At 55.9% G+C, this 130,972-nt stretch overlaps 12 protein-coding genes across 29 annotated transcripts; 4 read left to right on the plus strand and 8 right to left on the minus strand.

The window, feature by feature from the left end:
* Nucleotides 1-1,499: 1,499 nt before the first annotated feature.
* On the minus strand, nt 1,500-44,063 carry NHEJ1 (non-homologous end joining factor 1). 6 transcript variants are annotated; one of them, XM_014249262.2, is made up of 8 exons: nt 43,746-44,063; nt 42,979-43,164; nt 41,912-42,121; nt 39,360-39,498; nt 37,849-37,907; nt 2,536-2,653; nt 2,186-2,312; nt 1,500-1,892 (listed from the first exon to the last, which is right to left on the minus strand). In XM_014249262.2, the coding sequence occupies exons 1-8, from the start codon at nt 43,839-43,841 to the stop codon at nt 1,625-1,627; spliced, it is 1,203 nt and encodes a 400-aa protein (XP_014104737.2). In that variant the 5' UTR covers nt 43,842-44,063; the 3' UTR covers nt 1,500-1,624. The 6 variants fall into 6 exon arrangements, with proteins under 6 accessions (XP_014104737.2, XP_087915144.1, XP_014104739.2 ...); XM_014249263.2 differs by having other exon boundaries at nt 1,663-1,892; nt 2,186-2,289; XM_088059018.1 differs by lacking the exon at nt 2,536-2,653 and having other exon boundaries at nt 2,186-2,289.
* A 1,398-nt stretch (nt 44,064-45,461) lies between these two features.
* On the minus strand, nt 45,462-50,864 carry SLC23A3 (solute carrier family 23 member 3). 4 transcript variants are annotated; one of them, XM_005519711.3, is made up of 12 exons: nt 49,958-50,864; nt 49,529-49,689; nt 48,915-49,009; nt 48,503-48,576; nt 48,026-48,207; nt 47,765-47,888; nt 47,302-47,449; nt 46,968-47,221; nt 46,676-46,781; nt 46,434-46,601; nt 46,138-46,233; nt 45,462-45,970 (listed from the first exon to the last, which is right to left on the minus strand). In XM_005519711.3, exons 1-12 carry the CDS (start codon nt 50,063-50,065, stop codon nt 45,639-45,641), a joined length of 1,848 nt encoding a protein of 615 aa, XP_005519768.2. In that variant the 5' UTR covers nt 50,066-50,864; the 3' UTR covers nt 45,462-45,638. The 4 variants fall into 4 exon arrangements, with proteins under 4 accessions (XP_005519768.2, XP_087914619.1, XP_014105019.2 ...); XM_088058493.1 differs by lacking the exon at nt 49,529-49,689 and having other exon boundaries at nt 49,958-50,073; XM_014249544.2 differs by lacking the exons at nt 48,915-49,009; nt 49,529-49,689.
* Nucleotides 50,865-50,975: 111 nt separating this feature from the next.
* CNPPD1 (cyclin Pas1/PHO80 domain containing 1) lies at nt 50,976-57,463 on the minus strand. Its single transcript, XM_005519712.3, has 8 exons — nt 57,222-57,463; nt 56,933-57,035; nt 54,442-54,523; nt 53,762-53,882; nt 53,543-53,671; nt 53,310-53,371; nt 52,944-53,061; nt 50,976-52,431 (listed from the first exon to the last, which is right to left on the minus strand). Exons 1-8 carry the CDS (start codon nt 57,288-57,290, stop codon nt 51,799-51,801), a joined length of 1,317 nt encoding a protein of 438 aa, XP_005519769.2. The 5' UTR covers nt 57,291-57,463; the 3' UTR covers nt 50,976-51,798.
* Nucleotides 57,464-57,654: 191 nt separating this feature from the next.
* On the plus strand, nt 57,655-71,236 carry RETREG2 (reticulophagy regulator family member 2). 2 transcript variants are annotated; one of them, XM_005519713.3, is made up of 9 exons: nt 57,655-57,872; nt 60,075-60,181; nt 64,861-64,891; nt 65,608-65,743; nt 67,088-67,172; nt 67,946-68,083; nt 68,405-68,499; nt 69,391-69,526; nt 70,233-71,236. In XM_005519713.3, the coding sequence occupies exons 1-9, from the start codon at nt 57,655-57,657 to the stop codon at nt 70,955-70,957; spliced, it is 1,671 nt and encodes a 556-aa protein (XP_005519770.3). In that variant the 3' UTR covers nt 70,958-71,236. The 2 variants fall into 2 exon arrangements, with proteins under 2 accessions (XP_005519770.3, XP_087914621.1); XM_088058495.1 differs by lacking the exon at nt 57,655-57,872 and adding an exon at nt 59,782-59,936.
* Nucleotides 71,237-72,123: 887 nt separating this feature from the next.
* ZFAND2B (zinc finger AN1-type containing 2B) lies at nt 72,124-76,972 on the plus strand. Of its 2 annotated transcripts, none has more exons than XM_005519714.3 (9): nt 72,124-72,245; nt 73,004-73,098; nt 73,527-73,658; nt 74,315-74,466; nt 74,916-75,023; nt 75,193-75,262; nt 75,800-75,876; nt 76,458-76,539; nt 76,801-76,972. In XM_005519714.3, exons 1-9 carry the CDS (start codon nt 72,191-72,193, stop codon nt 76,837-76,839), a joined length of 810 nt encoding a protein of 269 aa, XP_005519771.1. In that variant the 5' UTR covers nt 72,124-72,190; the 3' UTR covers nt 76,840-76,972. The 2 variants fall into 2 exon arrangements, with proteins under 2 accessions (XP_005519771.1, XP_014104664.1); XM_014249189.2 differs by having other exon boundaries at nt 76,461-76,539.
* A 1,328-nt stretch (nt 76,973-78,300) lies between these two features.
* Nucleotides 78,301-85,212, minus strand: ABCB6 (ATP binding cassette subfamily B member 6 (LAN blood group)). 2 transcript variants are annotated; one of them, XM_088058897.1, is made up of 20 exons: nt 85,093-85,212; nt 83,714-84,245; nt 83,052-83,189; nt 82,575-82,764; nt 82,292-82,384; nt 81,840-82,032; nt 81,632-81,753; nt 81,441-81,550; nt 81,308-81,373; nt 81,047-81,172; nt 80,882-80,958; nt 80,714-80,777; nt 80,532-80,617; nt 80,373-80,430; nt 80,089-80,193; nt 79,520-79,694; nt 79,124-79,236; nt 78,954-79,048; nt 78,707-78,775; nt 78,301-78,617 (listed from the first exon to the last, which is right to left on the minus strand). In XM_088058897.1, exons 2-20 carry the CDS (start codon nt 84,227-84,229, stop codon nt 78,491-78,493), a joined length of 2,523 nt encoding a protein of 840 aa, XP_087915023.1. In that variant the 5' UTR covers nt 84,230-84,245; nt 85,093-85,212; the 3' UTR covers nt 78,301-78,490. The 2 variants fall into 2 exon arrangements, with proteins under 2 accessions (XP_087915023.1, XP_005520042.2); XM_005519985.3 differs by lacking the exon at nt 85,093-85,212 and adding an exon at nt 84,882-84,964.
* Nucleotides 85,213-85,420: 208 nt separating this feature from the next.
* Nucleotides 85,421-95,564, minus strand: ATG9A (autophagy related 9A). 2 transcript variants are annotated; one of them, XM_014249540.2, is made up of 14 exons: nt 95,413-95,564; nt 95,145-95,188; nt 93,779-93,843; nt 93,328-93,489; nt 93,093-93,234; nt 91,414-92,162; nt 90,935-91,088; nt 90,535-90,714; nt 89,491-89,736; nt 88,980-89,200; nt 88,437-88,554; nt 88,043-88,265; nt 87,758-87,900; nt 85,421-87,657 (listed from the first exon to the last, which is right to left on the minus strand). In XM_014249540.2, exons 1-14 carry the CDS (start codon nt 95,513-95,515, stop codon nt 87,652-87,654), a joined length of 2,556 nt encoding a protein of 851 aa, XP_014105015.2. In that variant the 5' UTR covers nt 95,516-95,564; the 3' UTR covers nt 85,421-87,651. The 2 variants fall into 2 exon arrangements, with proteins under 2 accessions (XP_014105015.2, XP_014105014.2); XM_014249539.2 differs by lacking the exons at nt 95,145-95,188; nt 95,413-95,564 and adding an exon at nt 93,987-94,972 and having other exon boundaries at nt 93,779-93,884.
* Nucleotides 95,565-95,647: 83 nt separating this feature from the next.
* Nucleotides 95,648-102,100, plus strand: ANKZF1 (ankyrin repeat and zinc finger peptidyl tRNA hydrolase 1). Of its 4 annotated transcripts, none has more exons than XM_005519716.3 (16): nt 95,648-95,709; nt 96,019-96,144; nt 96,415-96,524; nt 96,900-97,002; nt 97,090-97,274; nt 97,549-97,664; nt 97,780-97,933; nt 98,146-98,368; nt 98,538-98,639; nt 98,803-98,982; nt 99,083-99,190; nt 99,613-99,877; nt 100,348-100,459; nt 100,576-100,743; nt 100,853-100,923; nt 101,499-102,100. In XM_005519716.3, the coding sequence occupies exons 2-16, from the start codon at nt 96,024-96,026 to the stop codon at nt 101,617-101,619; spliced, it is 2,139 nt and encodes a 712-aa protein (XP_005519773.2). In that variant the 5' UTR covers nt 95,648-95,709; nt 96,019-96,023; the 3' UTR covers nt 101,620-102,100. The 4 variants fall into 4 exon arrangements, with proteins under 4 accessions (XP_005519773.2, XP_087915289.1, XP_087915288.1 ...); XM_088059163.1 differs by lacking the exon at nt 96,019-96,144 and adding an exon at nt 96,186-96,255 and having other exon boundaries at nt 95,680-95,709; XM_088059162.1 differs by lacking the exons at nt 95,648-95,709; nt 96,019-96,144 and adding an exon at nt 96,168-96,255 and having other exon boundaries at nt 98,827-98,982.
* A 76-nt stretch (nt 102,101-102,176) lies between these two features.
* On the minus strand, nt 102,177-107,457 carry GLB1L (galactosidase beta 1 like). 2 transcript variants are annotated; one of them, XM_014249141.2, is made up of 16 exons: nt 107,327-107,457; nt 106,721-106,893; nt 106,250-106,400; nt 105,960-106,020; nt 105,598-105,692; nt 105,036-105,216; nt 104,890-104,948; nt 104,655-104,776; nt 104,437-104,477; nt 104,003-104,121; nt 103,813-103,887; nt 103,645-103,734; nt 103,400-103,513; nt 103,118-103,249; nt 102,591-102,806; nt 102,177-102,513 (listed from the first exon to the last, which is right to left on the minus strand). In XM_014249141.2, the coding sequence occupies exons 1-16, from the start codon at nt 107,438-107,440 to the stop codon at nt 102,193-102,195; spliced, it is 2,064 nt and encodes a 687-aa protein (XP_014104616.2). In that variant the 5' UTR covers nt 107,441-107,457; the 3' UTR covers nt 102,177-102,192. The 2 variants fall into 2 exon arrangements, with proteins under 2 accessions (XP_014104616.2, XP_087915290.1); XM_088059164.1 differs by having other exon boundaries at nt 104,616-104,776; nt 107,327-107,432.
* A 294-nt stretch (nt 107,458-107,751) lies between these two features.
* Nucleotides 107,752-110,370, plus strand: STK16 (serine/threonine kinase 16). 2 transcript variants are annotated; one of them, XM_088059165.1, is made up of 7 exons: nt 107,752-108,098; nt 108,705-108,924; nt 108,996-109,129; nt 109,204-109,324; nt 109,398-109,493; nt 109,564-109,685; nt 109,781-110,370. In XM_088059165.1, exons 1-7 carry the CDS (start codon nt 107,965-107,967, stop codon nt 109,917-109,919), a joined length of 966 nt encoding a protein of 321 aa, XP_087915291.1. In that variant the 5' UTR covers nt 107,752-107,964; the 3' UTR covers nt 109,920-110,370. The 2 variants fall into 2 exon arrangements, with proteins under 2 accessions (XP_087915291.1, XP_005519774.1); XM_005519717.3 differs by having other exon boundaries at nt 107,761-108,066.
* Nucleotides 110,371-111,448: 1,078 nt separating this feature from the next.
* On the minus strand, nt 111,449-115,361 carry LOC102103785 (tubulin alpha-5 chain). The gene is made up of 4 exons (XM_005519718.2): nt 115,239-115,361; nt 113,417-113,639; nt 112,725-112,873; nt 111,449-112,514 (listed from the first exon to the last, which is right to left on the minus strand). The coding sequence occupies exons 1-4, from the start codon at nt 115,239-115,241 to the stop codon at nt 111,543-111,545; spliced, it is 1,347 nt and encodes a 448-aa protein (XP_005519775.2). The 5' UTR covers nt 115,242-115,361; the 3' UTR covers nt 111,449-111,542.
* A 1,759-nt stretch (nt 115,362-117,120) lies between these two features.
* Nucleotides 117,121-121,023, minus strand: LOC102103964 (tubulin alpha-4A chain). The gene is made up of 4 exons (XM_005519719.3): nt 120,931-121,023; nt 118,597-118,819; nt 118,313-118,461; nt 117,121-118,131 (listed from the first exon to the last, which is right to left on the minus strand). The coding sequence occupies exons 1-4, from the start codon at nt 120,931-120,933 to the stop codon at nt 117,160-117,162; spliced, it is 1,347 nt and encodes a 448-aa protein (XP_005519776.2). The 5' UTR covers nt 120,934-121,023; the 3' UTR covers nt 117,121-117,159.
* Between the last annotated feature and the right edge of the window lie 9,949 nt (nt 121,024-130,972).

The following is a 130,972-nucleotide window of genomic DNA, read 5'->3' on the forward strand; positions in this document are numbered from 1 at the left end:
CCCCTATAGAGTACACCAGCCACTGGCACAGCCAGGTTGGGATTGTTTCAGCCCTGCCTCTCCCTGTGATGTCTCCCCAGACCCAAAGGGGATAGACAAGCCAGATGCCCTCACTGGGGTGATAAGCACTCCTTCTGAATGTGATGGCAGGCATGGGGGAACAGAAGAAACCCCAGAGCCAGCATGGAGCTGAGGAGCCATGCTCACAACAGAACAGCTCCTGTGCCAGAGATGGACTCCATATGGATGGGGCAGGGGTTGCACTGGGGACAACCTGGTGACAGAAGACAGAGGAAACTGTTAAGCTGCTAAGCTCCTGCTGCCCTGGTCCCACCCCTCAGGTAGTAGGAGGACCTCTCTGGGGGCATGTACCCAGCAGGGAGACTCAAAGCTGCCAAGATAAGATGCTTGCAGATGGGAAAATGCAGGATATGTAAGCTATGGCAGTCGGCACAAGCTCTCCATCCCATGGCATTCCCTTCTCACCACCCACCCTGCCCTGCATGCTGCTCCCTCAGAAAGGAAATATAAAAAGCAACTGGTTGCATTCACCCTGGGACTGGTCGGCTGTGGCCCAGCAAAAGCCCTTTCATTCCCCTTCCACAGACACAGGGACTGCTCTGGATGTTTTTGCTTCCCCCTTGCTGCCCAGGAGAACAGTCAGCATGACTGCAGCTGGCCTAGCCCAAGGACCAGGGCAGCTGGGGGCATGGGTCCCCATCCCATGAGAGCAGTACCACTGGCTGCAGCCTGCCTGCTGCCTGGCTCTCTGCCTGCTGTTTTGGGTCCAGGCTTGGGCACAGGAATGGGGTCCCAGGAAGCATGTGGACCCAGGGGCTGGAAGAGGAGAGCAGGAATGAATGAATGGATGGATGGATGGATGGATGGATGGATGGATGGATGGATGGATGGATGGAGTGTGAAGTGATGGAAGTGGGGTTTTGTGTCCAGGGAGCATCTGTAACCTCCTCCAGGGCTGCTCCCAGGCTTGGCAGCATTCAGTGTTGGTTGTCTCTTGCTCCTTGAAGGCCAAAGTGTGGATCAACCCTCTATCACCTGCCCAGTAACTATGGTGCTCTTGCCTGCAAATGTAGGGTGTTCTGCAGCCCACCCAGGGCCTTTGCCAGCCTGCTTCTGCAGGCACCAGCACACGGTGTGTATCCTGGTATGGGACAAGAACATGGGCTCCAGCCCCCTCAGCATGCTGTGCCCCCATGATCTGGGCATCCTCTTGTGCACACCCCAAAACACATACTGCTGCTCAGGGTGAGGCACAGCATGGCTGGGAGCTGTGTGCTGTGCCCAGCAACGAGCTGCTGTCACCTCACTGTCCAGAGTCATTGCAAGGCCCTGAGACATCAGGACTGGCCTGAGGGGGACCCAGCAGCACCAGAGGTTACATCCCTTCCTAGACACTATAGGCCTGGTGGGACAGAGCAAGAGAGGGAATCTCACCCAGACACAGCCCTTTATTGAAAACCCACTCAAGAGCAGCCAAACCCCACAGCTCTGCCAGAGCCCCAGCTGTCCCACACCCACTGGCAGCATCCCTCCCACTCCTCCCATGTCTTGCACTGGCTCTGCCACGAGATGAAGCCTGGGCGAGCTCTGGACCAGGGAAGAGTTAGAAAAGCTGTTTCCTGAAACACTGTTGAAGAAAAGAGTTCCATCTGCCCAACAGAAGACATCTTGGGAGGGGACCGTGACCTGGGTAGGGTCCACCAGGAGATGCAGAGAAGAGGCAGACGATGCGTGGGTGCTCTGCACTCCATCTCTTGGATGCTGGGGGAAGCAGAGCCCTCAGCAATCTTTCAGCTGAAGAGCCCTTTTGCCTTCTTTGGCTTGGCCTTGGCTGCAGGCAACTGGGGCTTCTGAGATGGGGAGGAGGCTGGCTGGAAACAAAGAGGAGGCAGTGTCAGTTTCACCTTGGGGAGTCATGCAGGATGTGTGCAAGCGTGCAAGCAGTGACATTCCTGTCATCTGTGTTGTGGGACTGCAAAATATGCAGTGCAACATGTGCAATCACACACTCTCCAGTCAGGATGCATGGGGTAGAATGGGCTAGGAACCAAGCTGAGGCTCCTAGCCCATCCTGGATGGGCACAGTGCTTGGATGAGAGGAGGGAAAGGAGATGTGGGCCCCATCCTGCCTTTGGTACAGGAGACTTCCTAGAGCTGCACTCACCGAGGTTCTCTCGCTGGAAGATGTTGTTTCATCTTCCTGGGATGGAGCAGGTGGATGGGGGTGCTCCGTGGTTTCTGCAATGGGTGCTGTATCCACGCTGTCCTCTGGTACCAGAAAAAGATGCAATCTGGGATTAAGATAAAGGAGCATGGGGCATTGCCCAAACCCATTCCAGGAATTGTGCTTGGATTGTGAGCCCAGCCCATGGGGGGGAAAGCAAAGGGGGAGACTGTTGCATGGAGTGAGCTGCACCTGGGGCCACACTTCTCTTACCCCAGGATATGGGGCTCAGCAGTCGAGGGGACAGCTGCATCACATGCTCCCCATGCCACAGCCAAGGAGCTCCTCACCAGAGCAATGCCGTTTCCGAGCCTGCTTGGCCTCCTGCTGTGTCACTGCAGTGTAGAGCTGCTGCAGAGCAGAGGCAAACGCCTGCCCTTCTCCCGCACCGCAGATCTGGGGCAGGGTCTGTGGGAGAAAGCAGAGGCACCATCACCCTGCCAGGAAATCACCTGCCAGGTCACCCTGCCACGGTGCTGCTGTGGGGCAGAGAAGGGGCTGTGCCCCCCTCTGCCTGCCAGGCTACATCTGTTTCACCTCAGGACTGCAGCAGTTTGTGGAAACAGGCAGCTCTGGCACTGGGTGGGATGTGGCTGCTCCCAGCTGTGCACACACACACACACACATCCCTGCTCTGGATAGTGGGTTGCCTTCCCATTGAGAGGCAGACTGCAGAGGCTTTTGGGTCATTTGTGAAATGCTGGAGATAAGATCGCACTGGAAGGGCTGTGGCTTCCCTGCCTGGAGCAGCACAGGCTGCAGCCTGTGAATATGGACAGGGACATGACATAGCAAGAGGTGGGAACAGGTAGCCCCTGCCTGCCACCACAGCCTCCAGAACACGGCATCTCCGGTGGCCCCACAGAAAGTGAAAATGATGTGACAGTGAGATGAGGGATGCCCAGGTTTGCTCCTAATCTGCCAGAACAGCTCTTGCCTCCCTGCACACACTTCTATTCCCTCCAGACTTGACACGGGAAGCCCTCCCTCCTCCTGCCTGCACTCCGTGCCAGTGGGATCCCACCTTTCCAGCTGGGCCATGCTGATGCACATGAGAGATCTTGGCAGGCTGAGGAAGCACCACACTCCACTGGGAACATAACATAGCTCACAGTGCTCAAACAAACACTCACAGGGATGGGGAAAAGCATATGTGCCCCGGAGAGGGTGCTGCAGGGGGCACAGTGTGGGCCCACAAGTGCAGCTGAGTGTGAGCACGATGACGTGCGTAGGGACTGTGCGTGCAGCAGTGTGCAGATGAGCATGGCTGCGGGTGCATGCATGGCTGGTTGTGTGTATGTGTGTGTATGTGTGTGTGTGTGTGTGTGTGTGTGTCAAAGGTCTGAACACACTAATCTCTGCCCTGCTCCACACCCAGACAGCAGGAGAACAAAGTGTAACAGATAAGGTAGGATCCTCTCTGGGCCAGGAAAGTGGGGAGGGGATGGGGACGCTCAGACCCACTCAAGGCCAGAGTCCAAAGCTTGATCCCAGTTTCCCAGTGGCAGAATAGGTAGGCTGAGCCCTCCTCACTGCTCCCTGCCAGACAGGTTGACAGGATAGGGCTGATACCAGGACGGGTTGGCTGGTGCCCAGACAGACACTTTCCATGCAGGTTGCATCTCTTCTGCTTTCACAGGCATGAAAGGCCCTTTGGCTGTAGGAAATGCATGGCACTGGCATCTGCTTTTTGACCAGCTGCTATACAGATCACCTCCTCTGTCCCTGCTCATTACCACCGGAGGGAGCAATGTTCTGCTGCCAGTATCCCACCAGCATTCCTGGGATTGCTTGGTACTGGGCGAGCACACCTCTTGATGCCTCACTGCCCAGCCTCCGAGCCATTAGCTGTGCTGGCTCATCACCAGGTTCTGGAGAGGAGGAGGAATGCTGAGCACATCAGGTACCCCAAAGATGTTCTTGCCCTGCATGTCTCACCCCACAGAGCCAGGGTTGCACCCAAGGTTGCAAGAGCAGCATCCAAGGCTGGGAAGGTGACTGCACTTCAAAGGCAGAAGGGGGCCTGGTCACGGGTGGCCGACACAACCCAGATCAAAGGCACAAGCTGGAGTCATAATTCAGAGAAAAGCAAACAGCAGTTCCCAGGAAAGTCAGGAATGGCAGTGAAGTGAGCAAAGTGTGCTAGATAGCACTGCGTGGGTCAGTGCCCCAGGAGGGCAGGAGAGTCCCCTGCAGAGCTGGCCAGCTCTGGGTGCCACTACTGTGGCACTCACCCCCTCTCCCTGTCACCAATGCATGCCTGGGGAATGCCAGGGCACTGGGGCAGGGGTGCAGGGTGCTGCCCAATCCCCTCTGCTCCAACCCATCCAGGATGGCAGCTGGGATGTGCCCCAAGCCCCAGGGTTCCTCAGGCTTCACAGCATTCAAGCAAGGATCTGGCAGGGCAGCTGCTCACTCAGTGCTCAGCCCCAGCTGCCCAGAGCCAGCACAGCGTCCCCATGGCGTCCCTGGGGATGGGGTAAACCATCCTGGCAGCCACCCAGTGTCCCCAAGAGCAGCACACACCCACCCACCGAGGTGGCACCTTGGGGAGGCAGTGGGAGAAGAGTGCCCAGCACCACCGAGGGGATTTGGCATCCGGGGTGGCACAGGGGTCTGCAGGTGCAGGGCACCTGCTGCCCACGCCTGCGGGAAGGGCTCAGCTCCAGCAAGCCCAGAGTGGAATTTGGGAGTCAGCGGCCACTTCCTGCCACTGCCCTTCCCAGCGGCTGGAGCCCGCGGGCTCAGGGCCACGGGGTGGCCGGAGCTGGCCCGCGGCGGGACTGGGAGGCTGCGCTTCACAGCCCCGGAGGGAAATGGGTTATAACCAGAGCTGGAAGCGTTTCCCTGCAGAGCTATGACTCAGCAGGGAGCAGAGCGTGCTGTGCCAGCCACCGGCCACCTGATGGCCTCGAAGGCTGAGAGGGACAACGAAGTGTCCCCTAAAGGGCTGGATGGGGGACAAGCCCTGGCTACAGCTGATTTTCCCCTTCCTCCTTGCCCCACTGCTCCATTCCGACGCTGAACCCTGCTGCAGACAAGTTGTCCCCACTGCAACATCAGCCCTGGCCTCTGGTGACTTGTTTTTCCCTGATTACCCATCTCCAGGATAAACATGATGTCTGAGGTCCGGGGAGCTGAGAGCAGCAGAGAGCTGGCAGCTGGGGGAGTGCTGGCCGGGTTGCCCCACACGAGTTGCCAGGCACCAGGGAGTGATGCCTCTGGAGCTGGCATGGCTTGTCTGGCCTGTTATGACTACCTGGCCACAAGGCCAAGTGGGATGCCCCAGTATCAGGAGGGACTCAAGGCTGTGGTAGCGGCACGGGAGACTCTGCAGCACACCCTGAACTGTGACTGGGGAAGGGGGGGTGCCCAGCAAAGGGGGGCAGGTGCCCGACCTCAGTGAGCAAGTTGTGAGCTCACTGACAGCCCCACCGTGTGGAGGGGCACCTCAGAGGGAGCTGGGCTGCAGCCTCTCTAGTGACCCCCAGCCCAGAGGCCTCTGCTGTGGGGCTGCACCCCAGTGCAGAGACGCAGCAGGGTCAGTGGTGGGCAGGGTACAAAATCTATCTCCAAGGCATTCTGCATTTACCCACCTCCTGCCCAGACTCTCTTCTCAAGGAGCCAAAAGGGACAGCAATCTGGATGTCCTCTTGACAGTATGAGCAGAAGGGGCACATCACCCAGCCCAGCACCATGCCACCAGCACAGGAGCATCACCTTTCCCTGGCCCAGGACGGGTTTGTAGGCAGGCTGAATCATGCTGGGCCCCCGTGCCACTGCCAAGCACCAGAGTCTAAATCGGTCATGCTCAAAGCTGGGGACTGACCCTTTCATTATCACACCAGACATTCAAAGCGGTTACCAACATTCTTCACTACAAATCCCACACTCCTATTTTTTAATATATTTTTAACTGGAAAACAGAGCGAATGGGGCCTGTTTGGAAATTACAGCCTGGCTGCTGTGGCTTGTATGTCGGATCTGCCCACATTCCCGTGGCCAGCCTCAGCACATGCTCCACAGGGGCACACTTAATAATTCCTGCCAGGGCTGGAGCCAAGGGGTGTGCTCCAAGGGGGAGGATGGCTTCCCCAGACTGCCCCTGCCAGCGGACTCCATGGAAGCAGCGTGGTGGAGTGACAGACCAGGAATGGCAGACTGGCTCTCTGGCACTGGGCACAGCTGCTGCCACACTGCCATGGATGAAGTCTGGTGCTGCTGTGGCAGTTGATGGTGGGCAGGGGAAGGGCTCCATGGCTGGTGCATTCCTGTGCCTCATAGCCAGGCTGCCCTTGGCACTCTACCGTGCCACAAGCTTTGTGCATGCTTCTGGGAATGGGGCTGGAATGGCTTACTGGATCTGTGCCGGGCATCTCTGATTGACTATGTCAGTCAGGCTAGGGAGAGACCCCCTCTGGGATCCAGAGAGATGCTTGCCCGTCCTCTGCCAGCAGCAGAGGATCTGTCGGCAAGAGAATAGATGGAGAGGGTTGAACTGTCCCCTTCCAGCTGCTATGAAGGGCAGGGAAAGGGGGTGCTTATTCCCTGGGTTGAAACAGGCCACATCAGCCCAGTTTCCTGCCCCAGCTCCCTTGTGGTGCAATGACTCTCTCCCTGGGGACAGAGCCACCTCCAGGCACCCCGAGATGTCCTACGCTGACCACTGATGCTGCTCCAGTGGTCATCTACTTCCACCCTCCACCAGCCTGCAGCAATACGTGGGACACTGCATACCCCAGAAGCAGGTGGCGAAAGGACCAGCTCTGAGCTCGCACTGTCACTGTGTCCATCCCCCCTGTCATGCACTCCCAGGGGACACACAGCAGCAGCAGCAGCAGCAGCAGCAACAAGGAGAGCTGGTGGTGCTGCCAGCCCGCCCTTGGAGCAGGCACGGGCAGCATGGCCAGGGTTTCGCAGGCAGGCAGCCAGGCTGAGCACACCTGGCAGGAAGCGGCGGTGCCGGCAGGGGAAGGCAGCCGGAGAGCTGCTGAGAGGTGAAGGGGTCACCCCGGGGAAGAGCGGGTGGTGAGGCCGGGACAGAGGAGCATCCCAGCCCGGCCCAGCCCAGCTCAGCCCAGCCCAGCCCAGCGCGGCCCGGCATGGCACAGCACTCCTCCCAGCACCGCTCTGGCCCTGCTGCCGGCAATGTTTTCCTTTCCCTCTGACTTCAGGGGCCTTTCCAGCGAGCAAATGTCAGGCACATAAAGAGCGGCACTGTGAGCGGAAGATGGAGCGAGAATGCCTGCCCGCGTCCCTCCGTAAGTGCTGTCTCACACTTCATCAAGGCAGCCTTTGCAAGCGAGGCACTCGCTTAACAACCAGCAGTCTATGCTGGCCGGCGACCGCAGCAGCCCCGCCGCTCAATACCCTTTTCTTTTCTCCTTGCGCTGTTTTTGTGGCTTGGGTTACAGCCTTTCTCGCAGACACTGAGCGGAGGGGCGTGGTGGCAGCGGGGGCTCTGCATTGTGCCGCCGCCACGCCGGGGTGGATGCTGGCTCCCCCCATGAAGGGATGCTGGGGGGGCTCTGTGTCTGCCCTGCCCACTCATTCCTGCATCCAACGCGCAGGGATAAATCCCAGGGAAAAGAGGGTCAGCAGCAGAGCAGAGGTAGGGCAGGAGATTGCACCATCTCCTCCCCAGTCATGTGAAGACCAAGCCACCATGAGCTGCTTGGGGCTTGGCAGAGATCCTGGTGGAGGGTGAGTGGTTGCAGCCCCAGTGGGCAATTTCTACCCTATCCCATTTGGAAAGAGGCCCTCCTGCCATGCTGCCAAGCAAACCCATGGGTATCCAAACCCTCCCCCTGCCCAAATGCCAACAAACTCCCTGGAAAAGAGTTGTGTCCGGCACGGCCTAGCATTGCCTCTCCACCTAGGTAACGCTGGAAGATGCTGGGCCTTGCTGTGCAGGGTCTGGTGGTAGCTGCTGGTAGCACTGCCACCTCCAGCTTGACCATGGGCATTTGTCCCCCTGTCCAGCAGCCCAAGGTGACAGCAGGAGAGCCTTTGGGGAAGCTGGCACTGGGTGTCAGTTTGACAAGTGAGATGGACAAGAAGAATGCCCTGAAGTGTAGCAGGTCCCAGCATGCCAGGATTAGTGAGGACTTGCTTCCAGGAAGGCAGTCACAGGCTGATAGTACCTATGGCCTTCACCTCTACCAGCCTGACCCATCACTGACACAGGCTGCCTTCTCCTGGGTCAAGAGCAGCAGACATGGAGACCTGGTGGCCACTATGCCTCCTCTCCCAGAGTGACAGCTCAGTGACCCCGCTTATCTGTGAGGAAGCTGGGTGGCTCACACTGCCTGGTTATTTTAGGCTGCCTCAGTGAATATGGATACATCATCCAGGCTTATTATTGTAGGGCTCCTCCGCAAAGTGTGCCAGCTCATGCGGGGTTATTATTGTCTGCTCAGGAAAGCTCGACACATTGCACTGGTCTGTTATTGTAGGCTTGCTCAGGAAGGCCAGCCAGCTCATCCCAGCTTGTTATTATTGCACAGAGCCCATGGGGGGCTGGCCAGGAAACTTCCTGCAAAGTGGGGTGATGGAAAGGGAGCCACACCTGGTGAATCACAAGGATGCTGTGTGGCGATAAGGAACATCGAAGGGTGGGATCCAGCACCTCGGCTCCACCCATCGAGGACAGGCCACTTATTCACAGGAACAAGCACTCATGGGTCCCCTGGGACCTGTGGGGCACTGAGGCTGGCAGAGACACAGGAGTATGGGTCAGGGTCAGGGCTGGGAACTGGCAAAGTAGCCCTCATACTCCTTGAGAAACAAAATCTGGGGATGACAGGGGGGCAACCATGGAAATACTGCACCCAGTACATCCCTAAACCTGGCACACAAGGGATTAGCTGAGTTAACAGGGCCCAGAGAGGAAGCTGGTGCTGAGCCAGGTGGGATTAGGGGCTTTTGGGGGGAATCTGGGTGTGTTTAGGACCAAGGCTGAGCAGGAGGCAGCTGCTCCACCCTTGTGGCTTTGCAGCTCCTCCCAAGCAGGGGTGCAGCCCTAGGGGCAGCCCCTGGGGATGCTGCCCCATTGTGACCCGAAACTGCATCAGGAAGCATTTCTGTGTGGGGCAGGGGGGCAGCAGGGCTTACTGCTGAGCTGCCTCAGGCAGGTCCCCAGGCACATGGCCCCAGTAGGGTTGGGTCCAACATGCCCCAGCAGCCCTGGCACTGCTGCTGGCATAGCCACTGAGTCACCATCACTTCCCCTTGCTCTGTGACAGACCGTGTTTCCCAGGCATGGCAGCCTGCTGGTGGCACCCCGGGCTGTGCCCAGCTGGTACCAGGTGCCCAGATGTCCCACGGGCAGTGCCCAGCTGTGCCAGGTGCCCAGGTGTCCCCCCAGGCAGTGCCCAGCTGTTCCAGATACCCAGGTGTCCCACGGGCAGTGCCCAGCTGTGCTCAAGTGCAGATGTTGGTCCCCAGCCAGGCACAGGATTGAGTGTCGAGAGAACTCTCCATGCACAGCAGCAGCTGCAGGAGGCCAGCCTGCCCTGTGAGCACACAGCCCTTTCATTCATGGCAAAAAATAGCCCCCCGGGGTGTGGTGCGGGCTGGAAAAGCCCCCTCCATCCCTGGCCAGCCCATGTTTATTCAAAACGGGGGGGACACACTGCCCTCTCCCTGCCCCCCAGCCCTGCACACCATCTCCCTGCCAGAGTGACTGCTCTTGGACGTGATTTGCCGGGTCCCCCCTGGCCAAAACACACAGGCTGGGGCGGGGGGAAGGCAAAACCCTAAAAAGCACTGAGCTTGTCTCCAGGAGGAGCAGCCCGTGGTGATGTCATGAGAGTTTGCAAGCGGCCACATGAAAGGGACTTGCTGCCCAGGAAATCCACAGGTCAATGATCCTTCAGACAAGCCAGCGATTCTTCAGTGGGCCAGGAAGGAAACTTCGAGGAGCCCAAGCCAAGCCTGCTCTTGCCCGTGGGACACAGTTTGCCCCCAACCTCATGGGCCCCCAGGATCCCCAACCCTGCTCCACAATCCCTCGATATCCCCTTCCCAGCAGCTGTAATTCACAGCAGCCCAATCCCTCTGCAAAACTGTACCAACCTCTACCCTGCAGTCCCTGGGCACCAAGCCTCTCCCCACAGACTACCAACATCCTAACCCGTGCTCTGCAGCCTCCAGAGTCTGCACCTCTGCCCCACAGATCCCAGATCCTTTCCTTCTTCTGTTCTGGGGGGGTGGCACCCCTATTTCCATGGTGATCCATCAGGCTGGGAGTGGCAGGTGATTTAGGGTCAGGAAGCCCTGTGACCTGAAAATGGGGATGCAGCAGGGCAGAGGGCTCTCTTTCATGAAGGATTACACTGGGGACAGCTGGGAACACACAGATGCAGCCCCCTCAGACCCCTCCCCAAGAGTCAGCCAGGTTCTCAGTCTTCTCTGGCAGGCACTGCAGACATGGGCCCTGAAACCAAATCCACTCCCCAGGGCTCCCCTCCCCATCTTCCGTAGGTACAGGATGCAGTGGCTGGACTGATGAGGAAGATTTGCCTTTCTCCTCCTCCTCCCCATGCAGAAGATATCTCTGGGCTCACATCCAAGCCCAGGGTTCCAGCTCTGCACATCCCAGCCCCTCCATGGATCCTGTGTCACATGGAAATGCAATGGAGCTGCCTTTCCTGCCCCATCATGGCTGCAGCCCAGAAGGAGCTGAGTGGGAAGTGAAGCTCAGGGTTTTGACTTCATGCTCCCAGCACCTCCTATGCATCATTTTAGGAGGCTGCAAGCAGCCAGCTTGTCCATCTGCAACTTGTCCATGGAGACACTCTTTTGCTCCATTTGCTCCATCTCCCCACCCACAGGCACAAGGTAACACCTCTGCAACCCCAAAGGTGCTGGAGACCAGCACATACACCAAGCTGGTGCCACAGCACGTGGGGACACTGGCTGGGAAATCCTCGATGGAGCAATGGGAATGGGTGTCCCCACAATGCGATGCTGGGGCTCTCTGAGGCCAGCTGAGTGGTGACTGGAACCCACTGCCCTCAGCAGAGAGAGGGTCTTTGCAAAAGAGCCAGCTCTGAGAAGACCACAGCCTGGGACTTCCAGGATTTGGGGCATCTCCATCCTGGTGGTACCCAAATCAGTCCATGACAGCACTGGACTCGTGGAGGGGACAGGGACAGTGGAGAGGAGATGGGAGCCCCCACATTCAATGAAAGGCTCTCAGGGCTGTTCTATCTCCCATCTGGGCCCAAGCTGGGTTGTTTGCTCCTGCTGTCCCTGTGTCAGCAAAGAGAGGGGACTCAGTCTCTATGACTGTCAATCAGGCACTTTTCACCAGAGCTAAAAATGCACTCGCAGAAGGAAAACAAAATAAAAACACAAAACAAAACAGAGAGGTGAAAAATTCCTTGATATTTCTCTCCTGCAAATCCCCAGAGCCAGCAGAGAGGCGAGAGCCCCCGGAGTTTGTCAAGCAAACACTTTCACACCCTTGGCCACGCTCGGCACGCTGCCGCTGGAATGCCAAATATATATTTAAGCCCTGCTCATCAAAGGAGTCTGTTCGGAGTCGGTTTTGGGCAACGTGCATGTGGGTTTGGCCTGGAGAGAAAGCCAGGGATGCGGAGAACATTTCTCGGGGATGGGAGACAGCTCGCGTGTGCGCACACACACGCGTGTGAGATAAATGACAACCTTCAAGGTCGTGTGGCTGTAAGGTCGCGGGCTGGGCACGAGATACCTGCCTGCTGTGGCACTCACCCTTATCAGCGCCTGTCGCACTGTGGGGTGGGGATGTTTAGGCTGGAGGGAGGCCAGCAGCCATTCTGCATTCCAGCACTATAAACTTTGTTAAAGCTGAGCGAGCTCAGCCAACAAAGCCAGGGTCCAGCAAGACAAGCAGGAAGCAGCGCTTTGGGAGAGGGCAAGATTGCAGGGACACGGAGGGCTGCTCAGGGCTGTGCACCTCGCCATGAGGTGATAAGAAGCCTCGGCCTGGGCTCAGCACTGCGCAATAGTGAGACACAGATAGAGTGCTCCCGTCAGTCCAAGGCTGGAGGTTGCCAGAGTGCCACAGATCCTGCTCTGCCTCCCTTAGCACTACCTGCACTAGGCTGCCAGCCATCCCACAGAACAGCTCCTCCTGTCAGACATGGCTTTGCTGGAACAAGCTGGACACAGCAAGGAGCACTTTGGGAGCACACAGCAAATGGGAGGCTCTTTCTGCATGGACTGCTCTTGTTCCTCTCTCCAAGTCTTCCTTTGGTTTGTTTCAGACAGCCCAGGGACCTATGCCCATCTCATGGTCAACCTCAGCATCAGAGAGATGGGGAAACCTTTGCCTTCCCCCTCCTATTTTGTGTGGGGCTTACAAAACCCCAGTGCTGGCTGCGGGGGCTGAAGGCAGTTCTGGGAATGCCACACATGGGTTGGTGGCAGGGCAGGAGCTCCATCTCCAGAGATGACAGGCTGACCTTTCCCCTCTCTGTAATTGCTCCAGCCAAGAGCAAAGATATTTTAGCCCAAATCTTGTACCTAATCCCAGCTGACAGAGCTGCAGGTTGGGGTCTGGCAAGGGCTGGAGTTGGACAGGGCAGGAGAGATCATTGCTACAGTCAAACAGAGCATGCCAGTGCTGTGAAATCAGGCATTACGCGCCTGTCTCCTGCGGCAGGACCAGCCCATCAGGCTGCCAGGGAGACGCTCTGGTTGTGGCAGGGGCAATTCCAACACCGGCAGGGCCTGACCCTGCACAGCCGTGTCTCTCAAGCTGGGTTCATCTCCAGGTGAGAGGAGGGATTGCTGTACCACCACGGTTGGATTTCAGACACCTGCTGCAAATAAAACACTCTGTCAGGGCACCTTCACCCTTTCAGCCCTTGGAGAGAGGGACAGGATCCCTGTGGTGATACCTTGGCGGGCACAGAGGGCTGGGAGAGATGGGAGCCATGGTCCCAACCCTGCCCCATGCTGTGCCACTCCACCTGGGCAAGCAGATTTCCTCTTGTTGCTGCAGCCTACTTCATCTCTGTCCTGCCAGGTTCAGCTGCTGCAGCCCAATTTGCTCCTTGGCATCAAGGGCAGGGATCCCAGCTTGGTCTGGGAGAGATGCTCGGAGCTTCACCATTCCCCCTTGGGCAATGAGAAGCAAAGACCTCCTCATCTCTGGCATCTGCTTCTTTTCCCCCCCCACTCATCACATCACTCTCTCCATTCATGCTCACCTTGCTCAGAAGGGTTCATTCACCTCTTGCCATCTCCAGACAATAAAACGGTGCCCTTTGGCTAAATACAGTGTTTTTTAAAAGCCTCATTTCATTTTCATCCCTATTTTTCTCAGTGTTTTCTTCCATGCAGCACTATCTGTCAGCAGCAGAACTGAAAAACAAGGTGCCAATGACTTCTGATTCCAGCTGCCCTGTGCTCACGTAAAATTTCATCTGTTTGCAGTCTCTCTCTCCTGGAAAAACATTACCCTCCAGTCTAAAAACTGGTCTATCTTCAACCTTATTCACAATAACATGCTCAAATATATTGTCTCTTATATGGTGCCAGGCCACAAAATCCTCCTCAACTTAAACCCCTGCCATCACCATGGCCAGATCTATCTGTAGGCTTGGGGGAATAACAAGGGACCTCTGTAGACCCACCCTGCTCTGCCATCAGCTGCCATCACGTAGTCAAGGAGCTCCTTCTTTGCTGCCCAATAAGCCCAGCTCCTCCAGCAGCCCCAAACTGAGGGAACAGGGTTCCTTCAAATGCCCTGCCTCCAGGAACTGAGGCTGGCAGAGAACCTCTTCAAACACCTGGAAGCTCAAAAGGCAGCTCTTCATGCCGACATCAGAGCCAAAGTGAGGACTGGGATGCTCCTCACTCTGCCCATGCTGGCTCCTGCAGCTGGTGCCCACAGCCCACTGCCTCCTAGCAGGCTACGCATCTGCAGTCTCCACCCGTTCAGGAGAGCAGGAATCAATTACAGGGCTGGCAACAGCAGGGCTGCTCCGGGGCTGGCACGTGGCACCAGCTCCAGCTCTGGCCACAGAGCACGTGGCACAGCGCTGCAGGCAGCCGTCTGGGTGCAGATGTGCCACTGGCTCATGGGGAAGAGGCAGGGGAACCACTTGAAAGCCATGGTATGAAAGTGCTGGTAAACCAGGGCCACTCCTCTGCTTCTCTGGCTTCATGTGCTATTTATAGGGCTCTGGGTGCCCACCCTGGGGAGGTTCAACCCCCGGGGTGCAGACTTTGGCCAAGCCAGCCACCTTGTCTGCCATTCAGCTCCCCAGACCCCCAGCAAAGTCCTGGACCCTCCTGGTAGTTAAGATGCTCCAGGGCAGGTTCTGATCCAGCCCATCACAGCATGAACACATCAGCATGCACTGGGAGGACCAACCCTCATGCAGTGCTCTCAGACAACCAGCCTGTACAGTGTGAATGTGCGGACAAGCCCTGCCACACCAGCCTGGTGACAAGGAGAGACACAGCCAAGCCATAGTCACTCTTTGGAGCCACTGTTAGTAACCCCAGGTGGCTGCAGTTGACGGGGTAAGATGTCCCTGTTCTCCCCAGGGCTGGGTGGAAAGACGGTGGGGAGGCTCCCATCAAGCTTCTAGGCTGGTTTCCTTGTTGAATGTAAAGGGTAAGGTCTCACCCCACGTCCCAGCACCAAACAACTCCTGGGCATCGCAAAGGTTTCTTGAGTCTTTTCAGGCAGAGGAGAGCTGAGTTTGCAGTAGGGAAATGTGATTCTGCTAACCCACACCTCACAGGAGCTGCCAAAGGGCTTCAGGGAAGGTGGGACGTGAGGAAGAGGAGGAAGAGCAGCAGTGCCATGCCCTCAGTATCTCCTGTAGCGCTGGCCCTGCATGCTCTCCTCCTGCCAAGCAGTACATCCAGGCATTCCTCTGAGCACAATCCCGTCTCCGTACCTAGCCCCAGCTCTGTCTAACCCCGGCTCTGTGTCTAACCCCAGCTCTGCTGGCACCTGTGGCAGCAAATGTGGCTGTAGCCCAATGCTCGCCCCCACGAGCTGAGGTTTGTGGCCCCCGGTGTCTCCCAAGGGCTGCAGGATGAGAAAGCTGCCCACACAGCCCAGCGCTGCGGTGACCCCTGGGGCTCAGGGGTACGGCTGGGCTGATCGGGAGCAGGTGCCAGCTGACGGTGCTCCCCCGGCCAGCAGCAGAGGAGGAGCTAAATTTATTGCACCAATATGTGGGCAGCGGGAGGGAACCAGGGGGCTCCTGCAGCCTGTCTGCCCCATGCGTGGCCAACCCTGTCCCGACACCAGTGACGACAGCACGGTCCTTTTGGACTGTCTCCTTGGCACCCGCATGTCCTGATGACTGGCCCTGAGCGGACCTGAGTCCTTCCTCCCCTGACCACAGAGGGGAAAGTTTCCAAATTAGAAACCTAAATCTGGCAACAAGGTGCCCATGGCAGGAACCTTTAAAACTGGCCATTAAAGTTTATAAGTTAGACGGGCACCAGGAGCAAGCGGCAGAGCTGCAGAAAAACAGCAGCCCCTCCTTGAGCAGCCTAACCACTGCTGTCCCCAAAGCCACAGGGCTGACGTCACGCCATGACTTCACCTCCATCACCCACTGCCTGGCCAGCCCCAGTCCCGTGTTTACCCCTGCCCATCCCTGCTGCCGTCCCTTGGAGTCTGCTTTTCCCTTTGAGGTCAGTCAGCAGCCCTGGGGCCTGGCGAGGAAGAGGAAAAGAGTAGAGAGAAGGAAACCAAACCTCAGCGCCCACAAGGCAGGCTGCAAAACATGGAGCCTCAGCAGCCGCACTGTGGGGATGGTGGGCTCTGTCCTCTCTGTCTCTCCCCCAGCTGCACCCCCCTTCCTGCCCCTAGGCTCCTGGAAAAACTCCTGCAAGCCAGAGCTGTTCCCACTGTTATTCTCCTGTTTTCCCACAGATAACACATTCTGTACTCTGGGCAAGATGGGCTGGGGGGAGGTATTGGATCCAGCTTGTTGACCTATCCTGCCCCAGGATGCCAGGATGCACCGCAGGCACCTGAGAGATCCTGGCCTCTGTTCCAAGGGATGAGATGCTTGGAATGAATGAGCGGCACATTGGCTGTCCCCAAGTAGGGGACCTGCCCCTGGGTAAAGCACAGCCTGGCATTTCAGCTAGAGGAGCTTTGGGAGTAGCAGAAGCAAAAGCCTTGGGTGCCTGGGAACAGACCAGGCCAGAACCTCTTCCCTGCCAGCGCAGAGGCACTTTGGCTCTAGACCTCTCAAAGAAGAGCCACTAGCCTCAGTGAGGTGGTGCAGGTGCATGTGGGATGTGGGTTTGCCTTACCTGGTGGGGTGGGAGGGTGGACAGGGGGTTTAAAACTCCATGGGCAGTGGCACTGGAAGAGCCCTGGAACCGGCCTGAACAATGTGCTCAGCTGGGAGACCCATATTGCCAGAACAAGGACGAGAGCCACAAAAGCCACACGGGTTCAGAAGGGGCAAGGCTGGGGGCTGTGCGGCTGCAGGGCTGCCTGTAGCAAGCCCAGGGCACCGGTCAGAACAGGCTGGGAAAGCCACTGTCCCCATTGGCTGCTGTTTGGAGCCACACATTTTGCCTGCTGTCACCTCCCGCAGAGGTTTGTGGGTTGCATTTATAGACTCGGCCACAGACCCTGGACCTTATCTTCTGGACCACATAGTGCTGCCCCTGCATCCGGAGCATCTCTGGGAGCGGGAAGTGTCACCGACCCCCTGTGCATCCCAGTGAGTCAGTGCACACACCCGAGCCACTCACACTCCTCCCCATGGGCATCGATCAGTGGGGAAGCACACACACACATACACACACACACACACAAACAGGGCAGCCTCTGCAAACAACTGCTTGTTAAGTTAAAATTAAACTCTGCACAAATATTGACCTTTGGAGGAGACACAAACTCTGCCAATATATTTACCAGCTTTATAAATGGGCCTGACCACAGTGCCCTGTACGCTGAGGTGGAGGAGGTGAGGGCTGCAGGCACATCCTGCAAAGGCACATCCCCCCCTTCCCTAAATGGGGCTCTCCCTAATAATGCCACTGAATTCCCAGATGACCCCCACCATCTCCAGTCCCCACTGCAGCCTTTAGGAGGATGGATAGTGAGCATGAGGATACACTTTTCCCCTCCAACTTGTGGTTTCTTGGGGGAGCAGCCAGGAGCTCACAGAGGACACAGGGGAAGCTCTTGTCACCTCTGGCCTTGTGAAATTTGTCAGCAGAACAGTCCTGATGCTGCTTCTTATCTTCCAACCCTTCTAGACTTCTGCATTCACTAAAGGTTCACTGTGGTAGAAGCACCCACTGCCAAGCCCAGCTGCCCAGCACTTGGGCAGGTGGCTCTGCCCACGAGTCTGTGCCCCCTCTGTGGAGTGCTCAGCACAGCCTGGGGGGGGTTCCCATCTCTCAAGAGAGACCCAGAGCTCAGGGCTTGGTTCTTCATCTGGAAATGCTTCAGGAGCAGAAACACCAGCCTGCAGCTGGAGAGAAGGCACAGCATTGCTCTGCAGTGGGAAATCACCCCCCTCAAACCCACGAGAGCTCTCCAAAGGAACCAGCATGCCCAGCTGAGCATCTGGGGTTTGCAGTGGGAATGGGAAAATACTTAGGACAAGATGTTTCCAAAAGGAGGACAGTGAAACCAGCTTGGCTGTCATGGGAGAAGATGCAATCTCTTATCACAGCCTACACCTAAGGTTAAACACAGGAGGCAAGCTGGAATAAATGGTGGCCTTTGAAGGCAGAGGGTACAAATGGGGTGGCAGGGGAGACAAGAGTGTTGTCAAGGACATTAGTGCAGTAAGTTGCTGTTGAATAGTTGGGCATTGAAGGAGGACTTGGGGAACAGCTCCAGCTACTGGGTTAATGCAAGGGAAACACACCAGCCAGAAGATGACCTTGCACATGCTAAGGAGACCAGGATGGGACCATTGTGCCTGAGGCTGTCTCTGACTCCAGGAGAAGGGTGCCAAGAGATTGTGCATGCAGCAGGCACAACTGCTGCACCCAGAGCAGTGCATGCACTGGCTGGGCAGTGGGAAGAAGGCTTGTGCCCAGGCTGGCTGCCTGGTGCCTGGCCCCAGGGATGCAGGGAGGAGAGCACGACACATACAGCAGGGGATGCCCAAGTTCCAGCTCTTGGAAATACTGAATAGAGTCTTATTCAGGCTGATGTAAAACACTGTTAAAACACACAAAAATCCTTTGAGTAATGGGCGAGCGGGAAAGAGGCATCTATAATTAACAGTAACTGTTCGAGACGGTCGCTGCCCAGAGACGTGTACTGTGCAAAACCACTTGAAAAGGCCTCGTCTGAAAGGCGAAGCCTGGGGTTTTTCAAGAAGCCCGTCATGTAACGATCCTGGCCCTTCCAAAATAATTCTGCCATATTAAAAAAACCCAAAACCTCAGCTTAATCACCCTGCAGCACTGGGACTGGAGAGCTCTGAGAGGAGGGGAAGGGAAGCACAACCGGCTTCCAATTAGAGCCTCATTAGAAAGGAAAGCTGGGGAGCTATTAGAGAGCTGGCCAGGAGTGAGCGGAGCCAGATGCCTGGAGACCACTGCAGGAGGGGTGTCCTCATCACCCCTGCCCCTTCCCCTCTTCCTCCTCAGTGGGTGCTCTGAGACTCCACGAGTGACATGGTCCCAACTGTGGGCACTTGACCTGAGCAGAAGAAGAGGTTGCTATAGTTGCATACCTAAAAGCTGTCGTGGAAGCCCTGGCCCTACACATAGTAGTGTCTGGGGATGTTCATGGAGCTGGGCAGGGAACACCAGGGATGGAGAAAGGGGAACTGGGGATAGAAGGATACTGCAGCTGGAGAGAGAAACAGGGTCTGTGGGCTTCACTGCCCCCTTCTACCCTCAGAGGAACGGAGCCAGGCCAAAGACTGCTCCAGCCTGGATGTCCCTGTGATATCAGGTAAGGCTTCCATTTCTGCCAAAAACAGGGAGGAGGGAAGGTGACAGTCCTGCTGTGAGCCCACACCTTCTCCTGCCCTGCAAGCACACCCTGCCGACTTCCCTTCCATCTTGGGTCCCTGCCCCCTCCCAAGTAGACCAGTCCTAGTGCCCAGTGTGCTGCAGTCCCACGATGATGAGTGCAGTGGCTACAGATACTCACCAAAGTACCAAAGTCCACACAGGTCAGAGTGAATGCCAGAGCATCATCACCCACAGCACACGTTCATCCACAGCATCCACCCCAGCTTGTTTACTTCGTCACTCTGGCTTTAATTGTGCCCACCAGCTCTGCCTGCCTGGGCCAGGGCAGTGGGCATCTCCTTGCCTGCCTGCAGACTGGCTCCAGGGTTGTGCAGGCAGGAGGCACGCTGCCCAGAGCAGCCTTCCCTTCCCATCCCACAGCCTGGGACCCATCCAACACAAAGTTAATTTCTAACCATGGGTAACCACCGGTGTCCCAGCTGGGATGATTTATCCCCTATCTGCCTGGGTTGGATTTATGAGCCACACATCCCCTAGGCTGTGATAAAGGCCATGTCTGTGCTCCCCCATCCCTGCCTTCCCATAGCCACTCCGTGCGGACTCACTGCCCACCCCCCCATTTACAAGCCTTTCCCCAGAGTGGAAACCTGACAGCCCACAGAAGAACAGTAAACAGCACAGAAAATAGAACATGCTGGAGGCCAAGGAAAGACACGCCGGCCGGGGAAGCCACAAATGGTTCCTGCTTTCAGGATCTGTTCAAGAAAAGAGAGTGGGATGTACCCTGGACTCCCACCAGCCCTCAAAAGGGGAGAGGGGAGCTGCTATTAATAGCTGATCCAGGGCACTGCTCACATGCAGGGCTGGATTGGATGATGCCACAGCCGTGTTTGGGATGGCTGAGCATCAAGGAGAAGTCCCTGAGGCAGTGCTGGGTGGGAGTGGGCATTTGCCCTGCAAATGGGAATTCACACACAGGGTGGAAAATTCCTCATCCTATCAGTCCGGCATGAGGCCAGGAGAACTGCGGACCTGCAGTGAGGCCAGATGCTGCTATGTTCGCTCCTGTCAAGTAACAATAGGTTGTGGGGGTGCTAAGAGGTGCTAAGTGCATGCAACCCTGCATGCACTTGTCCCAGTCAACTTGTTGAGCAGACAGTGGTCAGCAGCCCAGCACCTAGAGACCATGCCATGGTGATGCCTTAGATTTGCACTTCAGACTGCTCTAGGGTTTGGCCACAGTGAAGATGAAAACAATGTCACCCAACTTATTTTTAAATAAGATCTGAGGCTTCTTCCCTTGTGCCAGGAACACAATCAGCCCCTGTGCAGTGCTGGGCATTACTGCAGTGCTGGCAGTCTCTGTAGTAAGACAAAATATGTGCAGAGAGCTGCATGCACCTGGATCTATTTTCTGCCCCTCCACCAGCCAGAAGCCACTGTGTCAGAGGTTGGATGTTCTGCATACACTGCAGCAGCTGCAGTTCATGCAGCTTGTGTGTCGGTGTCCCTGTCCCTGTCGCTGTCCCGACAGCTGGGATGGCATCACTCTCTGCACTACAACCAGGGCCTTCCAGTCCCCACAGCCCAACAGGCAGGCAAACAGGCTGGATGCCGGCAACCCAGCCAAAAAGACTGTGGTCCTGAATTCAAAGCAATCCCTTGCCAGTGGCATCCGTCTGGAAAGGGCAGAAGTGACAGCCCTGGGGTTTGCAGCATGAGGCTGCAAGAAGCAGGATGGATGAGGCTGCAGGCAGCATCCTGGCTCTCAAGGCTGGCATGACCAGCCCCAAGCCGTCCCCCAGCCCTCTGCAGCACTGATAGCGGCAGCCCCAGCAAGGGAGAGAAGAGAGCCTTGTTCTGGGGCCAAGACTAAGGCGATTCAGTGCTCTGCTCCCCCGAGGTTTCTCGGGTGAAACCTGGCTCTGTAATGGCTGTGTCTGTAAAACGTATGGAAATGCCCATAAAACCTGTATCAAATGCCATATGGATATATATGGATATATGGAGAGAACTATGAAATTAGGAGCATGAGGGGAATTGGGGCAGGACGGCTCCCTCTGAGCCATAAAAACATGTAAGTAAAAGGCAGGGGAGGCAGCAGCACCGGGAGCTGCACAGACAGGCTGGCACGGTAAGGAGCCAGGGGAAGAGCACCCTGGCTCACACTGTGCAGCTTTGCTGAGACCTGAGCCCATGGGAAGCCTCCAGAACGCAGGGAGCTCTCTGTGGAGCTTGATGGGACAGACCACTGTGCAGGTCTTGGGAAGCCTTCTCAGAGCTTCCCAGAAGCTCAAACCCTCACTATGGGCAGAGGCAGGACACTTGGCTGTGGAGAGACCCTGGCAGTATCCCTGAACTTGGGGGCAGCTTGAAGATGAGCTATCAAAGTGACAAGTGAAAGGCTGGAGAGGGAGAATGGGCAAAGGTCTCTGCTGTGGATGACAACAGCCCACAGTGGTATTGATGTCTGAGAGAATAACTGCTGATCCCAGCTGGAATGAAAGAGCCAGCACTGGCTGAGCACTGGTTGAGCATGGTCGATTAAGAGCTGAGGTTTTAGTAAAATTTCTGATCCCTCTATCAACAGATTTTGCAGCAAAATCATAAACAAATAGGCAAACAGAGGCCCATTCTGTAAGCAGTAAATAATGTGAGGTGTGCTGTGGCCACTGATGCTATTTGTTCCCCACACTGTGCTGGGCAGCACCTACTTGGCTCCAGTCCTTCTTGCCTTGCCTCAGCAGGGGCTGGGGAGCTGGAACTTTCACTTCTTGTAGCCTTCCTGAAGGAAAAAACAGGCCAAGACCCCCCTAATTTGGAGCCTAACTACTCATCTGCCCTGATTCATTTGACCTGAGAAAAGTAAGCATGGAGGAACCCCTGCAGCAGGGAGACCAGGGCAAGACCAGCTGCAGGCACACTCCTGCTCCTAACCCACACAGGGCTGATGTTGCAGTGATGAGGGAAAGCTCCTTGGCTGCATGACAGCCTGCTCAGCTCCTGCTGCACCACTGACCGGGCTGGCAGCACAATGTGGGTACCAGCCCTGCTGCCTTGAAGCATCCCTGTCACAGAGGCTGCAGCCAGGGCGAGGCAATGCCAGCGCTGCAGAGCTGCGGTGCTGTGGGCGCGGGATGCAGCCCGGGACACAGAGATGCGGTGGGATGCAGGATGCAGCGCCCCAGGGGCCGTGCCGGATGCGCAGCCCCGCCGCCGCAGCTCATCGGGCAGGCGGTGCCCGGAACCAGGGCGCCATCTGCCGCGTCCCTGTCACCCACCGCCGCCACAGCCCCGCGCTCCGACACCCAGCGCATCCACACTGCAGCAGCGTGGCAGTGATGCGCATGCAAATGTTCCTCCTTTGGGCTCCAAGTCCCTAGTGCTGGGGCTGGGAGGGAGGCAGTTTGGGGTGTCCCACAAAACAGATCTGGGAAGTGGAGCAGGTGGGGAGCCGTACAGGGAAACTTCAGCAGCAAAGCAGAGTGGAGTGAGAGATGGAGGGGATGGGAGGCACTTGAAATTCTCCTGGCACTTTATCTGCACCACCAGGGCTTCCAGAGACACTGGGCAGCTTTTGGGAGACAAGTTTAGAGGCTACCCCACCAAGGCAGGGGTGCCAAGGCAGGAACGCGGCTGCAGCAGCTGGAGAAATGCCTGGCTGCGGGGGAGAGCAGGGACACTGGAGGTCCCTGTTCTAGACCTGTGGGTCTACTTATCTTCAAGCTCAACTAGACAGCCACAAAATAGTGCAGCACCCGAGGAGAGCCAGTCCCCAAATTTCCACAGCTCATCCTGCACCAGCAACCATGGCCCTTGCTCAGCTCTGGCTCTGCACATTGCCACTCCCTGGGGCATTACGCTGCCACACAAGTGAAAAACACACAGGGACCACACTGTGGAGGGATGCTACATGACTATGGATGAGGTGGAGTGGGCTCATGAATATTAATGTTCATTGTGGCTTTCAAGAACATCAACACAGCACAAAGACCTAATATTACTCTTGGCCATGCAAACACAGCGATATCCTCATGTCAACCAGGTGGCAGAGTGAGCATGGGATGCCCATCCTCTGCCTATGTCTTCAGTCTCTGTGCTCCAGCTCTTCAGAGGGCCAAAGGAGTGGGGCGGGGGAGCCCTGCTTTCTCTGCAACCCCAAGGTCTCAAAATACAGGGAGCAAGAGCCAGGCAGGCAGGGAGCTGACTGCTCTGTGACCGTGGCTTCTGCACCGTGACAGGCACTTGTAGTCCCAGTGTCCCAGGAGCCAGCCAAGGGCTCCTGCCTGGGGAGCTGAGCAGTGTGTGGGGCACACCCGTGGCTGAAGGAAATTGCTCTGTGTGTCTGCTTTGGAAAACATCATCAATGAAGGTTACAGAGCCAGAGGATGGATTCCCTGGGGACCCAGGCATGCTTGAGCACCTTTCCAGCAATGCCATCAGTAGGCTCAAGGAGAGGGGAGGGCAGGCATGGCCTCAGGGAAGCACAGGGGACAGCACGCAGGAAGTGGTCACACTTGGGCCACACACTTAACCCTGTCCTTGGGCATGATGGGACCTGCGGAGCTCCCCTGTGGCTTCCCAAAGATCCCAGGTTAGAGAGCTACCAGGCTGGAACTTGAGGAGCAGCCACACTGATAGCCATGGGAATGTAGAGGTGCTCCCCCATGCCTGTCCTTCCTCTCTCTTCTCCAATATCCATCAGTATCTCTCTCCAGCAGCCACAGCTTCCAGGACCACAGAACACGTATCAGCCAAGCACTGCTGCCAGCAGGGATACCACTGGGGAGGGTTTTAGGGATGTAAGCCTTTTATCTTGGCAGAGCTCTGGGATGTAGGATTCTGCAGGCCACCTGCATCCCCTTGGTGAGGCTGGCAGGTCCCTGGGCACAGCAGTCCCTGGGCATGGCTCCCATGCTCGACCAGTGCAGTGCAAGGTCACACCCAGGCCTGTGAACCCGGGCAGGCACAGGGGAGACTTTCTAGTCACACAATTACTATATTATGTAGCACTAATAAAAAAAAAAAATAAAAAAAAAAAGAGGGGGGGAGAAAGGGCTTGAAGTTTTCTTAATGCCACATAGTAAAGTATTTATAGAAAGCCAGGCGTGAATGGGCCGCTTACAGGCCACACTCCTCCTCGGCGTCAGGATCTCCAGGAATTATTCTGTGCAGTCACATTGTTGTATTCACCCAGAGATTGAGTTTAATTACAGACACGCGGGTGAACAGGCTGTCAGTGTTCCAGCCTCGCTGGGGAAAGGGCAACTGAGCTCCTTTTAATGAATGTATTTTAAAAAGACCCAAGGTTGATATAGAGAGGGAGGGAGGGGGACTCACAGAGGCAGTGCTGGCTGCAACAGGAATGGAGGAGAAGGGGCCATGGGGAGATGTGGGGTACCAGGGGAGCCACTGGGGCTCTCTGCATTGGGGAATGGGGCTGGAATGCTGGGGAGAGGTTGGGAACAGTTGGACATTGGGGTGTATGGGGAGACATGGCCCAGATGTGGCCAGAGCAGCTCGCAGGATGCAGGGCCCCAAGCATCCACTGTACACAGCATGGCAGATCCCCTCAGAGACCCAGAGGAACTTCCCAAAGAAAATGGGGCGAGTGGGGAAGACTCCCAACTTATTACAGAGCAGCGAATAAACAGAACAAATAAATATAGAGCTACTTTATTACAAGGCTGGCCAACTCTGGTGGCTGACTGATTACAGGGCAGGCTGCTCCAGAGCTAGGCAAACCCAGACCTCAATAAAGGCCAGATTGGAGCTGCCTTTCACTCATTGACAACTCTGGCGTGCTCCTGCCATGCTGCTCAGCTCCAGCACGCCGCTGGCTGCCCCCACACCCCAGCATGAGGCAAAGGGGTAAATAAAAGCTTAAACGAGTAGTGAGTAAGCGATGAGCAGGGGCAGGTGGCATCAGCAGCCTTACAGACAGGCACTAAAAATACAGTTTATTTTCCTAAGGCGGCAGAAACTTCCAAAACTAGATTTGAACAAAAAAATAAAAGCGAAGAATAAAATGCCATAAGAATTACAGATCCATGGTGGGGGTGGGGGAAAGACCCAAGAACAAGGAAAGAAAAACACAGTGATGAGTAAGATGCACACATGACGCATGTAAATATACCGAGACGGAAATGCATAAGCCTCCTGCACACAGAGGCACACGCAGACACATGCAGAGGCACACGTGCAGGGATGGCTCCCAGCTCCCGGTGGGGACGGAGCCAGCTCGTGCTCTCTCCTCTCCACTCCTCTCCCCAGGGCCGAAGGCATTAACCTCTGCACACACACAGAGACAACTTTCCAGGGCTTAGGCTGAAAGGGCACTTTGTCTCTTGCTCCATGGCGCTCTCCAGGCTCCCAAGCCACCACCAGTGAGGTGGTGGCTGCTGTCTCTGGGGACTCCTGCGACCACCTCAGTGCTGAATCCCTGGCGCCCGGCACAAGCCACGGACCCCGCAGTGGGGTGGAGGATCAGGGCACAGACCCAGCCAGGCCAGGAGCTTCCTGGCCAGCAGCCGAGGCAGCCCCGTGCCCGGGCAGCTGGCCAGCGCACCAGACCCCAGTGAGCCCGCAGGAGATGAGGGAGGGATGGAGACCGGCACGTCTGTGGGGCTGCAGGTCAGAAGGCTTTAAAGGAGTTGATTTAGTATTGTCCTACCTGCCCTGAAATGGGTACTTGAGCAAGGGATGGAGGTTGCTTCAGGTCATCATCGTGCTGAACAGAGCCGTTATAGCACAGGGCAGGAGAAAGGGGCTGCTTTGGGATGAGCCGGCTCCCCTGGGCACAGTTGGTGAGACTGCTGTGGTTCCACACGTGCCGCATACGCAGCCCTGCCGAGGAGATGCTCCCCCAAACATGCCCCACAGTGATAGTTGAACACCACTGTGAGCACCAGCCCCATCTAAGTCCCTAGGGCACCTTGGCATCACTGCCCAAGGCAAGAGCTTGGGAGAAGGGGCAAAGCTGGAATGGAAAGCAGGCAGTCCTGGTGCTGGACCGCCTTCCTTGGCAGCTTGCAAGGCTGCTTTCTCTGAAGGCATCACTGTATGCCCCAAGAGACCCCTGCCACCCCCAGCCCTGCACAGTGCCCATCCTGCTCCACAGCAAAGCCTGGCCACGGTGCTCTCAAGGAATTTGCATGGGACAAAGTAAAATATAGCAGAGTCCCACATCTCCTTCCATGCTGCACATGGGATAGCAGCACATGGGCCATGCCAAGGCACTTGCCATCTCTGCATTTCCTCTGCCCTCACCATCCATCACCACTGACAGGGGCAGATCTCCTCCCAGGCATGTGGCACATGGTAAGGCTGGGGCCAGCCAGGGCCATCGTGGCAGTCCCCCCCCCACTGTCCCCCCCAGCCCGGGGAGCGGAAAACGGATCTCTGCAAAGGGCAGCTCATGCGGAAGCTGTTCGCATCCCGTAGTGCAGGCTTGACGGGTGAGGAGCAGGGCAGCTCCCAGGTCGCCAGGTTATCGGATGATAACAAGCTAGCACAGCCCGAGCACGCGACTTCCAGCAATGCAAGGCTGTTTCCTTTGTTTTGGGAAAACAAGAGGGGAACGAGACCTTTTCTGGCACATTCTTGCCCGGCCTGAAGCTGTCCCCCAGTTGCACTGGCTCGGAGAGGAGACGTACCCTCTGCCCGCTCCTGGCAGGAGGTGGCCCTTTTCGCCTTCCCCACCTCTGAGTGGAGCAGGGCTGTGACCAGTGACTTGCCAAGCAGGGCCAGACGGCTTCTCCTTGCATCCCCCATAGCCTGGTGGGGATCCTGGCTGCCTGGTTATGACATGGGCTTGCAGCCCCACCAGAGATCCCCTGCTCCTGCCTGCACAAGTCAATCTCCAAACCAGTCTGAGAGAGTGAATTTAAGTATCAGGGGGGTCAAGACACCCATGTTTTAGGTTGCAGGGACCCTACCCACCGGGGTTAGCTCAACACCTCCCCCATCCCCAAACGCAGGCACAAGCCCTGTACTGGGCCAGGAGAGCAGCACAGGGTTTGGGCAATCATTCCCACCTTCCCCTATATCCCATGGTACCCCCTTCTCTTCAGAGAGCTGTGGGTTTGATGGGAGTGTGGGAGACCACCCCCACCCCTTCCCCAGCAGAGGAGGAGGAGGAAACATAATAAGAAAAATAAAATTTATAAGCGAGGCAGTAATTACAGTGTGGCTACAAAAGGCTGCCTCCTCAGGGCCATCATTATGTGGCTAAATTTAACGCCCTGTGCGGCTGCTCCGGGGCGGGGGGAAGCCGCGTCCTGGGGCTCTGAGCATCCACACAGACGCCGGCTCCTGCTACCTTCCCTCCGTGCCGGCCAGGGCAGCACAGCTGAACGGCAGCCAAGAAAGCCATAAAGCGGGTCAGAATTTTTTTAATAGTCTATTTACCAAGATGCTGTTTTTACTGCCGAGGTTTCTCTCGTTTTATCTCTGGCTTTCCCCCGCCTCCCCACTCTCTCTTCCTCTGACTCCTGAACAGACTGGGCTGTATTTTCTGTTTTAGGTTCCTCTCTCTCACTTGGTCTAAATACTATTTTCAGAACTCTAATTTTATACGGTATGTCCCTTTTTTTTCTCTTTCTCTCTTTTTTTCTTTTTTTTTTTTTTTTTTTTTTTGGTAAATATTTGCCATGACTAAGCCAGGACACATCCCGTTTAAAAGGTTCCCATCCCACAAAACATCAGCCCTTTAATGACATGAATCTCATTAGCTCTCCCCATGAAAAGAGGTATAGAAAAGGAGCATCACTCAGCCCCTCTGAGTTCCTGTATCTGCACGGACATATATTTAGCTGTGTGTACTGTACAGTCACAGGAGGGGACAGTCTGGGCACACGCACACCACCTCATTCAGCCAGAGGGACCCAGAGTGGGAGCCCCTGGGACCAGTGGGTTTTGGGATATCCGTCTGTCTGAGATAGAGTTGGGAAGGGCTCTAGGCCCAGTGGAGCCAGAGCTGGACTGCAAGAGTGGGCAGCCGGGCACAGAGGCACCTCAGAGTCCCTCCCAGCTGGAATTTGGGATCCTCTGAAGGACCTTCTCCAGTGTTGGGGAGCAAGTTGTGTAAAGCCGACCCTCGCAAAGAGCAGTCCTGCCAGAGGGGCCCAGCCACTGCCCTATCCAGGCGCTGAGCCCCACTGCTTTGATGCTGAATAGCACATGTTGGCTACAAACTTGGAGATTGATTCAGAAGAACCAGCACAGGGTCCCAGGAAAGGTACTGGGTCCAAATGCTCAGAGAGGTTTCCTTACTGAGGTGAGAGTCACTCCAAGTGGTCTCTGCATCAAGCACAGTATCCCTGGAGAGCAAGCAAAGTCCCCAAGGGCTCAGACTATTTCAGCCTTCCTCTTAGCTGAGAAGGGGGCTCTGTCTCTGTCTCTGTCTCTCTCCATCCATAACAGCATCTTCTGCTGGGGAAGCAGTCTATCCACAGTCCCATGCTGGGCGTGATCATTTCTACTCCAGTGTGAACTTCACTTCTCCAGTACAGCTATCCCTTCCTCGGTGTAGCCTTTCCTTCCTCAGCATGGCCATTCCTTCTTTGGCATTGTCACCCCTTCCTCTGCACAGTCACCTGTCCCTCAGCATGGTCAGTCTTCCCCCTTGGTTCACCAGGTGTCTGATACCAGAGGGAGAAATCCCAGGAGATGCCAAAGGCTTGCTCAGATCTCACAGGCTCAGATCTCATTCACAGAGCCTGAAGGACACAGCAGAAAAAGTCTACAGAAAAGAATTTACTCTCTCTTTCCCAGATTGTCTCTGCATTTTCCCTCTTATTTCCAGTCCGAGCAGGATACAGTGCTATTTCTCAGCCTCACCATACCCTACCATTTTGGCATCAGGTGAGCATGTTAGCACGACCTCCTTGGTGTCATCTAGAGTTGTTCCCAGCAAACCAGCTGTGAAAAATCTGCAAAGGTACTGCTAAGTCCACAGCATGGGGCATGGCTGTGCTCATCACATTCCCATGGGTGCTCCTCCACATTTTGGGGAGAAAGAGAAATAATCCCAAGAAGGGCTGCAAATAGGCAGTACTGTGCAGAGACCAGTGGTGCTGAAGGCACACAAACCGAGCAACAGGCTTCCAGCCCATAAATAAACCTGGGAGGATTGCACTTCACTTTAAATTGCTTTAAAGGTTTGGTTTCAGCAGCTGAATATAGACCCTTAAATGGTATCACCATCTCGGGCAGCCGATGCCTGTAGTGGAAAGGTAGCACACCCACCCTGGCTGTTTCCACACTCCTGGGTGTAGGACGCTCTCCACACTGGCCATGAGGCCACATTTCCAAGTGTTTCCACAACCCAGAGAGTGAGACATGACTGGGAGAGACTCACACCTCCCCAAGTGCATGGCTCCCAGAGCTGGGGCTTTCTGCAGCTGTGCCGGAGCCCATGTGCAGGCAGGGCTCCATGTGCTCAGGCTGCACTGAGCCAGGTTCCCCGCTGGCCCCCAGCAGCCAACATTAATTCATTAACAGTCCCATTAACACCCAGCTGTGGTTTCCCCCCAAACTCAGGCAGGGACCTGCTCCCCTGTGAAAGCTGCTGACAGACGAAGTTTCCACCTTCAGCCCTTCTGGAGTTCTGTATAAAAATAAGCAGGGCTTTTTTTCAAAAGGAAAACTATATTTCCCCTATCCGCACGCCCGCGCACACGTGCAGGACTCACAGCAGGAATTTGCTCCAATTTCCCCCACCCACAAACATATCGCCTTTGGCCAGAGACCAAACATGGGCATTTTCAGCCCAAGATATCAGGTTTTTCAGCATCCAGAAGACAAGAAGCCACCGTGACCCTGAGCTGGGCTAAAAAAAGGGTGCCTATTTCCTGGCCAAAAGGTGCTGGGAAGACTCAGTGGTGCTCCCAGCAGGACCTCATCCAGGACCCATAGCAAGGCAGCTGCCAGCATCTCCTGAAGAACTGCCCTCTTGGCATGGCCAAGCATCCTGCTGGGGACCTGGTACCAAATTTCTATTTTCCCCTTTTCATTGTCATTCCCAGACAGCCATGAGCACCAGATGCTGCAGCATCCCAAGGAGATGCCCAGCTCAGCACCTACTTGGGACCTTTTCCTCCTTTCCCACATGATCTCTCCTCAAGGGCTGTAAGCATTAGTTGATGTTCAGGAGACAACCCCTGATGCTCCGGAATTCCTGGGCCATCCCACGCCACAGAGGGGTTGATATCCTTGCCTAACATCACATAGCTCCACATCAGGCTCTGCAGCCTGTGTTAGCAGCACAGGAGCTGGTTCTCTGGGGCTCTCACTGAGAAGCTGGAGGCCAGGAAGCAGAGATCCCAATCAAATGCAGGCACCACGGGATCAGAGCACTGCTTGGGGCTTGAAGAACATGCTACTTTGGGCATATCACCAACAGGGTGGCTCCAGGTCCCTGGAGAGGACAAAGTGAGTGCCAGCTATCTTCTAAGATGCCTGGTCACTAGCAGAGTACCCTGTATCCCTTTGATCCAGAGGTGTTTGCCTCGCTGAGAACCCTCTAACTACTCCCTCCTTTAAATAGCAAAGCTCACAAATGCCCTATACGGCTCCAGGTCTATACGTTGTCTCTGTATTTGTGTACACACATGCACACAACACACAGAGATTTATTCGTGTTTTCAGAGTGGTTCAGGATACATTCCAGGACGAAATTCCAGCCAGTGCTGGAGCCAAGAACATCAGTGGCCCCAGCATTTGCTGCCCCCTCTGCCTGCGCACACACTAAATACGGAAAGGGAGAGGTATAAATAGAGAGAGAAATACATGAATGGCCCTGTTTCCTTACACAGATACATAGAGTGCAAAGGTCCAAGCAGAGTTGGAGCAGGCAGACTCAGGAATCCAATGGCTGTATTCCCTGGGGTGCAGGGCAACCCGTTCCCAGGTGCTGCGGTCTGCCCAGGTGTCTCAGCTGTTCACTATCACCTCTGCATGGGCTGACACAACTGGAAGAGGCTACAGAGGCTTTGGCCCATGGGATAGGGAGGGATCAGCCTTCAGAAATACCAATAGAAGCTGCCAGTGGATGCCACTGTAGAAGGGATACAGCTGTGGGTATGGAGGGAGCTAGTGAAGGGCTCAGGACACACAGGGACATGGTGAAAAAGCCTGACAGGCCATTTCAAGCACAGATTGGGTGCTGGGAGCTGCAGAGGGCAGCACCAGGGGTGCAGGCAGCACTGCTCCTCTGCCCTTGGACACAGTGGGGATGGCAATACCCCAGTCCAAACCCTATCAGCTGGGGACAGAGATATTGCCACGTCCCTTGCTGACACAGAGCAGTGCCTTTAGTGCCACATCAAAGTCTACCGTTTTCCTCCCCAAAAGGTCCTTTGCTTCCAGGAGCTGCTGCCACATCCTGAGCTGGGACAGGTGACTGTGAGGCACAGTGGTGAGGTGGGCAGACCATGCTCCACACTTTCTCCCCTGTCAACCATCCCTGCATGCCCCCTTTGCCCTCTTCTAACCCAAACACAGCCACAGAGCCCAGCCTGGTGGGGATGGAACCTCAGACACCTCAGTGCTCCCTGCTGCCCCTCACGTGCTTCCCAGGGCTGGGCACTGCCTGCAGCCACAGGGCTGGGAATGGCCAAGATGTGGGAGCAGAGCCGGGGGTGGTGGCAGGGGGATTGCTGCTTTGCTTTCAGGAGGGGGAAGGGGTTCTCCCCCTTCAATGCTCCCATTTGAGCTGAGGCCTGGCACTGGCTCAAACCACCGCCTGCTGACACGAGATCAATCATTTCCCAAGCTGAGCTGTTCCTCCAGCCAGTGCCCATGCACAGGCTGGGGCCTCTCCCGCAGGAGCAGGGTCTGGCCCCTTCTGCCAGAAGGTCTGTGACACCCCTCTTCCTGCCTGCAGAACATGGCATGGCATGGCACAACCTGGCACATCACAGCAGAGCGTGGCACAGCTTTGCATGGTATGGCACAGCATGGTATGGCATGGAGAGGATGAAGAACACCCCAACTGCAAAGGAGGGTTCCCTGCACATGCCAGACCACATACGCCAGACAAGGGCTGTGCAGCACCCCAGGGAGGGTGGCTGTCATGGTGCTTGTCCATCCCTCTATCCCCAAACAAACCACCAGGTGATGCTGGGCTGAAGTGGGCTGGGACCAAGCAGACAGCTGCCTGTACCTGGTCCAGGTGCACCCACTCCCTACAGTGGCACAGCCACAGTCACAGGGGGTTGGGCTGTGAAACCCCCACATCCCCAGAAGGAGCATGGCCTCAGGGCTCCTGAGCCAGCATCCACATCCCTGGCAGAGGCAAGGGCTACAGCAGTCACAGCCAGCCTAGCCCCGGTCCAGCAGCCAGGGACTCACTGCTTGCCCGTGGTCTGGGCACTTTGGGGCAGACTGCTGCTCTGGGGTGCCTGTGCCAAGTCTGGTTTCAGCAGCATGTAGCTCCACTGACTCAATGCTTGTGCAGGTGGCCTGTGGCTGACAGTGGCAGCCCCGAAAGTGCATCCTGGCTGGGTGCCCCTCACCTGATGGGGCCTCAGCAAATAAATAACACCGCAGCGCCGACCACCATGCGCCTCTATGGCAAACACAGCAGGGGGCGGGTGCCCAGGCGGTGGTCAGCACCCACACCGTGGTGACCACCAACACATCTCCCCAAGTGCACCACTGTGGGCACTAAGTGCTGGCCCCTGTCCCCTGTCCTCCTCAGCCAGCAGATGTGGCACTCTGCCCCTTGTTCCCATCAGTGCCAGCATGCACATTCCTAGCCTTGTTCTCACGCTCCTGCTCTGGTACCCGTGCTCACACTGAGTACAAGCAGCCCTCGCTCCATTCCTGCTTGCAGCAGTGTGCAGCTCCTGGAGCACACACGTGTGCAGGGCAGTGTGTGTCCCACTCTGCTTAGCACAGCCATGGCCCACGGCATTTCTAGTGTGGGAATCAGACCCCAGGGCAGTGATGGGATGATGTTACCAAAGCTTGCTCAGGAATGAAGAAAGGACTGCCCAGGTGGCCCAGTCCACAACAAGACACCATCACCCATGAGGCTCACAGCACAAATGCTTGGCAGCACACAAGAGCTTGCTCTGCTCATCCAAGCTGCCCGACAAGCCAGCCCCATGCTGCCACCTCTGCCCTGAGCCAACCTGCTCAGGGCTGTGCAGATTTTGCACCGCTCAGTCCTGTTAGCAACAGCACTGTGGCCACCAGCTCCTTCCCCAGCCCCACACCAAGGGGGCTCCAGCCGAGCTGAGCACCCACAGCATGTTCTCCCTGAGCCATGCACCCTGCATGCGAGCAGTCCACGTCCCACGCACGCCACCAGCCCCGTTCTGGCCCAGTCGCAGCTGCAAAGCCGCAGCTACCTTGCGCTAATTAAAAATATCCCTCGTTTGAAGGAGCCAAAGGGCTGCTTCCTCTCCACTGCACTAAGCTGGCGTGGGTTTGAGGGATGCCGTCCCCACCCTGCAAAATACGCAGGCCACCACCGCCTTCATCCTTGGCCAGACCGTGGCCACTCCGCTACCCGGGGCTTATTTTTAGCTCCTGTTAAAAAGGAGAGGCAGGGTGCTGGAGGCAGGCAGTGAGCAGCCAGGTACCCAGCTGGACCCCGTGGTGGCAGCAGCCTGTGGCTCCAGAGCGTGTCCTGGCCATCCTCCACCTGCCCCGCTGGCCTGTGTCCCCACACGGGAGGGGGCCGGGTGCCTGGCCCTGGTCCCAGCCCCGGTGGGAAACAATAAGAGGGATGCTGACCCCGGGAGCCCTGACGTCAGCCAGCACCGCTGCCGGCACCACCGGCAGCCCTGGCCCCGGGGCTCCCACTCGCCCTCGGCTGGGGCCGCACTGGAAGCTGCCTGTTTGTTTATCTTCCTCTCCAGCGTTGCTTGTTTTGATGGTACATCCTCCTCCTCCTCGCCGGGCCCCGGGGTCGAGCCGTGAACCCGCCGCGTCCTGTTTGCCGAGGTCCCGCGCTCCGCTTGCGGAGGTGCGAGCAGCCGCCCCCGCGGGCCAGCCACAGCAGATAAAAATACACAGGGCAGAGCATCCTGGGGAGCGGGGGCTATATTTGCACTGATGGTATCCGTGAGCGTGTCCTCGATGTACCTGTCCCTGCCCTCCTCAGAGCAGGAGGCATGGCAGGAACCTGCTCACCCTTCTCCCTCTAAGTCAGACCGCAGACTCTGGCATAAGCTGTGTCATGAAGGGCTGACCATAGCCAAGCTAGGGCAGGGTCTCAAAACCCATGGGTGGGCACCCCACCCTGCCCTGTGGCATCATTTCTGTAACCCAGAGGGACACCCGGGGACAAAATATCCCCAAACCTGCTGGGTCCTAGACTGCTGGGAGTGGCGCTGGGGAAGCCTCGAAGCACTGAGCCCTCTCCAGCCACCTGCTCCTTCCCCTCATGGCGTGAACCCCTGGCCTTGCCAATAAAAGCCACCAGCTTTGCCTCGGCTTGTGCACAGCCACTGCTCTCCTTCCAGCTCTGCTCAAGCCCAGGCAGCTGCTCAGCAGTGAACCCTTGCCAAAAACTGTGTGTGTGAAAGCATCATTTCCTAAACGTATAAATATTACCAGGGCTTTGCTGGAAAACTCCCCATGGTTAGTTAAAATGCCCTGGACAGCCAAGTGCACACAAGCCCAGATAAAGGGCATGTCTAAGCTGAGAGGCTCTACAGCTCGGCCCTGGGGGACTGACAGGTCCTTTCCTCTCCACGCGGGATACAGCAAATATCTGGGAAGTGAGCAAAGCTGTGGAGCACTTGACCACATCCAGCCCTGTACCACGTCATCACAATCCCTTCCAGCCAAGAGGTGCTTACCACAACCAAACATCCAGAACCTGTAGCCCCATTTCACAGGTGGAGATACTGGAAGGACCAATAGGTCTCTCTTCTTGACCTCCTGTCCACTGATGTTCAACCATGCACATCCCAAGACCAAACCCAGCAGCTTGGTTTTCTTCTAGGCATGCTCCTAGCACACTTTCAGAGACATTAAGAGATGGAGGATTAACCACTGCCCTTGGGAACGTGCCCCAACCACTGGCAGGAGCAAACCCAAGCACCTCCATTCTAACTTGAAATTCCCTGGCTCTATCTCCCAGTGCCTGGCTTGTGCTCCACTGCTCTCTGCAAGATTAAAGAGAGTCCTTCACTAACCAGCATTTTCTCCTTGTAAAGACCCACACACACTGTAATCAAGGCGCCTCTCAATTTTCTCTTTGATAAGCTAGACAGAACTCTTCCCTTCCAAGTCCCTCAATGATGGGCTCTCTCCCCAGCCCTCAATTCATTCCTGGGACTCTGTGCTGATTGTCCAGCATCTTTTTGAAAACCTAGACATGGGAGTTGCTCGCAGCATTCCCAACTCCCCGCAGCATGTCCTGAGGGACCCCAGCTCCTTGTGCTGCTCCCTTCAGGAGCTGACAAAGAGAGTATTAAATTGCCTGGAGGCTCTGAAATAACTGCACAGAGACAATGAGGTCATCCAGACCACCTTTCTGACACAAGATGAGAGACAGGAGTGAAAGGCTAGTTTTGGTGGTGAAGAGCTGAAAAGCCATGTTTGGTGTTTCTGACTAACACAAGATGTAGGAGGCATCAGGAGGAACAACGGGGTACCACATTCAAAGCAAAGGCAGCAGCTGTTCGCATCTCACAGCTCATTGCTGCAGGATGGCATCATCAGCGGGTTTATAAAGAATAGGATGAATGCAGAGAGGACACACACACTCCCAGCAGACCAAATGCACAACTGCATCCTTCCACCAGCCTCTCCCCTGCAGTCAGTGCTCAGACCTGGCTACCAAAGGATACAGAGGGGCAGCATGTCCCAGAGCCTTCCATTCCCTATCCTGGACTGTTCTTGGGACACAGAGCACCAACCACATCCCATATTTTCAGCCTCTGCCAGATGTGCTCCACACCAGCTGCTTTTGCCAGGCTCTGTGCAGGGCTGCCTCACTCCCCTCCTGCCCACTCTGCACCTTCCCCCACGTCCCACTCCCTACCACCTTTTGGAGGACTCTGAATTTCAAGCCTGATGTTCATCTTTAGCAGATGTTGTTCAGATGACTCTTCTACAGAGACACTTTACCATCCCCCTATCCTGCACATCTGCCTGCACCCTTCCAGTGACAGCACTGAAACATTTATTGACTGCTTCTGCCATGTCTGGTCCAGTATAAATCATTTTACCACCTCTGTCTACTGATAAGCTTATCCTGTTGCTGGGAGCTTGGGTTTTTCTCCTACTACACTAAATAAAAGCCTTTCCTTCTGTTCATTGCCATGATTTTTCCCTGATGTCTTTTGCTTCTGTTACCCATTTTCTACACTTCATAATTTCTAATTTATATTGATTGCTATCTACTCCCGCTCTCCCATTTGTTATAAACTGCTCTTTTATTTCTAATTGCTGCCTTCACTTTGCCGCTGAACCAGAACGGGCTCTGGGCCAGTGCTGCCCTCTTTCTTGATTGTAGAATTGTGGCTTTTTGTGGCTTCTGAAATTCTTCTGAAAGAGCTCACCATTTTCATTCACATTTTTCTATCTAAATGTTTCCTCTGAGCTGATTTCACTCATAATTTTCCCTCTGCTATGGGAAATTAGCTCTTTCAAGGCATGAAGGATATAAATTACTGCTTAGGAATGTCCTTTCTGTGCCCAGGGTGAATATAATCTGGTCATGATCACTGGTCCCTAGGCAACCTTCAAGTTGCAGTCCAGCAGCAAATTCATGTCTATCCTTCATAATCCAGGAGAAATGAAAGTTGCCTGCACTGGATGCAATGCCTCGCATACAAAAGAGGGATCATCTCTAATTTTTAGAAACTCTTGCAGATCATCTGTTGTTGGCTGCATAAGAACATCAGCTCATCTCATAAAGCAACATCCTCCCAAAGCCCGTGTGATAGCGCTGGCACCCTGGCTGACACCCTGGTTCCCAGCAGGTACCACTGTGCCCCACTCCTGTGCCTTCACAGCAAGCACAGGAACACTCAGAAGCGTCCCGAGTCCTTCTGCATCAATGGGCATCAAGCATTTCTGATTTTGACACATCAGTTTGCATCATTTTAGTGCTTCTGTGATGATTTCCAGTAATGCAAAAGGATCAAAGACTCTCTCCTTCCAGTCCCAGTTTCTCCAAAGCACACATCTGATTTTAGAGCTTAGTGTGCCAAGAGGACAGTGATATGCAGAGCATGGATAACATGCTGAAAATCTCGTCCCCACAATGTGTCATTGCAAAGCCACCTCTAAAAGCAACAGGTGAACTAAAAGAAGATAGCTTCTCCTCATTCACCTGATCCCTGCCTGCCATCAGCAGCAATGTTTAGGTCCAGAGCAAGTGTGGGAGGTGGGTGAATATGCCCCAGTGATAGCACACTCCTGTGGAGCAGCCAGTCTGGCGCGCACCTCTGGCAGCTCCCAGCAAGCAGGTAGTTCCCATCTGGGCACGTCAGGCATGTCCCCAGCTCTGCTAGCCCTAGAGATGAGGTGCAAGGACACAGAGAGGGCCATGGGAGAGCTAGAGGGCATGACCCCTCTTTAGGCAAGTCTAGCTATCCCCACCAGTGCTCCCATCCAGCCAGGCACACCTCACATTGCAGCTGCTGATTGCATCTCCCAACCACCCCTTTGGCAAAGGAGAGAGGACTTGCACCACTCCTTACCTCAGCCATGAAGTTCTGCTGAAACGTCTCCTCCTGGAAGGGTTTTGTCCGCAGGCGGTCTGCAAGGTAGAGAGGGATCAGCCTGGGCAGGTTTGGCTGACTTCCCACCCCAGCTTCCCCTTTCCCTGACCATGGGGTGAGGATGCTGCAAGGGAAAAGCTCCAGCACACTCTTCCCAGAATCAGCAGGAAACAGCAGCAGCCTCTTGGATTAGGGACACATCACCTGGTTAGCAGAAGGTGCAAGTACCACAAGGAAGTTGAAAAAACATGGTTGAGCCTGCTGATGCACACAGCAGCCAGGGAGAACCAATAGTCCATCCACACTTGTCCCAGCACATCTCATTGAGGAGTAGGGAATGGTGGCAGGACATGCTCAACACCATTCCCAGATCTTACAGCTGGAATAAGCTGAGTCTGTGGGACAGGGCACTGCTTGTCCAGCTGCTCATCTGAAGTGGTGAGCCAGCCTGTGTCCTCCTCTTACAGGACAGGGACAAACACCTGTTATATTCTGCTCTGCACCTTGTCCAAAACACTAGTTTTTCCACATTGTTGCTAAGATGCGGTCTGGAGAAGCAGCTGGCTGGATTTGCTCAGCCACTAGGGTGCAATGCCTCCTCCCAGCTTTCTGCCCTGCACCAAGTAAGGGACAAGAGAGGCCAGCTGCTCACCAGCATCAGTCCCTAGACCCTAGACAGGATGTCCAGGCTGCTCCAAGCCCTGCAGAGATTGCATGCAGCAGGACAGAGGGAAGTCCAGCTGGCCAGTGTAGCTCTAGTCCACCTACAGGGCAGATGCAGGCTCCTGTGGTGGGGCATGGGACAGGGTCTGGGCCACAGTATCTTCCTGGATGTGATAAACAAGCCCGGGCTGACCCCCACTAGTCCCTGCATGCTCAGGGTGCAAGGTTCCTGCAGAAGTGCAGCTATCACCTGCAGCAGCAGGACAAAGCATGGCAGTAGCAAGGGATGACCCGAGCCAACCTCCATAGGTAAGGAACAAACCACCCCCCAGGGTGGCTCCCCCAGCAGGTCCTGACCCATGTCCTACCCAAGGGGGCTACTGTCTGCCCATCACCCCGATGGTAAAGTAGGCTGGGTGCTGGAGGGGGGCCCATGAGCACGGCTGCACTTCCCATGTCTGGGAGAGCCGGGAGCCCCTGGTTGCTCTCCAAGCACTCAGTGAGCTACTGCACTTGGGAAGGGAGCCTGACACCACTGCAGGGCCAGCCCCTGCTGGCATCCCTGCTGGCTCCTGGGGACCAGCCAGGTGCTCTCAGAGTAGTGGAGAGCCCCTTGGCTACTCCCCAACTTCTACAGCTATCGGTCAAGGGCTGTTCCTCCCCCAGCTCTCCCCAGAGGCTGCTCCCAGCCTTCTGGCTACTGCTGTGCTGCTGGCTCAGCTAAACATGAAACACAAGCCTGGCTGGGTAATAGCCAGTGGGAGCAAAGCACGCCAGCCCAGTGCTAAGGAGGAAACTCGCTCCCTGCCCCAGGCATCCCTCCTCACCTCTGCTGAGAGCGGCCCCGCTCTCCCTGTAATCTTCAATCTCAGCATCCTTCTGGAGCACCAGGGAAATCAGCTCTTGCACCTGGCACTGCAGCACCAGGTTCATCTGAATCAGGGGCCGCACGAGGTGACGGAACACCTACAATGGAGGAGGAATGCTCTAGTAAAGGTCCAGGTCTTGGGAGGCACACAGCTGTCCACAGAGTGGTCAAAGCAGGGCAGCTGGAAAGGTCTTAGCAAGAGCTGCAGCCCAGGTCACACTGTGCTCCACAAAATACCTCACATCTCACCCAGATCCAGTGGGAAACGGTCAAAAGATGTGAGCTGGAAGAAGGCAGACCAGATGCTCTGGGACACATCCCTCCATCCCAGCCCCATCCTTTCACAGCTGGGGGTTGTAGCAGGGGAGAGCTTAGGTGGGAGAGCCCGATGGAAACAGAGCGCAGGGATAGGCAATGCCCCACCCACCACCTGGGCTGCAACAGGAAACAGAGAAGCCCCATGTGCCACCCAGACCCTCCCCATGGCTCTGCACACCTCATGGCATGTTGCTATGCAGGAAACAGGCATGGCTGGGTGAAAAAACAGAAAGACACGAGGTGTCAAACTGCAGCTTGATGACCAGGAGAGACACTCCCAGGGACATAAGATCAAAAGCAAAAGAGATCCCAACATCCAGGGCTTGTGCATTGCAGCCCACCAGCATACCCTCTAAGCTTACACCCACACAAGCCCCTCACAGAGCCCTGGGCATGCCCTCTGTCTCACAGCCCAGCTGGGCCACCCTGGCCCAGCAGGCACATGAAGCAGCCTCTCTCCTATCACCTCCTTCAGTCTCTGGAAGGGTACCTGAGATCCCCCAACCTATTGTGCCCCTTATTTCTGTGGCCAGGCTGAGCCCACGGGTGAGAGGACAGCAAACCTGGCACTGTTCCTGAAACATTCTCACTCCTATGGCAAGCCCACAGTGGGCTCTGCCCACCCCCAGATATGAGCCCAGAGGTGGTGGCCACCACCCACTGGAGCACTTGGAGTGCACCACCTGCAGCAGAGGTGGGATGGGCCAAGCCAGGTGGGCTCTATGCCTTCCTCAAGCCCCTGGCTGGGGCAGAATTCACCCCCATTACTGCATCCAAACCAGCCACACTCAGGACCCCAGCTGCTTCCCACCTCCGTGGTGTCTTGCAGACATCCAGTGTGTGTCCAAGACAAAGCAGAGGAGCAGCCGGGAACGGAGACTCTGCACCTCCTCAGCTCAGCCTCTGTGCATCTTGCCCGACGAGGGACACCAAGTTCCTGGCGTAAGCCAAGCCAGGACCCCGATTACTTGCTCCCCAGTTCAACCCTGACGCTGAGAACAGTCCCCGCAGCAGCTGGGGAGCCCGGCTCTCCCCCCGCGATGCCCAAGCTCGGCCGTGGGGGCAGAGGAAACGCGCCCCGCGGCTGCCGGGCGCTGCCTGCGGCCGCAGCGGAGCCGCGGGGCCGGCCCGGGGCCGGGGCTCCGCCGGGCGGTTCGCGGGCGCCGGGCGCCCTCTTGTGCGCGCAGGGCCGCAGGGCCCGCGGGGAGCCCGGCCGCAGCGCCGCCCAACCGGCAGGGGTCCGGCACAGGGGCTGCCTCTGGAAACGCAACATGCCGGGCAGCCCCGTGAAAGGGAAAACCCGTAAAAGCCGGGAGACTCGCCTGTAATTCCGCCCGTCGTGACAGACCAGCTGCGGGTCATTTGGGGGTACCTGCCGCCCTGTGCCCTGCTTCATGGCTTGCTCCTAAAGAGAACAGCACCACTCTGCTCCACAGGGCGCTGGCAGGGCATCACCCTGCACTGGACATAGAATTACAGAAAGGTTTGGTTTGGAAGGGACTTTCAATACAACTCACTAGATCAGGTTGCATAAAGCCCCATCCGACCTGGTCTTGAACACTTTCACTTGAACACCCACAACTTCTCTGGGCAACCTGTTCCAGTGCCTCATCACCCTCAAAATGAAGATTTTTTTCTAGAAGCTAATCTAAATGTCTCCTCTTTTAGTTAAAAATCATTTCCCCTTGTCCTATCACAATCTGCCCATGCAAAAAGCTGTTCTCTCTCTTTTTAATAAGCCCTCTTCAAGTACTGGAAGGCTGCAATGTGGTGTCTCTGGAGTCCTGTTCTCCATGCCAAACAATCCCATCTCTCACAATTTGCCTTTGTAGGAGATGAGCTCCAGCCCTCTTATCATCTTTGTGGCTCTCCTCTGGACCCCCTCTAACATGTCAATGTTTTTCTTGCACCAAGCACCCCATATTTGGATGCAGAACTCCAGACGGGCTCTCACAAGGACATTTCACTCATGCCCCAGCAGCACCATGTGCTGGGCCTGTGTCACTGCATAGCACAAACAAAAGCCTCAATGGGAAGAAATGGGGACAGTAAACTTTAGGAGAGGCAGAAGGCAGAGTCAGGCAACCTACAGTGACCAGTGTGGCTGGAGACTACTCAGAAGCATCTAAGTATAAGGAGATAATCCTGAATTTTGGCCACTCCCCTCCCTGAACTCTCTGCAGCTTTGCTCACCATCTCCAAGGGAGCAGGGCAGCAGTGGAAGTCCCAGTAGAAGGGCAGTCCTGACAGCTCGCTTTTGACGTGCAGCCTGAGGCCACTGGGAGAGTGGTGGCAGGAGAAGGAGGTGGTGGCACTCGGCTGCCCTGCCAGCAAGGGGCACATCAGGTTGCACAAGTGGTTCAGGAAGGAGGACACGTGAACTGTCAGCCGCTTGTTCAGCTCCTGGGAAAAGGCAAGGTTAGGGGGCATGGCACAGCACTGCGGAAAAAACAGCAGAAATCCCAGCGCCAAAGGAGACAAACTACTGAATATTTCACAGCAAAAAGCCATCCCTGGGCCTTGGCTTCCAGCTCTCTGACATGACATTCCTCACTGATTCTCTGAAGCCAGCCATGCTGGGGAGAGTCCCCTATCCCGCCAGTCCAGGATGGGCAGGGTGCAAAGGTCAGCACTAGCACATCTGTTCCGCATGCCACCACAAGCACCATGGCCTGGCTGAGAGCCAACAGCAGGACAACCTGCCAGAGGTGGGGGATGGTTGCAGGCATCTACCCATCCCTCTTGCCACCAGTCACACAGCATTATGTGACACAGGGACATGCCACTCCAATGGCACATAAAGCCCTGGGCACATGGGGTGAGGAAATGAGGCTCCATGCATTTTGGGGGCCAAGCTGACAGGATGTCCCACGAGAGACTGTACTAGCTATGAATGTGAACAGAATCTCTCTGTCATGAGTAGAAGGCAGCCTTGTTTCAAGCTTCTCTTTAGTACACTGACCCTGGGGAAACCAGCTGCCCATCCAGCCCACAAGTGAAGAGACTGTGCCAGCCTCTGTATGCAGACCCACCTGGCTGCCCCGGGCATGCTAAATAGTGTGGCCCACTCTCCCAGCAGAATGGTGTTTGGCCAGGTGGGGTGACAGGGCTTGGACACATCCACACAGGGACTTCCCAGGTTGGGTATTTGCACCCGAGCCCAGTCAGACCCAACAGCCATTGTGTCACCAAGCAATTTATGCTGGTATGTCAGCTGCTGGGAGGAGAAAAGGAGGCCCCTGACCTTTTCAAATACTCACCTTGGACCTTCGTCCCACAGCTTCGGCATCTGCACTCTCGTACCAGATGCTGCTGAGGTCAGAGATCAGCAGAATATAGCCAGTGTCCATGAAGCACACTTTGGCAAGAAAAGTGGACTCGCCAAAGCGAACAGAAGCCCAGGGCTGAGTCAGGAGGCTGCTTTCCAGCTCCTCAGAGCCCTCCATCTGCAAGAGAACAACCAGGTCTCTGCCTCAACCCCCACCCAGGAAGGCCTGGTTCCTGGGGTGGCCTCACAGGGACCCTCAGTCCCGGCTGGCCCGTTTATGGTGCAGTCCCACCTGATGGCACGGAAGTGAGGATACTCAGCCAGCTGTGCTCACACATGCGAGCAGCAGAGCTGGGGCGTGTGTTTTGGAAGCTTTCAGCAGGGCAGGTCCTGCAGCAGCTCACAAGAAGCACCCCAGATGCACCAGCAGGCACACGGCAGTGGAACTCCTGCCTCCCCGGGTTACGCGGTGCTTGCTGGCGTTAACACATCAAGATCTCTACTCCCAGATGAACATTTAGGCTGCCCCGCCGGCACCGGGCGGGTAGCAGGGCGCTGCAGCCTCCTCCTGCTGGGGCAGCCCATCCCTGCGCTCCACGCGAGCCCGTCCCCTCCTGCAGTGACACCGGCAGAGTGCCGGCAACCCTCTGCTGCTTCCCTCTCCTCCCTAGGACGGGCTCCGCGCCCCCCAAAACATTCGGGGACACAGCGACCGCGGGGCGCCCGCAGGCCTGGAGCTCTGCGGAGCCGCAGCATTACCCGAGGGCAGGAGGAGTAGGCGGCCGGAGGATGCAGAGGCACGGGCTTGCGAGGGGCGCCGGGCCGGAGGCGAGGGCAGACTACGGCTCCCGGCATGCTGCTCTCTTCCGCGGCGTGCGGGGCCGGGGCACGCCGGGACGGGCGGCTCCTTGCGCTCCGGGAGCCGCCATCCCCCCCCAGACCCGCTGGGAACACACTGGTGTTCCCTTGTCTGCTCACAAGGACAGCGAACCGAGCTGCCGTGTCCCTCTAGAACGTCCGCGGTTGCCGTAAGGGGTGTTACGGCCAAGATGCTGATGGGGACCGAAACGCCTTAGGAGTTTATTCTGCGCTTGCGCCTGCTACGAAATGTCCTGGCACAAGTGCCCTGCTGGGTTCAGGGCCCGCTGCAGCCGGAGAGGCAGCGACAGCGGGGAGCTCCTCCTATTCCGTGTCCCCGGGTTTATTGCTCTGCCCCAGGGTGCCGGGCAGACACGGCCAGGGCACGCACCCGCACCGCTGCTCTCCCAGGGTGTGCGGGAACAAGCCTGCTGCACCGCAGCGAGCCCTGCATAGCTGGGGCTGCAGCTGCCTCTGTCCTCACTTGCCTCGCAAGGCGGCACAGAGCAGCACTGTGCCAGCTTGGTACACCACACACCCCCTAGTTCCCTCCACGCTGAGGCCCACCCTTACCGCAGGCATTGATTTCCAGGCCTCATCACCCATTCTCTGACTGTGATCCCCCACTTGCACACCATGCATTGATGCCATCCAGGCTGGGCCCACAAACTGCTCCCGCTGAGCTGCCCCTGCGTCTCCCATTTACACTCTTTGCACACACACCTCTGCTAACCCCTCTCCCCAGCACGCAGGCTGCAGCCTCCTCCCACAGCAGTGCCAGGGTACCGTGGTCATTGCACAGCGTTTGCATCCTGACAGGGTGTCAGGGAGCAGGGGAGCAGGCAAGGACTTTGCAGAGCAGGACAGACTAGGTTGCATGATTAGGTTTGTGGTACAGGACCCAGTTGGACTTTGGGCACAGCTGAAATTGAGGGTCAGGTGGGGGTGCTGGTTGGATGAGGATGAGCTGTGCCTTTATGCTGTTGTGCACAGCTGTGGGGGTCACAGAGGGATGGGGAAAGAAAGCTCACACCTAGGGACCTGCACACACAGTGCCACCTCATCCCTCCCACCCTGCATCCACCTTTGGGTGTTTCACCTTGGGACCAGGTGGAGGGAGATGTTCTTCTCCAGGGAAATCCACTATTGGGTAGTGCAGTCACAAGAGCACTGCCTAGGGGTTGTTTATATGGTGAGCACTACTGGGGCTAACCATCTGTAGGTGAAAGGGTGTTCATTGTTTGGGAAACTGAGCTGAGTTGCACCCTCAGCCTGGAGCATCCTGCAGTGCCAGAGCATTGGTATACACCTGGTGCCATGGGCAGTGAGGGGCCATAGGCACAACTGGGGCACAGCAGGGCAGAGGTGGAGAGCCCGTTCTTCCTGAGCACACGGCCAGCAAGTGAGCATAACCAGAGTGACAGTCCTTTGGGGCTGGCCAAAGCACTGAACTCTCCCCTAGTCATCTCCACAGGGTGATGGTGGATTTTAGAGATATCCACATCTTCAGCTGCAATGGCACCAGGTGGCTCTGCTCTCCTGTCACAGTCCTCAGGGCAACAGGGGATGCCCTAGGTAAATCCCATCTAGAAAGAAAACCCCCTGGAAAAGGCAAAGTTGGTTGAAGATTTTTATAACTCGCTCTCAAGCAGGGAAGTTAGGTTTGTGTTAGGAGGGTGGAAGCTCAGGTTCCTCCAGTCCTCAAGGGCTTCAGAAATGAGGAACGAAATGGCTCACAAGCTGCCTTGCGGGCACAGCCCTGTTTTTGCATGAGGCATCCCCAAGATGACAGGGTCAGGCCACAGTGTGCCATGCAGGCATGTCTGTCTGGCTTGGCCTTATTGCTGGCTGCAGCTCCCCAGAGCTGGGTTTGGGGAGCAGGTGTGTCCCTTCCCCTGGGTCAGCAGTCCCCTCCTCAGTGGCACAGCTGCCCTCCTCCTCTTCCTCACTCCTCGGGCAGAGGAAGCAGCATGGAAAGGCTTTGCAGGAAGATGGCAGCAGCCTCCTCAGCCTAGTGGGGAGCATATATGCTTGGCTGGCTTCCCCTTTCTCTCCATGGAGGTGACAGTCGCCAGCTCTGCCTTTCCATGGCTGCTCAGAAAGCAGCCCTCGTTCCTCCAGTGTTCCTGCAAGCAGGGAGGTAAGCAGTGAAATGGGTGCCCCTTCCTCCTAGCCCACACCAGCCCCAGCCCCCTCAGCAGGACTGCCTTGAGGCAGAGCTGGTGGCTTGCCCCATGGACAGATCCAGTTCTCAGAGCAGGACATATGCAGAGCAGCTAGAGCAGCCTCTTACCTGAGACCGTGTTCTCCAGAAAAAATGACAAAAAGCCAGTTAAGAAGACAGGGACCATAAGCAGAGAGAGGAAGAGGAGGTCCAGTGGCACCCAGCCTGCAGGGACAGCCAGAATCAGCCAGGAGGTCCCAGCCCAGCCAGAGGAAAGGGGCATGAGCAACCATGGCAGAACTGGGGATTGAAGAGGTAACTGCCTGCTACCATGAGCCAACCCAGCCTCCCAGAACACTGGAGATGTGTGGTCACCATGCCATGGGACTCAAGGCTTTGCCTTGCCTGGGGAACATCGCTCATACCTGTGGCCAGGGGAGCCAGAGCCATGCCGAACCACCGCGGTACCAACAGTGCCATGAACATGGCAAAGCCAACAATGAAGATGTTCCTCCCTGAGTCAATGTCTGTGTACTGGAAGTAGGAGATCCCCGTGCCCACAGCCACGGCGTAGGTTACACAAAGCACCCCTCCTGCGAGGGGCAGGAGTCAGGCAGTGCCAGGCAGGCTGCAGGTGTGGCAACAAGGGGCAGGGCAGGGTACCCACCGTGAACTGCCAGTGGGATTTGGGTGAGGAGCCCTGCCAGCCTCGGGGACATGCCCAGCACCATGCACACCAGGGCACTTACTTGCACCGAGAGGCGAGAGCCAGCCTGGCAGAACGAAGAGTGGGAAAATGAGGATACATAGCATCACCCCCTCCTCTCCTGCCCCATTCTGCTACACACACCTGCCTTTCCCAGCGGTGGGTCCGTGACATCCTGGCAATTGCAAGTCCCACACACCTGCTTGACTGCCTCCCCATCCCCTGCCAACCGTTCCCCCCCACTTTGGCATACCTGTGTGAGGCCAGTGGCACAGGTGTTTGCAATGCTGGAGGCTGTGCCCCCAGGGCTGCCCAGCAGTCCTGCCAGGAGGCTGCCCAACCCTTCCATGCAAAGCCCCCGGTTACAGGCGTGAGGGGGTAGCCGAGGGGCTCGCAGCAGCCTCCCACACAGCACGTAGCAGCCCACAGAGTTCATGCTGCAGCCGATGGCCATGGCGATGCCCACTGCCAGCGCCCGGGGGGTGAGTAGCGGCCACCTCCACTCTCCTGCAGAGGAGGGAAAAGGGACAGGTGATAGAAATCCTGTCCAAAAGTGGATGGCCGCACTCAGCCCTGCTGCCCCCCACCTGCATAGGGGATGCGGATCCAAGGAGCAGTGAAGGTGCTGTTGGCCCAGGACAGCCGTGCCATGGTCACATCCAGTGATTCCCAGGGAATGTGGAAGTAGCTGAGGATGGCACAGACAATGCAGACACCAGCAAATGGGAGCAGTACCTGCAAGGCAAAAGAGGACGCTCAGCAGGGGACCCTCCTCCCCTGCCTGCTCTGGCCAGCACCCCATAGTTGTCCTGTCACATCTCCCAAAGAGTCATGCCACGTTTCCCCTTACACCTGCAGGAAGCATCCCAAGATGCTCTGCTCCAACACTGTAGGACACCAGTGCTTCTCCAGAAGCATCCATGTTCTGGGAGCTGTACCAGAGCTTTTCTTCCCTGCCTGTGGTCCAGGTCTCACCCAACCCCACAGCAAAGAGCCAGGCTTGGAGAGAGAACCCTGGTGACAGTGAAGAGAGCAGACAAACCACAGTACCGAGAATGTGCGCAGGGTAGGAACTGAATACTCTGTGGAGCCCTCCCAAGCATGGGGCCAGGCACAGAAGGGCAGGCGGCAGGAACGCAGGTGCTGGGAGAAGGTGACGGCAAGGAACATGAGCCTAGGAGAGTGAGCACAGGTCACCACACAGCATCACAGTCAGTGATGGGGCCCCAAATGTGCACTATGCACTGCTGTCCCACTGATGAAAGAAAGCCCCAGGAGCCACCCACCAGTACAGTCCCTGGGCTCACATACAGCAGTGCTACACCCCAGTTAGTGGAGCAGAAGAAGGCAGCTTCCTTGTATGAGGACAGCCCAATGATGGAGAGGGTGGGGGCCAGGACCATGGGCCCACAGTGCTGCGCTGCCCACCCACACACGCCAGATACTCCCAGCACCAACTGAATCAGCCCAGAGACCAGCACTGCTCCAGAGACCTGAAAGAAGAAAAGATGGGCCTGTGGGGCAGGATGCATGGAGTACAGTCCAACACCTTCCCTTGGCCACATTCCACTGCCCCAGCAGCTGGGAACAAGTGCTTGTCTCACGTGCTCCACTCACCCCAAGCACACAGAAACATATACATGGACATGCATCATGATCCCCATTGCCTTCACTCCTCTCTTCATGGCAAATCCCACGAAAAGAGACTGGGGGTATAGGGATATAGGTGACAAGTGGAAACCTGATGGAGCAGGATAGAGACCCCCTTTCCACCACAGGAGCACCCACCTCTTGCAATGATTCAGCCCAGCTCCTTGTGTCTCTGCAGTGAGGTACAAGGCATGTACTGGCCATGGCTGTGCCTGGAAGGAAATTTTGGAAGGGTGTGACACACATGGATCCTGAGGTCCTGGAGCTGTGTCCAAGAGGATGCAGTAAGGAGGCTGCTGGCTATACAAGGGGAAATATGCAAAAATCCCCATCCCCATAAACCCTGGCCCTGGGGAAGTGACCAGATACATTGCAAGTGCACTCAGGAGTGAGTAGGATGCTGTGCACCATCACCAGAAGGGCCAGCAGGCAGGACCCCTTGCTACCCCTCATATCCCTACTTCACCTAGCAGATACCTCATCATTGCCATTCCTCTGGCACCAGCTTGGCCCAGGACCCAAGGGACACAGGCTCCAGGGCTGTGCTTACCATTCCTGTCTGTGCTGGCACTGGGGGACAGGTGGGAGCTCAACACCATGGCAGGGACCAAGTACTCAAAGGATGGGATTTGAACCAGGGGCATCCTGAGGAAGGATACAACAATGGTTCATTAGGGAGGAAGGACAGGCAAGGGAACAGGGCTGCTCCCAAAGCCCAGGCTGCCAGAGGAACAGGGGTGGGAAGGGAAGCCGATAAGAACCCCAAAGTGGCAGGAGGTCACCCCATATTCTACATGTGTCCTAGTATATCCCAAGTGACAGCACACGGAATGGATGCAAAGGTCAGAGGCCTTGCTGAATCCCATACCCAGCCTGTGTGGACAGCACAGGTAGAAGATGGTCTGAAGGAGCTGTGCCTGATGTTGGAGCAAGGCAGTGAAGAGCTAGAGGGAAAGCATAGGAGTTTTTCTAGAAGTGTGTGAGAGAGGGAGGGGACATCTGTGACCACTGTGCAGAGATGCAGCACCAAGAGGTTTTCCTTGTGCCCCTTCCCACTTCCAGCAAAGCTCATCTTCCCACATCCTAGGAGGAGACAGACATGCCCTTCCACGGCATCATCATCCTCCTGGTGACAGCTGCTCCCCGTTCATCCCCCTTGCTCACCGGCTCCCCAGGGTGGTCTGCAGCACTGTGGAGATGCCGCAGGCAAAGAGGCTTCGTGCCAGCAGCTTGTTGGTGTTCTGGGCACGAGGTGGCTCCTGGGGCAGAGTGGGCAGCAGGAGGAGGTGGAAGATGCAGAGCAAGGAGGTCTGCACAGCCAGATGCTGTGCAGGGAAGAGATGGAGCGGTCACAAGTCCCTGCAGCAGCCAGAGCCTCAGCTCCCCATGCCCAGGCCCCCTGAGAGGGTAGATGCCCACTGGCCCCACCTGGGCAGCACTCCCTACTGCCCATTCCCCTCCCAGCACACTCTGACCAGAGCCGTGCACACCCTTTGCCTGGCAGGATGCAGCCCCTGCCCTGCAATCTGAGAGTATCCCAGCCCTCTCCTCATCATCCCATCTCTCTGGCTGCTCACCGTGGTCCCCCCTTACCTGAAGGGCTAAGCAGCAGCTCAGTAGCCAGGAGCATATCTTCTGGGATGAGCAGGATGTGAGCATGGGGCTCCCAGCTCCAGGTGCTCTGCCATGGCCCCCATTCATGCTGCTGCCTTCTCCACACTGCTCACAGCGGGCAGGCTCCCACCCCGAAGAGCTCCTTGCATATCCTCACATGCTGAACTTCCACCTTCTGCATGAGCTGCCCCAGGGTTAGTCATTAACTTGAGTTGGTGAGTAACCTGCCCTTATGGCCAGGAATGCAAGTGTCACCCTGGTTTGTCACCACAAGGGCCAGGTGACAGGCAGCCACAAGCAGATCCTCAGACTATTATTGCACAAACTATCCCAAAGCCCAGGTCCCATCACTGCCTCTGTGGGCAAGGACTAGGTAGGCCACAGCCTTGACACCTCTTCCTCCATATGCTTACACTATTCCCACAAGCAGCATCCTTCAGTTTCAGTATGCCCTGCTCATGCTTGTTTCTTCCCAGCACAACATCTGCTGCCCTCGTGGTCCAGCCTGGTCTCCAATGGGGGTTTATTATACCCCCCATTCTCCTAGGAGAGTACTGAATCCTGCCACTGGACAAGGATGCAAGGGACAAGAGCTGCCTACTTGGCTGGAAAGGATCCCAAGGGCACACAGGCACAGGATGCTCATGTTTTTGGCACAGGGCAGAGGTGGCTGTGTCAGTGACCTGGTCAAGCCCTTGCTGCTCAAGGCTCACTCATTAACAGGTAAGACTTTGGAGAGCAAAGAGCAGTGGAGAACATGCATTCCCCACATTCCCAAGGATGGGGATCCTCCTCTCTGCTGTTGTCCCTGTCTGCACCAGGCATATCCCTCCTGTCACGAGAGAGACTGCAGGACAGGCCTTGCAGGTCTCCTGGGCTCACTGGCAGCACCTAGGATCTGTCTTGCACAGCAGCTCCACAGGCAAGTGCATGGACATGGCTCTGCTTTGGGGCAGGCATGCTGCCAGTACGGAGCAGCTCAGCAGGACAAGGCAGGCACACAAGAAGAACTACTTTTATTGGAAGAGATTTGCATCTACAAAAGAGTGAAAAACAGGTGTAAAATCCACAGTAAAAAGAAGGGGCATGATGAGCTGGGCTGGTCAGCAAGACAAGGTGCCTTCTTCCCACTCTGAGGAGCAGTCAGGCACTGTTTTCTCACTGATACAGACAGCTGGGGTTTGGGATGGGGTCACAGACCACCCCAGATTCAAAACACCCAACACAAGCAGGATAAGGAAGTTCAGCTCTAGCCACACCTCATCCCCACCAAGCCCAGCGGGGCATAGCCACATCAGGGTACCTGCTTCGTGTCACTCTTGCAAGTTCCAAGAAGTGGCCTAACATCCCCCAAATGTAAATATTGCTTTGACCAGCCAGCTCATTCTCACCTCCTTCAACCTCCTCTCCCCTACCCCAGGCACCCCACCTTCTCACTGGGGTCACTGCCTTAGCCCCTTCACCCTGCACACACAGTCCCAGCCTCCAACATGCCATATGCCACCTCTGTCCAACACCACTCACTACAGGAAGAGGTACAATACCCCCTTTGTACAAGCACCCCAGCCCAAAGGCAATCCATATTTACCCTCCAGCTATTAAGTTCCCACCCCAGCAAGCCAGCTCTATTTCAACCTGTCTCAGCAGCCCCTAAGTGAAGAACATCCCTGCCCTAGGTGAGGGGACACAAGTGCTGGTTTGAAAGTAATGCAGAGGCCTTCAGCCCCATGCAGTTCCAGGGATCAGGGGTCCCAGAAGTGCAAGGAAGTGAGTTGTGCCACACTAGAAGGGAAGGGGAAAGGGGCTGCTGTCCTATACTCCTAACTGGGAAAAATGAAGCTCTTGATTCTACTGAGATCCATAGCAGTATGCAAGAAGCACTGCTTCAGCCCCAGAGGGTCCAGCCAGTCCTCACGGTTGGGGGCTGCATCCCATGTGGGGCCCGCAGTGGCCGAGCAAGCATGGCAGTGGAGCACCGGAGGAGCCGGGAGCACGGCGAGTCCGAAGGGGCCAGGCTGTCTGGGGGCTGCAGTGGGGGTGGTACGGTTGGATCTCTCACAGGCAGTGGGCACTTTCCGGAAAGGACCTTGTGGGAGCCTCCTGTGTTGGGCTAGATCAGGTGCCTTTGGGTAGGACAGAGCCGTCATCACACTACCCCACAGGTAGAGTGCAGTCGCTGTGACACCTCCACGATGTGGCTCCTTGGTCTTCTCATTCTCTCCCAGGCAACAGGTGCAGCTGGCTGAGGACACATTGGGCAGCTCGGGCTGGGCTTGGCCAGGGGCTGGGGCTGGTTGGGCATCCAGCTGGCACCTCCCCTCCTCGGGGAACAGCGCAGGCCGGGGGCCTGCGGCGCTGACACTCCTCATGCACACAGACCGGTGCACTACAGTGATGGAGGCGAAGATGGCTGCGAAGCCCGTCAGGTACACCACACCCAGGAGGCAGGCCAGCTAAGGAGAAGCCAAATGTTAGCCCAGACACCCCCAGCAGCAGCACCCCCTGCCAGCCATGATACAGCATGGCCACAATCAACCCAGCAGCCATGATAGGAAAAGGCATTACCAGCTCCAGGGCTGGGTGCCGAGAGCAGGCAGCCACACTGCTAATGGTGGGCAGCGCACAGCCTGCCCAAAGCTGGGCCTAAATATCACAAGCCAAAATGTCCCAGCTAAAATCCAACAGTTCCTGTTTAAAACCCTAGCCAGTACCCAGTTGCCTCCATGCCACCACCATGTCCTTGAACCATGACTTGTGCAGCTGCGGTCCAGCACAGGGCACACTATCCAGCACCAGGCTGCAGTCCTCAGGCAGTGCAGCTGCAAATCAGCATCTTCTGACAGCTTCCCTTTTCAACCGGGAATAAACCAAGGTGCTGCTCTCAGTGGAAGAGAGGATCCTGCTCCAAATCCACAGCCTGCTGGGCACCATGTTCTTGCAATTAACTGCTCTCCTATGCCCTTACCTTCACCACTTGCTGGTAGAACTGGCTCAGCACATGCTGCCACATGGACTGCTCCATGAGAACACAAAGATCTGTGTAGGTGAACCAGCCACGCCACATGCCCTGTTTTTCAGCCACACTGCAAGAAATATAAAAAAAAAAAAAAAGAATAGTGCACATGATATGGACCTTCCCCATCAAAGCAGCTTCAGCCCAGGTGGGCTGGGAGAAGACCCTGCTTAAGCTCTGTAAAAGGGAGCTGCAGAGCCTAGCTAAGGCTCACAGGTGTTCCAACCTCTTTTTTCACTGCAGCAGGGCTATCTCCAAGCAGGGGCAGAGCCAGGCTGCAACACAGATAAAAAGATCACCCCCACCCTAGACACTTACCGTCCTTCCAGCCAGCTCAGCACTTCAAACAGCTCCCGAGGATCTGTGTACAGACTCCAGTCCTGCCGGGACAGCAGTTAAAGGTCAGTGCAGTCAGGGCAGGTCACCCAGCACCCAGACACATCTTTATCCCATCAAGGGATCATGCGGGGGAAAAACAGAAATCCAGACTCCCCTCAATGTCTCTTTTCCCCTGCTCTGTGAAACAGTTGGCAGCAGTGAGTTTCACTTACAATGGCACTCAGGAAGTTCATCTCCAGTGTGTTCATGGTCTGGACATCCACCTTCCCTGCTGCTCCCCACTCGTCGTTGAACACCTCCTCTTCCTCACCCTCATCATAGAGGTACTTACTCGCAACCATCTAAAGGCAGCACAAAGGACAGGATCTCAGTCTCCACTGCACTCCTAAAGGCTTCCCTCCAGCCCGGTTACCCCCCTGCCCACCACCCACCATGGAGATCAGGAAGAGGTCTGAAGATGAGATCTGCTGGAGGTATTCAGGGTTCCGGTGCCGGAGTCTCTCAATGTAAACCAGTGCCAACATCATGGAGCAGGGTGAGATGCAAGCTTCCCTGTAGGACAGGACAAGAACCAATGCTACGAACATCCTAGGCACCAGGGCACAAATTGGCTGCTCCCTCTCCATGCAGACAGTAGGAAGGTTTAGCAAATCACTAGATAGGTCACAGCCTTGCCAGCTCTGTGCCAGCCATCCTGAGCTGCAGCTACAGAAGACACAGGGGATGCAGGGTGGAGAGCAGAAAACACTTGTTTCTGTTCCTAGGCACAATCAGCTCCAAACAGAGCAACCCTGCCTGCAGCAAGGCATGCTGTGAGGGCTCAGCTGCCAAGAAGAGACTCCAGGTTCAAACCTGGTTGCCCAGGGAGCTGCAGATCTAGCCAGTACAGACTCCCTCTAGTAAGAGTGCATATGCACCCCAGAAAGCAGGATAAACTCAACTGCATCAGGAAGTCACTGTGCCTGCTGTCTGTGCCTCCAGCTTCTCTTTGACACTAATCAGGTCTAGGCACAAAGCCAGGGGCTGGCCCAGGGGACAGAAGTGAGTCACAGGTAAGACTAGAGCTCCAAGTTTTGACACTGGACATGAAGGGGCAGGTTTTGCTTCTTACCGAGATACGTGAGACACATATTTCTTCTGGAGTCTGCGGATAGGACTGGGAGCCACTTTCTGCAGCAACTCCACAGCAATATCTAGGAGAGAAAGCACCAAAAGACTTAGTCCCCTGTGGCCCAGTCCATGCCCACCCTTCCCCTTCTCCATACAAGCCCATCAGGTCTTGGTGTTTGCTCGGCCCTTCAAGTTCAATTTAAACTGTGAGGCCTTATCAGAGGTCAGGGACAAGTGAGGAACAAACATGCAGGGCAGGCAGATCACAGCAGGAAGAGGATGTGAGTGACCAAGGCCCTGCGGCAGTGCCAGATCAGCAGGTCTGTGTCATGGGGAACCACTAGCAGTCAGCTGCAGAGAAACACCCTGCCCTCACACCCTGCAAGACCTCAGACAGCCCTTCTGGAGGCCTTCTTGCTTCTTGGACCTTACATTGCACCACATCTTCATGGTGCTTTGCTCCCCTCCAACCAGCAGCATCTTCCCCCTCCAGATCTCATCAGCACTGATCCAGCTTCCCCTACACCACAGCCCCAGCACCAATGAGATGAAGTACAAGGTACCCATGTGAGCAGGAGCCTGAAACCACTAACAGCTATCAACTATCAAAGCAGGGATACAGTGTAACTGCAGCTCAGCCCCCCCCCCCCCCCCCCCCCACCCCCCCCGAACTTTCCCTGCACTCAAGGACATGCCTCAGCATTCCAGCACTGAAAAGGCCAGACACTGACACTGACTCCAGCAGCTCCCAGCTCACTTACCTATACTATAGGACCACGTGGAAGCATCCCAAGCAGCACTACAGTCTGATGCTAGGCAAGAAGTGCTTTAGACAGGAAATTGCAACTCCATTTTGTTTCTGAGCCCTTGGCTGACAGAGTTGAGAGCAGAGTCGATCCCAGCAGCCTTGCATTTCCAGCTACCAGGGGAAGCATCATCCTTTCTACATCTCTCCAGCAACTAAGAGAATGGCTGCACTAACACGAGTGATTTGCCTAAAGAGCAGCCACCAAGCCCAGGAAAACACTGCTCTGAGGAGCTTCCCTACACCATCCAGGCCACACCACTACCATGATGTACAGCCAGGCAGACAGACTTCCAGCGACCCATTGGCTGCTCCCAGCTTCTCCCACTGCTGCTGCTCTCCCTGCCTTTCCTGGCCACCACTGTGCCAGCACAGAGGCAGCACCAACATCCCAAGTGATCCCTACAGGCTATGTCTTGATATGAAACCAAATTCTTCAGCCCACAAATCCAACTCACAACAGTGTCCTGCCGCAGAGGGAATGGAGAGCAGCTGATCAGTTTCCCCATCTCACAGCACACTAAGTGTGGTTACTGTTCTTCTGTTTCCAAAGGAACAAATTCACATTTCAACTTCTCTCCTCAGCCAGCCCCCTACTGCCTTCTGCAACCAACCCCCAATACCGAAGACCTTATCCTGCTACTCCACTCTCCCAACAAGCCTCTATCTTGTTTTGAGAACAGTGCCATAAACTTGCCATGTAGCAATGACACAGCTGTACCAAGACAGATATTATAGTCCTGAACCCCATTTTTTGAAAGTGGCTGGTGAAGGAAGGCTGGTGAAGGAAAGCAGACCAGCCCATGGACAGGCACCACTCCTACCCCCAGCTGCCAGAGTCATGGCATTTCCTGAGCACAAGGCAATCCTTAAGAGTTAACAGCCCCCAACAGCTTTACTGCATGACTGTACCCTTTGAACTTTCACGCATGGAACCACCTCACATCCTGGTGCAACGTCTGCCTTGAGCTTGTGTTGGAACTCATTACGTCCAGCAGTGCTCAGGCAGCTGGCTGCTCTGCCTAGGTCTGCCCCGGCACCACACACTCAGCGTCCTTCTCATCGAGGCACATCGCACACAGCCTCCTGGCAACTTCATATCGCTTCCCTAGCAAGCAGCTAATGGAAATGCTAAGACAACCCCAAAGTGAAAGCCCTCTATCAAACCACTGCTTCTCATTTTCCACTCCTCTCCACCATCACCTGCACCAGCTCCTCAGTCTTAACCCAGACATGTCCTTCTGCTCCCCAAAACACTGCTGAATGGACAGGAAGAAAAATGCAATCCAGACAAATACAGCAAGAACTTTTCACCATGGTGCTCACAACTAGAAGTTGAACAAAGCCCTGAGTGTTTTGCAGAGCAGAAGCAATTATCTAAGACAGCTTTCATCAGGCACAAATTCACAACCTTCCCTGCCAAGGAATTCACAAGCAATCTAAAGGACTTTATACGCCAGTGAGATGTCAAAAATGCAGCAACGGGCCAGACAGGGCAACAAAACAGAGAACAGAAACCATGAGGCTCTGGCATCCTGCCCTGCTGTGTTGCACTAAGTGGGAAAGGCTGGTCAGGGGTGGGATTTGGCGCTGAGGAAAAAGCAGGTGACTTACTGGTCTCGGCCCCTTGGGCTACTTCCAACCCCCTTGACTCAGCATTCCCATCTAGGGACAATCAGCAACTCACCTGCCACGGGGCTGGAGAGATTATCCAGGCTGCAGTCTTTGTCCCAGCCATAATAGAGTCGCTTCCGGACTCTCTCGCTCAGCTGCTGGTGCCTGGGCAAGAACTGAAGGCAGACGGAGAAACGTGAGGAAGGCCCAGTACATTCCTCATACGGTGCTTTCCACCCCAACCCAGCTCAGGCCTACACCGGGCTGGGGCGTGCGGCCACATGGGGCTCCCCGGGAGCGGGGGATGGTGGGGGGATCACCCCGAGGAGCTGCTAAGAGCAGGCTGGGCCGCGGATACTCACCGTGAACTCCTGGAACCCACTGAGGGAGAAGGCACCCTCCTCGTCCAGCAGCAGCTCGTCCAGCTCCATCTTGCCCGCTCACAGGGCGGGGGCTGACCGATCCCCTTCGGCGATACGGGGCCGGCTCTGAGGGCGCGGTGCCGGTCCGCTCCGAGGCCGAGGCCCGGCGCAGTGTCGGGAGCGGAGCCCTCAAAGCCGCTGCCAGGCTGACCGCCACCGCCCGCCCTTCCGCCCTTCCTGTTCCGGCGCGGGGGCGCGGCCGCTCCCCGCCCCTCCCGCCGCCGGGCGCACGCGCGGCCGGTGTCACCCGGTTCTCCCCCCCGTCCCTCCCCGGGCGCACGCGCGCGGCGGCAGCGGCCGCCGGTCCCTCAGGCGGTGCCGCCCGCCCGGGCTGGTGGCAGCGGCGCCTCCGCCCTCTCCCCCCCCCGCAGCCATGGCGAGCGGCCGCGCCGAGGAGGCGGCGGCGGCGGCGGCGGCCGCCGAAGAGGAGGAGGAAGAGGCGGCGGCGGCAGCAGCGGCGCGCCTGGCGGCGGCGCGGCGGCAGCGGCTGCGGGGCTGGGAGGCGGCGCTGGCGACGGCGCAGCGGCTGCTGGTGTGGGAGAGGCCGCTGCACAGCCTGGTCACCGCGGCCGCGCTCGGCGGGGCCCTCTGGTGAGCTGGAGCGGGAAGGGGGGCCGGGGGCCGTCGGTGCCGCCCGTCCGGCTCGTACCCGTGCCCGCAGCGTGCGACGGCTTTGGGGCCCGCGGCGATGTCCCGGGGTGCCGGCGATGTGTGTTCCCGCAGCCGCACCGCCGTGGGATATGCACAGCCGGGAGTAGCCGCGCTGTTTTCCTCTGACAGGCATAAACAGGCCCCTCCCTGAGGGGAGAAAGTGGCAGGAGGATTTGCCTTGTCCCGCGATAATAAAATGCAGATGGGCCCAACTGGAGCCTCGCCCAGGCACGCTTCTGCTTAATTTTTGCATCCGTGTTTTTATCAGTTCGTTTCACTCGGTGACTGCGGTCAGAGAGCTCCACGGCCTCCTGCATCGGCAGCTGCCCTGGGGCGTTTTATTTAAGCCCTTCTGCTCGGTAATCTTTCCCGGAAGGTGCTGATTTTTCACTCGGTTTTGGCGCGACAGCATTCCCCCTTTTCCGTTTTCCCTTCCCTGCCTCTCCGGCAGGGCAGCAGCATGAAGAGATGGGAGTGTGAGTGGCAGAGCCCAGCTGTGGATGGGAATGAAAAACATCCTGTTTGTTTGTAGAAACAGTGAGTCAGTTTTACTGATGAAAATGCTCTCAGCCAGTGGTCTTCCCAGTAGAAAAGGTCGGAAGTGGCCTGGGAAAGACTTAAATGTTGATTGCAGATAAAATAGGAAGGGGCAGATTGTGGAGTCAGAGGAGGGAAAAGTAAGTGACCAAGTGGTCTTTGAAGTCTCTCTGATGAGGCAGCTTATGTTCTCTTCCCTCATCTGTATGATTATCAGAAGTGTACGTGGTAGCCAGATACATAAACTTTTGGACCACTCTACCAGCTGAGAAGTGTGAGAGCAGAGCTATGAAGTGAGAAGGAGGAGAGAGGTGCAGGTGGTAGGGGAGATGACAGGGGTAGTAGACAATGACAGCCCAGGGAGTATGCATGAAAAGGTCGAGGAGAACAAAGAGTGCCTAGAATATGGGACAGCAGAGGGATATTTAAATACCACAGAGGAGGAAAAATCATTTAGGGTCCCATGGAGGATTCAGCCAGCATCTTTTAACTGCAATACATAGATGAGACAGAATAGGAGATTCTTCCAGAGATAATGTGTTAAGCTACAGAATTGCTGTTCAATGAGAAGGAGTACAAATGTTGTTTAGCTCGTTAAAGGTCCTGTGAGCCCGTGGAAAGTTCAGCTTTTGTTCTGTGCTGCCCAGTGAGGCACATTTCACTTCCAGTTCTTTACTGTGACTTGGTTGGAACCCCTCCCTGCTCTGCACTGTGAGATTCTCTGACTCCAGTCGTCGGTGTATTTGTCATTAGTTACTGGGAAATAGTCACTGAAGAGGAGCAGGGTAAAAAAGCGAAACTGCTCCTCCTTTCTTGAAAGGAATGTTCATTAAAGAGGTGAATGTATTTCCTTGGTATTTTTTTTCTGGAGTGACTTGAAAGCAGCTCCTCTGAGCTAGAGAAAGGGATGAATGCAGATAGCCACTGCTGGCATAGGTGGCACCCTGGCACATTTGCTGTCAAATCTCTGTGGAGTGGGAAGATAAACTCTTTGAGTGGCATTGCACAGCTGTGTGTGAGTAGTATTGTGTGAGCTGGCAAGTGGCTTGTGCCAGTGTGTGGATGTGGGGTATGAAAGGTTTTATGATAAAGTCAAGTGAGCAACTAAACCATTTAAGTGCTAGCTAGGCTCTGGTGAAACAGGGAGAGGTTTGTGATAAGAGAAGGGGCATCTAGAATGGCAAGCTGAATTACCTGCATGTAAGGCTGGACTTTGCTGTGACAAATGGGATGTAGGTTTTCTGCAAACACTCTGAGTCTCAAACAGTTTTCTGCTACAGCAGTTTGTCTTTGTTATCTAGAACCTCCACCCTGAGGCTTTGGAGAGACTTGTACAAGTGAGCATTAGCTTTGTTTTGCAACGGAGGGAGGAGCTCAGAAGCAGAGGAGGAAAGCACTGGGAGATGGCTGGGAGTCAGCTGTCTGGTGGTGGGCAAAGGCACCATTTGAGAACATGTTGTGGTGTAGGTAGGTGTCTGCAGAGTACAATGCTTGCTACAGTGGCCCATATCAGCTGGGTATTTCTGCTTTGAGCTATATCTATTTGCTCATCAAGAGCCATAATTTACTCTTTTCCCCGTCTAACAATTTCTGTTTCATTTCTAGGTTGTTTTCCTCCACCTCCCTGAGACCCCTCTTTCTCCTCAGCATGTCCCTTCTTGGCATCCTTTTGTTGGAGAAGTGGAAACCCAGGTTCCTGTTTGATTTCTCAGGTATGTGAAGATTAGCACTGTAGATAGTGACATGGTTCTAGTGTTACCAGCTGCTGGGCTATGCCTTTGGCCCTTCCTTGGCTCTCTCAGCAGTTATGTAAGCCCCATTCCTACTTTAACTGTGGTCCAGGTACTGGTGCTGCCTCTTACCTGTTTGTGTCAGGGGATCAGGATGTATCCTAATTGCTGGGAAAATTGCTCCCAGTACTGAGAAATTCTGGCAGTGGCTAATTTTGAGAGTGACTGAAGGGGCCCAGCTAGCTTACTAGGGAAACTAGTGACCAGGATGATGTGTTTCTGCTGTGTCCTTTCTCTCCTGAAAACGTGGCAAAAAGATCATTCCAAGTCTGAGCACTTACGGCCAGCTGAGCTGAGAGAAGGAAAGGAGGGGATGGAAGAGTATTGGTTTTAGCTAAGTTAAATGAGAGCCACTTCTTGTGGCAGGTAGCAGAGTGGATGATGAGGTCTGACTGCTGCAACAATTAGGGTATTGTACCTGTACTGAACAGCATCTGATCTCCAGCTAATCAGTGATCACCTGTCTTATCTTTCCCATCTATTGAAGGGTCTGTGCCAACATTAGACACGAAAGCAGCAAGAGGAATAGCCTCATAAAGATGATAGACATGGATTGACTGCTGTCTGCTTTGAGTGCCTCCTTCTTTAGAGTTTATTAAATGACGGAACCCAGACCTGCCTACTGCATCTAGTGCTACTGTTCAAAGGCAGCTTTGGGCCCTCCATCCCTGCCTCTCTACTCTAGGGAGAGTTTCTGAATGAAAGCCGCTCTATATGTGTGTTTGTAAGGTGCCCTTTATTTGACCTAAAAGGGTACTGACTTAAAGGGTGCTTTCAGAGAAATCCTGATAAGATTAGGTATGTTATAGATGTAGTCTTGAAACTGTTTGCTTTGTGTGGTTCAGGTAACCAGGCAGTTAAACTGGACTGGCCAATTTAATTTCCTGCTTATTCACATTGTTTTTTTAAGGGAATACTTCAAAGCCAACCCAAACCACCTCGCTTGAAACGTGTCCAGAAATGCAAAAGCCTGGTGTCCAGTACAGAATGGTGACATTGAGGCAGGTGGGGGTGGAATCATTCCACCAAGTACTTGGCCTGTAAAAGTTGTGTTGTCATAGAAGAAATAGGAAATTCATACTGAAATCAATTTATATGATGCAGAGCCATGAAGAATGGAAAAGAAAAGCAAACAAAACAGCAACACCAGGGATTAGGCTCATGCTATGCCATCAGGTCTGCTAGAAGTCAGTGCACATCCCACTGCACCTTTCCTCAGTGGTCTTCACATATTTCATGCCTTCCTGCTTTTCTGCTGCAGAGAACAGGGACACCTTTCTGATGTGCCTGTTTAGGTCACAGCCCTGATTTTGACATGATCCACTGGACTGTGTTTCCTTTGGTTCCACAAGGAAGGAGTGGTGCTCTGCATTCCTGAGGGGCCTCCCATTGAATTGGTACTCCTGAACACTTAGGAGTTCTTGTTTGGCTCCCACTTCCTGCTGAAGCAGAGCTGTGCTCTTTTGGCTTACTTCCTTAATGCTTCCTGTTGGCTTTTTCTGGACTTCTGAGGGATGGGTCAGTACCATACCTTCAAGAGTCAGCACGTGCATACACAAACCTCAGCTTGTGACAGTTGTGTATGTCTCAGATGACTGCTTGTAAGATGACTTCCAAAGGAATGCTAAAACCTTGGCATGTATTTTGCAATTCCACACTGTGATTAGGGTCATGCTAACAGCATCAAGATGTGCAACTTTTCTAGGCCCTTTCAGACAGATCCGAATATTTACAGCTCCCATGCAGGGTATTTTCTCAATATATACATGGAGTTCCATTTAAATACTATTTAAGGAGTTAGGGTGCATCTCCAGTTTCACCTGAAATGAGTATCAACTAGGGATGCTTTGGTAGCATCACTGTTTGGCAGCTGTGTTTTGGTCACTGCAGGAGAGTGCAGTGTGGAAGAGCTCTAGGAGGAGTTGTGTTGCAATTGAATGCTAGTAGTCCTTAAAAATGGGCCCCTGCCTTCTAGCTAAAGTTTACACACAGATGAACAATGTCTCTCGGAGAAGAATTGAAAACCTATAAGAGCCAAGGAATCCATCAGGAATAATTTGTCAGTACCAGTATGTAACCTAAACTCCTGCATGGCTGTCTGATCTCTCAGAAGAATCTGGTGTGTGTCAAGTGATTTGTATTAATCCACAGTCCAGTGTGAAATGCTGACAGAAAGATTTCAGCCAGTTATTGATAATCTGAGGCCAGTTCTGGGTGTCCTGCTTGCCAACTTAGTTATACTGGTGCTTGACGGTATTTCAGCATAGATTGGAGTTAGGCCTTAACTAAGGGACCATTTCCTGTTGGAAATGCTCTAGGTTTTTTGGGATTGGGCTGTTCTTACAACTGGTCTGAGACTCCAGTGCTTTGAGATGGCCAGTAGGCAGACTGCTCTACTACAGGAAGCAACATACTGTTGATCCTAAAGACAGCTTGTGTTTTGCCATATAGCTGAAATCACGTGAAGACCCTGCAGCCTGCTGAAATGTTCTGCTCCCCAAAGTGTCTCTGAAACCTTCAGGATCAACTGAGAATTGTTTCACTCCCTCTGCTGGTGTATTTTGGATGGCTTGGATGACTGCAGCCAGTCGGAGAGGAGTGGGATTCCTGTGCTATCCCACTTACTGTGTTGCTGGCACATCTGTCCAGCAGAGGTGGCAAGCATCCCAGCTCCTCATTTGTTACACTGTACAACTGGTGTAGCCAGCCCTCAAAGACTGGCCAGTGCCAGATGTAATGCATTTGGTGATTTAGTGCAGGTAATAGATGAGGCTTAGAGATAGAGCTGGATTTCTGTGTGCTGCGATTAAGCAGCTTTAGATTCCTGAGCACAATAACAAAACACAGCAATGGTGGTTGCAGGAGGGAAGCAGCTGCCCTGTGAGGATGGAGCTGCATCCATAATATTCACACTGCAGCCCAAGCTCCCTCTGTGAGCTGCCCTAGCCGCCATGCCAAATGCTCGTGGGCAGAGGAGTGAATGGGTAGCCCAGTCTGAGAGCAGTTGACTCCTCTTGTCAGGCCTGATTACTGGAAATCTGGGTCACGCTCTCAAAGAATCGCCTCCTCCCTGGGTGGTTGGCCTCCTGCTCCAGCGCACTGAGCCGGCTGGTGCAGTGCCTGCAGCGGGAGGAGGAGTCTGGCAGACTTGGCCCAACATCCTGTGTCTTGGGAGAAGGTGGCAGGGCTGCTACAGGCAGTTGGTCTTTTCTGTGGCTTGAGCTGGGTGCAGTTTGAAGTCTCAGTGGGTATTTGCAGTGATGGTTATTCACATCTTTGGTGCATTTCCCTGAGGGAGTCACTGCCGCTCTTGGGCTTTGTTCCTGGCTGGTGACTCCAGGGAGGATTCAAACCCCTTCTTGCACACGTTGCATTTCTTTAGCCCATTTCTAACTATAAGCCTGGTCTCTGAGGTTAAACTCTCCTCCTTTATTTTAGTTCTGTTGACATAGTAGACATGCAGTGTGGGGGACAGGGTTAGGGTTATAACTTCATGCACTGAGTTTGCTGCTTGCCAGACAGCATCAAAAATGTATCAGTCCTTGCCAGATCTAGGACAGTGGGTGGACTGGTACAGGAGGGTAGACCTCAATGAGCTATCACAGCATGAACAGGGCATTGTGAAACACAGGAGACTTACAAAGACTGTGTTAATAAAAGAGCTTTGGTTGAGCTCTGTACATCCTGAGACACTAGTCAGCTTGCCATGATGTGTATCCAAATATGTGAGCAACTCATGAATTTCAGTTGTTGTAGAAATTTTTTTTCTCAGTGTATCTAAAAGCAGAGCATAATCATACATGACTTCTGCTATTGAAACAACACTCCTCTCTTCAGTACTGCATGAGCTAAGTCCCTGTTTGATCATCACTGGATTCAGTGCAGAGAGAAATGGGACAGCCTTTCCCATGTCCTTATCCAGAGTGATGGACTTCAGGAGTATAGTTATATCTGCCTGGCACAAAAGGCTGTCGGGGGCATGAAAGAGCCCTAAAATTAGAAAATTATGCACAAGACTGCTATTTGTTACTTAACAAAGAGAGGATGGAGACAGCAGGGACATCTCTGGTATTTGTACATAGCATCCTGCCAAGGACTGGGCTGGTCAGTGAGAAATGAAGCTCAGACTTCCTGGTGCCATGTTTAGCTCCAAGATGGAAGCTGAAGCTTTGCCACGCTTCAAAGCTGTGCTGGCAGCCCCCTTTGAATGACAAGTGCTGGCACCCACTGTGGGAATGGCACTGTACAGACATGTGGGACACCAGCAAAACCTGCATGATCCCTGGAGCAGAGAGCTCCAAGTAAGCACCAGGATACACCTCAGATATGAGTGCCCTGCTGTGTGTGTTGGGTTGCAAGGTGTGCTGGGGTGCCCAGACACCAGTGCTCCGCTGCTCCAAGTCTCTAGGCACGCTTCACTAAAGCCTTTGCAGCTCAGGCTCCAAGCCAGTGATTCCTGCTTGCGTGAGAGTACAAAGAAGATCCCCAGGGTGCATCCCTAGCTAAGGATGATACATCTCCAGCTCTGCTCTGTTCAACTGGTAAAAATGTCAGGTTGTATTTTTTACTTGGCTGACTAATCTGCTGTGTTCTCTCTACAGCACAGCCATCAGAGGAGCCAGGAGGAGAGAGGTAAGCTCACAGATGTGTTCCATGGGGAGAGTGGGGAAGCCTTAATTTAGTATGGTGATCTCACCTGTTCTTTTTTCTGTTGTCAATAAACTGCATGGCTCCTGCTGTGAAACATCACTAGTGACTTCTGCATTGGTAGCTGCTTATCAGCTCAGGAGCTGCAGTTTGAGACTCTGGGGAAAGCTAGTATTCTTTCAGTTGCAGTAAAGCTCAAGTACTTCTGATGTTAGGAGCTCTTTGGTTTCTTCCCTGGATCTGTCCTGAACTATTTTAAGAGTCCTCCAGAGAGAAGGAGATCACTGAGACTGACTTCCACAGGCTGAACATGCTCTCTCTAGTGGCATGGCTTATGTCCTTGGCTGTGGTTATAGGTCTGAGCACCACATTCTGTCTACCTTGGACTTGGTGCTAGAGGAGTTCCACCCCCAGTGCTTCTGTCTGTGTGGCTTTGAGTAAACTGCTTTGCATCTTGGGCTTGTGGCATGGGGATTCTGTGGCATGGTATCTGCTGCTGCTTTGCTCAGGTGTCTTGACTTTCTTCCTGATTGAAGGGAAAAACTGTCTCCAAATCAAGAATCTTCTGTAGTTCTGTTGAAAATGCAGTCAGTATTGTCAAGCCTTTGGTAGGGAACTCTGCTTCCTGGTGCAGCTGTTCCTCTCCCCCAGGAAAACAGACCATGTTCAAAGATTGTCTTCTTGCTCTTGTCTGTCTCTAGTGAGGGGGTGACTTCAGGGGCACAACCTCACCTGCTCAGTGTCCCTGAGCTGTGCCACTGTCTGGCAGAGAGCTGGGTCACCTTCAGGCTGTACCTGCAGGAACTGCTACAGTACAAGAGGCAAAATCCTGCCAAGGTAAGCTGGAGATACCTACTCTTCTGTGCAGGGGCTTTTATTTCCATTACTAGTGCCTTAAGAGATGGAAGAATGTAAATTCAATATTTTTACAATTGCTATCTCTGTCCAATATTTGCTGTTCATTCCTTGCAGATTCTGTGCCATGGGAAGTTTAAATAATGAGTAATTGACTTCCAGTATTTGTAAACTGGAGTTGAATTTAACCCCTTCTATGAATGGCTTGCTGTATACTTGATTTCATTTCTTAGTGTGCAAAGGAAGCTCTTAGATTGGGACTGGGGAGAAAAAATGGGAAGTCTACAGTCTCTGGCCCTTTCATGAGTTCCATTCTTAAGCTGGTCCTATTTCATTAGCCAAGATTGTTGCTAGCAAAGTCCAAACGCAGTGCTGTTTCTGAGTGCATGGAAACTTGTCATTAAACATGTCCTAATGGCTGTGATGTATGTTGTTTGGAAAGGGTTTGTAGACAGGAACTGCCTTAGCATCATAAAAAGTAGGACAGACCAACCACTAGGATTGTGTCAATCTTCCTGGTGTTCAGTGTGCCAAAAGGAGTGGGTTTCTAACACTGCTTATTACTCATTTTCTGTCCCAGCCACAGGGAGTAGAAGACCAGGTCTGAAGACGCCCATAAAAAATTAATTAATTGTGAGCAAAACCCATAGAGAAACCCTAGCTTTTGTAGACGGTCTCTGTTATGAATTAAACTCTTAATTGCAGGATATAGTCCATATCTGAACCCATGCCCTGGTTTGCAGATTGTCTAGTCTCACTTCCCCCCCCTCCAACTCCCTGTCCCCAGGAGAATGTAAGACAAGCAATCAGGGCTGCACCATTATACTTCACCTTTTCCAGAGGAGAAAGGTCCTAGTCTGATGGGAGCATGGGCTCTGCTAATGCTTCTGCCAGCTGGTTTATGGCACAGCAGTGGTACAACGTTTGGTGACTCTGTAGAAGATTCCTGTCCCTGTCAGGACAGTACAGTTTTTTGCTGAAGTGCTGAACTCTACAGAGAGATGTACAAGTGGCACTTTGCAATATCCCATCATATCCTCAAGGAATGCAATTTACTTTATAAAGAACTGATAAAGTTTTGATTTGTTTTATTGGGGCGTTGGGTTACCTTGGTCATCCTGCGCTTGAACCTCTAATGCTTACAGCTTAACCCAGCCGAGCTGTCTGAGTTGTGACTGTCAGCACCTGAATGTACTTGGTGCAGAGCTGGCTGACTGACTTGGTTAGGACCATCTCTCATGTTGCGCTAAATGGGTTTCTGGCATGGGTTGCATAGATGTATCTCTGCCTCTTGTCACTTCTGTTTGTTCCTCTCTCTTCCTTCAGTTCTGCATGAGTGTCTGTTCAGGCTGCCTGATTCTGGCTGTAGTTGGACACTATGTTCCAGGCATAATGATCTCCTACATCATTTGTGAGTATAAGCAGTGCTCTTGTCTGACTTAAGCTGAGACATGACATAACTGTGCTGTTGATAGGCTGGTAAAAGCAGATTTGTAGTTTTCTCAAGCGGATCTGCGCTAGATGATGAATCAATTTACAGGGAATGTGTTTCAGGAAGTCTCTGTAAGTGCATGCTTGCAGTATGACTGCAAAGGCAGGAGAGGGAGCCGTGACTAAAACATTGGTGCCCTCTGTTCCCCACTGCTGAGGCTGTGCTGGCCGAGGCTCCAGGAAAGTAGGAAGTTACAGTCTCTCAGTTCCTAACGTGGGCAAATCCATATTGAGAGTGTTGTTAACAAAGCTGCATGTTGGGTAAACAGACCTTTTTCACTGCATTACGAGTCCCTAATAACTCTGTTCTAGTGCTCTGCTATGAGTGCATCAACACATGAGCTCTATGCAGCTACCTGTATAAAAGTTTTGGTAATAATTAGTTTTAATTCTCATTTAAGCTCATTTCAGGGCTTCTGTTGCATGTTGGGTCTAGGGTGCAGTGGCTGAAGAGAAGGGCTTATGCTTCATCTTAACATAAATCTATATGCTAAGATCTGGCAGTAACACCTGGTTAATCAAACAGCTCTGCAATGAGTAAGAAGAGCCATGGATGAGGATTTTTAGGCAGTCAGATGGGAAAGCACATGCCATTGAGATGTGTTTCCCATGAAGACTTTCTCAGTGGCACCACAGGAAGAGTTGGGTTATGCTTGATCTGTCTCTCACACTCCCTGCATTCCACGTCCACAGTGCTCAGCATTCTGCTCTGGCCTCTGGTGGTCTACCATGAGCTGATCCAGAGGATGTATACACGTTTGGAGCCTGTCCTGATGAAACTGGACTACAGTATGAAGGCAGAGACACTGCACCACAAGCATGAGAAGAAGAGTAAGGAACCACCTTTTAGCTTTTTTTTGATGCTGCATTCCTAGGGTGGAGCAGTAGCAAAAGGACAATAGGCGACCGTGTCTGCCAAAACTGTGTGGTGACAGGCTGCAGAGGAGCAGGGGAAGAGAGCTGGAAACGTAAGGGTTATGCAGAGAGCAACTGTGTTCTCCCAGGTGATCCTGAGAACAGTACATGAGAGCGACAGATTATGCTTGTCTCCAGGAACCCTGTGCACTTTCACAGGGGAAGTAGGGGAAAGTAATGTATAAGGGCAGAAAATTCCTTCAGTGTCATGTAAAGCCTTTCTTCTCTTTCTCACAGAGAGACAAGGGAAGAGTGAGCCTGCAGCAGGTGATGAGCCAACAGCAGAGACGGAGAGTGAGAGCGAAGCAGAGTTGTCAGGCTTCTCCCCAGTGGTAAGAGCACAAAGAGTTTAGCAGAAGACAGTCCCTCCTCTCTGGTCTATAGCAGCTTGAGAGCCAGGGGGTAGTCTGATTACAGCAACAGTGAAAACACACAGCAGAGCAATAAATCACTTCTTTGCATGATTCTAAGGGGAGAAGTGAATGTGTCTGATGGAGGCCATCGTCTCTAATCTGGGTATTGAGAATTTGATGCCACAGAGCTGGTGATGCCATAGCAGGGCAGGGCCAGCCATGCCCCAGCCTTCTGCTGACCTCAGAGTTACTTTGATGGTTATGCTTCATGCTCAGAGAATGTGAGTGTCTCCTGAAGAAATGAACTCCTCTGCTGTAATGTGCAGGGGCTCCTAAAAACCGGAAAAGGGAGTTTGAACAGCTCTGGTGACTCTTACGCAGTTCTCTGCTTTCAGATTGTGTGTGACCTTTCTATATTTGTGACCACAGAAACAAGCCAAGCAGCAGCTCTGGGCATGTAGCTGAGCTGTGAGGTGGGAAGCTTGTTTCCAAAGGAATGTGGATATTTAAACCACTGCTATTTGTAGAAGGCTTTGTTGTGCTCTCTGTGAATGCAAGAGGAAAGGGGTGTTCTCCTTGGTAATCCCAGGAGAGGAAGAAGGATCAAAGCCTTCTTAGACTCCTACAGTCTCATCCCATCTTGTGCTGCCTCTTTTGTGTTCTTCACTGAGAGCAGGCAAACCTTTGGGCAGTGGTTTATTGCAGGAAAGCCAGAGAGCTGAGACTGTCCTTCCCTCCAGTGTAGGGAGCACTTTGCCAGCATACTGTCCCTCCAGCAAGGACTTCTACCTGGAAGGTGTGGAGGTGCCCATAGGTGGCACAGGTACTTTGACACACAGGAATTTGTCTCTCTGCCTTCATCCCATGCAGGTGGATGTGAAGAAAACTGCCCTAGCACTGTCAATCACAGATTCTGAGCTCTCTGATGAGGAGGCTTCTATCCTGGAGAGTGGGGGCTTTTCTGTTTCAAGGGCTACCACCCCACAACTGACGGACGTTTCTGAAGGTACATGATGGGACACCTTGCTGCCCCCTTATCCTCAGTGTTTTGGCCCAGAGCAATGGGTCTTACAAATGGGAAGTCAGGGAGAGAACCTAGCTATTTGCATGGGAAGTGCTTTGAAAGGAGGAAGGAAAAGCAGTGCAGCATGCCCTGACTTCATGGCTGATCATAAGCTGGTCCTGAGTGGACATCAGCCTCTAATTACTGCTCCACAAAGCAATGCCATCTTGTGACTCCAGCAAGGGAGCAAGGGCACCCACAACGTCCCACAGAAATAATTGAATAGGATAGTCACGTACCCATATATGATGGTGGGTGAAGCAGGCCAGACTTACTAGCTCAGAGAAGGACTGGTTGGTGGTGAGGAACATGGAAGTAACCACTCAGTGGTCACTTGGGTGTCTGGGAAGGAGCAGGCAAGTGATGTAAGCACAATTTCCCTGACCTTGGGAATTTTAATGGGGAGCTCTAAATGCAGAGGGCATGAGCTGGAAGTGCTCTGTGAGCACAGAGCACATAGAACAGGATCACAAAAGAAACATTCTGTGTAAATCATGCCACTGGCAGAAGGGAATAACTGTAGACCTCTTCCTGCTGTGCTCCAAAGATGGGGAAGGTACCTGAAAGTCAGCTGTGGTGTGTAAGGTGGGGGAAGGTGGGTGCAAGGTCAGGGCGAGGGAACCTGTACCTTAATGCTGGTGCCTTTCAGACCTGGATCAGCAGAGCCTGCACAGTGAGCCAGAGGAGTCATTTTCCAAGGACCTGGCAGAGTTTCCATCCGTGGAAGAATATCATTCCAGAGACCTGGGACCACAGAGTGATGAAGACGCATTTGATGTGCCTCTGGGTCCTGAGCTTGCCCATGCTGCCTGTGAGCTGCACTCAGCAGATAAAGAGGCCACAGACTCTGACCTCTCCATCCTTCGCCTTGCGTCTCCTCTCCATTTTGTAAATACGCACTTCAATGGGAGTGGGCAAGTGGCAGGAGGCAACGCAGAGCCAAAGACTGTCCCTGCCCCAGGCCTGGGCATCTGCATTAACACGCTGAGCGAGGAGATCGTCACCACTGCTATCACCACAGCGGTGCAGAACACCCTCTCTGCCCTCCTGCGGTCCTCAGAGGCCAGTGAGGGACCTCCCCTCTCCGAGTTCCTCCCCACGGAGCCTGAAGAGAAACTGAGCTTCCAAGCACATCTGTCAGAGAGCGAAGTGGTGGAGACAGAGACAGAAGCTTCACCAGAGGACGAGGAGGAAGCAGATGACTTTGAGCTACTGGATCAGGGGGAGTTGGAGCAAATGGATGTAGAGCTGGGGTTTGGTGAGGAGCAGGAGGCACAAGAGGCTGCTCCATCTCCTTCCTCTCCCATGCTTGCTGAGCTGCCAAAGCAAGGAGATGAGGAGGAGGCAGTGATGACAGCAGCATCTATGTCTTAGGTCTTACCTGTGCTCCCCCTTTTCCTCTATCATCACTGGAAAGAAGGAAAAACTCACACAGTGAATGTGCAGTGGGTTTTTAGATGTTTGTGTTGACTGGGATGGAAATGCATCAGTGTTAATGTGCTGTGTATGAACCCTTTCCATCCTTCTAGAGCTTGCCTTCACTGGCTGAGCAGGAGGCCCTGCAGCTGGGGAGGAGCTGGCTCCTAGAAGCCTTATGCCACAATTGAAACACCAACCCCAGCAAACGCTTCCTAGTAATGGTGCAGTATTTCAGTCTGTCTTCTGTTTGTCTTTTGTTTTGCACGCTGAGTACCGAGCTAGCTGTAGCTGCTGCTAATACCCACATCCCCAGTAGGACATATGCAATCTTATTTTATTGGGTTTTTAAATGGCTAAAAGTGTAAATAATTTTATCTTTCATTGGTTTTGTCTGGGGGGAGGGATGGGGTGCATAGTCAAATGTGTCTCTCAGGGGCGAGCAAAGGGAATGGGGTCTTTGGAGCAGAGGGTAGCAGTAAGGGGACAAGGGCAGATGGGTGTTGTGCAAAGAGACCTCTTCTGCAGACTGTTACTGTCTTTTGTGTCACTGCTGGAACAGGGTGTTGGGTGATACCCGCTTTTATTCCCTTGCCTCATTTGAGTTCTCTTACTGGGTGGCTGTGGAGTTGGCTTTTTTGCAATCAATGAAATTCACTCCTGGCCCTGTTCAGTACTCCAGTTTCTTGGTGCTGTGGCATCTCTTGCCTTCCGCACCACTGACCCTTCTAGCACCCCATCTGTGCTCTGCTGGGCATCGTAGCATGGCCCCTGGAGACTCCGAGGTGACTGGAAGAGAGCCAGGAGCTCTGTTACACGGCAGAATCCGTGCTTTTTGTCCCTTGGGGCAGGGGAGGAAGGATGGAGGGAAAAGTTTAAGCTGTCCCATGGGGGCAGAGACGCTTCTTGCTGGCCTGGCAGGGCAGGATGGTTCTGGGGCTGGACCTCGTGGACTCCGCCTTGCCCTGAGCCTTCCCCCAGCGCCGGGGCAGATCTCAGGAGCTCGTGTTCCCGGGGGTCCCAGCGGCGCTCCCGAAGGAAGGACGTGCGGAGGGAGGGCTGCGGGGGACCGCCCGGAGCCGCGGGGCGGGGCGAGTCCCGCCGGGCGGGGCTGTGGCTGCGCCCGCCCCGTGACGCCCCGCCGGAAGCGGGCGCGGCGGGGCCGCCGGTGCCGGTGGCGGCAGTGCCGCCATGGAGTTCCCGGACCTGGGCGCGCACTGCTCCTGGCCCGCCTGCCAGCGCCTGGGTGAGCGCCGGGGGGACGCGGGGAGTGGGCATGGCTCGCACGCCGGCGAGAGGGCCGCGGCCTTGGGCCTGGGCGGTGCGGACCGGGCAGCTCGGCCTGCGGGGAGCCGGCGGGGCGGCGCCAGGCGGCCGCTCGGTAGCGGGGCTGGAAGGGCGGGGCCGTGTCGCCCGTGCTGCCCTTGGCGGAGAAGTCCCTGGTCCTTCCCGCTGCCCGCGGGCACCTCGCTAGAGCGGGGCTGGCTGTCTGTGCCGGAAGACCGGGTTTCCGCCGGTGGCTCTGTCCGGGTGCACGGCTCTACCGGGGTGGGCTGCGGCTCTTGCCCGGGGATAGCGGGGCAAGGCCCGGGCAGGCACCCCCGCTGCCGGAGCTCCGTGCTGTAGGCTGGGGAGGCCGCACGCGGCGCGGCCGCTGGGGCCAGTCCGTATCCCGGTTATCCCGGTGGGCGAAGCCCGTGGTGGCTGTGGCAGCATCACTTCCCACCGGTTTGAGGCTGGCAGCCTACGGGGAGCTCGGTGTGATTCAGGGTGCTACTCCTGATCTCGGGGACGGCACGTTTTGAGGGAGAGCCCATGGTATTTCTGAAGACGTGGCTATGGACCTGGAGCCACCCTTTTGTTTTCGTGCTGGGGGATGAGAAGTGCGGCCCTGGCTTTGGTGTGGGTCACTGTGGTGCCTTCGGGAAGCCGGGGAGGCCCCCGAGCTGCGGGTGGGCAATGCTGATCTCCATGCTCTCTGCCCATGCCATATCCTGCCCCTAGACTTCCTTCCCCTGAAGTGTGATGCCTGTGAGCAGATCTTCTGCACCGACCACATTGCTTATGCCCAGCACGATTGCACCTCTGCCTACAAGAAGGTAAGTGCGGAAAGCAGATCTCATCCACTCTCCTGCATGGAGCTGCTGAGCTTTTCTAGCCACCAGTCATAATAATCTGTGGTGACTTTGGTCACTTGAGCAGTCCCCCTTGGGATGTGTACTGAGTCTGAAGATGCATCTGAAAGCCAGGATTTACACCTCAATGCCACAAATATCCAGCCCTCCCTCTCCCACTGGGTGAAGTGGTTTGGGCATCTCCCAGCCGTACCATATCCCCTTCCCAGAGTTTATGTCTGTGCCTCTGCACCTGCTGTGCAAGCTGGTTGGGGGGTCATGAGCAGGATCTCAAACTGCAGCTGAAGCTGTGGAAGCCATGGTTGGCAGGTCCTGAAAGGGAAAGAGATTACTGTGCAGCACTCAAGGCTGGCCAGCTACCTGTTCCCAGCTCCCTTTTTTTGTCTCTGTAGGATGTGCAGGTCCCAGTATGTCCCCTCTGCAACACCCCAGTCCCTGTGAGGCGGGAGGAGATGCCTGATATTGTGGTGGGTGAGCACATTGACCGTGACTGCAAGTCTGACCCTGCACAACGCAAGCGCAAGGTATGTACCCCGTGGCTCTACCAGGTGAACTCTGGTTCCAGGTCTCTGTCAGAGCCTGGGAATGGGATTAAAACAGCACAGATTCAGCCCTGCCCAGTGCTATCTCTGGCACAGGCTCATGGCAGGGAGGGTTGGTGAGCTGGAAGTGTGCGCATCTGCAGGGCTTTGTGGAGGCAGTCTGGGAACAAGGTGATGGAGTGGGGCTGGGCAGCCACCTGGGACATAAGGATGGGAAACTACATGCTGCTATTAGGAAAATGTAATCAGCAATTAGCTATCCCACCTTTCCAGGAGATTAATTGCCGCAAGGAGCTGGCCCTGCAAAAATCCAACCCAGCAGCATGCCCTGGAGTGCTCTGGGCTATCCCCACTGCACTGGCATGGAAGGCAGAAGTCCCTGGGCAAGGCATTCTTTCTCCTGCTGTGCATTCTGTGGTTGTGGAAACCCTTTTCTGTGGAGACTAAAGCATCTGTGAATTGCTAATGAGCTATCTAAAGAAATTATAAAGGAAGTATTCAGAGGCAAACTTCAGAGCCTTGCAGAAGATACACTGGTGGGGAGGGCTGGTCAGTGCCCAGGGCCTGGTATGGAGAGAAGGGACAGCCCCAGCCCCTCAGCATGTGCTCCTTTTCACCACTGCCATGTCATCTTTCAGATCTTCACCAACAAGTGTTTGAAGCCTGGCTGCAAGCAGAAGGAGATGATGAAGGTGATCTGTGACCAGTGCCACAAGAACTACTGCCTCAAGCACCGGCACCCCCTGGACCATGACTGCAGTGGGGCAGGGCATCCGCTTTCCAAAGCAGGGTGAGGACCTGAGAACACATAGTTTGGGAGGGGTGGGGCTGTGATTGCCAGATGGCTGACAGGGAAGAAGCTCAGCTCCTCCTGACCCATTGTCTGGGACTGCTGCATTCTCACACTCCCTGCCCTGTGTGCCGAGGTGTCCTCCTGCAGCACCAAGCACACTGGTATGCACAGTCTCTCCTGCAGCAAAAGCTGTTAGTGCTGACTGCTTTGCTCTTGCTTCTTTCCCCAATCTCTTATTCTGTAGCCAGTGGTTTCTGCCTGTCGTGGTACAGGGTTTCAGGGAGAGAAACAGCACTTGAAACTCTTGGGAATAACAGCCACAACATGGGAACAAGAGGAGCCAGAGAGGTGTCTCACTTACCCAGCTTGATATCCCCAGGTGTTCAATGCCTAGGAATTGCTCATGATGGTGAAACAGTTTCTCACATGTGTCCTATCTGTCTTAGGCATGCTGCAGTTACCAGAACCCAGGCATCCTCCTCCAAATTAGTCACTGCATCAAGCAGCGGAGCTGCCTGGCCAGCAGACAGCTCCTCTTCTCCAGCCTGTGCCAGGTAAGGTGATGGCCTGACTTGTAATTCTGAGGTGGGCATGACCAGGCTTAGTTTGGTTCTCTGTGGAGCACCAGAGTGACAGCTCCTTTCGTCTCGTGCCTCAGCAGGACTGATAGTTGTACCAGGGCTCCCTGCCTTGACAATAACGCAGCTTTTCTTCTGCTTGCAGAGGAGGCAGAGCGGCTGTGTCGCAGACTCGCAGCACCTCCCCTCCAGCTGTCATGCTGCAGAATGGGCTGGTAAGTGGCTTGGCCTGGGCATTTGGGATGGTTTCTGTGCCCTCTAGGAAATTACTGAAACAAATGCTTTTTAGCCCACACTCTGCAGGTGACTATACTCCTAGCTGTGCCTTCTCTGGCAGGCCGATCCTGATTGCTCTGTGGGAAATCAGAGCTTACTCTGGTGGCTGCGAATGACAGCTCTCAGCTGTGCTTGGTGTTGAGCTTTCCCCAAAGGGACAAAGTGCACCAGCCATTTATTTGGGTGTTGTCTTTCTGTAGTACAAGCAAAGACAATACTGGAAGTTGCTTTCCACTGGTATTCTTGGCATACTCCTGCCAAGGAGATCCTGCAAGCAGGGATGTGTCCCCTTGGGCAGGGGGAGACCTCTGCCGGTCTGTCTAGAGCCCCAGTTTTTCACCTTGGCTGTGTCTGGCCTCCTAGAGAGAAGATTTGCCTACTCTTGGCTAGGAAATACTCTACCTGCCACATGTGCTTCAGGGCTGTCTCCTGCCCCCGACCATGGCCAAGCTGGTGACAAGGTGTTTTGTTTTCAGAGCGAGGAAGAGGCACTGCAGCGAGCTCTGGAGATGTCCCTGGCAGAGTCAGCACGCAGCTCAGCACAGCCACCAAGGTACAGCCCCAAAACACATGGTTATGGTGTGGTGTGGTGCACACTCACCCTGTGTGTGAAAGGTGCCTGGGGAAGCATCATGTGGCTCTGGGGTAACATTCCTCTCAGCACATGTTTCCATGTGATGCCTCTCTGTGGCTGACAGAGGAAAAAAGGAAGAGTCCAGAGCCAACAGGGTACTCTGTTCAGCAAGCAAGCCCTCTGCCCTAGGGGTGCTCATAGGGGACAGTGACTGACACACAGAGTAGGGAAAACCATTGTCTGACCACTTGTCAGTTTGGCTAGAGCGTGAGGACACCCAGGAGCTCATGTCCCCAGCCACAGTGCCCAGTGCTGCTAAAAGCACCCTCTTACAGACTGGACTTAACATGGCTCTCCTTGGCCCAGATTTCTGGCCACTAGCCCCAGCTGGATCCTCTGCTCCCTCCCCAGCCCCATGCCTGTTGAAAGTTATCCTCAGTTGCTCCCTATCCTAAGATAGGCTGGGGGGTTGCAGTGAGATGCTGTAACCCAGAAGGGCTCTGAGCACTCAGCCCATGAGCCTGAGGGAGGCTGAGGCACACAATGCACCACTGTCCCAGCAGCACACAGGAGGAGGAGGATCTGGCACTGGCCCAGGCACTGTCAGCGAGTGAAGCCGAGTACCAGCAGTTGCAGCGGCAGGTGAGGCTGGCTATGGGCTCTGCCCTGTCGTGGGGTTGATCTGGCCTAGCTGTGTGAGGGTGGGGGCCTCCCTGGGTTCTGCTTACTCTCGGGTCTGTCTGGCCTGGGTTTCTTCACCAGGAGGGTGGCCCAGCCTGGGGCAGTGGCAGCATCACTGCTGAGCACACAGCTGTGGGAACTTGAGTACTGGATGTGCCCTCTTGTAGGAGATAGGAAGAAGCCTGCTTGCCCTTGCTCACTGTGTGCTCCTTTCTGTTCCAGGCGCACAGTTCAAAGCCATCAAACTGCAGCATGTCGTAGGCAGGTGAGGCAGGGTGTGCCAGCAGACACAGGATCCTGCTTGTACCTCAAGGAGCGGCTCTGGCCTCCCATATGGATCCCGTGGGGTTCTGGCCTGGACACTGGTACCAAGAGCCCCTTGCCAAGGACAGCTTATCTCTGGGAGCTGTAAGCCACCAAATATACACTGACACTTCAGCCCTAGTAACTATATAAAATTAGTGCAGCAATTTGCTGATGCTCCTGGGGAGGTGAAGACTGTACAGGACAGGGCTGGGTACACACTGACCAAAGCAAGCAGCAGCCCAGGGTCTGCACTTACCCACAGTTGCCACAGCCATGTCCCAACACTGCTGGGACTGTGGGAGAGAGCTGTGTGGGGACCTCTCTGCATGCTCAGACATACAGCTGGGATGTAGCTGCCTTCTGTAGAGGGGGGCTGGATTCCATGCTGTGGGGAGGGCCGTGCCAGCCCCTCAGCAAAGAGCAAATGTGGCTGGGATGGTCTCTTGCCTGGGCATGGCATGGATGAATGTGCAGCCTCCCAGCAGCATGAAGGCAGCACCTTCCCCACTCCCCACACCCTCGGTGCCTCCCTAGTCTTTGCATGCACAAGAGCACATTGGGCCTTATCCTGCTCGGCTGAGGCACAACCTCTCTGAGACTGAATGGAGCTGCATTTCCCTTCTGGTTTAATATAGTAAGTAACCTTGGCAGTGACTTGAATGCCAGCATCACTCACGTGGGATGGTTGCAGCTGCCTTCCTGCTGCTGGCTGCTCTCTGCTGCCCTAAGCTTAAACAGGGCCCTGTTTCAATGCTGCTGGAGTAGGAATGCCTCCCTTCTTCTAGCTGTGTTACTGGGAATCCCCTCCTGGATAGCAATAGCACAGAACCCCACCTTACAAACAAAGCCCTGAGCTTAGAGCCTGGTTGGGTGGAGGGGATTTGTCCTGCAGGGGGTCTGCAGCCATGCAGAGCTGTGCTGCTTTCCCACCTGCTGCTGTAACTGTTCTTGGCTGCAGGGCTCTGCCTGGTTCTGCACAGGACTGGGCTGTCCTGCTCTGAGCAGCTGAGGGAGGGGGGTTCAGGCTGGGTCCAGGGAAGGCTGAGACTTGTCAAAGTGCTGCTTGAGAGAAAATAAAAGCATAGCACAAGGTACAGAGGTACCTGAGGGAGCAGTCACTTGGTGTCCAGCCCAGAGTGGCACATCTCTGTGAATGGTGGTTGAAGGTGGGGACACACAGGGATGAGGGGACACCAGTTGCCCTGCTCTTCCATTACTGTTGGGGTGCAACTCCCTGCCAAGCTCAGCCCTTTGTGTGGGGATGGGGCAGGTGCTGACCGCCTGCTCAACCCCTTGCCCACCTCAGCCCAAGAAGCTCAGCCTTGTGGCAGAGCTGCCGCTTGACCCAAGGGCACAGGCACTAACCCTGCCTGCCCTGCCAAGAGGCACGTACCCTGCCCAAAGCACACAGGCACAGACCTGGGAAGGACCTGGTTTAAGAAACTGCACAACAGCAAAAGAAACATGTACAAATAGAGTGGAGTGTCCAACCAAGCCCCTGCACCTCTAGGGCAGCTGGGGCCCCTGCCTGCAAGCAGCAAAAAGCTGTCAGGCAGTGTGGGGGCCTGGACCCAAGGCAGTGTCACAGCAGAACTCCTGGTCATGTTCATGACTCTTTTTTGCTGCCCTGGGGCTTCTCAGTGCGGTGCTCCTTGCTCTCGCCCTCGTCGCTGGTCTGCTGCTGCAGCCACATGCCAGCATACACACCACCCTTCTGCAGCAGCTCCTCGTGCCTGTGAGGAGAGTGGAGAGATGCAGGGTCCTGAGCTGGCCCCAGATCCAGGAAGGGGATGCCTTCCCCCAGCTCTCCCTTTGTGCTCACCTCCCTCGTTCCACAATATGCCCATCCTTAAGCACCAGGATCTGGTCTGCACCTACCACAGTGGAGAGCCTGCAGGGAAAAGCAGGTGTTACCCTGACTTGGCAGGGAGGGAGTTCTAAGGGTTTGCATGGTGCCAGGAGATGCAATCCCAGGGGCTCTCACCTCCTGAGCAGGGGGCAGGTCTGTGTGCCCCTCTTGCAGGGTCTGGCCAGCACCTCCCAGATCAGCCCTTTCCCGTTGTCCCTACCTGTGTGCAACAACGATGGTGGTGCGGTGGGTGCAGACCTTGGCCAGAGAAGCCTGGATGTTCCTCTCAGTCTCTGTGTCAAGTGCAGATGTGGCCTGCAAGGGGAGATAGAACATGTGGAAGGGATAGAGGTAGGCTGGGTAAGGCTGGGCTGGGGCCACTGCTGTTACCTCATCCAGCAGGATGATGTGGGGACCCTTCAGGATGGTGCGTGCGATGGCAACGCGCTGCTTCTCACCCCCACTCAGCTTCAGCCCTCGCTCTCCCACCTGGGTGTTGTATCCTGCAGGCACAAGAGCAGAAACATGATGTGCTGGTGCCCTCTGAAATGGAGATGGGGACCTGCTGCCCTGGGAGGCCTTACTGTGGCCACACAGCCACGTGGTGGAGCCTCATCTTGTCCCTGTCCAGGGGCTGATCTAGTCCTGGAAAGAAAGCAGGGAAAGGCAAAGCAAGACACAAAGTCATGCAGGTGTCCCCATGGGAGTTGTCACCCAAGGATACCTGTGAGGGCAGCTAGAAGGTCTTAGGGGACCATGGGATGGCAGGAACTACAGGGGTCTCACCATCAGGAAAAGAAAGGATGCGGTCGTGGATGTCAGCAGCCCGGGCTGCCTCCTGTACCTCCTGGTCAGTAGCCAGGATCCGTCCATAGCGGATATTGTTGGCGATGGTGTCGTTGAAGAGCACGGTATCCTGAGGCACCACCCCAATGTGAGCACGCAGCGAATCCTGCTTCACCTGGGAGGCAGGGGAGAGGGCTCAGGCAGACCCACACCCAACGCAAAGATTCCTCCAAAACCCAATCCTACCCGCAGCTATGAGCCCCATTCCTTGCAAGCTATGTGCTGTAGGGCTGCCCTGCACCACAGGCTCAGCTGAATCTCCATTCTGCAGTGGGGGGCCCTGACAGTGCCCTAGTCCTTCCTAGGGAGCCCTGGTCAGTACCCAGCATTTCAGCCTGGGGTCCTGGAGTTGCACCATTCTGCCACTTCTGGCATAGCCATCAGCCTGCAAAGGGGCTGTGGGGCTGTGTGCTCACCCCTGCCCTGGGGAAGTGTAGGTGCCTGCACTAAGAAGTGCTGTGAGGCCTAGGTGAGCTGGTGTGTCTCCCTTGGAGGCCCACCCCCCTCACCTGGGAGATGTCCTGCCCATCAATGCGGATACAGCCACCCCGTACATCGTAGAAACGGAAGAGCAGGCGGATGATGGTGCTCTTTCCAGAGCCTGAAGGTCCCACCTGCACACAAAGGAAAAGGGACTTGGAGATGGCAAATTCCCAGCTGCTGGAAACCAGGGGCTGGACAGGAAAGGGCTGGTCCTGCTGGGGGGCTGTCCTTCCCATCTTCTTATTTTCCAGTCTCTCTACTCCCATCCTTCCCTCCCACAGTGAACTCACACTCAAAGTCCTGTTCTCACCAGTGCCAGGGTCTGCCCAGGCATCACAGAGAAGGAGATGTCCTGCAGGATTTCCTTCCTGGAAGAGGGACATGGAGAGGAGCTCAGGGCAACTCCATAGCTGCACATCCCTGTGCCAGGTCCCATAGCAGGCCCCACCCTGTGCCTAGTACCCCTTACCCATCCACATAGCTGAAGTGCACGTTCTCAAACTCAATCTGCCCAGCATCCAAGTGCAGGTCACTGGCATTCACCACATCCTTCACCTGTCGAAGTAGAGGCACAGGCTCAGAGCCAACCTATCCCCAGGGCAGGACCACGGGCCAAGCGAGGGAGCAAGGTCCGGGAAAGGTGGCACCCACCTCCTGTTCCTCATGGAAGAGTTCAAACATGTTTTCCATGTCCACAAAGGAGTTCTGGATCATCCTGAAGAGGGCAAAGACCAGAAAAAAAGGTTTGGGGGAGCACATATTGACCTAGTCACCCACAGAGAGGGGGACACCAGGCACCTCTGCAGCTCCCAGCATTACCTATAGTAAGTCCCAAACCAGTTGAGTGGCGTGTAGAGCTGGATTATGTAGGTGCCAAAGAGGACAAAATCCCCTACCTGAAAGGAACAGGGTATAGGGGTCTGTAACCACCAGTGCCAGGGCCCCACCCCAGCAGGGGTCTGCACAGGCTGACACCAGCCTTACCTGCAGCTTGTTTTCGGTGACAAAGTAGGCACAGAGCAGGGACCCTGCCAGCAGCCCTAGGCTAATGACCAGGTTCTGGGTCTGGTTGAGGAGGCCTAGCGAAGCACTGACATTCCACTCTGAGACCTGGAAGAGACAAAGTTCTGTGGGATGCTGCTGCCTCCAAACCAGACCCATGGTGATCTCTATCATCCCCACAGGTGCCCGTGAGGTTTGGCTTGTTTTCCCTTGGTGTCCCCAAAGGTGCTGAGCACCCCGTACCTGGTACTTGACAATGGCATCGTTGAATCGGTTCACCTCATAGGTCTCTGCATTGTAGTACTTCACCTACAGGAGCAGAGCTGGTATCAGCCCCCAAGCAGTCCTCAGTGTCCCCCCCAAACTCCTACAGTACCGTCTCAAAATTAAGGAGCGAGTCCACGGCCCGGGACTTGGCCTCATTGTCCCGTGTGTTCATGTCTCGGCGGTACTTGGTTCTCCACTCAGTGATGAAGATGGTCAGAGCTGTGGACAGGAGGAAGCTGCATTGGAAGGCTCCTGCCACCCCACAGCCTGGCAGCCCTGCACCCTGACCCCCCCACTCACTCAGATACAGGCTCATACACACGAAGATGATGAGGCCAAACCAAGCGCTGAAGACCGAGGTGAAGTAAACTATGCTGATGACAATATCCGCAATGGTGGGGACAATGCTGAAGACGATGTAGCTGGGGGGTGGGAGGGGAGATGGGGCATCAGCCCAGCTCGGTGGGGCTGCCTGGCCAACCCCCAGCCACCATGGGCACACTCTGACCTGAGCAGGCTGTTGATGCTGCTGGTGCCCCGGTCCACGCTACGCAGGACCTCGCCAGTGCGACGCCCCAGGTGCCAACGCAGGGACAACCCGTGCAGGTGGGCAAAGAGCCGCACCTGCACCTGCCGGTTGGTGAACTGCTGCACCCACACCCACAGGAAGGTGCGCAGGTTGCTCACAAAGCCAGTGGAACCTGCAGGGCAACATGGAAAGGTTAACCGAGATCAGCCCTGCTGGGGCATGCAGAAGACTTCCAAAAGTCCAGCTAGGAAAGGGGGATTTGGGATGAAGCCCACTCACTCTTCCTAACCTGGGACCAGCCCAGGTTGCTGATTCCAGGAAGGTATCAGTGATGGAGCATATGGGCTTCCCTGGCCACCCCAGCACTGGTATGATATGCCTGATATCATCTCTCAGTCAGTCAGTGCCCCATCCTTCCCAATGGTCCTTACCAGCACCTCCACCTTGTAGGAACTTCAGCCCCACATAGCTGGAGACAGTCCAAGCCAGGGTGTGCCAGGGAGCGCCTGCTGTCAGCTCATTCACTGTGGGAAGTATGCCAAGGGTCAGGATGGAGGGACAAGGAGCATTCCAGGGTGCCTGTGGGAACCAGCCAGTGCTGGACCCTGATCCCCTGGGCTCCACTCCTGCTAAACCCCTGCAGCCCTCCAGGTCGCAGCTCATCACTTTTTGAACCTGTGGTAAGCCTCACACATCAAGCCCCAGGTGCCTCACCAATGTTCTTGTTGTAGATGGGGACGAAGACATTGATGGCCCGCTCCAGCCCCATGAGTGCCATGCAGAACAGCACCAGCCCCTGGAGCAGGTGGTTGCCCTTCGGCCACATGTATGGCACCAGCAACCGCAGCTTCCTCAGGAAATCCTTCCAGGTGGAGGTGTTCCTGCTGGCATCAGTCAGGAGTGGCTGGGGGAGAACAGACCAAGGAGTCATTGTCCTGACACCCACACTCCAATCCAGCTGGCAGTGGCCCTGGACAACACTCCAAGAAAACCAGCCCCACTCCAGAGTGCCCATTCCATCCTCCGAACAGGACTGCATCCTAGTGACAACAAGCAGGGAGCCTGGGGCAGCCCTAAACCTTGTTCCTCCCACATCTCCCGAAGATACTGATCGCAGGGCAGCTGTATTTACACTTTATCCCCAGCTCCTTCCTGACCATATCCTAAAATTGCTTCAGTCCCAGGACTCACCTGGCTATTTTCCACATCCCGCTCCTCCTCATTGATTAGCAGCATGTAGGGCTTGCGGGGCAGCCCCGGGGCCTTCATGCCCAGGATGAAGAGCATGAATGTGCAAATGTAACGCAGCAGCCAGAAGCCAAACTGCACCTGAATGGAGAGTGAGAGTTCAGCATCTCAGGTGGCCCTCAGCACAACCCTGAGCATGGGATGGTTATGATCTGAGAGAGATAATGAACAGAGCATGGGGATGGGGTGCAGTGTGCCAGGGGACACCCCATGCGGCTCAGTGGGAGCTTGTTGAGCACAGCATCTCAGGCAGCACCCAGACCTCCTTCCTCCCCGCCTCATTTGGCTCCATGCCCTCTGGCGCAAGGTGAACCTACCCTAAGAGGTACATGAGGGCAAAGGGCTGTGGGAAGCAGGGAAACACCCCTAATTCTGCACCTGGGTCTGGGCGGGTAGAAGCACGACCTGAATTGGGTGGTGGCATGGAGAGATGTGTGATAGCTGGGCTTCGGACTGAAATATCTGGCAGAGGTGTGGGTGCAACCACACACCTGGGCATGGCAGGTCATGATATGCATACTCCATCCCTACACCATGATGCTGCAGTCCCTCCCACCCCCAAAAGTGTCTCGTCCCCTTTCCCTGGCCACAGCCCCCCAGCTCACCTTCTGGTTGGTGTCCTCCAGTGCCCACCACCACAGAGGGCTCCTCCAGCACACCAGGGTCAGGTTCTCAGCAGCAAAGGCCAGTGCCCAAAAGAGGAGGAGGACAGTGCCATGGCCCCGTGTTCGGTCATGGGCCAGCACCCGGGTATGCTCCAGCTGCAGGAGGGCAATGGCACAGCCCCAGCTGAGGGCCCAGAGGCAGGCATGCAGTAACATATACCCATACAGCTGTCTCAGCCCCACTCCTTGCCACAGCAGCCCACCAAAGGGCTGCAGGGCCAGGAACAGGGACAGCAGGACCTGGCCACGGTAGAGGCGAGAGCGAGGAATGTACTTGGGCTCCATGGCACGGCTGAAGCGGGCGTAGCAGGCATACTGCAGGGCGCCCAGCAACAGGCAGACGCTCAGCAGCACGGATGGCACCAGCGTGAAGAAGAAGCAAGGCTGGAAGCCCTGCTGGACCCAGGCCTGGGTGATGGAGTTGTTGCCCTCACAGTAGCCCCCCAGCACGGCCATCCTGGCAGATCACCAGCTGTGGAGAGAAGAGAGGCCGAGGCAAGGTTTCAGGATGGGCTGTGGTACAGGCTGCACAGAGGGACTCACAGTGGGATGGCATGGCAAAGCAGCAAGGGCCCTCATAGGTCAGGGGCAAGAACGGCTGGACACGGACACACTAGACACACTGCATGCAGCACACACAGCGGTGCAGGCAAGCAGGGCCAGCTTTGCATGGGGATGGCCACGAGCACCACACCTGCTGTGTGCCCTGGACGGGAGCACGATTAGACCGGGCTCCCCAGAGCCACCCGGGCTCCTGAGGATTTCCTCGGACATGAGAACAGCGGGAGCCGCAGGGATAGGAAGGCAGAATGAAGCTGGGACCGGTCTCAAGTGGGAGGGAGCAACGGGAGTGATGCAGCGGCGAGAGCGCGGGTGGGGGAGCGGGCGGGGATGCGGAGGATGCTCGGGAACCGCGGGGCCGTGCAGAGGAGAGGCAAGGGCAAAGACAGGGACACATCGAGGAAACACTCGCGGAGGGCAAGGCAGAGGCCGCGCCGGGTGAGTGCCCGGGCGGTGCCAGCGCCTCTCAGGCCCGGGACAGGCGGCCGCAGCCCCGTCGCCGCCGGATCGGGCCGGCCGCCGTGTCGGCCCCGCCGCGCCCGCTCACCTGCCCCGGGCCGCCGGCCTCGGCTCGCTCCGGGCCCCGCGCCGCCGTCCACCGCCGCCAGCCGGGCCCCAGCGCCGTTCCGCCCCGCCCCGCTCCCCGCCCCGCGCCGGCACCGCCGGCTCCTGCCCGCCCGCCTTCCCGGCACCGGCTCTGCGAGCCCGGCGTGTGTCCCTTCCCCGGGCCCCGGTGCCCAGCCCCGGGCGGCACGGACCTCCCCCGCAGCGCCGGGGATGGGGAGGGACCGGTGGCCGCGGAGGCTGTCGCTTATCGGCGCCGGCAGCCCGGCCCTGCGGTGCCGCGATAGCCCCTGGAGCCCCCGCGGGGCCTCCCGCCACAGAGGTCAGGCAGGACGGGGCACTGCCCTCACGGGGATAAATATAGCCGCTGCCTCCTCCCGCGGCTCCGACTGCGCTCCTGGGAGCTCCCAGTGCCGCCGGAGCAGCCGGCAGGCTCCTCCCAGCCTTCTGCTGCCATCGCAGGCCGGGCCCAGGTGGGCTACGCGGTACCACAGAGCGAAGGGAGACTCGGACACAGGCAGGGATGATACACCCCATCTTTATTAGACGGCTATACAGCTGTACAGCGAGGGCACGGGGGTACGATACCACACTCCCCAGGGACCCCCGTGCCCGCACATCTCAGGAGGAGATGAGGAAGAGTGGCTCGCCATGCACATGGGACACGACACAAGCAAAACATGCGGCAAAGACTTGGGCCTGCTATGCCTGGCCTCTCCCTCCTGCCAACCCGGGGAAAGATCCAGAGTTTACCCCTGCCCCAGGGCACTGCCTCCAGCTGTTCAGCTGTACAGACCAGCAGCAACACCATTAGGAAGTCCAGACATGGTGCCCCACAGGCCCAGAGAGGGGAGGCAGCAGCCTGAGCACCAAGAGAAGCCACTGGAAAATCTTGGGAGATTTGCTTTCTGCTTTCTTTCACCAAGCTGTGACAGCCCCAAGCTGAAGCTGCTGTGGAGTGGTTGCAGACACTTTTGGAAGGACCCCAGCAGGGTCCACAGAGTCCTGACCCCAGCGCTGAAGAGCTGATCTCCATCCTGAGTTCTGCTTTAGAACACTCTGATCTCATACAGACCCCAAGGCAGTCATAGCTCCAGCCCTGCCCAGCCCTCCCTGAGGCAACAAGGAGACTGCTACCTGCCTGTCCCTGTGCAAGCCCCCTGGCCCTGCTCATGCCCCAGCTACCTGGGTGCAGAAGTGCTGGCAGCACGTGGCTTAGAGCTGTCCCAAGCCCAAAGGCAGAGGGCAATAACTCTGGCAGGAGAAGAGGGATGGCCCTGGACTCCAGAGACAGCAGACGAGGATGTGCAGTTCTCGCAGAGGGCGTGGCAAAAGCAAGCAGCCCCTGCCAGAGGCAAGGGGAATAGAAAGTAAATCGTGGGCAAGAGTTAGCTGGGATGCAATTGCCCAGAAGCTGCAAAGAGAAAAGAGGGAAAACAGAAGGATGGTGGGAAGGTCTTGATTGGGGCCACACTGTACAGCTGGGACCCTGATTCCCCACCACCATCCCAAGCCTGGGCTGAGGTGTGCCTCTCCCTTCTGGGGTCAGGATGCCCCCTCTTTGCTCTGCCAGGCATGAGACAGCTGCATGGTATATGGTCTTCACAGCATCTGAAACCATGCTGTAAGCAAAAGGAAGGTTTCAGGGGAAAGGAGGAGCTGGGAACCTCTGGACAAGATTTGAGATGAACCAAAGCATTTGCCGGGGCAGAGGAAAGGCCCAGTTCCACAGGAACAGCTGCATCAGGACAGACCCAATAGAACAGCACCTGGACATGGGGAAAAAGGCCTTTTTTGTGCCTGGAGAAAAGGAACCAACACACAGAGCACAAGTCCTTCAGGCTGGGCTCTGAGAGGCCTGTGAGCACTCCTGGAAGATGCGGGGCTGTTCCACACTGGGGTCTCTTTGGCACTGCAGGAGGGCCCACTTGTAGCCCACATCCCATGGCTGACATACATGGGGACGATGCTGCTGTCCCGGCACAGTGGTGTCACTCCAATGACCCTTTCTTGCATGCAGGGAATGGGCCAGCTGTCATGAGTCAGGGAAGAGCTGCAGCATCCCTGGATCGAAGGAGAGCTGTTTCCACCAGCTCTGTTTTCTATCTGTACTCATACCAGCAGTAGCCACCAGGCCCCATCCCTCTGCAGGGTGCTGGGACAGAGGGGTGTGAGACTGCCCCACTGTTGTCCTGCTCTGGGCTGAGAGGTACAACACTGGTCCTCTCTGGGAGGACTAACATGGTCCTAGGCACCTTCTCAGGGCTGCAGGCAGGGCAGTGTGGTGCTACAGGCTGAGCTAGACCACCCTCAACAACTCCTGCCCTCATTTTGGTGGCAGGTCCCAGCTTCGGGCGCACATCTGGATGAAGCTGATGCCATCTCATATCCCTTTGAAGAGCAGCTGCTGCTGCCACCTCCAAACCAGTCCACCAGCAGCTCCTCACTGCTAGTCCCATCATGTCAGCTTCCACAGGCTCTGCAGAGATCCTCCAACATGGACAACACAGATGTGAACACAAACACAGGTATGTACTCACACACGCATTCACCCCACAAGTCAGAGTGGTGTTGACACATGGCTGGACACAAGGTGCCACAGCAAAGATGCTGGCCTGGCAGCTGTGTCTCTTTGATAATTGATGGCAACAAAATGTCCACTCAGGGCAGGAGAAGAATCAAGCCGATGCCACATCCTGCTGTCCAGGTGGCTCCCAATCTGCAAGCCCCATGAGATTCCCCAGTCTACCAGACTATACCTGCAAGGCAGAGAGAGAATGTGACACCTACTGGGACCAGCTGCCAGCACCTGGCATCAGAGTACACCTTGCCCCTCTCAGCCACAGCCATCACCCCTACCTTGTGGATCTGTGGTGGAAGCTCGTCCTCAGAGCTCTCCTCTGGCACAGGCTCTGGGTGCCTCGCTGACTGCCCGTCCTCGGCCCAGCCTCCCAGAGGAAGGCGGGAGAAATGTGATGGGGCTCTGTGCACTGTGCCTGGGTCTGCAAGAGAGGCAAGAAGTTAGATTAGCTACTTGGGGGACTGCCAGTGTCTAGCAGCAGGCAGGCTGCTCGTGCCAGTCCATAAAGGGTATCGGTTACAGAGCTCTGACCTGAACTCAGACCTCTGCCCTGGCTCCCGTACCTGTGATGCCACCATATCGCCGCTGGAAACCAGTCTGCAGCGTGGCTGTCTCCTCGGCAGGCTGCCGCGGTGAGGAGAAGGGGTAGCTGGCGGAGCGGGGAATGGGGACAGGGCCACCCCGCTGAGTGTCCAGCTCCTCGTGGGCACTCTCCCCACTCTCGTCACTCTCTCGTCGGTGCCAAGTGTGCCGCTCAGGCTCCAGCTGCGCATGCTGCTTGTGCAACTGCAGGCCAAAACATGAGTGACTCAGCTGTGTTGGAGAAACCAGATGCCCGAACACACCCTCTCCGCGGCACTGCACACACCCTGGTTTTCTCGTCACAATGGACAGGGCAGGCCAGTCCTGCTGCCTTGCTCCGTGGCCCTCTGGCCAGCCCAGCTCTGGGTTGCTCACCTCGTGCATGTAGAGTGCATGAAGACTCATCTCAGTCGAGGCGTACTCCGACAGGATCATGCTCTGCAGCTGACCCTCCCAGGCGCTGCTCCCCGAGCTCACGGTCCTTGCATCAGCACTGCCATGGAACACACCAGTAGTGTTTGCTGCCCAAGTGCCCCCACACTGCCCAGCCCCTCTCTAATGTCAGGCTCACAGAGATCTGCTCCTGAACTGGGTATGAAGATGCCCTCTGCTGCATCTCACAAAATACACAAGCCCTGCTATGGCGCTGCCTCTTCCCTACACAGGGGTCTCTCACTACTGTGGTACCTACAGGAGAACAATAGGGCCTTAGGCTTTTCCTTTGGGGCCAGCCTTAGCACCTGGCACCTAGACCTGAGTCTAACTCTGCTTGTGAATGTCCTTTGCTGTCCAGGCTGCAGATAAAACGCCTAGCATGTGTCTAGCCTAGCATGTGTCTAGCACAACAGGATGGCATTTGGGCAAAGGCTAAAGGAATGTCCAAGGTGTCTGGCTGCCTTTCTCTAGCCAGCAGCTTACCCAGAGGCTGTCATGGCATTGGCGCCACGAGGCTGGGCTCCCTCTCCATCCCTTCCTGATGCCTGGAAGCCACTGGAAGGCTGCTGGGTAGACTGGAGTGGAGAGAAGGAACGCAGAGCCGAGGCCACTTCTGAGAGATGGCGGGAAGCCTGTCCTTCCCGGCTCATGTGGAAGCCCACTGCTGAGGAGCCCGCTATCACATTGGCAATCAGGCTGTGAGGCTGCAGAGTTGAAAGAGAGAGTCACTGTCCTGTGCAGAGTTGGAGGACTTGATCCCACCAGACACACAGAGCTGGGCTATTTTGGCCCCTCTCCCACCTCACAGGGCTCTAGGATAGCCTGTTACCTTCTCTAAAACCCAGAAGTGTCCCAGATAATGCTGATCTACCACACTTTCATCCCCAGATACATCCCAGGCAAGGGCAAAATCACCCAGAGGGCCTGACGATGAATTTGCCATCATGTAGCAAGCACCCCAAGAACAACCCACATATGCCCTGAGCCTGGGCACCTCTGACTCTGACTGCAGGGACTGGATGGAGCTGAAGAGGGCGTTTTCAGGGAGCACAGCCTGCTGAGCCAGTGCCACGCTGCTGTCCCGGTGCACCCGCTCCTTCAGGAAGCCGATGAAGGCTGTGCTCTCGCGGGGTGGCTGCCACTTGGGGTTGGTGATGGCAAAGTGCATGAGGGATAGCTCCGTCTTGCCATCCTCGGCCTGCTGGTAAATGGAGGCCTCCGTCTTTCCTGCTGACATCCACTGTGGACAACAGACAGGTAATGAGAGACAGGATCTGCTTTACAACCCTGCCAGCCCTGGGAATCCTGCAATCAGTCTGGGAAAAGCATGCAGCACGCAGCCCATGCAAGGCCATGGCTCCCTATGTAGCAGGTGCTACCCCAAAAGTCCCCACTCTCATTCAGCTATCTCAGCCTGGAGAAGAAACAACAAGCACATTGTGTTCCACCTCCATCCCAGAACATGAATTGCTACAAAGGAACTGGGGAGCTGGGAACAGTCACACAGACAGGAACAATTACAGTCAACAAATGACACTTCTTAAAAGCTTCCTGCCACAATGAGTTCACTTCCTTCCTAATTCATGACTGTGTCACTAGGAAGTCTTTCCCTAGACAACTGATCTAAATTCCCAGGCACACAAAACAGATAGACCCCTTTTTCCTCCATCATAGATTTTGCATAATAGAAAATAATTCCCATTTCCTCTAGACTGCTTCTCTCCTGAGCACAAACAGATCAGTTTCTTAGTGCTCATGCTTTCTGAATGTCCCCATTGCACTCTCCTGAGGACACAGAACCCTTGGCTATGAAAACAGGCTATGACATCAAAGAAATGACACAGCCTGATTCCCAAAGGATCTGGTCAATAATCACAGCTGGGCCACAAGAGCCTTCTGGAGCTGGTGACCTGTGTTGCCAAACCCAGACACCCTACCAAGAGGTGGGTGGCTGGGCTGTGGGCTGCCAGGAGTGGTGAGTTTGGGTCTCTCATGGGTTTAAAGGACCAGACGTGCTGGTGGGCAGCCCAGGACCTACCGCAGGGTGGCCGTGCTGGCGCACATCCATCTGGGCAAAGGAGCAGGTGTCACCCACACCCACCACCTCCACGGTGAAGTTACGGAAGAAGTCAACAATGTCCAAGGACTTGGGCCGCAGGCAGATGATGAGGATCAAGGGGGTAATGATGGGACTCAGGAGCTCTTCCAGGATGAAGACCTGAGCACAGAGATGATGGGTTCAGCACAAACTTGAGGGTCAAAAAGCCCACAATCCCAAAACAGACCCCACAGGTAGCCCTCTATCTTCTGGGGTAGAGTATCTCTGAGGATGCTGCCTTGTTCCTCTATGAGCCCAGGAGCTGTTGAGCCCTCCAGCACCTTCTCCCTCCTGCAGGGATGGGGGCAAGTCCCCGGCCCCAAAGTTAAGCCAAGCTCACCGCTTTGTACTGGAAGAGCTGGGCAAACTCGTCCCTGGTCTCATAGCGGTGGGCGTTGCCCTGCCAGTGGTCAGGCATGTAGTGGATATGTGCCAGGATGACTCGCAGCAGCTGCTCTGGGCAAAAGACCAAGTGCTGGTCAGGGATGAAAGACCTGCAGGATAGGACAGGGAAACATCACAGCATTACGCCTCGGTTCCTGGGAGATGTCACCTTGGGAGGGCAGGGTGACTGGCCCATATCACAGCTCCACCTGTAACCTTCCAACCAGACCAGCCCTCATACCATACAACCACTACAGCCAGGATCACTACTACCCCCTTTCTCCAGCCTGGTGCTGCCTCTCCCCAGCCATGCCCCTCATTCACGCAGATTCACATCCATTTGCAAGCAAAGAGCACCTTTACATGGATTGCTGCCAGCCCCACTGCTCCCTACAGCGCTGCCAGGAGCACGGGGGCAGCACAGACCCACCTCACCTGCACACTGTGATGCCCACCCCGAGCAGGGTGACCGTGGTCAGGACGTGCTCGACCGCAAGCACGTCCTCATCATAGATGGTGAGAGCGATGAGCACAGCCAGGATGGAGCCAGCAAAGAAGGCCACGTTCTTGGCCACGATGGTGAGAAGCGGGGAGATAAAGCAGTTCATGTACTTGGAAGCTGGCTTGTACCCCTTGCTGAGGCGTGAGTGCAGTTCATGATCCAGCTCATTGAAGTGACGGAGGTAACAGCGGCCATAGAGAGACCAGCAGCGGGCACCCAGGCTGCCCGGCTCCCGCTTCAGGATCTCTGTGTAGCTGAAGAAAGCATAGAGGATCTGCCAGATGAGGATAAGCGGGCAGAGGAGGAAGTTAGCAATGCCAATCCAGAGGATGCGAGTGCTGAGCTTCTCAGCTAGTTCCAGGCGGTTCCCAGCCCGCTTGTATTCTGCCTTCAGGCTCCACTCGTTCTCAAAGAGGGAGCCGGGACCCCAGAAGAAGATGAGCTCGAAGTTGTACTTGAGCCCACGCGTGTAGAAGACGGTGTCTCCCAGCAGGGGCAGGCGGAAGCGGATGGGCAGCAGTGACTTGTTCACCATGGCCACCATGTAGTTCTTGAAGCGGAGGATGCGGTGATAGATGTCCAGCTCTGTCAGCTCCTTCTTGTGGATGCAGATCTGGTGCTCCTTCTGGATCTGCACAATGCGTGCCTGCACCTCCTGCCACGTGTAGTAGGGCAGGGTGGCCTGGAAGGTGAACAAGCAGCAAGATTAGGAGCAAGAAGTATCCAGGCACAGGAAGCCAGGCTGAGCCCATTGAAGTAGCAGGTCCCAGCACACACCTCAGGGTGTTGACAAAGTGCATGCAACACCAGGACATGAGGAACCTCCTGGCACCACTTCAGCCTGCAGCAGGCAAACCCCATGCCTTGCCTCAGTGCCCTTTAGCCCCTAGACTAGCACAGATGACTGTTTACCAGCCACTCAGGCACCAGCTTCCTTGGAGGCATAAACACAGGTCCAGGCTTCTATGGGTCCTCCCAGAGCTGCCATTTGGAGTCAGCAGGGAGAAACAAACATGATGGGAGTTAAACAGTGTCCCAGAGGGAGCCCATGGAAAAAGTGGGGGCAAACCAAGCCTTTCGGCTCACCCCACCCTTCTCAAGACACTTTATCCCTCCAAAGGATGCACACACGCCTTTTCATATTGTTCATCGGAGTGAGGACTCTGGACTAGGATGTATATGCAAGCCTCAAACCCCATCTGTGACACACTGATCTCCTGTGTGACCTTCACAACTAAGTAGCTCCAAGCCTCCCAAGTAAACAAGGAAGCTGAGGTTGTCCACACCCCAGGGAGTTACGAGGATATCCTTGCTTATGCCTTCTCTGTGGAAGGCATCACAGAAGAAGCCACTGCTGGAGAGTACACATATTGTGTGGCATATGGCAGAGGCATGTGCCAGCAGGCGGAGAAGCAGACTGGGCAGAGAAGGGTTAAGATGGAATAAACTTGCTGCTGGAGAAGAGGCTGAAAGGAGATCATGTGCTTATGGAGCAGAGGGAAGAGCGTTCAGTCTGACTGAGGAGAGGCGTGAAGGCAAGTTGCAACCACCCAGCAAATGCCTCCCACGACCCTCAGCAGCCCTGCATGCAGCCCCTGGCTCAGCGACTTACCATGGGGATCCTCAGGGCATTGATGTAGAACGAGTGAATCTCCCAGTAGCAGCAAATGTTGTAGATAAATTTGACAAGTCGGTGAATCCAGAAAACCCCAGCTATCACCAGGATGCAGATGAGGAAGCTGTTTGCCTGGATTCTGCAAGCAAGAAGAGGCAAGTAGTGGGATACAGGCCCAGACAGGAGCTCTGAGTACTTAAGAAAACAAGAGAAGTTGCTAACATGCCCCTACCTTGCACTGCAGACATTTGGAGGCAGGAAGGCATCTGGCAGAGTCACCTTAATGGGCTCGCTGGGATGCTGGCTGTGATTTAATGCTTTGTTGGCAAAGAGGATGTCATAATCAACACAGCTGATAAGGAAGGTGGTGAATGCCACCACAAAGATGAACTGCCTGTGAAAAAAGAGAAGTGTTGTGAGGGAATCACCCTTCTGCTCCACCACAGAACATGAAGCAGCCAGGGTCATATGTCATGTAGATGCAATCCCACAGCCATGGCAGCAGGAAAGCTCACAGGCAATGGCTCCTCAAAGTGAAATGCAGGTCTGGGGCATGGAAAACCCTGATGAAGGGGAGACAGGACAATTATGAAAGGAGCCCTTCCACCTACACAGCTTGGCAAGTGCCTGTGGCTGTTCCCCAGCAGCTGTCACAGCCACAACAGAGTGGAACCTGCACTTACATGAGCTCAAAGATCTCTCCAATAAGCATGCAAGTGAAGCCATTCTTCTGATGCAGGTTATAGACGTGAAAGCTACGGTCAAGGAAAACAGCATGGAGACTCCTCTCTGATGAAGGACAAACAGGTTTCTGTTCCACTGGTATTCCACAGCTCCTCAGCCAAAGTCTCCCTTCACCACCAAGAGAAAATCTCTCTCACCCCTACTCACCAGCAAGTTGGTTCCCCACTGCAGGAAAACACACTCTGCCCAGGTAAAGCACAGCTAGGGTAGAAGGACTTGGCTTTGTGCATGCTCCTTTCTTCCTGCACTCAACACCCATAGTGGGGGTCTGTTCAGCACAGAGCAGAAACTCAGCCTGCACTCAGGCTGCACAATGGTGGATAGGGCAGGGCAGGACAAGACAGAGACAGACAAAAATGCATTTAGTGGCACCTGGCACCTGCTCCTGACCCCAGCAATGTGGTCAGGTTAGCTAACACCATTTTATAAGGCAAGCAACCCTTCTCTGTCACCGAGGGGGTCACCCTTTCCCAGTTATCAGGCACTGAAGGTCCTGTGAACCAAGTAGATACATCAAATGGGTTTCTGCTTTCCCTTCCTACGGGCCCCAAGATTCCTTGGCACCAGGCTGATTACTCTCTTCCATGCTGTCCTTGAAGGTCCCAGGCACCTGGCCAACCCAACAGAGGTGATGACCCCGTCACAGAAGAGGGAAGTATTAGCAACACCCAGAGCACTATCCACAAAATCAAGGAGTTACAAATCCTAAGTGGGAACTTGTATCACAGCTGCTGGTGGATAGTGAGACCCAGAACACCTCTGTAGCCAGGGGTACACCCATGGTCATCTGCTTCCTCTGAGGGTTAAGTGAATGACTCAAATTCTTTTATGTGATTTTTGAGTCTATATTATGAACATTATATTGATACAGCAAACCATATATTAAGATATGACCAGATCTGTAAAGAGTCCAGATGATCAGAAACCACAGACTAAGAGATACTGTAAAATTCTGTTCTCGGCTACTTATAAATTGTACTACACTGATTATGCCTACAGAAATCCTGTGCTACTCTGATTGTAAATGCCACACTAGCAATAAAATCCTGTTAAGAATATAACACATTAACTGTAACTACAACAGTACCATCGTCACTTGCCCAAGAATTCCTAGAATCACCTGTATGACCCTGTGTCAAATGACAGCATCCCAAAGTGTGGGGATTCTGTCAGCCCATCAGGAGCTGTCTAGTGTCCTACAGGAATGAGCTGACGCTGCCCAAGCTCCGAGTTACACAAAGCTCCATGTTTTCCCTGTACTTAGAGCCGGGAGGAGGGGCTGACCCTCGCCCTGCAAAAGGATATGCGAGAGAAGAAAAGGTCGAGGTTCTCGATGTGATGCCACGGAGCTGAAGGAAGAAGCAGCACAGAGTGAGGGACCCTCAGCACACCCACCCTTGGTGTTGTGACCAGCACAACTCACCCCTTCCCCCGCTGCCCCTGGCACCCGAGGTCCCAAACCAGCCCCGCAGCCGCCACCCGCTCCCCTTGGTGTCCAGCCTCTCCCCTGCGTCCCCGGCCTCTTCCGCACCCCGCCGCCGGCCAGGCCCCAACCCCCGGTGCCATTGCTCACACTTGGCGCCCTCGGGGACGTGGACGAGCAGGTCGCCGCCGCCGGGGGGAGACTCGGTGGAGGAGCTCTCCAGGCGCTGGTACTGCGTCTCGAAGTGGGCCATGGCGGGGCCCCGCGCCGCCACCGGCCCGGCCCGGCGCGGCCCGGCCCGCTCGGCCCCGCCGGCGACTGGCGGGCACGGCGCCCAATGGCGAGCGGGGGGTGGGACACGGGCGGCCAATGGGAGCGCGGGGGACGGGCCCCGCGGCGGCGCGCGGGATGTGACGAGCGGCGCTTCCGGGCCGGGCACCGGTGGACGTGCGTGAGCGGCGGGGCGGGCGCGGGGCAGCGGGGTCCGGGGAACAGCGGGGTCCGGGGGAATAGCGGGGTCCGGAGGGGACAGCGGGGTCCGGGGGGCACCGGAGCTGGGCCGGCGATGGGCGTGCAGCGGCTCGGGGAAGGCGGATTGTGCGGGATTGGCGGGGCAGCGCCGGCGGCGGGAGGGTCCCGGACGCAGTGAGGGCTCGGGGGCAGAGCGATGGGCCCGTGGGGCGGGTGTCCGGGCGGTCAGTGGCGGGTGGTTCCCGACGGGCCCGTTACTCAGACTGGCCCGTCCTCCGGGAGCAGTAGCGATGCCGGAGAGCAGGTCCGTGTTTGAGGCCGCTCAGGACCCGGAGTTCCTGCACGGGCTGACCCTTGTCACCGGAGCCACTGCGGATGTGGGTGCTGCCGAGCCGGCACCTGTGAGCCACGGTGCGTGGGGAGGGAAGTTAATTGACTCGTGTCCACCACAGGTTTGGTGTTCTGTCCCCAGCTCAGCTTGGGTGATCACCCCGGAGCTTGGCCGTGGGAGCTACCTGGCGGGTGGGTAAATGGACTTTATTTTGCTGACACCCCCAGGTCCCCGAAGCTTCTTCAACCATAGGTTTCTTGGGGTTGGCTGAGGGGGGAACCGAGGAGGCTCCACTCCTTGCAGTGCAGCCTGTGGGGCTGCCTGTGCACAGCCCTTCCTTGTTCTTCCAGAGAAACCTGCAGTACCCAGCTGTGAGGAGAAGGTCCATGGGGTAGCCGAGGTGGCAGAGAGGATGTGTTGCTTGACCTGCGGGCAGGTGTTTGGAAGCCGGGAGGAGCAGGTGAGCAGGGCTGAGCAGTGTGAAGGGGCAGTGGGGCTGGCATGACTGGTGGCATCCTGCTGTGGAAGCTCAGCCCTAGTACGGTGCAGCCTAGTGCTGGCTGTTTGCCTGCTGCTCATGACTTTATCCATATCCCTATATTTATCAATTAAAAGTACCATTTACTGGAAGTGAAGGGTAAGTGTAGCACAGGCCTGTACTTCAGGTTAACTCTTTCATGGGTAATTCTTTGATATACTGTGATTTTCCAGTCAGGACCACTGAAGGAGCCAACCATCAGTTTAGTCCTTGGGATCTGTTACCTCATGCCCTTTGGTGGTGATGGCTTTCATTGACCACCAAGGTGCTGCCAGCTCATACTTTCTTGCTCCACAGACTGAGCACTACCGTCTTGACTGGCACCGCTTCAACCTGAAGCAGCGACTCCTGGGGCGCCGGACACTGCCTGCAGAGGTGTTTGAGGAGAAAACCCGCACAGGTGAGGAATTGGACTGTCTGCAATGGAGCCCAGAGGCTGTTCATTAATCTTTGCTTTGTTTCACTGCATCATTTCTTTTCCTTGCAGGTGATGTTTCCAGCATCTCAGGATCTGACTCGGATAGCTCTGATGTGAGCAGTGAGTCAGAGTCGCTGCCCTCTGTCAGTGACACTGCCCGGACCCCCCAGATTCCCCGCTCCCACAAGGTGCTGCTCCGCAATGCGAAGGGCCAGCTCATCTCCGCGTACCGCTGCGTGCTGGTCACTGGGAAGGCAAGTCACAGCCCAGCTTTTTGGGGGAGGGACTCCAGAAAAGGTGGGTGGCACTGGGGTGTAGATGTCTCTCTGACAGTCTCCTGCCTCCTGTGATAGGAAGGACTCTGGTGCCAGGTCAGAGCCCCAGACTGGTTGGTGGCCTGTTACTTGGCTCTGGGGTGCTCCCAGAAACGCAGTTCTGGTGCTAACAGAGAGGCTGGTCTCTATCCTGGGCACAGTAAGAGGTAAGGAGGTGATGCCATGGGTGCTAGCAAGGGTGTCTGTGTATCAGGGTGACACTGAGGAGCCAATGGAGCTGACAGCATCACTGCAGAGCTTCAGTGCAAGCACGTGCTGGGTTGTGCTGATGATGGGTGGCGGGCACTTCGCAGGAGCAGTGTTCCGGGGGTGAGTACAGGGGGATAGCAGGATTGTCCCTTTGGGTACAGTCAGCTGGAGCTACTTTCTCACATTGATGTCACGCACACTAAGCTCTGTTGCTCACACCTGCCCCTCTCCATAGCCTGCAGGTGCAGGAGCACAAGACCTTCCACCGCTACACGGTGCGAGCACGGCGGGGCACAGCCCAGGGACTTCGGGATGCCCAGACCCCAGGGTCAGCACCCAGATCAGCTGGGGCCTCCCTGCGCCGCTACAACGAGGCTGCGCTGCTCAAAGTGAGGATGCGCCGCAGCGCTGGGCTCTCGGCAGGGAGAGGGGGCCTGGCTGCCTCTGGCAGGTGGCACCACACTGCTGCTGGAGGGCATGGCAGGGGCGATGGGCTCTGGAAAAGGGGCAGGGCCCAACCAAGGCTACTCTGTTCTGGATTTGTCCGTGCTCCAGAACTACATTTGCTCAGGATTCCATAAAGCTTCCCCTTTCTCCCCAGGATATTCAGGACCTCCTAGCAGCCTGGGCACAGCACCTGAATGAAGCTCAACGCATCTTCCTCCGGGCCCCTCGTCAAAATCGTGCGCTGCTCTTTGGTGGCAGGAACCCACTTCTCACCCGAGGGGACCCTCGCATCTGCCACATCCCCCTCAGCACCCGCAGGGCCACCCTGCGGGAGGTGCTGCGAGTCCATACCACGCTGGCCAGCCTGCAGGTGTATGGTGAGTTGGACCAGCCCTTGTGCCTGTAGATCAGGGCAGGTGGGGTGACATGGTTCCTTGTGCATTAGGGCATGCTGCCCTATGGGGTCGAGGTGCTAGCTCTTCAGACCCTGGAGACATGGGGTGCTCCCTGTCCCCAGGCAATGACAAGAGCACCCTTGCTGCCCAGGGAAGGACACGCCACTGGAGGACATCACTGGGTCCCCCCGGAAGGTCTGGCTAAAGAGGCAGCTGAAGGCAGATGTGGATCCCCCGCAGGAGGACACAACTTGTGAGTTGAACTATGGAGGAAGACGTGACTCTGAGCAAGCAGGAGAGGTCTGATATTATGGCATGGGCCAGATTTGCAGCTTCAGAGTGTGGCTGGACAGGAGAAAGACAGGGTGTTCTTGGCCAAGAGCCCCAAATGATTAGTTCTGTGTGTGGGGCCTTAGCCCCAGTCTTATCACCCCCCTCAGCCCCAGAGGAGGAGGAGGAAGAGGAGGAAGAAAGCCCTGCAGGGGAACTGGAGACTGTGGAAGTGACACTGGGGACCTTGGACCTCCGAGAGTTCGAGGTGATGCCCAAGCGAAACCGCAAAAGGAGGAAGAAGAGGGATAAGAAGGTGGAGAAAGGTGAGGGGGAAGAACTGGCAGGGGCAGTGTAGGAAGGTCATGGCTGGGATACAGGCTGACCCTGACCCTCTTTCTTCCTCACCACGTGTTGCCTTTGCAGGGCCTTGTGCTGAAGAGACTGGATACCAGTGTGGGCAGCCTGGCTTGGAGCCAGTGACAGAGCTGCAGGGGGAGGCTGAGGCTGGGCTGCTTCCCTGGAGCAATGGAGGTAAGTGGGGTCAGGAGCTGAGCTGCACTGGCTGGATGCCTGTCCCATTTACTGGTGGCTTTTCAGTGGGGTGAAGAGCACGTTGTCATGCAGGTGCCCAAAACAGCTGGGTGTGAGAAGTCTTTAGTGCAGTCATGTGCCTTTGAGTGAACTGTGTGTTTGGAGCCAAGGGGACCAGGCAGCACCTGACTAAGCCAGGTGTGTGGGGGGAATTGGAGTGGGTCTTAAAGAGAGGACTTGGCTGCTGCCAACAGTGCCTAGCAATGCCATAGCCCATTGCCACAGACTCTGAAAGTGCTGGAGATCCCACAGTGCCTAAATCCAGCTAGCAAGCTGATGCATTGTGTGTGTTCCCTAGTCAGACCAGAGAGCTGCTCTGCCCAGTCTGCCCATCAGACTCCTGTCCTGTTCTTCCCTCACAGGAGACCCTCAGACCCAGCTCTGTGATGCTCTGTTCACTGCCTGCAAGACAGGGGATATTCGGACACTGCGGCACCTCCTGGGTGTGCCAGAGGACGAGGGCCTGCCAGGGGACAGTGAGGATGGGGAATCTCTGGATATGGCCCGCTCCCTGCTGAACCAGCCCGTGGACGAGCGTGGCTGGACCCTGCTTCACGTGGCAGCACGGGCCGGCAAGGCTGAGACTGTGTGTCTGCTGCTGGAGGCGGGGGCAGACCCTGCCCTCAGGTGTGCCTGCAGGGCACCCAGTGGTTCACAACCCCTGCTGTGGGAGTCCAGCAACTCACTCCTGTCTCAGCCACAGGAAACTGGTGCTACTCTTGTCCTGGGACAGCTAGTATTGGTCTCTATGACCTGGGACATCTGGGGGTTTTATGGGAGGCCTAGGGGCTGAACCACCCTTCTCTCTGCCCACCTGGTCTGGCATGGCAGCAGGTGGGCAGTGCCTCAAAGTGCACCAGGTTTATTGGTTGGCAGTTCCAAGGGCCATGAGACAAAAGCCCCATGCAGGGGCTTTGAGAGGCAAGAAAGATTTGGAGGATTCTGGTATAGGAATAAGGAACTGTCCCCTCCTTGGCTGTGATGCCAGGGCCTGCAGTACACACTGCTCATCTCTGGGGAGCCTCTGGGCTCACAGCCCAGTGGGATGCAGACAGTAAGATGGCAGTGTGAGTGAACTGGTCTCCCTTGTCTCACAGGGACAGACAGGAGAGGACCCCATACTGTGTCTCTGCTGACAGAGTGACCCGCAATGCCTTCCGCAAGTTCATGGTGGTCCATCCAGACAAGTATGACTACAGCCGTGCCAAGGTGGGTGCCTGCCCTCTGCCCTCACCAGTAGGGGGACCCCAGAGCAAAGCTCTCCTTTCCCACTTGTGCTGCTGCCCCAGGCTCAGTGGGAGATGCTGCCTGCCCTCTGCCCTCAGGTGCCAGGGCCCCTGACACAGGAGATGGAGGCCAAGAAGCTGGAGAAGAAGCGGGCACAGAAAGCCCAGCGGAAGCAACGGGAGCAAGCACAGCGGGAGGAGCAGCAGCGCTGGGAGCAGGAGCAGGAAAAGAAACAGCAGTTTGCAGCCCTGTCTGATAGGGAGAAGGTGAGGATTGGGAAGGGGATCCAGCCCAGATAGGACAGTGATGGTGTGGTGGGCTCTGGGCACAGCAGCTCCCAGGAGCTGCAGGGGCTGAGCTGTCTCTGCTCCCCAGAGGGCACTGGCTGCCGAGCGGAGGTTGGCTGCACACCTGCAGGACACCGGCACGACTCCTGCCAACATCAGGTAACCATCCCAGCAGCATGGCTCTGAAGACAAATTCTCCCATGTCAGCACAGTTGTTCCCTGCCTTTCTTGCTCCAGTTCTCATTTCCAGTCCAAAGCTATTCCTGCCCACTCAATTCCCAGTAGTGCTTGTATAAAAGTTTCCTCCCTCTCTTGCCCTGTTCCCCTGAAATATTTTGCTAAGGATGACTTGGTCCAATTGCAGCCAGATCTACAGCAAGCCAACGCCCCAGCCACTCCTGTGTCCCTGTTTACTTTGCTCTGCCACCCCACCAGGTTTGTTGGCAGCCAGCACTCCCCATGCTTATCTGGGCAGGGGCTTTACAACCTTTATAGGGCCAAGTTCCTCCGTGTTCATTCTGCCTCAAAGTACCTTGCATCGTGCTCTGAAAGAGCATCTCCCCCAGAGATCATGTCCTGGCCAGCCCTGTGAGACCAGAGGATCCCCAGCTCCCTCATGCTGCTGGCATCTTGTGTCCCAGTCCAGGCAGGGAATCCTTTCCTCTTCTAACACTTTTGCAAGTGTCCCCTTTGCTCAGGGAATGGTGTCACTTTTGCTCTGCTCTTTCCTGCAGCCGCTGCTGGCATTGTGGAGAGTCCCTACTGGGACGGATCCCTTTCCATTACCTCGACTTCTCCTTCTGTTCCACGGCCTGCCTGCAAACCCACCGCCGGGCCCAGGCTGGCCGCACCTAACGCTGGAGACTGCTGCCACCTGCCAGGTGTGGTGGGGACATGGCTGAGCACTGGCTGTGCAGCAAGGGAGAGCCTGTGGAGCAGCGATGGTCAGAGGGACTGAGCTGGCCATGTCACTCTCCATGGCAGCTCTGGCAAGGCTCTGGGCATGAATATCACTCTGGGTGGTGACTCTGGCAAAGTTAACAACTGAGAGGTCTCCATGTGCTCGTGTGAGGGGCTGGGACTGTTTGGTGGCCTGGCTCCAGCCACAGGTCCTGCTGCCAGCTTTTCTCATGGCTACCTCATGGATTGCTGTCTGTAGGTGTTAAGGACAGATCCTGATACATACAGAACCTGCAGCCCTGAGCTGCCTGCAGCCATGCCTGTGGACATCCTCAAGGCTGTGCTTTTACCTCTCCTCTCGTGGCTGCCATCAGCATCTCAGTCATTATATTTCCTCTTGCCTACACTGTCAATAAAGAGGTGCCTTGACCCCCTGGCCACGGCTGGAGTCAGCATGGTCACTGGAACTATTTGGGATGAGTGTGGCATTGACATGCAAATAAAGCTCAGTCCTGGGTCCTTTACTTATTAACACAGTCCCCAGAGGTCTGAACCAGGACCTGTGCCACTTTCCTTAGCCCCCTGCCCTCTCCCCAGCCCCAATGAGAGGCAAGGCCAGTGCCCAGCAGTGTTTACTCTGGCCATGGTGCTGCAGCCAAGTGTCCTGTTGTAAAGGGGTCGGTCAAGGAAGAGCAAGAGAGGAGTGGGAGGTGCCCCTTCTAGCTCCAGCACTGTAATGTTGTTGGGGTGGCCATGGTGCAGCACTGAGCCAGGCACAAAGAGGGTCTGCTGGGGCCCACGACAGGTCCAGTACCGGCCCAAGTTGAAGCCATTTATCCACATCAGCCCCTGAAAGATGATGGAGATGGGACTGAACTGTGTCCTGGTCCACTCTTACTCCCTTTCCCTGTTGTACACTGCCTTACCTTGCTCCAACCTGGGAATGTCACAAAGGTGTCCCAGGCAATGCCAGGTGTCTCAAAGGTCCCAGTGTAGAAGGCTGGCCCCACTCTGCCCCCACTGCTTGATTTTGGGAGGGCAGCATGGGGCCAGCCCTGTTGGACTGCAGTGTCTATGGCCAGGGGATAGATCAGCCAGTTGCTGAGAGGCCTGGAGTTCAATGAGAGGTTTGCCAGCAAGCCCTGAGATAGAACAGGAGGGGAAATGAAGCAGCAGTATCTGCCACAGTCAGGACACTTGGCAACCCCAGAGCACATTCCCCTTGCAGCAGTGAAAGTGTGATGAGCAAAGGACCCTGGCAGCTGTAGCAGCATACGTGGGAGAAGGATGCCAGTCTGAGCCCTGTCTTGGCAGGTTTGAGGTGAACCAGAGAGCAGGACTGGGACTGGTCCCACCAAGGCTAGACTCTGTCTCAGGTGGCAGTAGAGGGAGTGTTTGGTCACATGGGTTGCCAGACCATCTGCTCTGGAGCCTCAGGGCCCTCTCCCCTTACCTTGAAGTCACTAGTGTTGGCCCCGAAGCTGATCCTGCCCATGTTCTCCAGGAGTATGTCCAGGGTGTCCCCTGCCCTGCCCGTTACATGCAGTGTTGTCTGCCCGTCCCGCTCCAGTGCTCCCTGGTACTCCTAAAGCAATAGTCAGTGGTTTTAAGGTGAGTTCTAAGGTTCAGTGCTGCTGACCCATGTTCAGATCCCACTACCCCAAACACTGCCAGCAGGTCCCACAGCCCTCTGGTGCACTATCCCAGGGACTGGTGTGTGCTCCCATAGCCTCACCTTCTGCAGCATCACGTAGCCACGGTCACAGATGCTGTGGGGAGGAGCGCCCAGCGTGGCTGGGTCTGGGACATCCCAGGGCAGCTGTGTGTGGTACACCACAAAGCCATGGGCCTGCAGGACACAGTGCAGTGGCACAGGAAAGGAAATGGAGCTGGAAGTGAACTCTACTCCTCTGACCCAGAGCTAGGGCCAGGCAGGCAGGAGATCACCTCAAGCATCCACCACTACACCCAGCCTCTCACCTGCTTTACGGCCTCAAAGGTGAGAGGGAACTGACTCTGGATGGGCCCAGAGGGGCACAGCACATCCAAGACATCCAGGAGGTCAGCATACTGCAAAGAGAGGGATGGGTGCTGGCCAGTTCAGCGGTGCCATGCTGGGGCAGTACGGCCTTTGGGATAGGCACTCACCTTCCACAGGGCCACCCTGCCATAGGCATACTTGGGAGTGGCAGGCGGCATCGGACCAAGTGGCAGGGGCTGGAACTGAACAGCAGACCGTCAGCTGCCCCCCATGGCAAGCAGGGAGATGTCCCTTGCCCTGCTGGTACACAGGCAGGGGTACTCAGTACTGTCCCCTTATTCCTGCCAGGTTTGTTACCTTGCTGATGACCGTGCGAATGGCAAACAGCTTCTCTGTGGGGTCTCCTGCCTCTGAGAGAGGGGCGTCATAGTCATAGCTGGTGGTCACTGGTTTGTACTGGTCCTTGTAGTCAGCACCTGGACAAGGAAGTGGTGCGAGCTGGAGGAAGGGGCTCTGGCACAGCCCAAGGCATGGAACCCAGCCCCAGGCTGGCTCCAGTGCAATGTGGTGGGGCATGACCCAGAACTGTGAGCCCTTGCATAGGCACAAAAGTAGTCCCCAAGAGATAGTCCCCAAGAGAAGACAAGCATGGGTTCAAGGGCCCTTGGCTGTGTGTCAGCCTGCCCCATGGGACAGAAGAAGAGCCTGAAACAGGCTTCTTAGGGATGGCCAAGGAGAGATCCCCAGCCCTGCAGTGTGCCACTCCCTCCCTAGGACAAGACTCTACTCACCACTCCAGTAGGCAAAATTCGTCCCTCCATGGAACATGTACCTATGATACACCCCAGAGAGCCTGGTCAGGAACCCCACAGATCCAGCAGGGGCTCACCAGGCACTGCCCCTTCCCTCCAGCACCCACAGGCCCTGCTGGCCTGATCCCTATGGGCTGAAGGCAAGAGGTGATACCCACTCCCCTGGTGGCTGTGCCCTCTGCCAGCTGACTACTTGCATGTTGATGCTGGCTCCCAGCTGCAGCATGTCCTCCAGCCCCCGGGCCACCCATGTTGCACTGGTGCTGGCGTGTGCCTCGCCCCAGTAGTCCAGCCAACCTGTGTAGTACTCAGAGTTTACCTGGAGGAGAAAGGCACTGTCACCTGCACCCTTCTTTGCCTCACTGCCTGCCGCCTCTGCCTCCCCAAAGCTGTCATGGGTCATTCCTCCCACAGCACCCATGCCAAGCTCACCAGGGGCCCCTTCGGCTCCACACGTCTCTGGGCACCAAATGCCTCTGTCACGTTGGATCCTGTGGAGGTGGAGAGTGGGAGGTTTGAGCAGGAGAGAGAAGGGACCCACATCCTCCCTCTGCTCCTTCTCCTCTCCCACAGGATACCTGGCCCAAAGTCGACGGTGGCGTAGAGCCCCTGCAGCGTGCCGCAGCGCAGCTCCTCTGCTCGCGTGCTGTCGGTGGTGAAGAGCAGCACCTCGCTCCCCAGCAGTGCCCGAAAGGAGCCCAGCAGATGCCGCAGGTATCCATAGTCACAGGCATAGTAGCTCCCATATTCATTCTCCACCTGTGAGCAGGGCAGGGACTGGTATGCAGTATGCACATGGCAGGGCTGCAGACAGGTCCCACTGCCCACTGGGCTGAGCACCAACCTCCCCCCTTTTCTCTGGAGATCATCAGGTGTCCTGACAACCCCCAGGTGGGTCCTGAGCACAACCTTCCAGTCCCACCATGAGCTCCAGCTCTGTCAGTCTCAAACCACAGCTGTGGTGATAGCAGGTACCTCCGATTCCCAGCCCTTGGATTTAGATCCAGGTCCAGAAGTTGGGAGGGATTTATCTGAGCTTTGCTGGGTAAGGTCATTGTGTAGGGGATACTGTTGGCTTTTTGGGGCACATCCAAAGATGACCGAGAGAAGGGCACAGCGCTGGGCCTCACAGCACCTTACCTGCACACTGATGATGTTCCCTCCCTGCTGGTACAGGCGTGGCTTGATCTTGGGCAGCAGGATATGGAGCCAGGAGTCCACAGCTGCCAGGTAGGCTGGAGGGAGAGAGGCAGGGCAGGGGCTGGCTGCAGCATCCCACTCAGCCCACCTGCAGCCAGCCTGCTAGGAGGAAGACACAGCAGATGGGTTAGGGTCAAGCAAGATGGGGAAATGGAGATGGAGTACAAACTCTGGGGCTCTCAAAGGATGAGAAGATGATGGGAAAGACCACACAGGCAGAGCTAGCAGGTGTGTGGAGACAATGCCAGGACTGGCACCAGGCTGTAAGGACATGGTGGCCAGAGCCCTGTGCTGAGCCTCACCAGGGTCAGAAGTGCGCAGGACGATGTCTGGTTTCCACAGCAGCCAGGCAGGCAAACCACCCTGGAGAAACACACAGGGCAGAGAGGGAGGCAGAGATACTGCTCAGCAGCCTGGGCCTGCCCAGAGCTGAAATCGGCCAAAGCAATGCTAGCACGGCAAGTGGTCTGTGGGATGGCAGCCTGGGCACAGCAGGCGTGGCACTGGGGTCAGTGCAACAGCCCGAAGGACCAGCCCTGCTGTGCCCTCCCCAGACCACCCGTCACCCCTCTGTGCCAGCTGGGGAGCTCACCATCTCCCACTCTGCACAGATGTAGGGCCCTGGCCGCAGGATCACCAGAAGTCCCAGCTCAGCTGTCAGGTCCAGGAAGGCTTCCACATCCCGGTTCCCAGTGAAGTCATAAACTCCTGGCAGTGTCTCATGGTAGTTCCAGGGGATGTAGCTGGGGTGAGAGGGGAGATCAGCATGCAGGGGTTAAGAACACCCCAGCATGACAGGGAGCCATCCCACCAGCTGCTCCCTCTGCTTCTGGGAGCTGGCCTGCAGCCTGAGCTGAGTATGGCAACTCGGGCTGGACTGGAACTAGCCCACACTCATGCTTGTGTCTGGCAGAGGTGACTTGGGGGGGGGGGCACAGCCAAGTGCAAGTGTTGGTCCTTGCTCCCTGTCGTCAGACAACACCCTTGTCTCTGTTCCTACAGATCCCAGAAAGCCCGTGGTGGCTTTGGGCTGTGCACCGTCAAGGCTGTCGCCATGGCTTACACCTGCACAGTGCTGAGCCCGCTCATATACATCTTGAGCAGCCGGTCCCTCCAGGCAGGGCGCGGGACACGGGCGTAGTGGATGCTGCCCGAGATGTAGCGGAAAGGGGCACCGTCCTTGCGGAAGCAGTTGTGTTCATAATCCAGCTGGAAGGAGCGTGTCGAAGGGGAGGCCTGCAGGAAAGGGGCAGAGCTGGAGGGCTGCAGAACCTCCCCGAGCCCAGCCGCCGCCTCCTATGCTTCCTGGGACAAGCACTGATGGGGCTGGTTCTTGGAGGAGTCCTCCCCCAAAACTGGTACCAAATTGTCCTTCTGGGAGAGCAGGAGGGAAGAGCTGAACCTCCCCGCTAATCAAACACCCGGCGGCTGAGCCGGAGGCATTTGCGGGGTCGGGTGCTGCTGGGGTGGGTGCAGCGAGGGCAGGGAAGGAGCTGGGAACGTAATCTGGGACATCGGGGCTGGACATGGGCTGCTGCAGGAGGGAGCTATAGCATGCCGAGCAGGGAGACGGATCGGGAAATAAGGCAGATTCCGGAGGCGTCGCACCGGCTCCTTCACAGCTCAGTTCTGTGAGCTTCTCCCAGACTTTCCACCCTCGTTTGCTAACCTGCGTGTGCAGGAGCCCCGCTGCCAGCAGCAGGGCGAGGGCCGGCAGCGCCATCGTCGCCGTGTGCTCGGCAGGCCCGGGATCGGGGACGAAGCCGGACGTGGCCACCACCATCACGTGAGCCCAGAAGGCTCCTGGCCAGCGCCGGGCGCTTCCTCCTCCCGATCCCGAGCGCAGGCAGCTGGAACAGCTGGGGCGGGACCGTGGGAAAGGGGTGGGCGGCTCCGACCCTCCACGTCTGGCCCGGCGCGCATCTCCGCAAAGCCCACCCCAGCAGGGGATGCAGGCGGCACAACTCCGCACAACGCAACACATGAACCCCTGGTGCCCAGTGGGGTGCTGAGAGACAAACAAAGTGAGGGGACAAGGAGCCTCATAAAAGTTTCGCCACCAGGCAGAACCCTTCCATTGAGCTCAGCCCGCTTATTCTGTCTGAGAGGTGGTGATGGAAAGCTCGGCTGCAGCTTTTATAGGAGGGCTGCTGCTGCTGGATGAGGGAAAGGAGAACGCCCCGGGGTGAGGGCTAGAGCCGGTGTCAAGGGTGTCGGGAGGTGCAGCAGGGCAGGACGAGCCCGCTGCTCGGAGGCGGAGCGGCCCCTCCCGCGGGTGACGCGGCGGGTGACGCGCGGCGGCGGGCGATGACGCGCACGGGCCATGGGGCAGACGCTGTGCGTCTGCTCCCGCGGCACCGTCAGCCTCGGGGGAGCGCGGTACCTCCTGCTCCACCGCCTGGCAGAGGGGTGCGCGGCGGGCTGGAGCGCGGGGGGCTCGGGCGGGGGGTCCCCGTGCTCCGGGAGGGATGCTCGGGAAAGAGGGGGGGATGCGTGGGCACGGGCGGGCTCGTGTATGGGGGATGCTCGGGCATGGGAGGTGCGCGGGCTTGGGGGTGCTTGTACGGGGGGAGTGCTTGGGTGTGGGGGGCACGCTTGGGCACGGGGGTGCTTGTGCATGGGCGATGATTTGGCGTTGGGGTGACGCTCAGGCGCAGGATGCTCGGGCAAGGTGGGGAGATGCTTGAGCTCAGGTCACCTTGGGGCTTGTGAAGTACTTGGGCTTGGCGAGGGATGATGCTTCGGCATGGGGGGGTGCTTGTGCATGACAGATGATTCTCATGCTGACAGAGATGGGTTGGTCATTCCCAGAAGTGAGTGGTTGAAGCCATGAGAGTGGGGATGATTGTGCCAGTGGGGTTTTTCATACAGAGAGGGGATGATCTGGTTTCCTGACAGGTGCCTGCAAGGTGGGGGGGATGTGCATACCTGGGGAATTCCTGCTGCCCTCTATCCCTTGCCCCTGGGTGCTCATAGATGGGACTGGGCACAAGGCCCCAAGATGGATGTCACAGCCCCCAACCCATGCTATTCTTGACTCCTTGCAGGGGCTTCAGCTATGTGGACCTGGTGGAGGGGCTGCGGGATGGGCGCTTCTACGCCCTGAAGCGCATCCTGTGCCACGACAAGGAAGACCGCCAGGCCGCCCTCCACGAGGTGGAGATGCATGGCCTCTTTGACCACCCCAACATCCTGCGCCTGGTGGCCCACTGCATGGTGGAGAAGGGTGCCAAGCACGAAGCCTGGCTTCTCCTGCCCTATGTGAAGGTGAGGGGGCCTTTACTGACTGCCCCACCACCCCAGGAGCAGCGTGGTGACCAGCTGCTTGTGTTTGCCAGGGGGGAACCCTCTGGAGAGAGGTGGAAGCACTGCGAGAGAAAGGCACTTTCATGCCAGAGCAGCGGATCCTTCACATCCTCCATGGGATCTGCCGTGGGCTGCAAGCCATCCACAGCAAGGGCTATGCACACAGGTGAGGGGTGGCAGGACTGGCTGGGGGGATTGGCAGGGGCTCCAGTGGGCACTCAGTGATGTCCATCCCCACAGGGACCTCAAGCCCACCAATGTGCTGCTGGATGAGGATGACCAGCCTGTGCTGATGGACCTGGGCTCCATGAACCAAGCTCGCATCGAAGTCAACAGCTCTCATGAGGCCATGGCTGTGCAGGTGGGTGGTCTGGGATGTCACCCCACAAGCCTGTCCCTGCTCCAGTCCCTTCACCCCATACTCCTCTCTGCAGGACTGGGCTGCCCAGCGCTGCACCATCTCCTACCGTGCCCCTGAGCTCTTCACAGTGCCGAGCCAGTGCATCATAGATGAGCGTACAGATATTTGGGTAAGGATCCAGCTCTCTGGCCCTCCCCATCCCACTGCTGCAGGGCTGCACTGACACCACCACTCTCCAGTCCTTAGGCTGTGTGCTGTACTGCATGATGTTTGGAGAGGGCCCCTATGATGCCATCTTCCAGAAGGGTGACAGTGTGGCTCTGGCAGTTCAGAACCCCCTCACATTGCCCTCCACAACCAGGTGAGGGGCTAGGGAGGGTGACCCCATTCCTGGTGGCCCCCCAGGGCCCTGGTCCATGCACCACATGGGTCCTTCCCTTGCTGTCTTTCTTCCAGATACTCGGCTGCCTTGCAACACCTGCTCTTCTCCATGATGACAGTGAACCCCCAGGAGAGACCCAGCATAAATGAAGTCCTCCACCAACTGGAGGGGCTGCAACCAGCACCGGTGGGACAGGATACCACACAGATCTGATCCCATCCCCTTCCAGTGGTGATGCTGGCTGAACCAGGGGAAAAGCAGCTGCCCTAATCCCTGCTGCCCTGCAGGCCTGTTGCAGAGGGGATTGATGCCCTGGGGGAGAGCTGCTGCTCTGTGCCAGAGGTGTGTTGGATTTGGAGTGTTCTGTGCCCTGGATGTTGCTGCCTGGGCCTTGGTCTGAGCCCCTGTGCTGTGGATATGTGATCTGCTGCTAAACGTGGGTCCCTTGCCAGTTGCTACCTTCCCCGGGGGTGGCAGAAGAGGATGTTTTGGGACCCCTCCTGGGGATGGGAGCTGCTGTTCTGCAGCTCTGTGTCCCAGGAGGGCTGTTCCTAAGGGTCGGATCCCGGTGCTGTGTTAGAGGGAGGCAGAGGAAGTGCCCACTCTGCTACTGCTCTTGGCACCGACGTGGCCTTGTGTTTGAAGTAAAGTATGTTCTTGCGGAGGTGTGGCTGTGTCCCTGTCTGCGGGGAGGGGTCCTGCCACGGCATGGGGAGAGCAGCGCACTCTGTCTGCGTTAAGCAGCCAAGCGTTGCTGGAGGGAAAGGGCAGCAGAGGCCAGCCAGGGCGGCACAGCCAGAGCATTAGCAGTAAGCAGGGAAAGTTAATCCCTGGCCCCAGAATGCTTCTATTGGGAGCTAACACAACTCTGCAGCTGGAGCCAGACACTGCTGTTGAGAGCCTCCGGCGCTGGGCACTGCGGGGCAGGGACCAGCACAGGCAGGCAGGCAGTGTACAGGGGTACAGGCAGAACTTCTCTGCTACCCGTGAAAAGGGAGGTGGATGGTTAGACCGGGGAGCTGCCAGACCATGGGAGGCAGGAGCAGCAGCTCTGCTCTGGTGGGGGTATGCAGAGCATGGGGACAGCACAACCACCCCAGCACTGAGGACACCCCAGCCCAGCAGGCAGCCTTGGCTGGAGTGGCTCAGTGAGGCTCCAGCAGCTGGGCTACCCATGGAGAGGGGGTAAAAAAAGAGATGCAGACAAGCAGTTTCACAGGGAGCATTTCCCTCTTTTAATCCTCTCACCTCACACAGCAGAAGAGCAGCCACAGGGGTTTGTGCCGTGCTGGGTGCCATTGCAGGGTGCACCCACTGCACCAGAGAGCCAGGCATACCCCTTGCCCTGTATGGTCACCACAGGGGCAGGGATGCCAGATTGCTCCCACTGCCTCAAAAACTGTCTTTCCAGGCCAGCCCACCTACCCTTGGGTGGCACCTGAGGAGAAGACCCAAGAGCTGCTATTCTTTTCTTGCTCAGAGTAAATCTGCTCTCCTGAGCTCCAGGATACAACACAGGGCCATATATCACACGAGGAAGCGGTACCCACCCCTGGCTGGAGCAACGAGTGGGGTGGGATGTGTGCCACAGCACCAGGGACTAGACCCCAGGGCTCTTACCTGCACAGGTAGCAAGCTGGAGCTGGAGCAGAGCACTGGGAGGAAGCATAGCAGCACCAGTAGCAGGGCTGAAGCTGTCACCACACACCTGACCTGGCAATAAACCGATACAGCTGGGGGGATACTGGGAGACACAGAGGATCTGAAACCATTTATTGCAAAGGGTTTGCAGGTAACACGGGGAAGGAGTGTGGTCCTTTTTAGGCTGAGGCTTCTCTACTCCTCACCCTCTTCTTCGTCCTCATAGGAGTCCAGGCCCACTTCCTCGTAATCCTTCTCCAGAGCGGCCATGTCTTCCCGTGCCTCGGAGAACTCCCCTTCCTCCATGCCCTCACCCACGTACCAGTGCACAAAGGCGCGCTTGGCGTACATCAGGTCAAACTTGTGGTCCAGGCGAGCCCAGGCCTCGGCGATGGCCGTGGTGTTGCTCAGCATGCAGACGGCGCGCTGCACCTTGGCCAGGTCCCCCCCGGGCACCACCGTGGGTGGCTGGTAGTTGATGCCCACCTTGAAGCCTGTGGGGCACCAGTCCACAAACTGGATGCTGCGTTTGGTCTTGATGGTGGCAATGGCAGCGTTGACGTCCTTGGGCACCACGTCCCCACGGTACAGCAGGCAGCAGGCCATGTACTTGCCATGGCGAGGGTCACACTTCACCATCTGGTTAGCCGGCTCAAAGCAGGAGTTGGTGATCTCGGCTACCGATAGCTGCTCATGATAAGCCTTCTCTGCGGAGATGACCGGGGCATAGGTGGCCAGGGGGAAGTGAATGCGAGGGTAGGGGACCAGGTTGGTCTGGAACTCGGTCAGATCCACATTCAGGGCTCCGTCAAACCGCAGTGATGCTGTGATGGATGAGACAATCTGACTGATGAGTCTGTTCAAGTTGGTGTAGGTTGGGCGCTCGATGTCCAGGTTCCGGCGGCAGATGTCATAGATGGCCTCGTTGTCCACCATGAAAGCACAGTCCGAGTGCTCCAGAGTGGTGTGGGTGGTGAGAATGGAGTTATAGGGCTCTACCACAGCAGTGGAGACTTGTGGTGCTGGATAAATTGAGAATTCCAGCTTGGACTTCTTGCCGTAATCCACAGAGAGTCGCTCCATCAACAGGGAGGTGAATCCAGAGCCCGTGCCACCTCCAAAACTGTGAAACACGAGGAATCCCTGGAGGCCTGTGCACTGGTCAGCCTGTGGAGAAAGATGAACAGAGATTGCTCTGAGATACATTTCTTTGTGACAGTCTAGCTGTCCACAAGTCCCTTCAGGACCTGGTCTATCCCTGCCCTGGTCAGCTGCATATCCCTCCCAGGGCTAGCACGGCTTGCAACATGTTCTGAGCCCCAGCAGGATGCTGGACCCCAGTCCAGGGAGGAACATCCCCTTGCTGCAGTCTCTTACCAGCTTACGAATCCTGTCCAGTACTTGATCAATGATCTCTTTGCCGATGGTGTAGTGCCCACGGGCGTAGTTGTTGGCAGCATCCTCCTTGCCAGTAATTAGCTGCTCGGGGTGAAAGAGCTGGCGGTAGACACCTCCCCGAACCTCATCTAGGAGAGAACAGGGGCAGGTTGAGCCCAGTGGAGGCTGTTGCTTTGAGCCGGCCGCCAAGCAGACACGTGGGCGCTAGCAGCCATCCCTCACCTTGGCTCCGCCTGCCGGTGGCACGGCCAAGGACCCACACGTCAGCAAAGCCAACACCAGCATCAGGTTTCTCTGGCATCAGGAGGTGGCTGCCACCTCCCTGCGCAGCTCAGCTTCTCCCACCCTTCGGGAGCTGCCTGCCCACAGCGCGGCAGGAGCTGCCGTGCCGGTTGGGCTGGTTTCTCTCTGTGCACATGTGGTACAAGCACCGCTGACTCTAGGACACTTCAAGAACAAAAGCAGGTGCTCATGTGTGTGGCTCCTCCTGGGAAAAAAAAAGGGCCCTCGGGTCGAACCCAGAGCAGGATATTGTCAGAAGACCAGGAGCGCCAGCTGCCTGCAACCCACCCACTGGGGCACCTCAGGCTGTGTGAACTCCAGGGACATCCTGCAATGGTTTGTTCCCAGAAATAATGACCACTATCACTGCCCAACTAGGGTGCACTCACCAATCACGGTGGGCTCCAGGTCCACAAAGATGGCCCGTGGGACGTGCTTCCCAGCCCCAGTCTCACAGAAGAAGGTGGTGAAGGAATCATCCCCTCCGCCAATGGTTTTGTCGCTGGGCATCTGCCCGTCGGGCTGGATGCCGTGCTCCAGGCAGTACAGCTCCCAGCAGGTGTTGCCCATCTGGACGCCGGCCTGGCCGACGTGGACGGAGATGCACTCACGCTGGGGAGGGGGAGGCAGGGTCAGATCCCGGCACAGCTCTGTCCTGCCTGCTCTAGGGAGGGCTCCTCCTGGTGCCAAGTGCCACACAGTCACCCATGCTGGATCTGCTCTGGTCAGTGGTCCCAGAGAGCACCTTTTCCTTTGGGTGACCTCCTGCATCACTCTCAGGGGCTCCCCATAGCTGGCATTGCCCTCAGCCATGCACAGGCACCATCCTGGATCAAGAGGCAGCTTTGGCAGCCCTCTTGCCCCTGCCCTTGCTGTGGGCCACCACCTCAATGGGCTCTGGCTGGGCCTGTCCTCCAGCAGCAAGGGGAGCAGAGCCTGGCCCAGCTACTCTGCCAGGGTGCCTGCAGCCTCAGCCCCTTCCCCATGCAACAGCAGTCCAGTGAGGCGCTGAGCTGACAGGGGCACACACTTAACCCATGAGAGGCAATCAGCATGGGAAAACCCCTCTGTCTGCTGCTCCAGAGCCAGATAAGCAGTATTGTGGGGTGAGTAGCCTTGTGGATGCAGGGGTGCTAGGTGGCAGCCAGCCTGGCAATGAAGACCAGCGGTTTCTGAGGCAATATAGATTCCCTGGGCTACACAGTCCCAACCCTGTGCTGCAAAATCCATGCTGGCAGAAGTGCTGAGGAGCAGGCTGTGAGCTGCAGATGTGCCTCATGCCCTCCCATTCAGGAGGTGCAGGCCTGTTCTGCTACTCCAGCATCCCTTCTCTGCTGTCCCTGGCACCCTGCCTCTGCTAGTCCTAGGATCCCTGCCTCCCCGAGCAGGACACCCCGATTCAGCCTCGAGGTCCTGGAGCAATTCACTCCTGCATTCCCTGACTGCACAGTGCCCTTAGCCGCCATGGGGTCCGTGCCCCGGTCCCGCGCCCGGGTAGGACAAGAGCTCCTGCTTCTTGCGGGAGGGCCAAGAGCAGCCCCAGCCACAGAGAGGAAGAAAGGGCAGCTGGGGGCAGGTTCCCCGGCAGGGCCCGGTCTGCGCTGCGGCGGGCAGAGCGCTGCGCTGCGCCTTCTGGCACGGCCCCGGCCCACTCCTGAGCCGCTAAATATAGACAGCTCCGGCCCCGGGCGAGGGCAGCGGCGACTGCCCGCTTCGGAGAGCGTCCCCAGCCCGCTCCGCCGCTGCCAGACGCCCGCGGGACAGGACTGGAGGGACGGGACCCCCGCACCCGTTCTCCGCCGCCAGCCCCGACGGGGCGCGCACTGCCGCGGGGGGAGCCCCGCCGAACGCCCGGCTCCGGCCCCCGGTTCCCGGCTGGCGCCCCCACCCTCGGCAGCTGTTCCCGTCCATCCGCGGCCACCGCTCCCCACCGGAGAGGTCACCCCCCTCTGTCCCCAGCGCCCCCCCGCGCTGCGCCGGCGGTGGCGGGGGGAGCGGGCGCCCCAGTGCCCGTGGCGGGGGGAGGGAAGGGACGGGGCGATAGGAGCGCGGCCGCCCCCGGGCAGGGGCCGCTGGGGCGGCCCAGGGTCACGGGGGGGAAGGGGGGGGCGGGTGGCGACGGCTCCGCCGGGCACGGTGCGGGGGGGGGATTGGCGGGGGGCTGCCGGGCGCCCTCCCCGCCGCCGTGCCCGCCTCCCGGCCCGCACTCACCATGTTGCGGCGGGTGGTGCGGGCTGTCCCGGCGGCTCTGTGCGGCGGGGCTCGGCGCGGAGCTGCGGCTGCTGCAATCCCCGCCGCAGCGCTCTCTTATAGGTGGGAGGGGCTTGTGCCGCCACGCCCCCTTATTTGGGTACACTTGCATGCGGGGAGGGAGTACCCCCTTCGGGGGCCGCGGGAGCCTCGCGGGGTCCTCCCGGCTGCGGAGGAGCCCCGAGGTGCGGGGCCCGAAGCTGCTTGCCCTTCTCCGCCGGGAGGGAGCCGGGGGGCATGGGTCCAGGCTGCCGGTAGGAGGCCTGCGGACCAGCCCTCAGGAGTGACAGGCAGTGCTGAGCCACCAGCACCCGAGGCAGAGCAGGTAGAACAATCCCTAACCTGCTCTGCTACCAGCTCCCCCAGGGATGTGAGAGACCCCGAGTCCATCTGGGTCTCTAGAACAAGAGAAAGGAGGAGAAACACGATAGAGACACGTATCAGACTCAGGAGCCCACTTTGTCCCCCAAACCTCCCTTCGCCATCGATGCTCTGGGAGGCTCTAGCCAAAGTTTGCCCTTCTCTCCCAGTGGGGACAGACAGGCAGTGCTGCACAACCCCGTGAGGCTGCAGATCTGCATTACAAATCTGGGCTGCCAAAAAAGGGTCATTGCAGCCTGCTTGCTGTTAATAACTTGTGACTACATCGAGAGCAGCAGCTCTGTTTGAGCCCTGGCCAGTGCAGCCACCCCTGCCAAGGCCAGGGCTGATCATGCTACTGAGGATGCCTGGACCATCAGCCTTGAATACTGCCTGAGTAGAGAGGGCTCTGTCTTTGTTGCCAGGACCTTGGGTCACACAGCTGTCCTTCCTGGCCAGGGGGGTGGATGGGCCTCTGCTGCTCAGTGGAGTGCCAGGAGACACTACTGGGTCCCTTCTCCAGGACAGAGGTGCCACGTAACTTTTAGAAAAGTTAAATTCCAACTCCTGCATCCTTCTGGTGGCAGTCATGTCTGTGAAGACACAGGGAGATGTGAGCAATGGAATTGCTCTGAAGGAGCAAATTCCCTCCTTTCTCCACAGTCAGACAAGACATAAGGTCAGTGCAGCATCTGGTGTGAGGTGCAGTGACTCCTCCCCTGGCATAGCAGCAGCAGGCACCACTCAGTCTGAGCCTGGCACTCCAGACACAGGCGAGCAGAGCAGTGCCAGCAGCCCTGTGCAGTGGGATGAGTGCCTGGCTGCACTCCAGCAGCCAGAGCTGGCCCCCACTCTCCCCTCCAGCTGACACGGGTGCATGCCGGGAGGAGGAGGGCAGGGGAGGACAGCCCCGGTGGGTCAATATAGCTGGAGCATTAGTGGTAAGCAGGGAAAATTAATCTCTGGAACAAGCACACTGGATAATGGGTAACAGAAATCTCCAGTTTGTAGCTGGAGCCAGGCACTGATGCTGGGACTACTTAACACCAGGCAGGGCAGTGAGAGGACTCAGAATGGGGACAATGCAGATGATCTGGGCCAGGTAGAGTGGGGCCATATGCCCCAGGGGGAAGGCAGAGCACTGACAGAACAGGGCAGGCTGAGGGTAGAGGTAGTCCCAGACAGAGGACCCCCTGCCTAAGCTTGGTACTTCTCCTATCACATCAGCAGCACTCCTCCAGGATCCCTTTGGTGGACGTGCTCCGCTACCCTCCCAGAGCCTGCCATGTGTCCTGGACATACCCCTCTGGTATGGGGCTCTTACCTATGCGGGGAGCTGGAGCTGGAGCAGAGCACTGGGAGGAAGCATAGCAGCACCAGTAGCAGAGCAGAAGCAGTCACCACACACCTGACCTGGCAATAAACCAATACTGGGAGACACGGAGGATCTGAAACCATTTATTGCAAAGGGTTTGCAGGTAACACGAGGAAGGAGCGTGGTCCTTTTTAGGCTGAGGCTTCTCTACTCCTCACCCTCTTCTTCGTCCTCATAGGAGTCCAGGCCCACTTCCTCGTAATCCTTCTCCAGAGCGGCCATGTCTTCCCGTGCCTCGGAGAACTCCCCTTCCTCCATGCCCTCACCCACGTACCAGTGCACAAAGGCGCGCTTGGCGTACATCAGGTCAAACTTGTGGTCCAGGCGAGCCCAGGCCTCGGCGATGGCCGTGGTGTTGCTCAGCATGCAGACGGCGCGCTGCACCTTGGCCAGGTCCCCCCCGGGCACCACTGTGGGTGGCTGGTAGTTGATGCCCACCTTGAAGCCTGTGGGGCACCAGTCCACAAACTGGATGCTGCGTTTGGTCTTGATGGTGGCAATGGCAGCGTTGACGTCCTTGGGCACCACGTCCCCACGGTACAGCAGGCAGCAGGCCATGTACTTGCCATGGCGAGGGTCACACTTCACCATCTGGTTAGCCGGCTCAAAGCAGGAGTTGGTGATCTCGGCTACCGATAGCTGCTCATGATAAGCTCTCTCAGCAGAAACCACAGGGGCATAGGTGGCCAGGGGGAAGTGAATGCGAGGGTAGGGGACCAGGTTGGTCTGGAACTCGGTCAGATCCACATTCAGGGCTCCATCAAACCGCAGTGATGCTGTAATGGATGAGACAACCTGGCTGATGAGTCTGTTCAAGTTGGTGTAGGTTGGGCGCTCGATGTCCAGGTTCCGGCAGCAGATGTCATAGATGGCCTCGTTGTCCACCATGAAAGCACAGTCCGAGTGCTCCAGAGTGGTGTGGGTGGTGAGAATGCAGTTGTAGGGCTCTACCACAGCAGTGGAAATTTGTGGTGCTGGGTAGATGGAAAATTCCAGCTTGGACTTCTTGCCGTAATCCACAGAGAGTCGCTCCATCAACAGGGAGGTGAATCCAGAGCCTGTGCCACCTCCAAAACTGCGAAACACGAGGAATCCCTGGAGGCCTGTGCACTGGTCAGCCTGTGGAGAGAGACAAGTAAGGTTACCTCAAGCACTGATTTGGCTGGATGGAAGTTTCAGACTTTTGTTTGGGTGGCTGCAGATTCCTCCCAAGGTGCAGCAGAGCACACCACACTCCTACCCCTTGAATGATACTGGACCCCAGTCCAGGGAGGAACATCCCCTTGCTGCAGTCTCTTACCAGCTTACGAATCCTGTCCAGTACTTGATCAATGATCTCTTTGCCGATGGTGTAGTGCCCACGGGCGTAGTTGTTAGCAGCATCCTCCTTGCCAGTGATCATCTGTTCAGGGTGGAAGAGATGTCGGTAGACGCCTCCCCGAATCTCATCTAGGAGAGAGCGGCATAATAGATGTGCTAACTGCATCTGGGGAAAGGTAGCAGGAGCCACTCCCAGGAGCATCTTGCAATGGTTTGTTCCCAGAAATAATGACCACTATCACTGCCCAACTAGGGTGCACTCACCAATCACGGTGGGCTCCAGGTCCACAAAGATGGCCCGTGGGACGTGCTTCCCAGCCCCAGTCTCACAGAAGAAGGTGGTGAAGGAATCATCCCCTCCGCCAATGGTTTTGTCGCTGGGCATCTGCCCGTCGGGCTGGATGCCGTGCTCCAGGCAGTACAGCTCCCAGCAGGTGTTGCCCATCTGGACGCCAGCCTGGCCGACGTGGATGGAGATGCACTCACGCTGGGGAGGGGGAGGCAGGGTCAGATCCCAGCAGAGACCAGAAATGCAATCATTGCAGGAAGTGCACAGCCCTGGAAGGGCAGTTCTGGCCCTTGCCAGCTTGGACAAGCCACACTGCCCTCGTGCCTGGGTGCCCTGTGTCCATTCCAATTTACTTCTTTCTCCCAAACCTAGTGCCCTGCCTCTCATCACTGCACTGGCCACCTCAGGGGCCCAAGGAGATGGAGACCCATCTGCAGGAGCCCAGGATACCAGGCCACCCATCCCCTGGACTGGCCCCACCCACAGCACTAGCATGCAGTGAGCATCTTCTCCATTGCCCAAACATCCATATGGCTTAAGGGCTGAGGCCCCGCAGAATCTGGCACTGTCCCTGTTGCAATTCCAGCAATAGAGCTGGAGGCTGAGATGGCAGAGCACCACCAGGACTCTGGGATTCCCAGGACATTGGGAGCTGAGGGCACTGGGGATGGATGCCCTGCAAGAGAGGGGATTTACAAACATGAATGATTGCCATGCTCTGAGGCTCAGCTTCCCTAAATTAGCTCTGGAGGAGGAGGAACATTTAGTTGTACTTTTGAAGTCAATGGAAAGGCTGAAGTGGGGGGGTCTCTTAGCTCACAGCTTTACAGGTAGTATCAAGTCCCTCAGGAGAACCCAGGTGAAGGTGGGCTCTGCAACCTCACTCCCTTCAGATGAGGTACCCCAGAGCCAGCAGTTGTTTTGAATAAGAATTAAAGTATTCAGTGCCTTAGAGTTGCTCTTGCCAAGAACTTCGATGTGTCATCAGGCAAAACTGAGTCAGAAGAGCATCCAAATCAAACTGGATTTCCAGAGTCATGGTGCCTCACTGTGAGTCAGCTGGCAGGGAGCCGGTGGAAGCAGCCATTTTGCACTCAGGAGCAGGACAATGCTGGCCCAGGAAGTTGCACAGGGTGCAGCATGTCCCAGCTCTCTGCATCTAAAGTGCATTCAGTGCTGCATTTCAGAGGCAGCAGTGACATTGAGGGATGGCAAAAAAATAAGCTCTTGATACCCATGGTGAGAGGCAGAAGCCCATCTCCTCACCTTTCCCAAAGCTGAGGTGTGAGAAGAGCAAAGCAATACCCCACCTATCCCTCCGAGCAAGTCCATAAACGTTGTGTAACACAAGGAGCCAAGGGTAAGACCTGAGGACTTAAGACATGAGCTAAATCTTCAGGATCCTCTACAGAATGGCACAGAAAACTCTTGGCACAGATGCAAGCACATCAAGGAAGAGGAGACAAGAGCGGACTCCTCCCTGGAAAAGGAACTTGTGAATCAGTGTGGAGGTGGCAAGGGGTTATGCTGCTCACCGCACTTCATCCCAACAACAAGCAGCAGCCAGGACTGTCTCTGTGGGACGCAGCGCTGACAATAGGCTGGGCAGAGCTCAGCAGCACCAGGACGCAGCAATGCTGGTCACCAGCCAGCAGTCTCTTCCTTCTTCATGGCAAAGTCTGGCGCAGGAAGGGCTGGGAGCATGGCTCCGCGGGACAGCAGGCAGGGTGCCCAGGAAACCTTGGGGCTGGGATGCTCTCCAGGGCAGCTGGAGAGCTCATGAGCCAGAGATCGCCGCAAGACCACGGCGGCAGGGCTGCCTGAAAGCCCACCCACAATGATGCTCACTCTTGGGGCAGTGGGTGGAAGAAGCCACAGCTTACTGCCGGAGCTCCGCTGCGCGTCGGCAGCGTGGGGGACTGGCAGACGGGGAGAACTCCCCGCGACCGGGAATGGTACCGCGGGCCACGGGCATGAACCGACACTATTAAAACAGGGAGAGGGATGAGAGGCGACGTGTCCGCCCGAGCGCCGGTCTCCGCAGCCGGCGGGGCTCGGTGGTGGCCTCCTTGCCACAGGTACAAGGGGATGCTCAAAGAAGGGAGGCTGCTGAGAGCCGGAGAGGGAGCAGCTCGGCAAGAGGCTGAAGCCAGGCAAAGGCAGGGCAAGCACAGCGGGCACTCCTGTCGTCAGCTGCCCGCACGTCTGGGCTCCCGGCAGAGCCCTCCCGGGAAGCCCCGGGGAGCCCAGCGCACGCCGGGGAGCACTCGCGGGACCGGAGGGAGAGAGCAGCCGGGGCCGGCACTCACCATGATGCCGCCGCTGCCGCACGACCTGCCTGTCCCCGGACTGCAGCAGCTCCGCACGCCGGGACGGCCGCGCCGCCACCGCCTTATACCGGGGGCGGCACCGGCGCTCCGGGGCGGGCTGCCCCGCCCGAGACGGCCCCGAGAGCTTTCATAGATTTGCGTGCATTGAGCATATTTGCGTAGGTTTGCATAGATGGGGCTGTGCTGCCTGGCGGGGTGCACTGGTGGGACGTTCGGGGAAGAGCATCCCCTGACTGGGCACAGGAGATCCGGTCTTTCCCTCGAGGAAAGGGCAGTGGGGCTAAGTGTTGTTCCTGCTGTGCTTGCCAGTCTTGGCAGAGGGGTTCTGCTCGAGAACAGAGATGGCACCTTCCGGCTTGGTGTCCTGCTGGTGAAAGGCACCATCCAGGCATTAACCAGGAGAGACTTCGGGGGTTGAAGCAGGAAAGCCAGCAAAGAACTTGGCCCAGGTCTTCCCTCCTGGTGGACTTAGGTGCTGATAGCGTCTTGAGAAACACCTGGGAGAATTTCTAGAGGAAGCATTGGTAGAGGAAACCCTTCAGAGTTGAGCCCAAATCCTCCTAACCTCTTTGGAGATCACTGAAAAAAAACCAGGAAAACTCAGTCCTGTCCTTTGTGTCAAGCCCCTCAAGAACAGTTGTGCCCCAAGGCTGTGTTGAATGCCCTGCCTGTCAAAGGGCTACTTCTCCATCCTGGTTCTGCATTGCCTTCACTGGTTTGATCTGATTTCAGAAAGCTTTATTAAATGAATAGTGAGATGTAATGAAATGTAGGGAGAGCTTGGAGCACCTTGGAGAAGTTTTATTGGAGTTTACAGTGACTTCACTGATGTCAGGCCTTACTACAATGAACAGTGTCCTGCCCCCTCCAAAATACTCAAAGCATCCACTGTAGTGCAGAACCAGTCCTGCATTTGCCTCAGCACTCTGACTTAATGAGTTTTCAGTGAAAAGTGCTGTCATCTCTCAGTTGATCTGAAAGTTGAAAGCTGGACCTAAATTATCCACCCACAATAGTCTTTCTTTGTGCCTGAGTCACCTGGCAAGTGTCACCTTCAGTGATGAGCATGTGTAAAGTGACTGAAAGCAAGAGTACTGCTGCAAAGCCTGTGCTGGTGTCTAAGCAACACATTTTTGAGACCTGCAGAAATGGCTGAGCCAGAGGATCAGAGTGGATTTAATCAAGTTGATGGGAAAATATTGAGGGTTGTTTTATTTCCACAGAGAAGCCCCAGGTAGTGAGAGTTCCTGAACCTGCACAGGATTCTCTGGTGACTGGATAACTCTGGAAATGCCTTCCTGTGGTATAAATGTCCTTTGAGTGACCTCAGAGATCACTAGATAACACAGACCATGCTGATGCAGACAATCCATGAGAGTGAGAGGGTAATTGGTAACACTGAGGCATCAGAATTTGAGCCCCAGAAGTTAATTGGAGTGAAAAGGAGTGATGGTATCATTTTCCCCGTGAAAATCTTCACTAAGGTGTTCATTGTAATGCATAGTGGATGCCAGAGAGTCACTTCTCACTGGGTGTGCCCTAGAACCCTCCTTAATTCCATGGTGCCAATTAATTCTGGGGCATTTATAGCATGAATGCCTTGCAGTGTGGTTGGAAGCAGAGCTAGGCAGTGAGTAGCACTTCAGGCTGTACACTTCACCCAAATTCTGAATTCACATAATGATCTGGTGGTACCTAGGGGTGCAAAATCACGTGATACTTCAAGAAACTCCTGGATCAGTTTAGGTACCATGGTGGTGGAGAGCTGAGACCGAAATGTCCCTGGTTTGTCGTTGCTGCAAATGTGTGCTCACAGTGAAATTACCCACTCAGATGCTGTTTTGTTGGACAATCAAAGTGGGAATGACTAACGAGAGAGCCATGAGTCACTTGGAGCTGCGCATCCCCACGTGCCTCTGATCTGAAATGCCCAAACAGATGTCTAAGCTTTTTTTGAAATGCTTAAGAACATCTGGGTAAATCCAGAGAGCACCAATCGGCTGCATCTTGTCAGTGCCTAACTGCTCAGCAGCCTGCCAGATGCTGGTAGCAGCAGCCTGGAAGCACACAGCAGAGACTGAGCTCACTCTGGCTGGATTTATCCTGAGGCGACCCCTCTCTTACAGAGATGTTACCCACACATCTAAGAGGACCCTGCAAACGTTTTCAAACAATATCAGAAATCACAAGATGACAAGAATTGCACTGGAAATATTTTCATTGGTGGTCCAAACATAGTCAGACCCAGCATCAGCAACAGAGAGATGAAAAGAGCAAGCAAGGAAAAATCTAGGCTGTAGAGTCAGAATTCAACCATCTCTTTGTTGAAGGATGGGAAAAACACTGAAGATACCTGAGGGGCAGAGCCCTACCCACTGCAGGTGAAGCCCCTACTTGCCACTATCGGAAACCAGCCAGCTCTTGGGAGGTACCTGCTGGTACAGGAACACCTGTGAGCAAAGCTCGCAGTTACTCAAACAAAGCCTCTCATATAGCTGTCTTCCAGAAGTATGTTAAAGACTGCCACACCTAAAGCACCCAGAGCTGAAACTGTGGAGGAGATGAGTTCAGAGTCCAGCCTGGTACCTCCCATCCACACCCCAGTTCCCTGCTCTCTTTGCTGAGGAAAGCCCAAACTATTGTTCCCAATTTTCAGACCTCAGTTCCACCCCATCTGTTCCAGGCAGAGTAAACAGTGTCACAGGGCAGTTTGGGGACATGCCCTTCTTGGGAAGGTAGAAGAGAACACAGCTGTGCTGTGGATTTGGCAAGGAAGCCCATTGTGCCCTCCACTTTAAAGCATACACCAGATAGTGACGGGTGCGTCAGGACAGGGCTCCTGTCTGTGTCTCTAACTTCAGCCAGGAGCTTCCCAAAGAGGTTGTATCCGTGCTTACCCCTTACTCTGTCCTTGCTCTGCCCTTAATCCTCTTAGCAGTGTGGTCAGGTGGGGAAGCCAGGATGTACCTACAGCCTGTCAGTGCCCTGTGCAGTTTGCTCTCCAGAAGTGCCACAGGCTGGACAAGGTTGGCTGGTGAAATTCATAAGTCTGTTGAAAGCACGGAGCTTGACTGCATGTTGTAGATGTGAGTTCAACCAGGGCCCCCGTGGTGCTAACTGCTTCAGCAGTATCCCACAGAGCCATTGTGCAGGGTCCCTAAAGCACAGCAGGCTGCTGCTGATGGCTGAGTGCTGCTGTGGTTCTACTACAGCAGCATTTGGGACATATTTTGCCACCCTGAAAAATACTAGCACAGAATGGAGATGGGCAGAAAATGCTCCCTTTGCCATTCCTTAATATATGCATGCCTTGTCTAGGTCAGAAAGGGTCCTCTGAGTACCTCATCCTTCATCTGGGGAAGGTAGAGCAGATCCAGAGATGAGAAGACAGGGTGACTGGAAGGCTGGATGCCACAGACTGCAAGGAAAGAATGAGGAGTATCAGAAGACCAAGCAGAGACTCAATAAAGGCCTCATTGAATATCTTCAGCAATCCACATGGCATTTACTCTTAGAGATCTGCTGGGATGTAGGGCACAGTAGTGATCTGACAGACGTTTTCTCTGTTGCAGCTGAGCAACAGCAGCATAATTGCTGGTTCAGATATAATGAAGTCAATTGTGCAACGCCTGCTGCATTGCCCAGAGCGTGTGCCTCGGTACAGAAACAATGAAGCTAATTCTAGATCTCACTACAGTCCTAAACCCTGAATCACGGGGCAGTGGCAAGAGCGGGGAGGCACTCCCTGGAACACAGGCAGCCCCGCAGGCCAAGCCCCAACCTGCGAGGCTAAAAGGGGCTGTCGGACAAGTCAGAACGAGCTCTTTCTCAGGCACAGCAAGCCCTGGGTGAGCAGCCTTCCTGGCTCAGAGCCAGCTGCCCTGGCTGCCCGTGTCACCTGCCTTTCTTCATCTTCTGGGAAAGGCAGCTACACACCCACGGGAGCAAAATAAAACCTCCCCTGTCTAATTCATGTCAGAGCTCTGAGCATGCCTGGTGTGAATAATCTGCCTCCAGGCGGGTGATAGAGGGACTGAGCCTGCTGAGGTGGCCCCATGTTCCAGGGAATACTGGTGTGCAGTGCTGATGGGCTTCTGTGGAGGTGCCAGTGATGCTTCTCCTCTTCTCAATCAGCTCTCAGAGCTGGTGATGGCACAAGCAGTGCAGGAATACCTGGAAATAGAAATGCAATGAATTCTGCAAGGTTGTAGGTGGTAGGAACTCCTGGAGGGATGTGAGTTACCCCATAAGGCTGAAGAGGCTCTCCAAACACCAGACAGAAGTGTAGGCATGGTGATGTCTTCATGCCCAGCCCTTTAGGCCTTCCTGTCTTACGAGTTCTCAGAACTGCAAGAAAGCCGTGGCCAGCTCTGTCACAATGCCAAAGACATGCCTGTGAGCTGGCAGTGATGGGACAAGAAGTGGCTGCCACTTCCCCTGCTCCCTGGAGCTCATGCCTTGCCTGTGGGACTGCAGCTGAGCCCCTGGGCAGCAGAGGGGACATGGCAGATTCACATGGGGCAGCTCTGCAGGTGCACTCCCTGTTTGAGCTACATAAACCATGGCCAGTGGTTTTTCCACACTGGGAAAGGAAACAATTCCTGTCACAAAAGCTTCTTGATGATGGCCCTGCTGTGCCCTGGCCTTTGGAGAGCAGTTGAGCATCCCATGGCTGGAGAGATGTCTGCAAGGTGTTTCGTTTTACAGCTGGAAGTGGGTTGTATAATGCTACAAACAGCTTGTTGGCCCCAGGGCAAGCCAAGGGCAGGGCTGGGCCTGGAGAAACTAGCCTGGAGTCCTGGGGATTGCTGTAGAGCTGTTAAAAGTAGAAAGGGAGTGATGGCAGCTGGCCAAGCACTGTTGGATGTCAGAGGGAAACAGTTAATGTGCTGAAAGATGCATTTGGGGTGCTCCTGCCCAGAGCTGTTTTCTTGCAGAGTGTGATTTTGTGAAATAAGGGCTGTCCTCCCTGCTCATCCCAGAGCCTGGGTGCAGGGAACCAGTAGCCTCAAGTCCCTGGGCTGAGACCTTAAGTTCAATGGGCATCTTGAGGATGCCTGGCTCAAACACACACCTGAGAGCTTCCTAGCAGAGTTAAGCCAGATGAAGAGAGGCTGTGCATGTGAAATAACAGCTATTTGGCAGAATTTCCCTGTTGCGAGGTCTTGGAGCAGGTCTGCTGAACTTTCATGCCTAATGTGACCCTCCCGTGTGATTAGCACAGGCCATCTCCAGGCACCCCGAGCACAACCAGGGCTGCTTCTGTGCCCTTCCCTGCGATGGTGTGGCCTGGACAGCGTGACTCTTGTTCTGCCACTTAATAGCCTGACACTGGACACATTCTGGAGAGTTTTACCACCTCCCAGGCAGGAGGATGCAGAGTCTGGCAAGAGCTGGGCACCAAGCACTCCTGCATATATTGGGGCACCCTCAGCACCCTTATTAGGTGCTGATTAACATGGAAGACCCCTTTGCCAAACAATCCTGGTTTCAATTATTGAGGTGACAGGTCTGCTCAGGAAAAAAGGCAGGGATGTAACTGGCTTGCCGTGAGGAGGGTGTGGTGCCTGGTGAGGCAGCCGGCAGAACCCAAGTGCTGGTTGGAAACAGTGAATCATTAGCAAAGAACTGCTAGGCCTCTGCAGGGATTCCGGCCAGGCACCGCTGGCTTCCGTGGTTCGGTCAATGGTCTTGACATGAATCCCACGCTACCACTGATAAGGTGTGAGGGTGGCTAGAGGATGTACAGAGTAAGAAGTGACAAGTCTGCCCCTTCCTAAAATTGTTAAATTAATTACTTCAAGCAATTTTGCTGTAATGTGGCCTTTTAATCAGTCAATTCTTAACCATCTCTGAGATTTAAGTGTCCCCTTCGATAGTTACTACCCTACCAGGCTTAGCACTATCCCAATTTTTTCTAGTAAAGATTTCTTATCACAGTGGGCTTTGCAATCAGCCCCGGGGATCCCCACTGCAAAGGCCTTCAGCAGTACAGCTCCTGGCTAACAAGCACACATTTGCTATTGATGCCTTTGGTGCAAAACAGGCTGGCTTGGCATGCCAAGACAAATATTCAGGGGCAACATGAAAAGTAGATCTAGAAAGACCATCGGCAGCAGCAGCTCTGAGCTTCCTTCATCTGTGGACACTGAAAACTGATAGTTCCACCCTTCTTTGCAGCAATATCATGATTTATACAAATACTGTTATCATTATCTCCTGCCAGCTTCCAAATGAGGATGTCATACCAGCAGTGTTGATCTGAATCAGCCAGACATGTAATCATGCTGAAGGTGATGACAAGTTTGCAAAGCAATACTTTCCTTACCTGAGACAAGGATATCAGTAGTAAATACATTTTTCAGCATTTAATTCTCTGCTGATAGAATCAAAATTAAATCTGCTGTTATTTCTTTCTGGTATTATCAGTAATCTAGAATTTTCTGGGTCAACCAGTTTATTTGCTTAATGACTGTAGTGATGTCTGTTCTTCAGTCCTTTGGAATTACCCCAGTTTTCCCAGCTCTGTTAAAAATTGCCATCAGCAGCTCAGCAAGACCCTCAATTAGGCCCACTAATGCTCTCAGTGTGGGCCTGACAGACTGCAAATGTCAATTATAGCAGGTAATGCGTTACATGTGGGTTTGTTACAGATGGTATCCAAACTGCAGTCTTCTCTTTGCATCCACAGCACTCAATGGCACTCGCTCTCCAAGGTTCCGCTCTTGCACTGGTAGTTAGGCACTGTGGGCTATGAAAAACCAAAGAAAGCTGTTTTCTGGCATTCTTTTTTCCTCTTTCTTGTTTTCTTACCATGCAAATGAATATGCTTCATCTCCTTTTTGTTATTTGGTCCTTCTTGGCTCATTATTAGCCTTTGAGCCATGCCTAGGTGAAGACAATGGGCCATGGCTGGGCTTGTAGCTGAAGGGTGTGGTGAGGACCAGACCCCTGTCCTGTGGCACTAGCCTAGCCCTAGCCTGTGACCCCAGTCCTACCAGGCACTGCAGAGAATCCTGGCCAAGTCAGATGAACACGAGGGTTGTGGAGCTTAGGAGAATGTGGGTGTGGACATGTTGGTGTGCATGAGAAAAATCAGGATTTCCTTCACAATAGAATCCCTTCCTGTCCAGTGTCAGCTGCAGCTTCTGCTCCCCTCTGCAGCTGGAGGGTTCCCTAGCATATGGAGGGGGTGTGTGATATCAGTCTATTCATTATTTTTCATCTCACTTCCCCTGGGATCTGATCCAGGCCATGCAGCTCCCAGCTTCACCGTGGATGAGTTTGGGGTGTTCTGCTCCTGTGCACCACAGTGTTATCCAGCCCAACCTGTCACCAACCACGTGCCAGGGATGGTGGTAAAACCCTGCTGCCATGAAGCTTAGCTGCTCCCTTGGCCTGTGTGCCTGCTCATCATAGATAACCTATTTAGTCATGGGCTTCTGCCACCTCTGCCAGCCTCTGACTCTGTTGATTTAAAATCTGCAAGCACCTCGGTTTTGCAGGGTTTTGGCTGGGCCAGCAGCCCCATTGTCAGCACACGCAAGCATCCCTGCAAGGCAGAGCCTGGGACGCACAGCCTGGGTCTGTCACATTGCTCAATCTGGCTCAAAGTCATCGCCCTGCTTGAACAAAAGTCACCCTGAGTTTGTTGTTTCTCATTTCTCTGTTCTGCTATGCAAACTAAAAGCAGCTGCATGACTTTGCCTCCCTGGATTCTCCCTAGTCTCTAGAAGGTACAATTCTAAAACAGCCAGCTGATATGAGAACAGAGTGGACAAGAAGGAGATGGGCAGGTGGCTGAGAGCCTGGACACCAAGCCAAACATGCACAGCATTAAAAACATGAAGGTGTGAAGAAATTAGCTGTGCAGGGAAGTTAGGGAGAGTGGACAGGCCTTTTTGGATGAGACAGCAGGACTGTGAGTAAAAGAACCAAGGTGAATTTTTAAAACAGGGGTCCTGCTCTTCACCAGCCCCCTGTACTTGGGGGTCCCCGCCCTGATGCAGCCCTTTCAGGGGTGAGCAAGCCCTGGAGCTCCCACTGACCCCTTTTCTGGGGGCTGCACTGGTGCTATGGCCATACCAAAAGATGGCTAGCATCACCATCTGTCCTAGAGGCAGGCAGGCAGAGGAAGGTGGCACAGAAATGGCACCCAGCAGCCTGCCTCACTCTGCTCAAACTCTCTCACTCCGTCCTAGTGGCTTTGGCTTCTGCTCCTCCCCTGCTGCAGCTCCACTGCGAGGAATAGGGACCTTTCGTTGGGGAGTGGGGAGAAGAGGAAGGGAATCAGCTGCATGAGATGAGGGGAGCAGCAGGCACACGACTTGCTGAGCACTTCATAGCTCAGAAATTGCCAAGAATACAATTTTTCAGTACATAACTGCCAATTTTCTTGAGGCTATGAAAGGGCTTGTGTTTTCTTGTGGAAATCAAAAGCTGAAATGTTGTGCAGTGCTGTAAAAAATATATCTCTTAATTTGTGGTTTGCATAATAATATAGCATAGGTTTATGAGGCAATCTTGTTGGCTTCCTGAGAGATTGGGTAACCAGAATAAAAACATTTGGTCCGTTGGGGTCCTGCTTTGCTCGCCCAAAACCTCTTTCCTCAGAAAGCCTCAAGAGTATTTCATGAGCATTTTTGAGACCCTGGAAAGCCAAAAACAAGCTTGCAAGACAGCGATCCCCAGAATTTGTTAAGAAATAAGGGTATTCTTGAGACACACTCAAGATGTCTGTGCTTGATTCAAAGCTGATGTGAGCCAAGTTGGTACATCAGGACTTCAGGCAGACCTAAGAGAAAAGGGCAGGCAAAGAGGGCAGGGTGCTGCAGCTGAAGGTGAGGCACCAGTGGGCAATGGGCTGCTTTCATTTGGCTGCTGCCAGGTTTGAGTAGCAGAGTGACTGTGGCAGGTCTGGGACGAGGTGTTGCTGATACACATCTTCTCTCCTACCAGTGCTGTGGTGGGCTACTGCCCAACTCTCCACGGCCTCCCCTAAGAATATTGGGGAGGTGTCAATCCTCCTCACTCCATATCCTGATCTCAAGGGTGAAGGAAACTTCTGCCATGAAGGCATCAGCAGTGTGCTCCCCCGGCTCCAGATACACATCCAGCACGTGGAGTTCTCTCCCGTCCCAGCACAGAGGAGATCTGTCGTCTCGGGGGCCTCCTTGTCCTCACATCAGCTGCAAAAGCCACGGAAAGAAAAGCAAGGTTCCAAGACTCGGCTACGTTCTGGTGGCTCCTCCTCAGCCTCCCAGCAGCAGGATGGGATCCCTGTGAAGCAGCCTGTGGCTCCATCTAGTGCCCATGCCGGCTCCGCACCCATTGCCGGGCAGATGGGCCCAACCAGAGCCCCTGGCTACAGGCAGCCCCCCAGGAACCCCCTCCCTGCCCGTGGGCAAACAGGTACAGGAGGACAGTGCTGCAGTGGCATTCAGGAGAAAGTCCCCAGTGGCAGGAAATACTCCAAGCCGTTGCTCAGGGAAATCATCAAGTAGCTGTCTGATGACAATAGTCTCCCATCCCTTGGAGAGAGAAATGCCTTTGACACACGAGATGGTGCCCTTGGCATTTCATCCACCCCGGGTACACGACTCATGGCTGGGGAAGGCTCTTCTCGGGGATATCTGTCCTGAAACTTGTCCCGGAGGAGTGCTGGGAATGGCCTGTCTCAGGTTCGGGTCTCCTGATTCTGCCAGCCTTCCCAGCTAGGAATTTATGGGAATTGAGGAAGATTCCTGCTGTGTGTAGGTGTGGCAGTGGATCCAAAAAGCTCTGACCCTGCAGAGAGATCAAGCTCCCTCCTTCTCCCATCTAGGCCGCAAGAGGGAATCACAGATCTCCGTGGCGAGGACACACTCAGAGGTGCAGGTGAGCGAGACCGCCCAAGACCCTGAGAATGGGTGAGCACAGTCCCTCTGCAGCAGCTGAGGCTGCAGGGGCCATGAACGAGAAAAGTCAACAACGCAGCTCCTAATGCACGGTCCCGCTTCTCCGGGGGCCTGGGCACCCTGGC

Source organism: Pseudopodoces humilis, chromosome 8 (assembly GCF_049639895.1).
Source record: "Pseudopodoces humilis isolate 2021_Gansu_Grassland_sample_001 chromosome 8, ASM4963989v1, whole genome shotgun sequence".
Lineage (NCBI taxonomy): Eukaryota > Metazoa > Chordata > Aves > Passeriformes > Paridae > Pseudopodoces > Pseudopodoces humilis.

Bases quoted from the DNA above. Each gene is read 5' to 3' on its own strand.
- NHEJ1 (XM_014249262.2), bottom strand. From the start codon at position 43,841: ATGCCGGGAGCCGTAGTCTGCCCTCGCCTCCGGCCCGGCGCCCCTCGC. The intron at 43,165-43,745 runs GTAATGCTGCGG...GTTCTCTTGCAG, and splicing joins CCTACTCCTCCTGCCCTCGG to ATGGAGGGCTCTGAGGAGCT. The intron at 39,499-41,911 runs GTGAGCAAAGCT...CCTCCATTGTAG, and splicing joins GCCCTGCTCCCTTGGAGATG to GTGTTCCGTCACCTCGTGCG.
- SLC23A3 (XM_005519711.3), bottom strand. From the start codon at position 50,065: ATGAATGGGGGCCATGGCAGAGCACCTGGAGCTGGGAGCCCCATGCTC. The intron at 49,010-49,528 runs GTGAGCAAGGGG...ATCCTTCCTCAG, and splicing joins CAGACCACCCTGGGGAGCCG to GATGCCCCTGGTTCAAATCC. The intron at 47,222-47,301 runs GTGGGGGGCAGC...CCTCCTCTGCAG, and splicing joins GATCCGCATCCCCTATGCAG to GAGAGTGGAGGTGGCCGCTA.
- CNPPD1 (XM_005519712.3), bottom strand. From the start codon at position 57,290: ATGGAGCTGGACGAGCTGCTGCTGGACGAGGAGGGTGCCTTCTCCCTC. The intron at 57,036-57,221 runs GTGAGTATCCGC...GTCTGCCTTCAG, and splicing joins GTGGGTTCCAGGAGTTCACG to TTCTTGCCCAGGCACCAGCA. The intron at 53,372-53,542 runs GTAAGTGAAACT...CTGTCCCGGCAG, and splicing joins TGAACTTCCTGAGTGCCATT to GACTGGAGTCTGTACACAGA.
- RETREG2 (XM_005519713.3), top strand. From the start codon at position 57,655: ATGGCGAGCGGCCGCGCCGAGGAGGCGGCGGCGGCGGCGGCGGCCGCC. The intron at 67,173-67,945 runs GTGAGTATAAGC...CCACGTCCACAG, and splicing joins AATGATCTCCTACATCATTT to TGCTCAGCATTCTGCTCTGG. The intron at 69,527-70,232 runs GTACATGATGGG...GGTGCCTTTCAG, and splicing joins ACTGACGGACGTTTCTGAAG to ACCTGGATCAGCAGAGCCTG.
- ZFAND2B (XM_005519714.3), top strand. From the start codon at position 72,191: ATGGAGTTCCCGGACCTGGGCGCGCACTGCTCCTGGCCCGCCTGCCAG. The intron at 75,263-75,799 runs GTAAGTGGCTTG...TTTTGTTTTCAG, and splicing joins TCATGCTGCAGAATGGGCTG to AGCGAGGAAGAGGCACTGCA. The intron at 76,540-76,800 runs GTGAGGCTGGCT...TTTCTGTTCCAG, and splicing joins ACCAGCAGTTGCAGCGGCAG to GCGCACAGTTCAAAGCCATC.
- ABCB6 (XM_088058897.1), bottom strand. From the start codon at position 84,229: ATGGCCGTGCTGGGGGGCTACTGTGAGGGCAACAACTCCATCACCCAG. The intron at 80,959-81,046 runs GTAAGGCTGGTG...TGTTCCTTTCAG, and splicing joins TCACCGAAAACAAGCTGCAG to GTAGGGGATTTTGTCCTCTT. The intron at 79,695-80,088 runs GTGAGGGGGGTG...CCTGCCTCCCAG, and splicing joins ATGGGCAGGACATCTCCCAG to GTGAAGCAGGATTCGCTGCG.
- ATG9A (XM_014249539.2), bottom strand. From the start codon at position 94,098: ATGGGTGTTGAGTGCAGGAAGAAAGGAGCATGCACAAAGCCAAGTCCT. The intron at 93,490-93,778 runs GTAAGTGCAGGT...CTTTTTTCACAG, and splicing joins GGAGAGATCTTTGAGCTCAT to GCAGTTCATCTTTGTGGTGG. The intron at 89,737-90,534 runs GTAGGTCCTGGG...TGTTGTCCACAG, and splicing joins GCCAGCACGGCCACCCTGCG to TGGATGTCAGCAGGAAAGAC.
- ANKZF1 (XM_005519716.3), top strand. From the start codon at position 96,024: ATGCCGGAGAGCAGGTCCGTGTTTGAGGCCGCTCAGGACCCGGAGTTC. The intron at 97,665-97,779 runs GTGAGTACAGGG...CCCTCTCCATAG, and splicing joins GCAGGAGCAGTGTTCCGGGG to CCTGCAGGTGCAGGAGCACA. The intron at 99,191-99,612 runs GTAAGTGGGGTC...CTTCCCTCACAG, and splicing joins GCTTCCCTGGAGCAATGGAG to GAGACCCTCAGACCCAGCTC.
- GLB1L (XM_014249141.2), bottom strand. From the start codon at position 107,440: ATGGTGGTGGCCACGTCCGGCTTCGTCCCCGATCCCGGGCCTGCCGAG. The intron at 106,894-107,326 runs GTTAGCAAACGA...CCTTTCCTGCAG, and splicing joins CGGGGCTCCTGCACACGCAG to GCCTCCCCTTCGACACGCTC. The intron at 104,777-104,889 runs GTGAGCTTGGCA...TTTCTCCTCCAG, and splicing joins TGGAGCCGAAGGGGCCCCTG to GTAAACTCTGAGTACTACAC.
- STK16 (XM_088059165.1), top strand. From the start codon at position 107,965: ATGACGCGCACGGGCCATGGGGCAGACGCTGTGCGTCTGCTCCCGCGG. The intron at 109,494-109,563 runs GTAAGGATCCAG...ACCACTCTCCAG, and splicing joins ATGAGCGTACAGATATTTGG to TCCTTAGGCTGTGTGCTGTA. The intron at 109,686-109,780 runs GTGAGGGGCTAG...TCTTTCTTCCAG, and splicing joins ACATTGCCCTCCACAACCAG to ATACTCGGCTGCCTTGCAAC.
- LOC102103785 (XM_005519718.2), bottom strand. The intron at 112,874-113,416 runs GTGAGTGCACCC...GTTCTCTCCTAG, and splicing joins CCTGGAGCCCACCGTGATTG to ATGAGGTTCGGGGAGGTGTC. The intron at 112,515-112,724 runs GTAAGAGACTGC...CTTTCTCCACAG, and splicing joins TGGACAGGATTCGTAAGCTG to GCTGACCAGTGCACAGGCCT.
- LOC102103964 (XM_005519719.3), bottom strand. The intron at 118,462-118,596 runs GTGAGTGCACCC...GCTCTCTCCTAG, and splicing joins CCTGGAGCCCACCGTGATTG to ATGAGATTCGGGGAGGCGTC. The intron at 118,132-118,312 runs GTAAGAGACTGC...CTCTCTCCACAG, and splicing joins TGGACAGGATTCGTAAGCTG to GCTGACCAGTGCACAGGCCT.